General features: G+C 45.7%; 1 protein-coding gene, 2 long non-coding RNA genes and 1 other non-coding gene across 6 annotated transcripts; 2 read left to right on the plus strand and 2 right to left on the minus strand.

The window, feature by feature from the left end:
* The first annotated feature begins 9,611 nt into the window (after nt 1–9,611).
* Trnas-gcu (transfer RNA serine (anticodon GCU)) lies at nt 9,612–9,684 on the plus strand. Its single transcript has one exon. It is a non-coding gene; the product is annotated as a tRNA-Ser (tRNA).
* A 1,720-nt stretch (nt 9,685–11,404) lies between these two features.
* Nucleotides 11,405–13,038, minus strand: LOC135370958 (uncharacterized). The gene is made up of 5 exons (XR_010415478.1): nt 12,675–13,038; nt 12,509–12,604; nt 11,764–11,900; nt 11,624–11,697; nt 11,405–11,564 (listed from the first exon to the last, which is right to left on the minus strand). It is a non-coding gene; the product is annotated as an uncharacterized LOC135370958 (long non-coding RNA).
* A 10,177-nt stretch (nt 13,039–23,215) lies between these two features.
* Nucleotides 23,216–88,424, minus strand: LOC135370266 (uncharacterized). 3 transcript variants are annotated; one of them, XM_064603978.1, is made up of 11 exons: nt 88,132–88,424; nt 85,911–87,784; nt 85,543–85,617; nt 47,325–47,455; nt 44,924–44,967; nt 41,273–41,381; nt 40,605–40,652; nt 40,348–40,486; nt 35,078–35,182; nt 30,638–30,708; nt 23,216–23,244 (listed from the first exon to the last, which is right to left on the minus strand). In XM_064603978.1, exons 2-11 carry the CDS (start codon nt 86,133–86,135, stop codon nt 23,241–23,243), a joined length of 951 nt encoding a protein of 316 aa, XP_064460048.1. In that variant the 5' UTR covers nt 86,136–87,784; nt 88,132–88,424; the 3' UTR covers nt 23,216–23,240. The 3 variants fall into 3 exon arrangements, 2 of the variants coding, with proteins under 2 accessions (XP_064460048.1, XP_064460049.1); XM_064603979.1 differs by lacking the exon at nt 23,216–23,244 and having other exon boundaries at nt 30,222–30,708; nt 85,911–86,032; XR_010415272.1 differs by lacking the exons at nt 23,216–23,244; nt 30,638–30,708; nt 35,078–35,182; ... (5 more) ...; nt 85,911–87,784; nt 88,132–88,424 and adding exons at nt 56,079–56,301; nt 56,360–59,884; nt 59,949–60,165 and having other exon boundaries at nt 85,543–85,625.
* On the plus strand, nt 41,935–43,426 carry LOC135370267 (uncharacterized). The gene is made up of 3 exons (XR_010415273.1): nt 41,935–42,543; nt 42,869–42,986; nt 43,090–43,426. It is a non-coding gene; the product is annotated as an uncharacterized LOC135370267 (long non-coding RNA).
* Nucleotides 88,425–104,770: the final 16,346 nt, after the last annotated feature.

Genomic DNA, 104,770 nt, shown 5'->3' on the forward strand with positions numbered 1-104,770 from the left:
CTATGGAAGTTCACAAAGCAGTTTTGGCACAGCATATCTGATTCCCGGATATCACCTGCACCTTCGGCACCAAGTACAGCTTTCAGGGCGTCAACACCAATCCGAGTCACGCACTGGGAGTCCTTAGTACGACTTTTTTTTCTTCTGGTGCATGTGCAAATAGCCTGCACAGTAGACCCGTTTGCTGTCCCGTGTAGACCCCTTTCCCCCGTTTTTTTTCCTTTTCGTCTAATAAATATATCCCCCCCCCCGTTTGCTGCTCTGGTCAGAACCCAAGTCTCATGGGGAAACGTCAGGACTACAATGCGAGCCCGAAACAGCCGCGGCAAAAAAATACGTGGTGACAATTTAGGCGCCGTCATTGACGTGGGTCAACCGTTTGATCCATTCTTGACCAATTTTGGCGACGAGCGATATCTGTCAATATCCTCTGTCAAGGCCAGCTTTAGCCTGGTGCCTTAGAACACAAAAGTAGCGGCTCTTGGAAGCCGCCAATGAGGCATCATCACCAGTTGCTTCAAAAGGTTGGCCAGTGAGAAACCCCAAGAACACAATGACCTCCTGTGTACGTCCAAGGAAAGTCATCAGCGGACAGAGATAACATCCCCAGGACTTCCCTACCAGGTCCTCAATTTGTTAGAAATGTGACAAAGTGAGACTCCCCGTCATATCCTCCTATGGGAGCTACCAATTGACGCGGCTAGTACAATTCTGGGAGCAAGCAGATACCTTAGTGAATTATTTATTTTGAGAAGTGAGGGCACATTTGCAGCACCCAGTCAGCATGTGGGGGTTTTGATATATTTTCAACCTCGGTCACAGCTACCATTTGAGGTTTCTCATCTATATTTGTTCAGCGTATTTCTCATCACAAACAATGAGTGTCACAGTTTAAAAAGCAAAAAAAGAGATATATATAAAAGGCCCGTAGGCCACTAAGACCACCGAAATCACTTAGAACGGCATACACTCTAAATCTTTTCACACCTTTAAAGGTGTAATAGCGTGCATGGCGCACGCCTTTTTAGGTGTAATTTTGGTAACATCATAATGGAGCACGGTTTCGCACAAATTTTCTTTACCCGAGTGTTGTCTGTCCTCCAAAAATTTAGTCTTGCAACATCTCAACATTGTTCAGCAGTATTGTAGACACTTGCGCGTGCTCGATTATCGATAGCGATGCATATATGCATTAGCTCGTACCGACGATATCCAAGACATAATGAAAGCAAGATTTGCACTGACACTTGATCTTTAGTAATGCTTTCCGAATTTTGTAAAATATCATACTGGAGATGAAATGTTACGGAACCAGATTGAATGTGCATAGCGCACACCTTTAAAGGTGTGAAAAAGTTTACAGTGTATGGTGCAGCAGCATTTCCTTTCCAAGACAAAACAGATACAACTTATTGCTTGTCTTGCGAACTTCAGCAGATTCGGGAGTCCTCTTCGCGTCTCAGTCAAAACAAAGGGTGAGGTATCTAAGTTTAACTTGATTTTGCACATAACCAACAATGAACTGAGAAATTCCATGGAGTATTAAATCACTATCAAGGTAGTGTCCGTGTTTCGTATTGCTTTAGTTTGAGGCATGCATCGTAAGTGAAGCTTGGGCAGTGAAACGCTATTATTTTTTGTCTCTTCAGAAAAAAAATGCTCCATGCAACCTCTTGCCAGGGACCCTTTGCGGACACTCACGCAACAAGACCGCTGTGAAAAGTCTAGCAAACTGTATTTTACAGCACGTCAAACGCAGCACATGGACGGATTCCTTTAAAATCTGAAGCTCGGTATTTGCACCCCTATATCTGCCTTTATTTAATATTTTTGTTTGTATTGTTTAAATTTATGCATGAGCACTCCTTCTTTGATATTTTATTGGGTAATGAGAAATAAATCGGGAACTTGATAACTGCTAGCAGGTATTAAAATGCACAACGCAGTATTAAAGTAATTTACTTCTCCTGTGCTCGTCCTCTGGTTGACGACCGCAGGATGTACGCAAATGAAAGTCACTGGAAGCTCCTATGATGACAGCCTGTGGACCTCCTCCGTTCATCCCATCACGGACGAGGACGTGATGACACTTTGAGGACATCCTGAGGACCGCGTGTGTTCTTGGGGAAGCTTTAGACATAAGGTTTCCCACGGTCTTGAGGAAACACGAACTCTGATGATATGTTTCGATGGTGTCAGCGACTCGGATATGAGCCATAACTGCGTTTTTAACTTGATTTCACTGAATCGCGTCCGCCCTTGGCGACCGTAACGCCGACCAGCTGCGGGAGAGTACCGCCTAGGGGTAGCGCGCCTGCACACTGTCACTTTAAAAAAATCGTTGCGTCACCGAGAATCAAATACGAATCTCACTTTTTTTCTCTGTGCTAGGAAAGGGTTTCTGTGCAACGTATAAAAAAATCGCGACAACTTTTCGATAGCCATTTTTTTTGCTAGCGCCGGCCGAAATACAGCTAAATCGCGATACCGCCTGTGGGATTATTACAATCTGCTTCTAGCAGATTAACTCTAGAACAATGAAAATGGTATCAACGTATAGTGCATGCAATCACGAAACGAATGGTGTCGGTTTCATTATTCTCCGATAAACAGCGTCAGTACAGGAAGGCTCCGAAAAACAGCGTTTTTCGCGTTTTCTTGCGACTTTGCCATTTTTTTACCAAGAAAGTTTCAGTTACAAATGGGTAAGTAGAATAAAGTGTGTGGTCTATGTAGTAGTAGCAGGTTCAAAAAATTATGGCTCTTAGAACCGCATAGTTCTCAATTGGGAAGCCCGCAAAGTAACCCGAAACGACTGGATCACATTTCGAAAAGTTTCTTTCTCCCCCTCTCCCTCGAAAATGGCTGAAGGTTGGGGCTTAAATATAGGCGCATTTTTCATCATTTCCCGTCCCCTGAATAATATATTTTTTCCGAAAAAGTTGGAGGTGGTCAGGTTCCTTGCTTGGTCGAAATTCGCTTAAATTAGCCAGCTAACAGCATACTTAAACTGCGTGTGCATTTTCTATTATTGCTTAGTTAGGAAATGGACGCTCTGGGGTGTCTCTCACCGCATTGGATGCCCGTGACTGTACCTGCTTTCAATTCCTGTTTCAGTTGGGGCTTCTCGAAATTATTTACCGGTTTACCAGCACCTTCTTTTTCGCATCGTACACCAATCATTTTTCGGATCTATCGGGGGATGGGACCTTTTGGAAATACAGTAGTGATTTTTTTTCCACATGGTGTTTGCAGTAGCCGGTCGAAACTCCAATAGCCTCCTAATGTTTCCCTCCTGACTAAAGTACAAAAGTTGAAAGGAGAAGTTACAGCTATCTCTGCTATTTGTGTCATGCTTACGTCACTGGTTATAATCAAATTTGGCCATACGGATTCGTTTTGTCCTTTCTGCGCGTGGTGTAGGCACGGCGCACTAGTCAGAGGGAGCTGTGGCCGCTTGATCGACAGCGACACCCGCAGCGATGTCATGCGTAACGGCCTGGTACTGCCACCGTATCTACGCATTCGCGTGTCGGGTTTTGGTTCGCGAGAATGTGTTGAGCGTGTTGGTCGGGACTAAACATGATTAAGAACGCGGAGGGACAAGGATGACACACACACGGAGGTGTTGAACTAGCAACTGCTTTTATTTGGACAAGTAGCAGCACCATTACCGCCATCGACAGCGCACCCGGAATCGCGGCGCTCGATATTAAATGGCAGCTCAGCCACTTCGGCTCTGGCTACCAAGTAGAACGGTTGTTGTCCGTGGTTATTCTAGCTGAGCCAACAACGTTTGGTAACACGACGTTCCATTAACCTCGCCCTTCTACAATCTTATCTCACCCTTTAGCTCCGCCCGTAGCGCAGTCTCAGCTCAAGACAGTTGCTGTCAAGTTGCCTCCTTTTTGGTACAGGAACCCGGCAGTCCGGTTTGCCCAAGCCGAAGCCCAGTTTCACTTGTCCGGCGTTACATCCCAGCTGACTAGGTTCTACCACGTAATTTCCACCCTGTCCCCCACCGCCGCCGACGAGGTCTATGATCTCATAATCACCCCTCCGCCGGAAAATCGATACGATCAGCTCAAGTCAGCCTTGCTGAAACGCACATCGTCTTCCGACCGCGACCGACCACACCAGCTCCTCTCCGCCGAAGAACTGGGCGAGCGGCGTCCCACCGAGCTACTTCGGCGCATGAAACAGCTCCTCGGAAGCGATGCGCCCGGCGGCAGTGGCGCCTCATCATCCATCAGCGATAGATTTCTGCGGCAACTCTTTCTACAACGCCATCCCCGCCGTGTACACATTGGTGTTAGCGAATGCGGCGAACCTCAGCTTAGACGAGTTGGCTACGCTTGCCGATGCAGTCATGGAGGTAGCGCCCGTCCCCACGCAAGTTGAAGTTATTGAGCGACCAGTACCACTGCCTTCCGCGTCCGAAATTCCTCGACAATCTCTGGCTCCGCGTTTTGACGAGCACAGTATTGCGCAGCAGCTGAACCACCTCACCCAACTCGTCGCTGCCCTTGCCACCCGCTCCCGCTCCCCAAGCCCTCGCCGACAACGTCGCCGTATCCCCGGCCCTCGTTCTGGGTTCCGCTCCCCTTGCTGGTACAATCGCCGCTTCGGCGCAGACGCCTTCCACTCTGTTCAGCCATGCACCTGGACCGCGTCTTCAGAAAACTCCCCCCCCCCCTAGTGGCGGATGGTGGACGCGGCCTCGAAGACAGCCGCCTCTTTTACATTGTTGACCGCGTATGTGGTGTGCCGTTGCGGTTGCTGGGATGCATCGACAGCGCACCCGGAATCGCGGCGCGCGATATTAAACGGCATCTCAGCCAGTTCGGCTCTGGCTACCAACTAGAACGGTTGTTGTCCGTGGTTATTCTAGCTGAGCCAACAGACACACAACACTAGTCGGGAAAGTCCCGGGTGACAGGTTGACTGACCTCTGACTCACGTTATTGGAAGAACGATGTATGAAGGTCGGTTCTACAATCTCACGTGCCAAGCCTAGAATGGTGGCTGCGAAGAACAGAACCATTGTGGTAGAGAGGAGTGCATGTAGGGCAGGAGCGTAGGTGGCCTTTTAGCCTTAAAGGCATGTCATCTGACTGAACTCAAATTTTTGCCCTGTGTTGGAGGAGCTTGAGAGTTGTTCGAGCTCACTAAACCCCCCTGTCCCGCACTCTGTCCTGCTGTCCTCTCTCCATCTGTCCACGTCTGTACGCCGCTCATAGCCACAGTTGCTTCGCGGCGATAACACGGAATAAAAAAATATAGTGCGAGTCACATTGCAGTGACACAAATTAATCAGGACTCTGAAGATATGATGCACCCTACCCTTTTCTGCCCTTTGACCTCTCCACAATGTCATTTCTTCCTACGTAGGTAAGGCCCCGAAGAGAAGAATCCGGGGTGAATCCGACCAACACCTTCATTGAAAGAGTGAAGGAGGTATGATTGATTGTCTTTCCTTATTAATTCCATCTCCATCGTAGGCCATGCAGAAGGAAGAGACTTACGCAGGACAAATTCGCCAGATAACAGCTAGGCTCCAGGAGGTATAGGATGACGGGACGCGCAACTTTACTTAGTCACGAGAGTGTAAATTGTGGTACAATAGAACGCAATGCTCTGTGCGCAAACTTCCCGTTCCCTTCCGCGACCTTTCTGATGAGCGCATTATTCTTCCATTCACCGACCGCTCTCACATCATATTACCGTATTTTCCGGTGTATAACGCGCACCCCTAAAAACGGGCCGAATTTGAAAAGAGTTCCACGTATATAACGCGCACCGCAACGTTGCTACAAGCTTCTGTGCTGCCATCAGTGCACACAATAAACCAAGGCGGTGTATCATTCATGCACATTCATTATTCGAAGCATATTTAATCAAAGCCGTTAAACTCCGATGCAACAAAGTCTGTGTCGTATAGTAGACTTCAGTCGTCTCTTCGCTTTCGGTTTCGCGTCTCTTCTCAATCACGCCAGCCTTCTGAAATGAATTCAAGATTATTGACCTTAAGCAGCATTATAGCATTATTAACTTTTTATGAAGACCGGTGCCCTTTTGCCGGTTTTGTCAACTCACGCGAAGAGATTTGGGAGAAAGTCACTGCACACCCTGGAAGAGGCGAGAATGTGTACGTCACCGACCTGAGAAAGAAGAACCAAGGTATATATATAGACAGGTAGCGAAGCTCCCATAGGGCCCTGCGTCTTCAGATAACGCCATGATAGAGACTGTCAGCACCATCCATCCATTGCGCGGACTACTAATTTTGTAAATAAATGACGTCAGATATGACGTCAGAAGCATGAATAATAAGTAGTGCGTAATTAGCTATGGCACGTTCGCATTCGCGTACTTCGTTTGCGTTGTATGTCCTTCCCTTTTACCTTAGTGAACGATACTAACCACCCAGGGGAACAATACCAGACGAGAACAGAGAAAAATATATCATATCAGGTTGAATGATACATATCAGTTCGAAATACATAGAGATATCACAGGTTGTGACGAAGGGTACGTGATAATCCAAATAAACAGGAAGTTGAATTTAATGTCCATTCCTAACCTAGACCTACACGTACACGTAGTGATTACCTGTTTGTATTTCTTCAACGATTTATCATAATGAGTCCGTTGCAAAATACAAAGGCATCGTTGGTGCACAGCTGATTCGCTAACACTCACGCTATCATGGCCGGTCTTGCCATGACGGAACTTTTTTGTCTCAGGGCCAGCAACATGGGATGCATAGCACTCATTTGTTCACACATGTTAATCTTTGCCTTCAGCTTCCAGATGTGAACGTCGCTTCCTGTTTAACCCAAAAAGTGTACGAACTCCGGATTACTATACACGGGCACACGGACGGGTACAAGAATGCACGAACAAACGTGCCTCATGCTACACATGCGCAGTGGAGCAGGATACGAAAACGTACTCAGGTCGTAGATGATTTCGTATATGTGTACTAGTGGGGCAACCGATAGCTTTTCCTGCATTTAAATTATGAATAAACTATTAATTTATCCAAGATCCATGCGCGCGTCGTAAATATTTTTTGTTTACGACCGTGCCTGTGCTACCAACTCCCAGGATCGCACGAGTCACGGAGATGACAGTGTTGCCGGGTCAGATTTGGTTTGTTTAGCCGCCTTCGCTACCTGGTTAAATCTACCTTGGAAGAGCTCCGCAGGAAAATATTTCCGTGTATAACGCGCAGGAGATCTTCAAATCACTTTTTTGCTCTATAACTCGCGAGTTATACACCGGAAAATACGGTATATTAGGTAGCGTGCCAACAAATGTACACTTGTGAGAGATGGCTATTCTCTCCAGTACTCACCCACGATTTAGACTAGCCATGCAGTCATTCGTGTTCATTTGCCTAACATTATTCCATCGGAGCTGTAGTCCATAATTCTAGCATGCGTAGTTCGTGGTTCATATTTAGTAAGACCATCAGTATTGCTCGCGTAATATACTGTGCAAAGAAACGCTTAGAGTTCTTGAGCTTCACTTGGGTTTGCTCAAGAATATTTACAGAGTAGTGAGTCGTAGCATTTGTTTTTTTTTCTTCCTTCTTTCTTTCTTTTTTCGTTCTCATAACGTCTTTGGGTGGTAATTATAGTAAAAACTCTTTCTCTATTAAATTTTTACAAGTCTTAAAAACAAATCTCCCACAGGAACAGCTTGACAGAACTGCTACACTACGTGCTTTCATGATTATGAGGAAATTTCACTCGATGGAAATCGAGTTTATTCGAAAGATTATATGGAAATTTCACTCGATGCTTGTAGAAGCAATTGCCTGCGCAGAGTTCTAGTGGCTTTCTGTGTGCATTAAATATAAAGCATCTCCTGTAACTATAAAAAGAAAATGGATAAAATTTGAGCTGTTGTGTTCATGTTGTCTCTGTGCTTTTGCCCATGCTGATACTTTTTCTCTGTGGAAATCCTCCACCAGCTTTCCCGTATCTACGCGCCATTATCTGTTTGAAAAAAAAAATACTTGATTGTAACGTGTCTCTTGGCACAAAAGAAAAACAATAACGTGAACAAAATATCCTTGCTACTTCTTTTGCTATAAAGGCTGAAGCCCATGCTGAGTATTCTGCGGGTTCCGCGCTCAAGACCCTGGAAGAAGTGGAGAGATTGGCAAGTAAGTCCAGCAGTGTAGTCCTGTCATGCGCACCAACATGCGGCTTTACTAACCATCTCAAATTTGTTGTGCCAGCGCATGCGGATTTTCATTCGGTGTCTGCCATATGGGGGGCCATTGGTATGGTTTGAGACAGCAGGTTGCATAAATGAAAACTATAAATGCAGAGTAGCTTTCGGACTTGTAATATTTACAGATTAATTGAAATGTGCTTCAATATCAGTTCCAAGGTGAAACATATTTACTATTTAACAACAAGAAAGTCACTCAACAATTGGGTCATGCTGTTCATAACCGTAGCTTATTCAAATACAAGGCAAAATTATGCTGCTGTTGGATGTGCAGCTGGAAATGGAAGCTCTAACCGTTGTTAGTTATGCTTATCTCTGCCTAGTTATTGTTGTTCATTTTCAACTTATCTCAATTGGTCTTATTTGCAAACACATGAAATATAGCGATACAAATGTGGGAAATAAAATACTACAGTGAAGTCGACGAAATAGAGTTCGAAATAGGACGACATATCTTGGAGTATATTGCCATTAATATTGTAGCAATACGATAGGTATGCAATAGATGCGGTTGCAGTATACCTTGGCACATTAAGAAATCGGTCCATAATGTCACACACATATACAGAATAGGGAGACATGGTATGCACTCATAAGGCGCCAAAGTGCATCATAGAACTGAGCCCTAAAAATTGGTGGTGCACGGTAGGTAGGTAGGTCCAGGCTTTACCACTTAGTATCACAGGTATACAATAGCAATGTTATAAAGTACGTGGTCATAATGTGCCTTGGCCATAAAGCTCGCGTAACAGATAAGAGAATTAAGTTGGGTTGGGTTGCACATGTATTGCAGATGAGGTGGTTGGGTAGCGTGAAAGAACCACCTTCTCAAGGAACAGGTGAAGACAACAGACAAGGGCCTCCAGGGCATGTGATTGGTTGGATGCACGCTTCCCTTCTCCTTCCCAAGGTGTGCTACTATATCCCCAACATTTAACACCTCTTCCCTTTCTCTTTTTTCAATAAATATACTTCCGCAACATTTAACCTCCTCCTTCTCCTCTTCACATAGCACCACTCAAGTGCACTCAAGTGACTGCATGCTAGAGGAAAAAGTTCAGTGTGGTGAACACAACGCTGGCGAAACACCATAGTCTTATGAAAGCTGAAAGTCACTGAAAAGGTTAGCCAGCTGTAGGACTCAAACCCACATCTTCTGGATTATGGACTGTGTTGGACTATGTTGTTCCAGCCTCAGAACATCAGTTCTCTCTTGTTCATAAGTTGCTGCTTGCGTCGACTCCGTCCTATGAATGTGTGTATGAGTGAGGAAAAATGCAAGAGGTGAAAGGAGCATGAGTGGAGAGAGAGTGGCTGGTTGGTCCCTTCCGATGACGCAACCTTGGAAACCGCTGAGAAGGCGTGCTAGCTTAGCTCAATTGGTAAAACCCTGGACTGCTAATCCAGAAGATGTGGGTTCGAGTCCTACAGCTGGCTAACCTTTTCATGACTTTCAGCTTTCATCGTTCATTTCTCAGGCAATTTGAGGCTTTGTATGTGTGTGACCTTGTGTGGTTGTTCCAGCCTCAGAACATCAGTTCTCTCTTGAACATGGTCTTATACCCCTGTCACACGGACACTTTCGATCCGCATTGAGCCAATGCTCATCGAGCTCAACGCGCTCCGATCCTGCTTAACCAGATCGAGTTCGTCAAACGGATTTGAGATTCTCAAGGCAGCTTGAAGGCCGCCATTGGCATTCTCGAAGTCAGCGAATTTGTAGTGGTAAACAAAACATTACATTGATTTGCAAATGTTCCTATACAAGCCCATGGAATTTCACGATTACTGTTTTAGTCTAGGTATAAGGGGCGACTGCGGTTGCTGATTTGTTTAATCTCCACCACTCTCGACACCGCGCTTCCCGCGGCACAATGCGGAAGAGGATGCGGTTATTCTCGACTTTTTAGGAACATATTTGTCAGCGTACTGTCTCGGGGCTGTTAGCACCGCCTGTCGACAAGCCAACCTTTCGATACGCATAGAGTTGGACCGTGTAGCAGCATCGCGCACTGAACGCTCTTCAGAAACTCGATGCGGATCGGATTCAATCCGCATTGAATGCGTCGTGTGACAGGGGTATTAGTTAGGGTTCCTGTATTCTCCTCTCCGCTCCTCTCCGGAGAGGGTTGCGCCAACAGTCAATATTGTACACGTTTCCGAAACAGAGTAACTCAACACCGCTACAAGATACTCTGGCGGGGGGGAGGGGGGTATGTTTATTAAAAATAAATAAAGCAAAGGTAAGCCAGATGGATGTCGGCTTGTTATTAAAAAAAAGTGAAAGGGGAAGTCAGAAGAGGCAAAGAAAATAAGAAAACAAAAAGGAGGAAAGAAAAGGAAAAGAAAAATGAAGAACACAAAACTAAAGCTGAAGAATCACACACTCTGGCGGGATCCTATGATGTATGCAGAACTGGTATAAAAATAAGAGGAAGGAAGAACAGAAAAAACAAAACAAAAGAAAAACAGAGAGAACGTAAACAGTGAACGTGTGCACTATCAGTGTCAGCCAAATTTATACCTTTAAAGGTATAAATGGCTTGTCCTGTGGCGCATCCCCCAAAAGGGATAAAAATTATACCACTAGGTGAGGTATAATAATTTATCCCTCCAGCAAGGTATGAAAATTCAGACCTTGGGGTGCAAAGTATACACCATACATGCGGTATAACTTCAATACTGCAGGGTATAAATTGAATCCCAGTAACAGGGTATAGCAAAGGTATCAAAATGTAGACCCGTGGGTGCAAAAAGAATACCATTCACAAGGCATAACTTAAATACCTCAAGGTATAAACTGAATCCCAGGAACAGGGTATAGCAAAGGTATAACAAAGTAACCCTTGGGGAGTAAAATATGTACCATTGAGAGGTTCAAATTATATACCCCGAGGTATCTATTTAGTCAATAGAACAGGGTATAGTAACGGTATGGAAATCCACGCCGTAGGGTGCAGAATAAATACCGTTTAGAAGGTTTCTATCAGGTAATTTGAAGGTATAAATTTAATCTAAGCAGCAAGGTACTACAATGGTACAGAAATCTAGACCACTGGGTGCAGAACAGTATATTTCTTTGCACCAAAAGCACGCAAGGAATAAAGTGCGTCATGTCTGTACCTAAAATAACTTCAAAGACAATGCGAAGTGTTGTGAACCAAACGCAAAAATGTTTATTTACAGTACTACATAAATAAATTTACAAAATCAATGCACTTCTCCCGAGCCTTTGTCTCTTCGAGCTTTAAAATTGCCCTTTGGATGATGTTTATATCGATGAGCTTGATTATGGGGCAGAGAGGCAGCTCTTGTTCCTGAAAAGACTTTTTTTTAAATAATGCCTACATGCAAAGCAAGCGTATTTTGTTCTCACCTCTATGATAAGTGACGAAGACTACTCATTTTATCTCCGTGAAATTAATTTCAGGGCAAGGACGCACAGGTCACCTGAAATAGCACATATTGAATATTTATGGTCCCCAAAATGGGAAAAAGCAAAAAAGAAAAACTTACCGTCGCTATCTGCAATGAGGAGTAGTTCAGCCTCCGTGCCGTTTTCCTGTACGATCATCAAAAGATCTTCAAATCCCTGCTGCGCTTGTGCGACGAGTTCTCGTTGGACGGAACAATATTCTGAACTCAAGCAGCAGCTATACACAAAAAGATGAGAAGCTGTCAGTTTCGTTAAACGGCAAAAAGAACGACAAGAAAATAAGTAATGATGTAGTTTGATGTACTACATCAAAATACGTGCATACACAGTCATATTTATCAAAACGAACACAACTATCTATCTTTTACTTGGAATTTGGCGGTTTCAAATTGTATTCTGCATTTTCCCGCACAGAACGTCGCTGTCAATATTCCGCCAACGAAATCCGATATATATCGATATATCATCTTCTAATCCATCCACATACACGCTAAATGCAAACAGTAAACGCAAAACGGGCTCTTATGTCATATAATAACAAACGTAAACGCAAAAAATTACATACGCACGAAGGAAGAAGGTACAGGCGACAGGATTACGTTCGCTTGTCTTCTCGCAAGGCGCAATCTTGTCGTCTGTTCCTTTGTGCGTATGAGTCACTTGCTGCGTTTATGTTTGAAATTACTCTAACACACTCTAAAACACTCTTACATGCGGGTCGATTGAACGATAATTGGGGCGAAAGAAATAGAAGGTCGACGAGAACGGCAAAAGAACTTATGTCAGGTTTGTCTAGTACTGCACAAACACGTGAGCACATCATACCTTTGTGAGAACAGACTCCGGCCTCTACGTTATGAAGTTTATCCACCAGCAAACCTGCACCTACGCCATTTTGTCAGGTCACAGCTGTTACACAAACTATCAATACTATTAATCTAGAGGCGTTCAGCTCTCCTTAACCAAAAATAAATAAGGCAAGTTCTCTTACCAAGATGTTGCAAGCATTGCAGTCTAAAAAAGTCAACAAACTTTCGATGAGGTTTCCATGCGTTGGCCCTTGGAGGCGAAGAATCACCATGCAAAACATCCGCATAACTTGGTTGTATGCTTGACCTGCACAGTCTGCACTGGCGCTCGCTCGTGGAAGGCCAGCTCTGGCAGACTCTGGCACGAATACCCCATTGATAACAAGAAGACCCATGAGAAGCGAGGCCCATTCTCCTCTCTTACTTTTCTGGGTCGGTATTCAAGAACTCTAAAACGGCACAACAGTTAAGATAGCCGTTATTGTGTGTGGGCAGAGGGAGATCTCGTATCCGACTTCGAGTCGTGTTTGTGACGTTGTGTGCCCCGTGTGTGCCCTTCATCGCCCCCTGTCTCGGGGTTTTGCCATTATGATCCTCCCAGAAAATGTTTCAATGTTGCAAGGTTGACGTTAATAGAGGCCATCACGTTGTTCACCTTTAAAACGCGACGCTTGTTTGCCCTTCTGACATTTATATAAATTAAATAATACGCCAAGACTCAAAACCCCGTGTAGCATGCTTTTCATACATCCGCCCTTCTTTCTCCAACATGCATAGAACAGAGGAAAGGGTAATAAAACCACATGACCACAACAGTAATAGTACCCGCAATCTCTTTCGATACGATTGATACCAACACGCGTATAGCTCTGAAGCTGGAAGTATAATGTCGAGGACAGCGAAAAAAAAAAAAAAAAAGGCACACACACGAATGGAGTGCTACTGGAAATTCAAAATCAGCCCCACTAATGTTCATTTTCAAATTACCTTCCTTTATTTCATTTTTTCATTTGTTACCATTGTCCCCTTAATTGACAACAACTACATGAATGACGATGGGATGAGGTGATTCACGGCAACAAGTGCGGTAATTAAAAAAATTACTCCCCATTATTTATTCCATAGACACCTCTGGGGTTGCTGTCATTTCGGGTATCCAAAAATGAGAAGAAAAAAAACAGTCATAGGTAGGTCAGTATTTCTTGCAGCCGACCACAGCAAACAATTCCATCATCACCACCCTCATAGTTCATAACAACAAATGCCACACGGTAACGGGTAGGGAGATTGCCCATAAGAGAAATATATCAAAGCCGAGGATAATTCAGGTTGATTTTATAAGTTTGATTTTAAATTAAGATGATGTGTACAAGTACATAGAAGGCTGTGCTATTGCAACAATATTTTACGTTAACGGAAAGGTAATATGGATAGTAATAAACGGAAGCAGAATCATATGAAATAGTGTTGCACATAAAACCGAAAGGAGAAATGTAACATGAAATTCACGAGTGCTTTCCTACACGCGAACTGCAAATTCCTGGATACGTAAATGGGCATTTTTTCTCTTTCTTACTTTTATTTTGCGTGCTAATTTCGTATTAATTTTACGTGCCATAAAGTTTGCCACCCACGCTGTTTATCCTTCAGATGGACAAACGCGTTTAACGATATGTTTGTAACGTTAACGTACTCGTGACCAGTGACTTTGCTCAGAATCGTGCACCCTTTGTTATCTCAACGTCAAGTTAGGTTAGGCCAGGTAAGTTTTTGCTAGGTTAGGTTACGGTAGGCCAGTGTAGATTGCGAGTAATTATCCGCCTTTGGCATTTCTGTGGTGAACAATTGTACGAGTGGCCGGAAGGGACAGCACCACAACAAGTATGACGCGAAAGTAAACTACTGTAAATAAATGTTATCTGACTATAAAATGCACAGTTGCGTGCGTGAAACTAATACCCCTGTCACACGACAAACCGAATGACATTCCCATCGAATGACAATCGCACCGAATGTCATTCGTTTGTCTTACATCGAGCTACACGAAGAAACAATGTCATTCGCAAATGATGTCACGATAGCGGTTCCGAAGGCGCTTGCCAATAATGATAAGCCTTTTGGCCAGTTTCTTCGAAGCGAAGGGGAATCACATTGCTAGGCTTGAATTTGATAACTTCCTTTGTCGTATCATTTTCGTAGAGTTCATCCAATGTACTTAAACTCGCTATTTTTATGTGTCGGGTACCGTCTATCGTATCGTGCAGCATCTCGCATATGACTGACACTCAATGGGAACAGAGTATAGCTTCGAAATGTTAAAAACAGGAAGAGATGAAACATCTAGTATTTATTATTTCCTATGATACAAGCTTTCGCCCAGAGCCCTTCTTGAGAATAAAGACTAGTGGGACGGGGAAAAGGGGGAACAAAAAGGTAAATGGTCGAAGAATGTTCCAAGCGCTCACCGTATTTGGGTCAGGTAGCTATGGAGGTTGAGTTCGAAAACCGGTTAAGTGTATATGCCTGTCTGTCTTGCATGGGAAGACCTTGAGTTTTGGGAAACAATGCTGACCAGTGGTTGTTAGTGGAATTTTGCGATTTGGAATGGTTCCTGATTTTCGTCTTTTGTTGCTATCCGTAAAGTTTGACTGCCTGATGACAATTTTATGTGTGTCGTAAAATCATGTTCCAGCAGTAGAAATTTGCAGTACGAACATGTGTGGAAGCCTGAAGTTTTTTTGAAGGCTGTAAATTACGGTTCCGGGACATTTGATCGAACGCCGTTTGGTCGAAAGCCGTTTGATCGAACGCAGGACATTTGGTCGAAAGCCATTTGATCGAACGCCATTTGATCGAAACGGCAGCGGTCGTTCGATCGATTTTTTTAATTGGTTCACTTGGAGTGTCGAAAATGACAAAAAAAGACAAGGAAAAAAAAGCTGCATTTCTAAATGCAGTTATCCTAAGGAACATTTAACTTTGTGTAATCTGCTTCCCCGTAAACACATTCCTCATGCTAACCCACTTTTTAGTGTCCAAAAAGCAGTACAAGGGCCAGGGTTGTTCACCGTTATCCCGTTGGACAACCGAATAGGTTTTTCTGCTCTGACACGTGGTGACTAAACATGCTGTACTTGTTAATCCCCAACCCTTTGTGAAATAATAATAGACGAAATTAGTATTAAACATTTTGGCAAATGAATTAAAAAATAAGTAAATGAAATTTTTGATGTTTATTCCCGTCGAATGTGAACAAATTTTAACAGTGGATTATTGTTTGTAACCAACTGACCACTGTAGGAGAAAGAGCAGTGTCAGTTTATTTACTTTTCGCCCATGTGCAAGTGAACCTAAATTTAGTTCTTGCAACAGACATGTAACCGAAGAAGTCCTTCGAAACTTAGACAAGATTATAAGGCAGCAGATCTTTGTACTTTCTCTATTTCTTCGGATATCGTGCGTGTGTAGTGATTCGAGGCTGCAGATGCATACTCTAAGGTCGAACTAAGGTTTTACATGCTGTTAATTTAATATCTCTCGTTGTACCATGGCGAAATTTCGTTCTTAGCACCCACAGACTTCGCGTGGCTTTGCACATATGACTATCCCGTTTCAGACCGTTCCCTTTAAATATGTCGCCAGCAATAAGAAGGGTGCCCAGAACAAGGATAGACTATCGGCTGCTCTCAACCTGGGACAGCTTTCTTCAATATGTGTCCTACTGATGGGTAAATGACAAACGCCTGCAACTAACCAGTGGTCTCCCCTCTTCGGCTGCAAAAAGCAAAAAAAAAAAAGAAAAAAAGAAAGAAGAAATAAAAAAGCAGAGGGACACTGATTGCCTGCTCCGTATGCTAGAGTCAAAAGTTACAGAAAAAGTGGAGAAGTTACAGAAACAACACAGTGCATGCAGCTTTGAATTCCCTTCGATCAACCGGCTTTCGAACAAACGGCGTCGATCAACCGGCTTTCGATCAACCGGCTTTCGATCAAACGGCTTTCGACCAAGCGGCGTTCGATCAAACGCCTTCGATCAAACGGCTTTCGACCAAACGGCGTTCGACCAAATGGGCGGACACCGTAAATTACTTATAGTATTATTTTCTCTATCATTCTACACATCCCATGCATACTGTGCAAAGTCAACAAATGCACTTAGAACATTTATTCTGTGTCTGTGAAACTGCGAAGGGGTTTACGCCGAAACATTCAAAAATGCACTCTTAAAAAAACACCCGTGAAAAATCCGCGCCGCAAATAAACACTGCGAAAATAAATCGTAGTTAGGCTTAAAGAGGGAATGTCCCGAATGCTAATTCAAAGCGATACATATGTTTGCCATGCAACGCACAATTCGAACGTTTCTTAATGACATTTCTAGCGTTATTAATGCTGTGTCATCTAAGAGGAGCTGGAAAAATTGAACTATCCAGCTTCACATTGCAGAAGACGACGCTCGTATGAATACAGGAATAACAATGAATTCGAACACCAACATGCTGTTCCGACACGTCCACCCTACTAAGGATAACGGCCGCTAAAATGTGAATTGCATTCGCTAAAAGGACATACATTTTATAGTACACTAGAAATAAATAACTCGTTTTATGTAGGAAAATTCCAACAACAACTCATGGTGTTTGGACATCGTAGTTCACAGCAACACTTCTACGACAACACTGCCGCATTTTGTATTAAAACGACGCAGATGGCAAACCAACTCAAACTTGTGAATATAGCCGCTAATGCACGAAGACGCATGATATATTCCACTTATAACTTGCATCCGCCACATGGCATCACTGAAGCACATCACTAAATCACAGTATTCTTGTGTTTTATCGACGCAAAGCTACAGCAAAACAGCGCAAGCGGCCATCTTAGGCAACCACAAACAAGTTATACCATTATAATGCAGTATACCTTCCCTGGCGGAGCAGGTTGCCAACGAGGTCTCGCGGAATGCAAAGGTATAAAAAAATAACCCTGAAGGTATAAACGTGGAACATAATACTGCCTTTATACCTACTGACAGCGCGCAAGGTATATCGTTGCAACATGACACTTATTTATACCATTTGAAAGGTATACATATAGCCCTTATGGTCTAAACGACGTGACAAGACCCTCCTTTGCACCCCGTTTATCCCTTTTTAGCACCATTTTGGCTGACAGTGATACTGAAGGCATTACGCCTTTGAAAACTGAGTGCAAAAGGAACCAAATGCATTGAATCCTCGGTGTTTGACCCGAAATGCGCGCAATATAATGAATATGGTCAGTGAAATGGAGCAGCGGGACTTGAACCCGCTCCCAACAAATATGCGCTCCGAAGATCCTACCGTTACACCTCACTGGCAGCTGCTGGTACCTTTTCGACTGCTTCGTTTCATTGATCTGATTGCTTTGGGCGAAATTCAGGCTATGTGTTGTGTCATCCTCTGTGTTTCTTCGCCTCACCTTCTACTGTGATAATGAGTATGGTGGGCGGATACATATTTTAGAAATTGCAATGCATTTTTGGGTTGGTGCCTCTTCGCTCTTTTGACCAGGGCACGCCGAGCCCCAACGGTTGGTGTCAGCCTCCTAGCGGGACTTCCCGGGGGAGGCGGCGCCCCCCCTAGTTCATGTTCCGGGGGGGGCAAGGGCCCCCGCGCCCCCCCGCAGTCGGTGCCTATGAGTTACGGCAACGCACTCACAAAAGCTAAGAGGTACGTGACTTGTTCAATCCGCGAAGCCTACAGAAAATTTAGGAACAAGTATCCAGAAATAAGGCTTAGCTTGAACAAATTTTACCCCATTCGGCCCAAGTGGTTTAGTATTAGCCCATGCAGAGAGGAATACTAATGCAATTACTGTGCAAACTTCGAGCTCACCATGACAGCTGTCATAATAGCGCTATAACCGCGTCTTTAACTTGATTCGCGTCCGCCCTTGGCGACCTCCCGCCGACCAGCTGCGGGAGGGTACCGCGTAGGGGTAGCGCGTAGGGGTAGCGCGCAGCACTTGCACACTGTCACTTTAAGAAATCGTAGCGTCACCGACAATCAAATACGAATCTCAATTTTTTTACTGTGTGTTAGAAAAGGGTTTCTGCGCAACATCTAAAAAATAGCGGCAACTTTTTGATGGCCATTTTTTGCTAGCGCCGGCCAAAATACAGCTAAATCGCGGTACCGCCTGTGGGATTACTACAATCTGCTTCTAGAAGGTTAAGTCTAGAACAATGAAAATGATATCAACAGATAGGGAATGCAATGCCGAAACGAGTAGTGTAGGTTCCATTATTTTCTGATAAACGGCCTCAGTACAGGAAGTCTCGGAAAAACGGCGTTTTCCGCGTTTTCTTGCGACTTTGCCATTTTTTTACGAAAAAAGTTTCAGTTGCAAACGGGTAGGAAGAAGACAGTGTTTTGATCAGGTGAGCAAGTGAAAAAAATTTTGGTTCTTCTAGTTCTCCACATAGTTCTCAATAGTTCTCAATTGAGAAGCCCGCAAAGTCGCCCTTAACAACTGGGTCACATTGCGACCACTTTGTTTCTTCCCCTCTCCCTCGAAAATGGCTGAAGGTTGGGACTTAAATATAGGCACATTTTATATCATTTCCCATCCCCTGCAGAATATATTGTTTCCAAAAAATGGGGGATGGTCGGGTTCCTTGCTTGGTGGAAATTCGCTGGAATTAGCCTACTCAGTGCATATCGTCATTTTCTCAGTGTCGTGGTGACAGTGACGAACAGCACTGACGGCTGCGCTGGCCAAGAACGCGCCTCTAGTTGAATTCGCCATATTGGTCTAATATTGGGAGCCCATACTGAACCAATATTGGCAACCCAAATGGGTCCAGTATTGGACCAATATTGGCGTGCTGCTTGGGCACCCGTGTCTCACAAATGCCAAAGCAGCACGGCAAAATTGCATGTTGAAACGTGTGAAATGCCCAATTGTGTACGTCTTTACATCCAACTTCACACAGATAATACACGTTGTTCAAAACAGTCAACATACGTGGCGATCACGTTGTAACATTCACTTGACTCACTCAACAACTCAACTTTCCACTTTCTGGAAGTAGCTGCCATCTCTCTCCGCGATGTCAATGCCAATCGGTCGAACCGACTGAGAGCGAATGTGGTCTTTTGAAAGAAATCATGTGTCCTACAACTAATGCACATGCGCAACAGTCGGATCGGACATTTCGTACGAGCTAAAATGTCGCAGGTATCTCTAATGATAATGGAATTGTGGCATCGTCAAGTAAAAAACACAATGTCTGATAGGAAGAGATGGCTCTTCTGTAAAGCTATGTGCTTTCAATTTACTGCAGGCAGTGTCGGTTGCTGAGCCGGATATCCGTCACCATCAAGAAAGTGTTTCGCTCCTTTGCACTTTCAGAGAGAGTTGAAAGTTTTTGGTTCATAGACTATCGTGGTCCCAATGAAGACTTCTGATGGATGTTTGGCATTGGTAGTTCTGTGGGACTGCCTGTGTCTTTCAGCAAGACAGGCGTAGCACTTGTTCTTCATCTTTGGGGTGATGGAGTGTTGTTTTTGTAACTGTATACAACGTGAGTCAATGAGATCTGCAGAAATGGAAAAGCAAAAAGAAGAGAGAAGTAATACCAGTGATGAATGTTAAACCAGGTAATGCTATATTATTATACGGACTACCCATTGGCATTATTACAGAAATACTGGTAATATTGGCACAAAATGGGCTTGCCAATATGGAGCCTGGTTGCACTCTCCATATTGGTCCTATATTAGCAGCTCATGTTCGACCAATATTTGCAATCTTGGCAGCCCTTATGGGTCCAATACTGGACCAATATTGGCATGCTGCTTGGGTCCCGGAACATCTGACGGAGCAGCTGTATTTCACGCTGCGTGCTATGAGGTGGATCCCCATCGTGCTGGAACCATATGCGGGTCTGTTCAGCAAGAGGCAGGTCATCAAGAAAGCTGAACACTTGCTTTGCCAGGGTGTGCCAGCTGACTTGGGGAGCATCTCCTACTTCTTTCAGGATCCTGTTTGTTTGCCACGACCCACTGACAGGGATTGGGTGTGACCGGCTCTGGGTACTGCAGTGGAAACTGCCTGTTGTGGACAGTCTCAAAAATGCACGCCTTATGGTAAAAGAGCTCAGCACTCTAGTTCCTGGAAACATTTCACAGTATTGCGGCCCGTAGAGCAATGATCATCCTTGTTTTTTACTTGAATGGAACACATGGTGCCATCACTGCCGTTCACTTGTTCACTGCATTCACTGAAACTGGAGTGCCAAGCGCCAAAACTGTATTTCCTTCTCTACTTGTCAACACGTCAGATTACCTCATTTTTGATAAGATAGCTGTGATTCCCATACTCACCGCATGTGTTTGTTCTGTGGGTAAAAGTGTATCCCTTCCCTCCTCATGTGGTGTTTCCAATGCAACCTCCTTTCTTCGCAGCTTTGCACTGAAACTAGAGCTTTCAAAATAGAGAAGTGAGAAAAAAGAGAAGACTTCAGAGTGAAGGGTCATTTCTACGGATTCTCAGCAAATTTATTTCGGTGATTGCCATTATATTAGGAGTGGGATTACATGCAATACAGAGTAAAATGACCACAGGGAACCTATTTCTGCAAAGAAAACTTTGGGTTGCCTTGAGAAATTTCGAAGTTCAATTCAAGAAATTAACTCTCCATCAATTGAAATGAAATAATATGTTACCAATATATGGCAAAGGTTACTGGCAAAAAAAATTGCTTGACTGCATGTCTCTCCGTGCCCTACATTGTTACTATGAATTTCTATCATCACTGGTGGACCACCTTGTATATTTCTTGTTTTTTTGTATGAGAATTGGTTGCCGGCAACGCACAGGGTGCTTGGGCAGGAGCTGGATGCTCCCCAATTAGTGTGGTGACTTCCTGTAGGGTCCTAATTACTGTAGGGTCCTAATTAGGTGTCATCGCTAATTTAATTGTGTCCACCTTCCCAGTGCGTTGTCGGCATCCAGTGGGCAACGTTTACTACAGCGCATATGCACAGTGAGTGAAGAGGGATGAAAGTAAGGAGAGGATGTGTAAAGAGTGCAACGCGGCGTTCTGGCAGTGCAGCTGCGGTGGTTGACAGGTTCAGAAGTGTCTCTGTGTGAGCACAACGGCTTATGAAAGCTGTGCAAAAAAGCTGTGGTAACACAGGCCGAGGCTGCGAGACACCATTGTAAAGCTGAATCAGAGGCAGCCTGGAAGACCCGTTTACACGTGGATGCTGTCTTGCGTTAGTGCCATGTACGGTCGTGTAAAGTGTTGTTTGGCATTGAGAAGGGGAGTTCTCAATGGGTTTTTTAGTTATAATTGGAATTGGAATTTTTACTAGGGATCCCTGACCTGGCAGGCCTTCGTCGGCGCTTGCTTGCCACGGTGCTGAAATGGCTCCAGACACCCTCGGCCTGACGCAGCGCCCTGCAGTACTGGCGTGTTGGTGTCCTGTATCACTCCATGTGCTTTCAGGAAATTGTGCACAGAACAGGAGGCCAGCAAGCTTGGTTGCATTCCCTGTTGCTGCTTGTATGCGCTGCTGGAGCATCCTGAATTTCTGGGACAGCGTGCCGAAGTAGCACTCTACCGTCCTTCTTGCTGTAGAGTACCTGTGTATAGTATGGCACAATGACAAGTTCTTCGCTATTGAATCCCTTTATATGTGTCTTAAGATGTACCAATAGTTGTACATTAGTTGTCCGTGTGTCATGCTGTTGCCCCCGTATGCCCGTATTACATTGCAGGTTGATGAAAATGCTCCATCCCCAAGAAATATGTAGGGCAATGGTATTTGCCTCCCTGGCAAAATTGTAAAAAAAAACTGTTGACAAACTGGAATCCTTCAAAGCTCTTTTGACATTTCTGGACACCATCGGACCTCGATCGTTATTGCGAAGGGGTTCATTATTTCATTCCCCACCAACAATGGGGTAGAGCCATGAACCAACCACTCTTCATCTCAAAATAAAGCTGTTGTTGTTGCCTAACTGGAGCATAAATCATTTATAAATTGATTTCATGCAAGGAATAGGGCTCGTGCATTGTGTTAACATTCCAGTTTGCCCCTCACCTGGAAGCTGTTCATTAGGTGGAAGTTTCAGCTCTTCATTCAGCATCTTTTGGTGAAAGGGTGTTGGCTTGAGTACTGCGGAGTTATGAACCCTTCCATTTATCCCAGCATTGACATAGAGTGCCTCAAAATATAAAGTGCATTGAACATTCATTCATTGGTAACGGAAGCTAGCACCCCCAAATTTACTCAGTATTCCACACTGTTCACTTTCCCCACTTTCCCTTGGCAACTGTAATCCCGATTTTTACCTTCCCGACAACTGCCAAAAAGTAGGATGCTGTATTGCCTCTTGTAATTATAGTAATAGGATCCACTGTTTCTGGGCCAGTGGATTGTGATGTGTTTCGCATCGATTGCTCCGAGACAATGTGGGTAGTAGCACATGGAATTGAGCTTGTTGGCGACGTCGAGCCACTGTTCAGCCGTGGAAGGCAGCTTTATATACCTGGAATGTCATGAGCAACATTTGGAGGCAACTGTGCAATGTTCACCTGTACAAACTGTGAGATTTTTACTCTGAGGGTAAATAACGGATGCAAAAATACCTACTTCTGTCCCCAAATCCTGATCAATGCAGAACATGTCCCATACACAGTGCTGTGTACTGCAGTGACACCCATCCGGTACTGATATTGTAGGGATCTCATTGACTCACCTGAAACGATGAGGCACATAAAAGTGAAAGCTGGAAAATATCTACGGTCATCCCAGTCGAAAATCATAAGCTGAACTATTTGCAAACTGTGGTGGTTCCATGTTCCACAAAAGCCGGCTGATGGAACAAATCCCAGCAAAGACTAGCTCAGATGGATACACCTGAAATCAGCTTTGATGGATCCAGCTGGAATTGTTTCAACTGGATATTACCCAGCTTGTACCGACTGTGCGTGGACTCCAGTTCTGCTGGAACCTTTTTCAACCGGATATTATCCAGCTTAATTAAACAGTTCTACATGGACTCCAGTTCTGCTGGAACCATCTCAGCTGGCCAGGCTTCTGGCTTAGGCAACCTCAGCCGGTCTCCTCTGGTAAGTTGGAACAAGTTCAAACCCACAAGAACCATTTAGAATCAGCATGATCCCTAAGTGGTTCCAGCTTGTGATTTTCGACTGGGTTATACATGCAGACACATGTTGCTATTCATCCAGATGGTGTAGCGAGCTTTCCTGAATGAGTTTCTATGTTTTATGTTCTGAATTGCTCATCGGTAAAGATCGTACGTGTCTCGAGGAATCGAAGAGTGAGGTCCGGGCACTCTTCCGGATGTGTGATTTCACGCATATTTGCGTCCTCCTTTTGGACGTGATGCTTCACGAATGCGTAGAAGTTCCTCGAAAGCGTTATGGGAATTCCTTCCCATTTCCCCGACCACCCTCGCCCATCCTGCCCATGAAAGAATTGAAGACAAGTCAGTCAAACATCGAAAGGTTTATTCCATACCTGGACAAGCTAAGGCCGCTCCCTGGGCAGCACCGCCTAGATTGTGCCGCTCGCAAAAGTCACCTGTTCCAACTCTTGTCGTTCCTTTTACCGGTTCCCGTGTCACTCCCTTTCCACCTTTTGGCAATCGCGCCCTCCCGTAGCGGCTCCTTCGTCGCCTTCTACTGGAGCCCCCTATAGTCTTCACATCCCCCCACCCACAAGTCCAGAGCACTGGGTCTTCAGATCTTCGTTCGGATCTATTTCGATGAGGACGTCGTCCTGCTGGGGGGTTGGGGAGCGCAGCTACTCCCTCCGCTTCTTGCAGCAGCTCTGGGCGGAGCCGGCGGATAGTAGCCAGGGCAGTGGCGACGTCGCCAGGTTCTGGGCGCGCTCGTTGCGAGGCCGGTGGAGGACTCCCTGTCGATGAGTGGCACGGCGGAACTCCGGGACTTTACAAATAGGGCAGAGGAGACGCTGCTCGTCTGGCGTAAGGGGTTGAAGAGGGTGCCTCAGGGTGCCTCTCCTCGAGCGTCTGGTCCCGGAAAGGCGGGGGGGGGGGGGGGGGCGGGTCGGCGCTCCTGCGCGGGCGTGGCTGGGACGACCACTTGGAGTGCGAGGCCCACGACACTGGATAACCTTGGTGGACAACTGTCCACGTAGCCGCTGATTTCTGCCGGAGAGGGCCTGGCTGGCGCCGGATTCGATGGTGGTCTCCTGCGCGACCTGCTGCGTCGGTGCATACTGAACCTAGAAAAGCTAGAGGGAAAAGCAGTAAGAGGGAGACTCCGCACTGCGAGTACCTGGATAAGCACTCCCCAAATACAAACGTGGAAGTCCGCGTAAGGGAAATCACAATAATATATACTACATCGCGAGTACCAGGTTGTGGTGACCAAAAATAGTAAGTGCTACGTGCGCATAGTGTCGTAGCTGAAAGCAGATCCGGAAGGATCCACGCGTAGCTGATGCAATGCGGGCCTTTCAGTGTCCCTAACTGCGATCCACCTCCGCCCAAATACGAAGGGATAACATGCTTGGGAGAACAACACAATCGAAGCATGGCTTGCTCGTCCAAACCAGCTAAAAGCCGGCAATCAATTGAGTATAACAGAGATCTAGTTGGAAGATATCGTGAATAGCACGATCTTTCCGTGTTATCGCGATGACGCTATCGAAGCGATATGCTCGGATATATCCCAAGCAGCACAACCCAATGTACTGAAAGTCGAGTGCAATAGGGGTGGACGGGTAGGTGGAAGGCCTTGAACAGACTTGTGAAACTAAAGAACATTGATAAAACACTACCGGCCACCAGAGGTGGGCGTTTGTCCTCACTAGACTCGCCCTCACCTCAATTTTCTGGGAGAATATTTTCCTCACCTCATCTCAATTTTGTATTGAAAACTTTTCCTCACCTCACCTCAAATTCTGTTTGAAAAACTTTCCTCACGTCACCTCAAATTTTTTTTAAAATGTTTCGTCACCTCAGCTCTCCTAAATTTTTTATTGAAAAATTTTCCTCACCTCACCTCACCTAAAAGGAATTTGAGACTTTTCCTCACCTCACTTCAAAAATGTTTTCGAAATTTTCCTCACATCACCTCACCTCAACTTTTTAAAGCTATCTGTGTATTCGATGTGAAGATTGTGTATTCGATGCGCATTGGCTTTGAGTGACTGCCAATGTAAATGCATATACCTCAAGCGTGAATGCATACAGGGTGCGGCACGAAACGTGTCATTTGACCATTATAAGAAAACGGGTTAACGGAAAAATATGGGGTAAACAGCTTTCTTCTGGACATTTAGTTTGTCACCAAATACAAATAGTTTCATCAATTTGCCATTGAAATACATTTTCGAAATTGAACTCATGAAATTGCGTAGTCAATGTAACGTTATTCTACATATGCTGGAGGATTTGGCCTAGTCAATCACAGAAAACGCTTCGTTGAACGATTGTTATACCCGTAAGAGTTGCGCAGAAATTGAGGTTCAGTTGCGGGTATGCGAATGACGCGCAAAGTCGAGCGTCAGATCAGCGGCGAGAGAGGAGGGCAGTCCCCGCCCAGATGAGAGACAGAAGCTGCAGAAAGAAGGAAAGATATCCCGTGTACGCGCGGGAAAGTTTTCATAAAGTGCGCGTTCATAAATTTTTCCTCGCCTCACCTCTAAAGTTTTCCCATAGTTTTCCTCACGTCACCTAAAAAAATTTAAAATTTCCTCGCCTCACCTCAAAAATTTTTCAAAAGATTTTCCTCACCTCACCTCAAAGGCTTTTTTGAAAATTTTCCTCACCTCACCTCAAACATCACCAGAAAAATTGGCCCTCACCTCACCTCATATATCGTGAGGTGAGGAAACCCTCACCCTCGCACGCCCTCGTGAGGGTGCCCACCTCTGCCGGCCACCTCTATTGCACTCGACTTTCAGTACATTTCAGTACACAAAAGGGGAAGGTGTAGCATAGCGCGAATAGCTCATTCAACCCATCGCCTATCTCTGCAACCTGCCGGATGTGCATGATTATGACATCAACTTCGATTCCTATGTCGGTCTGATAGGCCGTCTAGTTATGAAGTCTGACAACGACTTATCGTCCGCGTGCTCCTGAAAGGAAGGCATGTCGTAACGGCGCGTGCAGCTATGCTCACGGCGGCGAAACCAACCTAGCATCAATGCGCACCGCCATTAGCGTGCACAACTTGGTTGCACGTTGCTAACAACTCTACCGTTGAGGGAGCGTCGGGCTATGGCCCTGGAGGCATCGCTGCTAAGACATCCTACGGGGAAGGCACTGCAGACACCATAAAACCAGCTCCCGTGGCGTAGTGGTTAAGGTGATCGCTTTCCACGCCGAGACTGAGAGGTGACACGGGTTCGAATCCTGTCTGTGCTGTCTGAGGTTTTCCCTGGGTTTTCCGAAGACTTTCCAAACGAATGTCGGCACAGTTACCCCTGAAGTCGGCCCAGGACGCACACTAACCCCCCTGTCCCCTACTCATTCCTGCTGTCCTCTCTCCATCTGTCCACGTCTCTACGCCGTTCATAGCCACAGTTGCTTCGCGGCGCTAACACGAAATTAAAAACAAAACAAAAAAAGACACCATAACCCTATTGGCGAGACTACACGGGTCACCGAGTGTTAGGCGTCCGGCCGACTAAAGGGAACGGTCCCGGAGACCTCTTTGTCTGAGGCCGGCATTGTACCTAGGATCCTAGACGTGGGGTGCATGCCGAGAGCCTGTCTCCCGTGAGACTCTGATACGGGAGCAACGAGGAACTCTAAAAAACTAACACATAAATGAAGGAGGAACACGTCGAGACCAACCTATTGCGTTCCTCCATGCGGATGGGCACACGAGTGCCCATCCCTGGACTGGGGGGGGGGGGGGGGGGCGTTGCCTGCATGCTCCAGCAGTGCGAATCACGAGGCCAGTGAAAACACTAGAATTCGGATAACGGGGTGACTCCGCTGCACCAGGCAGGTTGAGCTAACTGCCCCTCGAGACAACAACACAAGGTTGCTTCCGTCCCGAAAAGAACGAACACACAAAACAACAAAAAAATAAAGCCAGCGGTGACGCTAATGCACTGTGCAAATTACGATCACTGCTATGGAGACAAGAGCCCGAAGCTCCTTCCAGCCTCCAGGAAAGAAAAGCCTAATTGTAAAGTTACAAGTATACCTCGCACACTCACCAGCAGAAAACGAGAAAATCCTGTCGACCGCGCCATTTATAGGAATTCATTCCCATTTCCCCGACCGCCCTCGCCCATCCTGCCCATGGAAGAACGGAAGACAAGTCAGTCAAACATCGAAAGGTTTATTCCACACCTGGACAAGCTAAGGCCGCTCCCTCGACAGCACCCCCTCGATCGTGCCGCTCCCAAAAGTCACCTGTCCCAACTCCCGACGTTCTTTTTACCGGTTCCCGTGTCACTCCCTTTCCACCCTTTGGCAATCGCGCCCTCCCGTGGCGGCTCCTTCGTCGCCTTCTACTGGCACCCCCTATAGTCTCCACAGAGTCTGGGGTCATTCGAAGATAGCGACGGAACTCGAAAGGGTCCTCAATAATATAATCGATGAGGTGATGATGGGCCCATGCGATTCCCTTCGCATACCGAGCTTCTTGACCCAAGTCGTCAGCGCTTTCTTTGGTCGATCCACCTCCGAGAGGAGCAAAAGAAGCACGGCGGCAGCCCTCTGGGTACTGGAATCGCTCATTGCGATTCTGGGAAAACTTTGTAAAGCAGCGCAGCACCTACAAATTTCGAGATATGCGCGCGGCAAAACTGGAGCGCGAAACGCAAATCTAGCGGTATTCCGCACGATTCGATAAGAATGATGGTAATTATGTTTCCTCCCGGCATCTTACGGCCACGATGAGCACTACGAAGCTCCAAGTTGCCCGCAGTGCGAAAGGATCCTTCTGCATGGAACTTTTGTTGCGTGCAACCGTCGTGAGAACGAAGTTGCAGCAACAAGTTGCACCACGTGAATCGACCCTCTGTCTTACTCAGCAGCCACAATGACGGGGATGTGACTATGCATGAGTGCGAGTGCTCGTCTTAAACGTTTTCCGTAATGAGCAGTATTTTGCATGGGCTGTCGCACTGTCACACCATTGACAAAACTTGTCTAGCAACGGCTTATAAAATGGTTGCACATAAATAAGAATGCCAACGTGGACCAAATGGCAATGCCAAACAAGTGCTAGCGTCGGGAATCAGTGCCATATGAGGGAGTACCGAAGGCACTGCAAAATGGGAAACGCTTTATGGCGTGCGACTAGAAAGTGAAGTCGAAGCGCAAGGCTGCAACGGCGAGGCATGGGCGCAGAAAAAAAAAATCGCTGCGTTCACCCTACTAAAATAGTGAACCATCTTTTTGCAACTGCATTTAGGGGGTACGTTGGCCTTTCAGTAACCGCGAAATTATTGGAATAAGTACTGCAGCTGCCGGGGTATGCCACACAAAATGTCGTTAATTTTCTGCTCTCATCTAACTTTACTGACATCCCTATCGGCAAGGAAACTGGGTAGAATGATGTCACAAACGACGTGTGCCATTAAAGGCAGCTCCACCTAGGCAACGTTACCTAGATAGAGAAATCCTACGCATTGCGTCCTCGTTCGGGTGAGCCGAGTGGGGGATGAGTGAGTAGCCTCGGTACCTGAGGTTTTCGTTGTGTTTCAGCCTCATAGCAGTTATTTTGTTGGTGCAAGAATTCAAGCCCTCTAATAATTCAGACATGTACGTATCTTGAGTATTGTATTTGAAATACAGTAATTTGAATAATTTTTCTTAGTATTTTGTACCTCGCTAAGTACTTTTCAGGAAATGTATCTTGTAATCTAATTTAAATACTTCTTTTAGTATTTTCTACTCAGTATTTCAATTACTTTCATTATTCTGCTGATCGACTCGTGAGGATTTTTGTTTCCGAAGTGCCCTGGCTTTTCCCTTCTCCTCATCCTACCGATGACAGGTCAGGGTAGGGCAGTCAAGAGATGACCTCACAAATTGTGTTCTCTCTGCGTGTACGGAGTAGCAGGATGCGTGTTAATCCTATTGGATATTCTACTCATACATGCGTGGAATGGTATTCCCTACAACCGTCTTGTGACCCAGAAACAAACCGGGACTTGTGCCTCCGGTCGGTTTCCATGCAAGAAGTGGCTCCCAGGTCAAACAAGAACTTTATTTTGACTTTGTAGAGTGGGGAGGGTAATCACCAGAGGCGATACTCTACCCCATTGCTGGTGGGAATGTGGGGAATAAAATAACGAGCCCCTTCACAATAACGATCGAAGTCCGATGGTGTCCACAAATGTCAAAAGAGCTGTGAGCGCAGAGCGTTCCTGGGCTGAATTGGGTCAGGGACCAAGCAATTTCTGTAGGGAGAAGGGGCGAGAGTCCAGCTGACGAAGAGACTCGAAGAGTGTGGTTCGGGATGGTTGGTAGTACTCCCAGGTTGGCTCCCAGGTTGGCAGTAGGTTGGCAGTAGGTTGGCTCCCAGGTCGACGGTCTAACCGCTACTGGAATTCAGTGAACTCCGGACCTGCTCTTGGGATATGCCGTTGACCTGAGTGCTGACCTCCTTCAGCCTTGAAGGATACCATATAGGGAGACGATTTCTTTCGAAAAGGGTTGTTTCAGTCACTGTTGGCTGCGCGCATGATCACATCTCAGGATGGAGCCCCACACGAAGGCTGCGCCTTTACTTCCTTGGCCTTATCTGAGGCCCTGTTTCGAGTGCGTTGCCACAACAGAGAAAAGGCTATCGTGGTGTCTGTTCTTTATGCCGAGTATGAAAGTATCTTGTGAGTATCTTAATTACTTTTTCAAGTATTTAGTATTTTACTCTAAGTACTTTTATTCTAAGTAGTTTGTTTCAGTTTATTTCTCCTGTTTGTACTGTATTTGTACTGTATTTCAAATACTTTTTGCGGTATTTTGTGCACGTCTAATATACGAGCGAGGCCTAAAGCTTGCATAATTTCGTTCGTTGTGTCACCAAATGTCAAATGGTTTGTGCTATTCATTGTAAATGAAATACTCATTTATTTGAATTGCGGTTGGCACGCATCTTTACTGACTGGTGGTGCGTACGAATTATTACTTTTTGGGCTTCTTGTTTGAGCGCTCCACCTCGAGAGAACTGCGTTCTACACACTTGTCCATGAAGCATATCTGAAACAACGAGGAAAAACACTTCAGGCCAGTTCCTTGCAAAGCGAGTAGCATCAACAATATATCTTGGAACAAGCGAAATAGGAAGAGCAGCACTAATTGAAGCCTTGTTTTTTCGCACAGCTAATGCAGCTTGATGAAATTCAGCAGCTAACTACGTCAACGTTGTCTGCTGCTCATGTGTGTTCAGCTGCTTTTTCGGTTGCGTACTTCAACTGCCGCGACTTTGCAGGGAAGAAAAACTTGTCATCTCTATGCCAGTTTTCACTTAGTTGGCGCATATTCAGCACGGTGTTCGTTATACGCTACCATTTACGAATGTCTGACCGAAACGCTTCCGTCAAACTTTGAAACGAGACGCTTAGACGGAGTCAGACATTCGTATATCGTAGCCTTGGCAGCATACACAGTTACATAGAGTAAGTTGTCACATTGTCTACTGAAAGAAGACGAAACGTAGCAGCTGAGTCGCTTTCCCGCTGTTCGTTGGCAACACGGGTACCCACTAACTTTCCCTGTCATTAAGAATCCGCCTGCGAGCACAGTTTGGGAGAAGAACACAGTGTCGAATTTAGCGGTAAATGCGAGAGAGAAATGCATTTGCATTAAACGCCTTTTCCAATCCATACTTCACTTCCGGGTATCCACTTCCGGTTTAAACCCAACTTTCGGTTGCCCACGCTCCTTCTGTTAACCTCCTTTCTGGCTACGCGCACACATGACTGATAATTGGTTCTGCTGCACAAAGTAGTCTGCACTGAAAAGCTCTCGAGAAAAATACCGTTAGATCATAGATAGTTTAGAACAAAACCATTCTAAATCCTACAGTGAAAATTGTGTCGGCCGTCGCTTGATTACCCCGCTTTAAAGGATTCCGATATCCCATACCGGTATTTTTCTTAAAGCGAGAAAAACAGAGAGAAAACACATTAACATAAAGCACACGCAGCAACACAAACAGCTCTGCTACATAAAATATATGTAAGAAGGAAAACAGTACAATCGGCGCCGTGATTAGAACACTTGTCACCTCCCAGTCACAGCGTGGTCATTGTAACTACTAATCCAACTGAGCTAGTTTATTAACATTTAATACATAGTATTAGGGTATGCTGTCATACACTATATACAAGCGATATAGCAGAGCGGAAACTATTTACATTATAAAATGTGTCCACGGAGGGAGTTGCTGATAAAAGAATGGAAGGATGGTCAGTAATGTACAAGTGGGTCATTCCAGCCCCAAACGTCCCAATCAAGTGGATGGACCCTCGCCGATTTTTGTGAAAAAATATATGTCCTTCTCACTGGCCTACATACGTTCTGTGTGAAATATTTCTGTCGGGATCCGCAAGGAATCGCCGCTAGGGGGCTTCGAACTTCGGCTCCCAACCCAAAACAGTAATGCGTTTGAACAGGCGCAGAGGGTGAACGGCTTTACATACCTGAAAAATTCGGGACGCGTTTCCGAAAAGTTAAAACTAGTTATCATCAGATTTGCATTTGCCGCGGGTGGAGAAATAGCGAGCTACGCTTCCGCGAAAGAGGCGTAAAATCGAACCAATTCAACATTTTTCTTAAAAAAACGCCATGAGCAGAAATTGCTAAGTTATATTTTTTATTGGTAGGGACCTACCAGTACATTCCACAGAAAAAGTTTGACGCCAGAAAATTAAACTGTTCGGGTGTAAAAAAATGCAAAAGTCGGTAGTTTTAGGAAAAATTGACAACTTCGCCGAAGAAAAAGTGGCATTGGTTGACGCGCTAAAGGAACGAGATTTCCGCCACAAATGTAGCATAGTTTCCCAGTTATCAGTACAAAATATTTCTCCAGGGTGTTTTTTGTTATGCGACCGCGACGAATTTTTAAGTTCACCCTGATGCGCCTCTCGCGACGCGCCGCACGGGATGGGCTTCTCTTGCGGCGCCTTCCTCGTTCCGCGCAAAATTCCGCGCAGAACCACTGGCCTTGGCAAATTTGAAACCGTTACTCAACTCTGAAGCACGATTAAGCATTTATGACACTGACGATGGTCCTGGCCAGGGAATTAAAATAAAGCAAGCAAGGTTTCCCCAACACCCATTTGCGGCCCTCGGCTAACCGCGTTCCAAAGCTGCGGAGCGCTATCTCTGTTGACTTTCTCATAGGAAAATGAGCATGTTGCCGATTTCCGTTTCTTTTTGTTTATTTTCTTAGCCCCATGTCAAATAACAGATCATTATGAAAAAGAAAGGAAAAAGAATACATAATTCACATTTCAGCATGATTCTGCTTAGAGCAGCTGACATCACTCATTCACGCAAGAACCGTTCAAGAGTCCCACCGTTCTATGAGAGGTGTCGCCGGACATTCGCTTGTCGCCTGAGCATCTGCGTACATATATCAGGGACATCAAGCACTTATTCCGAGCTTGAGGAACGTGACGTACGGCATTCCTGTACGTTCGGACCTCAGAAGTGCATGATATCACCAGAAAAGACCATTCCTCAATTTTTCGGAGCTTCAGGAAGACGAACAGTTCATTACATCAAGGATCACGACGTGACGTGAAAACTATCACCAGGATATGCAAGTACCGTTACGACCTGTATTTTCGAAAGTACCCCCATTCTGTGGCGTCAAGAAATTGTGCTGACCACTTTTCTTCCCACCGGAAGAACGTAACGGGAACAAAGTACATCTCAGTCACCTTGGCCCGAAGACGGACGTCGCGGGGCATGGTGCCTGGTGATCGCTTTTGTCCAACGTGCTACAAGAAGTGCTTGCACTTGAAAGATGACGGGTCTACTGCGAATGTTCCAATCGAAAGTTCTTTGACTTCGGCCTGCCCTGATGATGAACAGTATTTCCATTTTAAACGCTTCACTTGAGGTACTGGGCGAGAATCAGTTAAAGAGGTCAATGGCGCAACGTGAAATAAATAAATAAATAAAAAGAAACGGAAATCGGCAACATGTTCAGTTTCGTACGAGGGATTAACAGAGAAAGGGCTCCGAAGGTTTGGAAGGGGTTAGCCGCCAAAGCCCCTTTTATGAGGGCCGCAAATGGGTGTTTGGGAAACCTTGCTTGCTTTATTATTATTCCCTGGCCAGGACCATCGTCAGTGTCATAAATGCTTAACCGTGCTTCAGAGTTGAGTAACAGCTTGAAATTTGTCAAGGCCAGTGTTTCTGCGCTGACTTTCGTGGGGAATGAGGAGGGCGCCGCAAGGAAGCCCATCCCGTGCGGCGCATCAGAGTAACTTAAAAATTCGTCGCGGTCGAATAACAAAAAACACCATGGAGAAATTTTTTGTACTTATAACTGGGAAACTATGCTACATTTGTGCGGAAATTTCGTTCCTTTAGCGCGTCCGCCAATGGCACTTTTTCTTCGGCGAAGTTGTAAATTTTTCCTAAAACTACCGACTTTTGCATTCTTTACAGCCTAACAGTTTAATGTTCTGGCGTCAAACTTTTTCGGTGGAATATACTGGTAGGCCCCTACACATAAAAAATATAACTTAGCAATTTCTGCTCATGGTGTTGTTTTAGAACAATGTTGAATTGGTTCGATTTTACGCCTCATTCGCGGAAGCGTAGCTCGCTATTTCTCCACCCGCGACAACTGCAAATCTGATGGTAACTAGTTCGAACTTTTCGGAAACGCGTCCCGTTTTAATTTTTCAGATATGTAAAGCCATTCACCCTCTGCACCTCTTCAAACGCATTACGGTTTTGGGTTCGGAGCGGAAGTTCGAAGCCCCCTAGCGGCGATTCCGTGCGGATCCCGCAAGAAATATTTCACACTGAGCGTATGTACGTCAGTGAGAAGGACATATATATATATATTTTTTTTTTCACGAAAATCGCCGATGGTCGAGCCACGCGATTGGGACGTTTGAGCTGGAATGACCCAAGCCTAATTACGTACAACACCTGAACACCATAAGCTTTTGCAGAACGTACGTAAATATGTCTACTAGTAAGGAGAGAACGAAATAGCAAACTATCCACACACAGGAGAAGCAGTATACACTTGTATGTGGAGTATGCTTGATGCCTGCCAGGAACAGCAAGAACAAACGAACAAACAAAATCCTTGGACACGGGTAAAGCATAATTGAGACCTAGCAACCAGGAGGAATTTCGTTTATCATATCGAGAATAGTCAACTAGTGCTATCAGAAAGTGTAGTGTTTCACGGCAGCGTTGTAGCCGGACTCGAACAGGTGAGCAGCCGCCAATGAGAGCAGGGCTTACACTGCGACATACACCGCATCAAGAAAGCTCTAAGGGTTGACTCATAAGTGATATCGTATTCAGAGCTATACTTTTTGTCGGGACCAGTACGGGACCTGTATTGTACGTTGAGTCACTGATTATTTACCTTATTGTTTTCCTTCCCGCATCCGAAGCCATCTGGCGCTGAAGTTATCCGGGATTCCTTCGTGTTGTTCCAACAACAACTTAGGGTACAGCCATCGTTAAGAGTCTGCATAGTGGAAAAAAACACATTAGAAACTTTCATCTGCGGTATTACTGAATGATAAAGCCAACGCGACGCGGTGGTTACAAATGCGCGTTATTATCGAGGCAGCAGAAACCCTCGGGAAACGAATGGGAATGCAATGGCGGTGTTCGGCTTCTGAACGGGCGATAGTGCCCGACTGGTCACCAGCGGTGTGGGAACAGAGGAGGTAGAGAGCGAAAGAAGATAAGATCGTCCCCTGGTATCCTGGTCATTTCCCGCTCTGGTCTGGTTTTAGTCATGTGACAACTCATATAGGATCTCTCCCCGATCACCTCCCGATACTCAGTCACATGACAGGGGTGCGGCAACGGATTTCTCTTCCCAGACTGTCAGGTGCTGACTGTAGGAATCACGTGACACACACTTTCGAATCTGGCCAATGATGTTCCTCTATGAGCCAGGCAAGTTTGCAATTTCGGAGTCCCCAACGTCCTCGCTGCCAATGTGCCAATGTGCCCGTGTGTGCCAAGTAGCAAATGTGCCGGCTGTGCCACCGTTTGAAACTTTCGAGGAATTTCGACATTTTTAAGGGATTCATCGAGGCGTAACTGCTATTTCCCCCTGTGGTACCCCTCGCGTTGATTAACGTAAGGTTACCCGTAGATGCTTTTTAACATGAATGACAGCTCTCTAGAAGGCTACTCTCAAATCTTATCAGCCAGCATCACATGATCTTTAATTCTTGGACAACTTCGTCAATAGCCAGGTTTCGCGCACGGTCACCTCTATACTGCACCGATAACGTCCACAGCACCTAGTCGCCCAGAGCGACATGCAGCAGTCAAAGTTTAGAAGCCAGGTTTAAACTTTGTGCAGCATCCATAAACTTGCCGAAGCGACGTGCAAGCGTCCTCGTACCGACTCTTCATCCTCCAGTAAATGTTTTGAGGTTTTTCACCTTCGCTGGTCAGAAACACGATAACGGTAGGGTGCTCCTCTCAGGTGCAAACCTCCAAGGGGACGGACATCTTGGATATGACTCTGCGGCACGGCAACTAGCTTCAGAGCCGTATGTAGAGAGAGTTTGGCCATCTTTTGATCTTTTGCCGCTTCACGGGCGGAGTCTGTTTTGACGTCATAGTCGGTGTTGCACCACCCAAAAAAGCCTGAATGCAAGCGAAATCCGCTTATCAACAAGCAGCTAGGCGCCATCTTGATGCAGTTCACCGGCTGGTAAACGTGTACTCTTGTCGCGCTCAATGTAATCTACCAGGGTCGCCGGCTTATGACCCACCGATGCCTGTGAAATGGGGGCCTTCTTACCAAACTGAAAGGATTCAAGGACGAATGGGTCTGGAAGGACGCGACACGCACGTGTCTTCCCCCTTAAATCGTGACCAACGCTTTTGCATCAACATGGCGTCGGCGACAGGTTGACGACTGGATAACAATAGCGCGCGGGGAGGGAGGTCGTTCAGCCGTGACGTCGCATGACGCGGTTCAAGTTAGGATCCTCCTAATTGCCAAACTCTCTCTATAAACGGCTCTGACTAGCTTCTACGTACTCCTCCATCTAGTGTAAAATGTGAACATATCTAAATATCAACCGCGTACTACACGATCTCCTTTCTATGTCGTCATCGTAAGGTTACTTTTTGACTGCCCCTCGTATATATATATACAGGGTGTCCCAGCTATGCTTGTCCCAGGTTTTCTTGAAATATACACATCACTTTTTTGGAGATGAAGTCAGTTGGAATATAGCATATACTGCACGGCACTCTGTAAGAGAGCACTAGCAAACTCCGAGGGCAATGTCCTAATTATCTTTCAATAATGAAGTCTTTAGTTATTAAAGGTAGGAAGTTGTACCAATGAGGACATCTGGTCCCATCGATCATCTGATGCCGTAGCCGTTTTTAGAACAAAAATCCGTTCGATAGATCATCCGTAAAAAAAAAGAAAAAAAGAAAAAATGTAAATGTGACCTTTTTAAATATATCTTGCTCATTGCGAAACTTCGGAGACGCGTCTTTCCTTTACCCCCAATGTCAGAGGGCGAAAGAGCTCGGTCATATCGAGTCGGCTGCTGGAATATCAGCCGACCCGGACAGGGTGTTGGCTGTCACAAAGGCTTCTACGACAGCCGGCATTCAAGAGCTTCGAAGCTTCATTGGCCGCTCGTCTTTCTTTCGGCGTTTTGTCTAAGGCTATGCCGACCTGGCTGCCCCCCCCCCCCCCCCACTCCAATCCCTCCTTTCAGGAGACGAGCAGTCCATGTGGGATTCTGTATCTGACAGTGCCTTCCAGGGACTCGAAACCATTCTGCCACTCCTCCTCCTGTTCTCCGCCACTTTGATCGTCCGCTTGACTAAGCTGCACACTGATGACATTGGCACAGGCTCGGGTGCCATTTTAGCACAAAAACATGCCAAAGCCTCTTTGAAGCAAGTTGAAACAACGCGAGACGCCCACTGACAAAGGCCGAAACAAATTAATCTGCCATGGAAAACGAACGCCTCGCCGTTATTTGGGCTATTGGCAGGTTCCGCTTGTACCTGTGTGGGAGCCTCTTCACTGTGATCATTGACCATCATTGCCTGATGCTCACTCGCATCTATGAAGGACCCCTCATCTAGAACGTTCGGCCTTGCGAATTCAGGAATTCGACTTCATTCTGCAATTTAAGTCCGGCCGCAAAGATCAGGGCGCCGATGCTCTGTCGCGGATCTCACTGAAGGCTATTACGCGTGACACAGCCGTATCTTACGACGACGTACTCTCCTTGTCACAACTTGACTCAAGCTGCTTTCTCTTCGAGCAACTTTGGGACAGGACTCAGCTTTCTCATTCATCACCTTGACGGCATCTATCCGATCAAAGACACGAAGCTCATCCGCAAAGATAAACACTTCGTGCTCTATAGTGGAAAATTATAGAATAATAATTACAGCCAGACTGCCCTCGCCTTTTGCTAGTGGTTAGGCATCACCTGCTGGACGCCGTCCTTCATTCCCTTTATGGTGACCCCACTGCTGGACACTTCGGGTTCTTTAAATGCTATCTGCGACTTCGACCCAAGTTCTTCTGGCCCTGCTTATACACGAGCGTGCACAAATGCGTGACGTTATGTCAGCCCTGACAACGGCGCCAGAAATTATCCTTTCGAACGGGTCGGCATCGACCTCTTCGTGCCGTTACCTCCATCAGTCTCGTGTAACCGCTAGATATTCACTGCCATTGTCCACTCGACTCCGTACGTCGTTGCTTCTACGCTGCCGACAGTTATCGCCACAGACATCGCCCCTAATGCCCTCGTAAGCGATAGAGGACCGCAGATCGTAGCCGAATCGTCAAGAAGGTCATCGCCGCCTGTTCCTAACCCACTCGCTGACATCACCTTGTGACCAGCAGACGAACTGCCTCACCGAGTGTTTCAACCGTACTCTGGCTGATATATCTTTTTACATTTTCGTTAAGTGTTCGTTCGTTAAGAGTAGCGGAGAGGAAAGCATTTCCAATTAACGCCTGCAACAAGTCAAATATACTAGCTAAATTCCTGACATCCTTCCCTGTCAAATATTGTGTTTTTAATTCATGTTACCGTGTATAATCTGATGACTAGGAGAGCGGAGCTCTGAAACCAGCATAATTCTTCGTCCACGAATTAAAACACCAATTTTAACACCATATTTCCTGTTCAGACTCTGTGTAAAAATGGTGTATTGGACAGAAATACCTCTTTCAACACTTCACTTTGCACTCTTAATGATCGACATCCAAAATGTGGTGTATGTCGATGTTACACCTTTAGTAATGCTCTTGTTGCACCCTTTGCTTCAGGATAGAAAAGAGTATTTTTATAAGAATACACCGGTTTTGAAAAGGTGTAAAATACAAAGATGTAAAATAGAAATGGCGGAGACACCGCTCGTAGACGGCGCATTGGATTTTAGAATAGTTCTGTGTAGCACTTCATTGCTCACGTCTCTCTAACAACATGGCGGCATCCATGAATGCAAAGGAACTCAGCAATGGATCCTGGTAAATCTGATGTTGTCTTGAAGTCAACGTAGAAGAATACTCGTATAAAATGTGGCATAGAATTAGCTGCGTAGACATTGACCAGCGTAGCAAACAATACAAACTGAAACTGAAAAGAAGATCACGCATTGTCAACAGGATGCAATCGCCGTTTGCACTCGACGAGGTGATACGTTAGACGAGTTGGAACATTCTTGTAGTAGAGTAGCGCAAAAAAAAAGAAAAAAAAATCACGGACGACTTTTTTGCAAAGTGTTGAAAGACGGCTCTAGTTTGTTCTCTTCTGTGTCTGCGCTTTCTTCTTTTTTCGTTTTTTGCGTTACTCAAATAGAAGTACGTTTTTACTCGAGCGACCGCTAGAGGGGTCCCACGCGCATCTGCGCGAATCGGACTCTCCTTCGTTTTCTCCCTCCATGCGTCACACTATACCTCATCAGGGGGACGGTGGTTCCTATACGTTCTAGGCTGACTTCACTGGGAACTGTGGCGACATTCGTCTCGAGGTTAGGTCTGAGGACAATCGAGGGACAACATGCTGCCGCTTGATTGTCCTTGATTGTACAGCACAGCCGAAAGCCGGATCCGAACCGCGGTCACGTCACAGGCTCGGGTGGAACTTTATCATTGCACAGGCTTAAAAATTGACTTCACTGCATTATATGCTCCTAGGTAGCCACAATTAATGAACAGCATGGCTCTCCCTCCCGATTTGTTGTGACTGCGATGGGCACGAATTTTGTGACACTTAACATTTATATAAGTTATCACAAAAGAAAGTTACACGCTCCGTTTGCCTGCGAATCATGAAGGCTATCAATAAGCAATGGTGGACAGAAAGCGTGTTACGTCCCAAACACAGTTATTTGTTGAAGTAGATGCCCAAAGTACGTACACCTGAGGGCGCTTTTTTTTGTTTCTGGGGACGTTTTCTCCAGGAACTTTTTTTTTCACGGGATTGAACTTTTTTGTGGTTCTTGAATATGACTACTTGCAGAAAGCGACAAGGATCCAAGTGAACGAGAACATTCAGTGAAAATGTGCCGTGGCCGGTTCTCATGCATTCAGTGAGTCCGCTGGTGAGAAACTCGCGCCCTGAGCCCAGAAGGGTCTCTCCCTTCATGCCCCCATCATCAACTTCGTACCCCGCAGAATGAGAAGAGATCGTTGTCGCTTGCAAACTCTTTGCAATAGGCGGTTTCGTTGAGGCCTTCTCCTGGAAGCCTGGTCACGCTGCTGTGCACACCAACCGGATTCTTTTCAAAACAACTCTTGGACTTGGTCCTGCAAAATGTATCCCAAATCGTGTCTATCGTAAGTACATAACGTGTTTGCCACAACGCGTCCATAGCAGACATCCCCAACGGACGCCAGCTGGGGTACTTCCACCAGTAGTGCTTACGCTTTCTTCAGATTTGCTGCTATCCCGCCAGTCACACCACTTCCAAGGCTGTAATGGAAAGCACACAGTAGTATGGAATCACAACCTCTTGAACAAGAGTGCGGCGCTAAGAAAGTTGGCTCAAGTCTCAGTTGTAACGTTGTACAGTTTTACAGTTCTTTAAGATATGGTACCCAAGCGCTCGTGGGGCCCGAAGGAACAACGCTGCAACGGTGTATTCCCAGAACCGCGCTTGGAGCTTTGTATGAGCCGGTATTTGGCAGTGTGTCTGTCCTGTACCATCGTTAGTTGTTTTTAGCACTGTTTTGTCGATTTCATTTTGTATGGCCACCCTATTTCGAGGAACAGCCTGGGACCCTCATTACTGGTTTGTGTCACTCTCGCGGCAGGCGAGAACCTGCTTCACATCTCCAAACAGTCCAGAGCACATTGTTTTTCTCTCTCTCTCTCTTTTTGCCCGATGTCTTTATTTGTCGATACCTACTTTCTATTCTTAGCATTTGCTGGCTGTACCGGTGCTGCAATCGAGGAACGCGAGCGACCTGCTCAGCGTTACGGAAGACCCATCCCGTATGGGAGGGAGCGTTGCGTGCATTATGGCACTAGCAATTTGGGTCCCCTTATTCTTACGTGCCTTCTTCACCAATCTATTGATCGTGGGGACTTACAGTTTGAGAATGCCGAACATGATACTTTCCATCTTGTCAAAGTCCGGAGTATACAAGCCAGCTACCACTCCCTTGTTGGATGAGCATATTGAACCGCTTGAGCTCCAGGCTGCAATAATGAAAATCTTCCATCAATAAAGAGTACAGTACAGGAAATCATTATAAGTATCTTTTTGGAACAAGACAGTTACATCTTGCAGACAGCTTCTCATCAGAATCACAGGGATTTGATTTCTAACCTTCGCTCCTCATCGTGGTCCTCCACGGGGTGCTCTATTTCCATTTTGGCTCATTTGCATATGGCAAAATTATGCCATGAATGTTTCAAAACGAAAGTCCTCTTTTCAGCGTTTTAAAGGGAAGTAATGCGTTTAACAATGGTTTAAATTGCGTTGTCTCCCATTCACCTGTCTCACTCTAGGCCTAAAGCCCAATGTTACTCAGCACCACAATTGAAATGTAATTAAACTACATTAGAGTTACTACAAAAAGTAATGACGTCCGAAAGTCATGATCATTACTGCGAGCCTAATCGTAACATTACGGAAGACGTGTGAACTCATTGTCAGACAACACCGTGTTGTAATAACCAGATATATCTTGTTCTATGCGTCTCATTGACTGTTAAGCTCTCTTATTGCAAAAAAAAAAAAATTGTTCTTGCAGCGTAGAAACAACTGCCTTTCGAAGTGGCCGTCAGTTAGGCTGCCCCTCGGTGAGTTAGGGTCAGTGATGGCTAGTAGCTTTAACTACATGTAATTAAAAGGTAGTTATCACTACTTTCAGACAGCGCTTTTGTCCTGACGGAGACGGTGCCACTGTTGAAACGTCGACCGTTCTGTTATAATCTCCCACAGAACCAGTAACCGCCCCTGGACAGCCGACAAGGGTCCGAGCATCCGCAGCCTAAAGCGAACATCGATTGAACGCCTCCTGGACGCGTTAGTTGGGATGCTCCAATGAGTATACATCAGCAGACGTCCCACATATATTACCCTGTGGACACCATGTGCACCCCATCCGCAGTGTGTCCACAAAGAGCCGTTTGAGCACCCCTTTTCGCTCTTCACACTCGACCCCGTTCTTCTCTCCCGGTCTGTCGTCTGACTGCGTTGCCGCCAAAGCAGAAATCTGCGCAGAAGGCTTGTTTTTTCCGCAATGCGCAGAAGAGAGAGTCACGTGATGCCCTAGCCCGTTGTGCGGATGATTTCAAACGCCGCTGGAGATGCTGGAGAAACACTGCGGCGTCTGCAATGGCTCGGAGTAACACGGTAATATTCAACGCGAACAGCACCAGTACAACTTGAATTTTGTGAAGAGTTAGGTGCATATGCCTTGTAGGTAACAGATTCTCCATCGGGGACCACTATCTATGACCCAAATGCAGGTAAACGGCCGTGGTGCCTTTGTTTGGTAGCGCTCGCGTTTAAGACTCATTTGTTCTTCAAGTCGCTTTAGCCCACTGGCTGGTGAAAAAAAAAAAAAAAGAAAACAATCTATCCTAGCTGAGCTTATAATATAGGAATGTTAGCATTGCGTGCTACTTTTATTTTGTAATTCACTCACTGTGTTCTTGATGTTCTTTCATTCATAAAGGGTTATACCGCTTAGCATTGGCCATTCGTTGCTGCGTACGTCTCAGCGTCTCCCAGAGAGTGTGGGGTGTTTTCTCTATGAGCAGTCTTGGAATTATTTACTGTCTTATGTGTTACAGGTAAGAATGCTAGGTAAACGAGAAGTACGGCCAAACGCTGGCATGCGTATGTGCCACAGGCAGAGACCGATGATGCCTGCATTATGCTTGTCGTTTTTATCAGTGTGCCTCGGTGGAAGAACTTGGCCAGTGAGTTCCAGAGACCGGAAGACACAGAAAGGAACAATATCAAGACACCGGTAGCCATTCATAAGACGTGAAGGAACGTGAGGAGTTGCGTCGGTTTCATGCAAGATGCCAACTAATTATATGGCGAGTAACATGGATGTTTATTTTCTTGTGTACATAACGTGGTGATATGGTGATCACTATCTGTACGAATGGGGATGATCTGGATATGGCACCTTGTCACGTGCTTACATTATTTGTACTGCTTATGTGCCGGCAGGCATGTACGAATGCACATGTAAATAAAACCCACATAGAAATAAAGTATTTTTGGTGCACACTTGCGTCCTTCTGTCTATCTCATGATTAAAATTACAATATTTCCATAGCCGCGCGATACCTATAGGGCCGGAATAGGGATCCTCCACAGGTCCCTCGAAGATCCGCATCGGCGGTCCTACGACGTCCATTTCGCATAATTTTCTCTTGATCAGCACGGTAGTACGAGCGTAGTTAAAATGTAACTGGGAGCAAATGTGTACGTTTGTGAGACGTACCCAACATCCACAACCCGACGTTCGCTGGATGTTGATGGGCGGTTAATGGTTCTGTGGGCTATGTGTTAAATTACCCATTAAATCAATTAGTTTTTGCTAACTTCCCTGTAATCTGAAGTCCACGTCTTATTATTTTACTTATATATATATCAGGTCTTTCATGTACACTAGAACTAGGCGCTTTTCGAGCGGAGCCACGACGGGACCCTCAGTGGTATCAGATCAGCGCCTACTTCAATCAGCTCTATCGCTCCAAAGCACCTGCCCTCTCAGTAGGATTGCCTGGCGCTCTTTCTTTGCTCGAGTGCTCAGTAGTTCTGGTTTCAGCTCATTGACATTGCGGAATTTGGCAATTTATGCCTTGAAGTACGTTAGCTTCTCAGGTTGTTTAATAGGATCGATGGATTTAGATATGACCACGAGTATCTGGAATGATCCAAGGGGCTTGGACACGGGGTAGATGCACCCCAATTAGTAAATTTTTGGGCGTCCAAGCTCCCTGTGTGTTTCTTGATACACGTGGTCTTTGCATACTACTTAAAGACTAGCTCCAATTCCGCTTTGGGAAATTTCCCAATTTCCGAAAACATCTAGTTAGTGAGTTAATGAATCTTAGCTAATAAGTCGTCCAGCATTTGCACGCATTGTTTCAGAGGATGTTTGTCTGGCAGAATAATCCACATTCTGAAATGGCATCTATCTTGCACTGCTAGTTTTCTGAAATAAAGATTTTGTAACGAATAAAAAAAAAACACCTTGTATAAATATCTCGCACCTAAAGAAAACTACCTTGTGAAAAGAAGTGCCGCATGAGCAGCTACTCGTAGACAGAGTTCAAGTGTTTGAATTTGTTTTGCGGCGATCGTCTGAATAGCGAATCTCGATGTCCATGTAGCGAAGAAGGGTGAGCAGGATCTCTCTATCTCTGCAGTGTAGTCAAGCTTAACCAGATTCAGAGTGACATCACTATAACTTGTTGAGGACAAGGACCGCGCCTCATTTTTGTAACGATTTGTGACATTTTCGAGCTTGTAACGTGTGTCAAAATGTTGCAGAAAGGGGCGAGCACCTCCCATTTTCAACAATCGGAAGCCCGATTACATCTAAATGCACCACATTCATTCAGTGTGTTCTGCATATGTCCTTTGAGAGTGAGGAGTGAATGTACTTTTCTCGCTCATTCATTTTCTAACTAGTCAACGAAGCAAGGCTTCCCCTCTTTTTTTCCTTGCTGCATACGCCAAATACGAGTACATACGGACAATAACATACCCTTGTAATACTCTCCTCTGAAGTTCATTCCCTTGAGAATTGCCCTGCAAGAGGAATTAGAGGAACATCGGATGAACATGCGGTCATTTTCTACTCGTTCGGGGAGATTGTCTCCCCAGCGTCCGCCGCACGGTGATCGGCGACATTCCCAAAGCTCCCCACCCCAAACACCCATGAAGCAGCCCCAAACAAATTACCACCCATTTCCGCGAAAGAAACAGAAAGAAAGAAAGAAACGTGGCACAGCAGTGACTCTAGAATACGGATCTACTTCTCTCTCTCTCTCTCTTTTTTTATGAACAGGAAGAGGAATGGAAGCATATTCTTCATACACAAATATACGGCATCAGTATCATACCGAGTGACATCGTTCTCGTGCCTGCCTTGTAGGAAGTATGTCCAATACACCTTATTGCATGTCAGACAGTCAAACAGAACACCAAAAACATCGCGCTTTGCCGACGAGAATGTCACATTGGTTGGACAGCGCCACCGCATCATAACAAGACACACGTTGTGGTAGCGTGACATATTTGCTCGACAACCCATCACAATCTTGGTAGCTGACCAAATTTCCATGATACGAATTTGCGAATTTGTGGCAGCTCCGATAAGACTGGACGTCCACCAGGGTCAACTCTCTCATTAGGTTTTCGCAGCACCCGTGTGCCCTTCACCTCCAGTGCCACGGATTAACCAACACTCTTCTCGTGCGCGCCGGTTGTTCGTAACCACTATCGTCGAACGCACATTATAGCACCGCGGCCATCACCATCTCCAGTTCCAGATATCACATGTTGACTTCGGAATGCGAGCAAGCTGAAGGAACGGAACGAAGTAGCCGCTCCATGGCGATGCGAGTCACGTGCATCGTTTTTATACAGTCTTTCGGTGTAATAGGAAACCAGAACAGGAACATCAGAGAATATATCTACGAAAGACACTGTCGAACAGTGCTGCCGTTTGTCGGTGTTTTTGCAGAGAACAGTGTTACATGACAACGAATGCGATGAAAACACCAGGCATGTGGGCATTATCGTCACCACGGAATGTCACCTTGCATGGGAGCAGAATGTGGCCTATTCCTCATCCTCTTCGCAGTTTCTCATATTCCCGCGGCAGAGATATGGCGAGCATCGGTCTAGATCTCCTGTTTGTGCAGAAGCTCTACAGGTCGCCGTAAAAACTATGGCGCTAGGGAGCATGACTTAACATGCACGGATGACGCCGCTGCGCCCTAGCCGTATATCTGTGACACCTGCAGAAGACCACAAACGTCTTGCGAGATGCTTATATGAAACCAGCACCAGTTCGCCACCTGGAACACCACAATGGAACGGCGCTGGAAGCGATAGGCAGGTGGTACCTCGGAGATGTAGTCGCGTGGCAATTTGCGCCAAAGACAGATAGAAATCCAGATAACCGGTAGGGAAGTGTGAAGGGGATAGCCTCCGGACGAGAGCTGCCTATATTTCGAAGAGAGTCTGTTCTTCTTCTGGGAACCATTCTCATTATTGGCACGGTATTTAAAGGGTTACGTATGAAGTGTTAAAGCTTCATGCGGATTGTGCATCAACAGCCCGGAATGAAGAAAGGGACCACACAGGCTTTTACGGCCGGAAGGAATGGCCTCTTTGTTAGAGTGTGGAGGGGATTATGTGAATGAAGTCATCTTCATCAAGATTACTTCATTCGCATGATTAATGTTGAAGGGTTCTATTTTTACTTTGCTAGCGGTGCAAGTACCATATTAAGTTCCAGATTCAGCGCTAATGAACAACAGTTATAAAACTGGTTTCGTGTACAGTGCTGGACAAAAGCTACAGAACACGTCCCGGCTCATGCTCTCCTCAGAGTGACATGCTGGCAGCGAATTCTATTTTACAGACTTTCAAACACGTGATTGGGTGACGTAGGCACACATCCGTAAGTAATGCCCAGTACCATTCGCTGCTAGCTTGTTATTTTGAGGAATGAATGCGCAGAAGCGTCTTCAATAAACTTCCGTAAAGCACAGTACTTGTCCCAAATGTGTCACAAGCGTACAATTAATTATTGTCGCACGATGAAAGCGTCCCATGGTATTTGTTGTGCATCTGGTGTGCAGTTCCCAAAAGTTGTACAAGATCGCTAAAGGGTTTGGACAGTCTACAGGGTCACACATCTTAGAACAAGAGTTTACGGAACGCCGGGGTGTTGCATTTTTCTATTGAACGATCCACTATAGTGGTAAAGGAGCGGACATACACCCTGAGAGATACATAAAATAGCCTGTCACCCTTTCCTTAATGAAACTCAGATGAAGGCGTAAGCAAGTGCCGTAGTCTGAAAACTTTTGTCCCGAGTGTACATGTTTTGTAAATTGGTGTCTACCGATGAAAAATTCCTGAGTACACCTTACCCGCTGATGTACAGCACAATATCAGCATTCTTTATGGCATCATCAGTCTCCTTGTCCAGATATATTTGCAGCGATTCCGCAGCATAAGATACGTCACGAAGTGCATCAGGGTCTGGAATGATGGTGTTATTCTGCAATTGAAGAAGGAGGAGAATAAATATCGTTTTATTTTTATTTTTTTATTTTCTAAATGAGCAGTGTAGAGGTACACGACTTTGTTCCTGTTTTTCGTCAGCATGGAACGTTAGGCGCCCGAAAAAAAGAAGAAAAAGAAAACGTTTGCGCACCATTAGTACAACCCACTGATCTCTATGTATAAAGGCTGGATCGCGTATGGGAGAGGGGCTCGTGGGAGAGAGGCACGCTTTCGGGCCGCCATGTTGGTGGGCCCTAGAACGCTATGTGTGCCCATTGGAAACAATGGGAGGCAACAGAGATTGTGAGTATTTATTGCGCTACAGGCGTTGATAATTGTTTGTCGTCACGCGATTTTGTAAGGTGCCAGTATACTGATGTATCCTAACAGTGTTCCACAGGTACCCTGCTTTTCGATTCTTAATAACGTTATGTTTTGCATTCCGAAACTAGACCGTCACTGCAGTGCAGCGCTGGGAATTGTACTATAGCACGTTTCCCAGCCAATATTTCAATAAGAAACGATGTGAGGTTAACAACAACGATGTATATAATATCCCGTGCTGCGTTCTGGACAAAAATTGTTCCGTCACGAACGGTCCGGGAAAAGATATACTCGCATGACAGAAAGATATCGTTCTGTAGACTCTCAGCCGTTGTTTTAGCCGTGTATGCGTTTAGTATGATTTATATCAAGCATCGCCGAAGAAAGAGTCTTTTAGTGAACGACATGGGTGCCATGCCTCGCAAATATGGACACACCGAAGCAGCTCAAATAATTACTTCACGCAATTCGTTCGCGCTCGTTAGAACAGTTAATCAGGTAGGGATGTAAGGTTAATCAATTAAGTTACTTAGGAAGTGGTGGCACCTGCTTGAGACACAGCACTTGTCTCTTTTTGAAGTACAGCCCTTCTATGTTTGTTTGTTGCTTTCTTCATTTGTTCTGCGTATTTGCAGGCGCGGTTGTGCCAAACTGAATGTCCATCTCGAGTACTCACATGCTTTTGCTGAATACAATTGCAGCGTGAGCAAAGCTGCTTAGGGACGGGGACCTGCTATCCAGCGCTGGCTTTGTCATGCTTGTTATGTGGAGCACGTTAAAAAAATGCAGCTCCATATCTGAAACACCAATCAGTATCATCGTCATCTAAAAGGGGCACCGTTGTGAGACCAGACACGCTTTCTGGAGATCTTCTATGGCACTTTCCGCAGTTTGCACAATTTTCTTCAGCATCGAAGTCTCTCATAGGAACCACTTTGATTAACTGTGACTCCCATCTTACCCTTTGATGTGCAAGGGCCCTCTTGCACTCCACACGTATGGTCTGCAAATTGCAACAGAACGATTTGGAGCTTGAAACAGTTGTACTTTTGTCATTTTGGACCTCGTGTATCCTGTCTGTGAAGCGTAAACAAAAAAGTCTAACACGATATGCTTTTGTAAAGAAGATCACTGATGATGAGTAAAGAGAGTATACATTTTTCAAGTTCAACATTTATTTCTTGCACTTATGCGTCTCAGGATACAATGAACGTGCAGGGAGGTCGCGAAAGACTACATTTATTGTTTTGTGACGTTCCTACAATGACAATATATGTTTTAGGGATGACAATGGACAGGTACACTCTCTAAATTTGTAGCACTCAATTTTAGGTTGGAATGAGCAAAGAATAGCAACTTCCCTCCTGATATTTTCTCATATATGCTGAATTTTAAATTTAGTGTGATCAACGGTAGATGTAAGCAACATCAGTACCAGAGAAATGCATCCTCAATAAATAAATTTCTTCTTGTAGCATATATGTGCATGCCTATTAACTGAAACAATTATCACAGTTCCCTGACATGTTTTAATTTCTGAGAGTGTACTGTAGAGGCTGCTTAGATCTACAACAGTTCATACAAGGTATTATATACTGTGAATGCCTTTAAAAATCCCATGTGACACATATGCCTTTACTTTCTGGAGGTGCTGTGGTAGTCAAAGTTTGTGGGATTACACAGGTTCTGCACCCATTTCTTGAGTATGTCGAGGCAGCTCTGAAGTAACCTGTATTGATGATTATTCCAATTTTTATGGTGCATCGACAACAAAGGCAATAATACATCAGAACATTGGTTTGGGTGCAACCAGTTAAAAATGAATGTTGTTTAATAAATGCATTGGACAAATCTTAAAACATCAGTTTAAAACATAGCTTACAATCCCTGTATCTTCTAAGAATTGAAAAGATTAAAAACTATTCTAAAAGGAATATGGGTAACTCTTCTAGAAAGGATTATAATTATATTGCTGGGTGAAGGAGCCTAAGGTGTTTAAGGTGTGTTTCTGACGTGAACTTGTAAGAAATTGTGCAAAATTGAGAGAGGCTAACCACAGTGCGTGCACTGAGGTGGTTCCTTCCTGTAAAGTAGAAACCAGTGGATGAGGAACTTGATACTTATCTGTACACCCAGTCGTATCACACTGCACAGATTATTCACTGGGTAGTCCACATTACAAAACCTGTATTGACGAGAGACCACTTTTGCCTTAAAAACTGCTACAAATAGCACGGCACGCTACAAATTATTATCGTAACAAGCTGACGATACAGCTGAGACAAAAGGTGTTATCCAAGTCGCGCCACACCACAGTCACGAAGCATTCTGTGTCACAAATCAAACCAAGGCACAAAACAATACCAATACATGAAAAAGGTGACAATCTTGGTCTAATTATGGCGTAATACCGAACTTGTGCGCGAAGGTAGTTCAAAGAAATGAATGTGGCACTTGCTTCCGCAGAGAACACCGTGTACCATGCTAGCAATGCATGCAAAATAGCGCTCGAGTGCTCGCACATATTTTGATGACAACACTACCAGTGTACTATAACATGTTCTTTCAAGCACATTATGCACTCAAACTGTATTTGCCACCAGGTAACATGCAAGTGTGCTCGATTAAACGTCGGAAGAGCGATCAAGCAACCTGCATCCAGTGCTCGTTTTGAGCAAAAAACACTTCATAATGGTCAACTAAATATGCAGAATGGACGCCTATTTATTCCTTGATAAAGAATTACTCACCTGTAGAAATTTAGGCCCTGTATCCTTGCCAGTACGGTTGGTACGACCGTAATTGCAAGAAGTTGCCATAATCGCTGCGGCGACTGTTGTGGGTACAGTAAGATGGCGGCCGGTTTCCTCACGCTCGCGCTCCCTATCCGCGATCCAGCCTTTTACAATCGAGATCAGTGGTACAACCGTAGCGTATACTTGCGATGCCTACCAGAGAATCACCCGCACACAAAACACTCTCTTTCGTTCTCACTCAATCAACGGGATGAACGCAGAGACGCGAGTCACCATATGACGTGTGTGGTGGAGACGCTCCTGTTTGGATTGATGATCGCACCATTGAAGTGGCGTCAGCCATCATAGGTAAGCAAGACCGCTGAGGCCGGAGGACCTCCTCCTCTCTCTCACCTTTTCCGAGGCTCTGGACACTCCTCGGTTGACCTCAATGAAGAATTTCAAGGTCGTCGACGACCTCGACGTTTAGGACCGCTGATACTATGTAGTGAACGGGTAGTGCAACGCGAATCTTACTGTGCGTTGTACACCGACACACTAGTTCTCCCCGACGGTGCGCGGCGTGCGGCTCTGTGGAGCTGGAGTGTTACTTCAGAAATACTACAAACTATACGCCATGAAACAACGCGGAAAAAATATTTTGTGGGAATGATTTTGAGATATTGGTTTGCGTGCTGACGGGAAATTTCCCACGACGACGTATTTCCCGAGGGTTTTTCACATCGTAAATTGCGGTGCGAACGCGAAGCAGAGGACTTGGGATAGATTCGCCTGCTCTATAAGCTACGCTGCCATTCGAGTGCCTAGCTGACGTCATATGTCACGATCGCAGGGCTTCCCTAGCTGCTGAGTAAGCGCGAATTTGTTCCACTATTCTGTTTTTATTGTTAACGTTATTCGTTTCTTGACTCGCCTAAGAAACTCGCCTAAATAATGCGTATTCGGTATTCGGAAGAGAAACTTGGCGAAGTTTGTATCTTGTCACCGAGGTGGTGGTTTCTTGCTCGCCTTCAAAAACTAAGTTTATTTATGTTATTTATTTATCTAATCATACTGTTAGTCCTAATGGACTGTTACAGGGGAAAGGGGAGAAGGAAATATACAGGTTCTAATAACAACGCGTCTAATTAGATTGAACATACAAGTCACGATAACAGCACTTCATACATATGTCAACTAGCGCATTAGTTAATACATTTACATTAACTGTCATGATTATAGGCTGGGGCAGTGCGTTCCATACTATCAATGGTATCTGGGAAAAAAGGAGTATTTAAACGTATCCAACTGCGCAGTATGTGGTGTAATATGCTTATTATGGTTAGTTCGATGACTTAAAAAAACTCTCGTTGTGCGATAGATTTTACAGCATCAATAATTTTGAGTTGCCCACAATAAATCAGGATGTGAAACTTTAATGCTGCAATTTTCCGTCGCTTTTCAAGCGATTCCAGCTGGGGTTGGTCTAACATGACTGACACAGAAGTATCCCTTCTGTAGTCCGACATCATAAATCTTGCAGCTAATCTTTGCATTTGTTCTATCTTATGTCTTAATTTTGTGGTATAACGGATACTGCCATACTCTAGTATTGGCCGTACCAGAGCAGAGTGTGTTAGCTGGAAGCTCAGTCTCCTTTGTACCTAACTTTAACATCCAAAGTCTTATTTTTGCTTTGTTACAGATTTCGTCAGCGTGTGTATCCCACTTGAGATGATAATTGATCGTGATGCTCAAGTACTTGAAGCTGGTAACCCGCTTCAGCATCTGTCCTTGAATACAATATTCCTGAAGCAATGGAGTCTTCTTATTGGTCGTATGCAGAAATACAGATTTTTTTTTTTTTTTTTTGCAATGAATCGTCATACCCCAGTCTCAGCACCACTATGTGATATCATCTGAACATTTGGAAAGGAGAAGTTGGTCATGATTATTCTTTTCAGGACAGTATACTAAACATTCGTCCGCGAATAGCCTATCGCTTACAAAAAGGTTTTCTACTGTCTATAGACATTCTATAAACAAGACACTTACGAACCTTTAGTCTGTCTAAAGAGATCCTATACACGTTGTTAACACATTTGAATAGACAACAAACTGATAATTGGCACACCATATTCTATAGAACGTCTATTTATTTCACCAATGGAAAGTCTATAGACGTGTGTTTTAGAGTCTTTATACATAGTAAGCACGTAGCCTGAATTAAAAATCGCGAGGATTTCTGCCAGAAACATACTTATCCACTGTCTATACAATTTCTATAGAACGTGATAGAGATCCTAACTACTTGCAAAAGAATCACTACTTAGTACAGTACAAATCAGAATTTTTCCTTCTGACATGCTTTTTTTTTTCTTTTTTTGTCAACCTCCTCCACCACGTAGCCGCACCACTACCGCCATCGACAGCGCACCCGGAATCGTGGCGCGCGATATTAAATTGCAGCCCAGCCAGTTCGGCTCTGGCTACCAACCAGAGCGGTTGTGTCCGTGATTATACTAGCTGAGGGTGACCCGACGTTCCATTTACCTCGCCCTTCTACGGTTATGTTTCACCCTTCAGGTCCGCCCGTAGCGCAATCTCAGCTCACGGCAGTTGCTGTCAAGTTGCCTCCTCTCTGGGACAGGAACCAGGCAGTCTGGTTTGCCCAAGCTGAGGCCCAGTTTCACTTGTGTTGCGTTACATCCCAGCTGACTAGGTTCTAACACGTAATTTCCGCCCTGTCCCCTACCGCCACCGACGAGGTTTATGATCTCATAACCGCCCCTCCCCCGGAAAATCCATGCGATCAACTCAAGTCAACCTTGCTGAAACGCACAACGCCTTCCGACTGCGACCGACTACACCAGCTTCTCTCCGCCGAAGAACTAGGCGAGCGGCGCCCCACCCAGCTACTTCGGCGCATGAAGCAGCTCCTCGGAAGTGATGCGCCCGGCAGCAGTGATGACTTATCTTCCACCAGCGATAGATTTCTCCGGCAGCTCTTTCTCCAGCGCCTTCCCCACCACGTACAATGGTGTTAGCTACTGCGGCGAACCTCAGCTTGGACAAGCTGGCTGCGCTTGTCGATGCGGTCATGGAGGTAGCGTCTGCCTCTCCACAAGTTGACGTCATTGAGCCACCAGCACTGCTGTCTGCCCCGTCTGACATTCCTCGACAATCACTGGCGCCGCGTCTTGACGAGCATGGTATTACGCAGCATCTGAACCACCTTATCCAATTCGTCGCTGCCCTTGCCACCCGTTCCCGCCCCCCAAGCCCTCGCCGCCAACGTCACCGTAGCCCCAGACCTCGTTCTGGGTTCCGCTGCCCTCGCCACTCGCGATCACCCAGCAACACTACCGATGGGGTTTGTTGGTACCATCGCCGCTTCAGCAGTGTCTTCGCAATGTCTTCAGCCATGTACCTGGACCGCGTCCTCGGGAAATTCCCCGGCCCTCCACTAGTGGCGGCTGGTGGACATGGCCTCGAAGATAGCCGCCTCTTTTACATTGTTGACCGCATATCTGGGATGTGGTTCCATATCGACACAGGTGCCGAGGTCAGCGTCATCCCCGCTCCCCGTTCTTACCGCGGATCTCGAGAGCACTGTTTCACCCTCGAAGCTGCCAACGCGTCAACAACCCCAGTCTACGGCCAACAGTCACTTACTCTAAACATCGGCCTCCGGCGGGATTACCGCTGGCTTTTCGTCGAGGCCGACGTTACCCAGGCCATCCTGGGCGCTGACTTTTTGAGGCACAACAAAATCCTTGTTGATGGGTCCCGGAAGCGCCTCATAGACAGCACCACATCTCTCAGTGTCCACGCTCTTCAGCTACCTGCTCCTTCATCGCACCTGTTGTCATTCACTGCCCCCGAGTCTTCTCAAGCGTCCATTCTTAAGGGGCACCCTGCTCTTTCTCGCCCACCTGACTGGACGAAACCGACGCAGCATGAAGTCGTGCACAATGTGATCATCCAGGTCCCACCTGTGCATTTCCGCCCACGCCGACTCGCACCCGAGAAGTCCAAAGTAGCCAAAGCGGAGTTTGATCACATGCTTCTACTCGGCATCATCCGCCCTTCCTCGAGTACATGGGCGTCGCCGCTCCACATGGTGCCGGCACAAAACACGAAAGACCGGCGACTGGCGACCATGTGGAGACTATCGTGCTCTCAACCGTGCCACAGTCCCCGATAGATATCCCATTCCTCACATCTTGTCTTGGATTTTACAGCTAACATGGAAGGCGCCACCACCTTTTCTAAGATCGATTTGGTACGGGCCTATCATCAAATCCCGATGGCGGAAGAGGACATCCCTAAAACTGCCATCACAACACCATTCGGTTTGTTCGAGTTCCTGAGAATACCATTAGGCCTACGTAATTCGGCACAGACCTTCCAAAGATTCATCGATAACATCATTCGAGGCCTTCCCTTCGTGTACGCCTACATCGATGATCTCCTAGTGGCGAGCTCTTCACCCGAGGAGCACGAACAACACCTTCACGCCCTCTTCACCCGTCTTCAAGAGAACGGCATTGTGATTAACGCTGCCAAGAGCGAATTCGACGTCCAAGAACTCTACTTCCTCGGCCACCGGATCAACAGCCAAGGCATACTGCCTTTAGCTTCTAAAGTTACAGCCATACGCGAGTTTCCACAGCCCTCTTCTCTCACCAAACTCCGACAATTCCTCGGGCAAATTCCTCGGGTAAATTTCTACCGCCCTTTCGTCCCATCGTGCGCCGCAGTAGTATAGAGCCGTTACGCACAACAGCCAATTTTTTCTAATCCAGTTGTAGAAATTTCTAATCCACCACCCATTTCTAATCCAGGTCAAGCCAGGTCTAATCCAGGCTCCACCCCTTCATGGTGATCCATCCAATTTCTATGTGATTGGCTACCCTTCATTGCCACATCTGCTCACTCGCTCATAAACACCAAAATTATCTATTCTATTCAATTCTAAGTCAGCTCATAGGCTTCCAAATCTCTCTTTTTTCTAATCCAGTTCTAGGAATTTCTAATCCACCACCAATTTCTAATCCAGGTCAAGCCACTTCTAAACCCTCTACTTGGTTGGTCACAGCTCCACCCTTTCACGGTGATCCATTCAATTTCTGCATGATTGGCTACCATTCATTGCCACAACATCTGCTCACTCGCTTGTAGACACCAAAATGATCTATTCTATTCAATTCTAAGTCGGCTCATAGGTTTCCAAATCGCTCACCTGTCTATTGGTCTGGGGGTGGTCACTTTCATTCATTTCTAAAACCTAGTGATTGGCTCAGGATCCTATTGGCTGCCTCCCATACATGTTCGATAGACTCATTGGTCATTCCTACTCACAGGTTATTCGGTCACACGCTTTCAACTGCATATTGCTTCATAATTCCAGCTGCATAATAGACAACCACTCATTTATCAATCCCATTCATTTCTAGGCCAGCTCACAGTTCCCCCAAATTGCTTATTGATCCGGGAGGCCTTCTTTTTTAGCCTGAGCGACTCTCGGCAGTGGTTGGGACACAAAAACATGGTAAATAGTTTTCAATGTTTATTGAGTACACCATGGCAGACTCGGAGATATTGTAGTTCTCCCTGGGGACACATCCATGCACGCCGTACATCTCCGCTCGCATCCACGGCGTTTTTCGCGTAAGAACCATGTGGGTCACCCAGGCACTCGTCCTTCTCCGTCCATGACGCAGAGGCAAACCGCAGGAGAGAACAGTCATTTCACATTAATTCTCTTCCTGCACATCTTCTAAAGAGATGAAAGAACATTATGAGCTTCACTATTTATATCACCCACTTAAACTTACCATATTCGTAGCTTCCATAAGGATAGGAGTCAACGTCATTGCACAGGTATCTCTTGTCGTCGTATGCCATCAGACTTCTTTTGACATTTCTGATGGTGTACATACACTGCTTCTTTCCAACGATCGATACTTGTTCGTTCGATACGCTCGTGTGATTGAACAAGGTATTGTAGTATGTCTCATGGAGGAGGTGCTTGCGTACAATATTCTTTTTGACCCCTTTAGCTCTTGCGATTTGCTTTCCTCCAGCTAATTTGACGGAATACCATTTTAGCTTTCAAACTTACTACTTCCTCAATAGGTACACTACCAGTTTCGCTTTTGAATGCCCCAAGCCTTCCACGATTCTTTTCACTGTACAGTGGATGATCCCGATCAAAGGAAGACGGATCTAAGTGGTCGTCGGCGATCGCTCGTAACTGATCTTCGTAGTCCTTGCAGAATAGGCCGAGTATCAAAGAATCCGTGTCAAAGTAGCAGGTAATCACTGGACAAGTGAACTTGCTCAAGAGGGTTTCGTAGTAGAATGAGTACATGGTTAATTTACTCAGTTCCAAAATCGTAAACCCAATCTGGAGCGGGAAATCGCATCGCACTTTTCTTTTGTGCATTTCGTACATGACACAATCCAGGGACAAAATTTCCATCCTCACGCATTCCGCCCGACTCCCGAGGCGACTCGCCGTCTCCTCATCGAAGGCTACTCGAATATCACGCATGTTAAATTTATTTAGAAGTGTTCTCCCAAAGACTGCATTATTTGAGAGTTTGTAGAAGTTTTTTTCGAATGTCGTGCCCGAGGCAACACGTCTGGCAACATTGTCCTCGATGTAGTGACGCAGGAATGGCGCCTGGCGAAATTTTAGAATTCTGTGAATTTTCGTCACCCTCATGCCTAATCTACAATAGAGTGCGAGCAGCGCATAATGAACGACGTACTCGACTTTGTCCTTGCACGTAAGCAACAGCTTTTTGCTGTTAGCAGGCTGATACATTAATTCTTCGAGAAGCCCTCGCTGGAATGGCGAGAGCCATTCCTTTGGGACGACTGCCTTCTCGGGAGCCAGGGTAAAGTACCGTGTCAGTGCGTGGATAGATTTTGGATACTCCAAGTCACATACGTACACATACCCCACCTCCGAATCCGTGGGGTGACGCATAAAATCCACGGAGCTAAAATCCTCGACCCATTCGAAATCACCGACAGGGAGGTGCTTTATCATACTAAATCCGTAAAGTTTGTTGCAATCTATGTATGATATGTACACCTTCTCTTTATCAGGATCATAGCCGCTACACAGAGGGTTATTGGCACGCATGTGACGCCTGCTCGCCTGACAGAGCCCGCCTCTAACGCCCGATTCGATGGTTCTGTACATTTCCTCATCGGTAATCAATTCCAATTTTGCATTCGTATAATTTAACGCGCATTGCCACGAATAGGATGCCAGAGAAACGCAATGAAGCAATTCCAATCCGCGTGCGCTGTAGCACAGGCGTCGGAAGTGCTGCATTATGTCTGCATGTAAGAGGGCATCCGTTTTCAGGTACAACGTGTTATAATCCCGTAAACTCGAGCACCCAAAATGTTCAAATACATGCACAGCGTACTGGTAGTCCTCGTCGCTTACATCTTCCCCAGTTAGATCATTTCGAAAAGCGGATTTTTCTGGGAGACTCAACTCGTCGTACACTGCAAAAGAACTAAGGTAACTGTAAGGGAACACACCTTTACGAGGCAAAATTTTGTAGTCGTCTCCAAATACCTGCTTCAAGCATTGGAACGCCTCTGCACCCCCCATGGATTTGACGGTTTCCACAAGCTCCCCAAGTGATGAATTTAGGTACTGCATGGTATCTCTGAAGAGGAAGGTACCAATTTCGAACGAACGAATTTTTTCCATGGAGCTGGCCACAATGAAGGGAGGTCGCTTCCACCCGAGAACGTGAAATTCCTGTAACAGTCCAGCCAAATCAAAAGACAAATTGTGGACCATGATCGGCAATTTTTCTCTGGTAGTGCACGCGACGTTACAGGGGTTGCACAGTGTCGCGATATAATTTGTCTCACCCGCAGTACAATGCTTCGAATGATCATGATGCCGGACACGAGGTAGGTCTTTCGCGAATTCCCGTTTACAGTATGCACAGTGGGTGGCAGCTCTGTGCTTGGCTTGTTGTTCGTCGCTCAGCACCATTGCAGCGGGGCAAGCGTTCAAGGCAATCATTTCATCACGCATTTCCATGACCGCCTTCACGCACTGCTTTGCCGCATCTTCCCCATGGTGTGTTCTAATGCGCATCACCTTTGAGTCGTGGGTACGCACGAGCACAGCACAGAAGCTAGAGGTAATGTGACGTTGCATGCCAACACCACTGGGTGCGAGTACGCTCTCAGTGTCCAACGCCACGACGTAGTTGTACTGCTGCATGTACTGTATTTTAGTAAACTCCACAAAATTTTTTCCCGGCTCGCAAAATTCCAACAGTATTTCGTTCACGTCCGTGCAAAGGCGTCGATGTTTCGTCATGCGCTCTTCCTTCACGAAAGAGCGTGTACAGCGTTCGCATACGAAATGGTTACTTCTTGTTGTCAACAAGCGTTCGAGGGACTTAATTCCAAAAAAATGCTCATCTACTTCCAACAAGTGAATTTTCTTTTCCCATTCTAGTTTTGGGGGTCGCGACACATGTACTCTCTGATCGACATACGCGTACACGTAGACGGAAATCTTGTTTTGGTTTTCGAATTCATCAAGATCAGAGAAGGATACAGGGAAGTGACTAGGCCACCAGTACTCGGTTGCATAATTTTCATATTTTTTCCATCGGTTCCTTTCCTGCGGGTGCAAGAGGGCGAGCGTATTGTATTTAAAGCACTCGCCCTCCTTACGCTCTGGTAAAGGGACATTCGTTAACACGTTTCTGCGTTTAGCCAAATTTGTGGGAAGTGAAACAATTCGCACCCGAATTTTTTAGTTTTCACAGCAGAAATACACATTTGAACTTTTTGGACGTCAGTGGATACAAACCCACTACCCTCGCGCTGGTAATTTTCAACGCGCCCAGTGGACTCCTGAATCACATCCATCAAAGTATTTACGATAGCTCCATCGCTGTGGACTTCGCGAGCAAGCGCCATAAAATGAGCTATGTGTGCGGTTACATCCCCTCGATTTTCTTTCATCATTAGAACGTCAGAACAAATGCAGAACCTAAAGGGTATTCTTTGCGCTCGCAAAATAGCAATTATATTGTGGAGGTGGTTCATTAAATATTGTCGCAAGTCCTCTACTCCCTGATCGTGAACAGATGCCAATAGCACAAACGCTTTGATGATACCTCGAAATGCGCTATCACTTTGAAAGAAAGGCAGGAAGGAAATGTCCACATAGGGATGTGATCGCTCAACGTGAGCATGCAATGTGCCAGGTGAAATGTCTGGAGAAGATGGTGAATTCTCTTCCAATGGCTCATCATCCCAGATATCATGAGGATCAAACAAGCAGAACACGCATCTAGGCACTGAAAAAAAAAGAAGAAACACTAAGAAAACGTCCACCACAGAGCGTGGATGAAAAATACTTACTTTTGAAGCGAGCTCCGCACACTCCCGAAGCGATGCGAAGACTGCTGCCTCTTTACACACCCTCCCCACTTATATAGCGGCGACCTCGCTGCATGCCCCAACATGCACGGGCGCGAGAAGTCGTCATAGCCTAAAAATAAACTTGCTCTGCATGTTCAAGGTCGCAGCTTGCCCTTGGCTTCACGTAATGCTCCGTCCCCCTACACCATTGCCGCACCTGAGCACAAAGTTCGCTCTCATCACATGTCATTCCGATATGCAAGTTGCTTCCATGAGCAGGCACACAACCATCCCTTTTTATTCACAGTGGCTGTGGAATTTCAATAATATTACTTAAATGAAACAAATTGCAGTGAAATGCAGATTCATCTCAGACAGGAATTTCTACCCGCAGCATTAAACCCTCAGATACCAGCATTTCTGCTCGAATAGCAGACTAGCTACGACTTCAAAAATTAAACACGTGCTAACAAACTACCTTCAACTGACAAAACACCCATTTCTGCTATCAGATAATTCTTGCATAATGCTACATACAGTCGCATTGTCCCTGTGTAAAGAAAGCACAAGACAAGGTACACAAATTCACTTAAGCGATGAGGGAAAAGGCTTAAGACCTCAGGAATAATCGCAGAGTCACCACACATAGCTACGCGGCTAACACAAGATAACAACAAGATACTAGCGGCGGGTAAAATTGCAACACTGCTAAACAAGCCCCAACATGCCATGATGATGTCACAAACCAGGAAAAACACACACACACGCGCACGCGCACACACGCACACAGACAGCAGCTCAGGAATGCATAAGGAGACGTGCTTTATAGGAATCTTTACTCCTGGCTCAGACACCAACATTTCTGCTCAAATACCATAACTGCAAGATTAAGCACTGCTTACTTCATCAATATATCGAGCACCCAACAAAATCTAACAAACAAACAAACAAAAACAAATAAACCCACTTTCCGTGATAGAACACTACTCAGCTTTACAAAGCGATTTTCTTCTGCTTTAGCAGTGAAAGAAGAAAAGAGCCATGAAAAATTACGCGCACTTTTGCTTGAATACCCATAACTGCAAAAAAAAAAAAACGAAGCACATGCTAATAAACGGAGAAAAAGGCACTCATTTCTGCTATCAGATAATTATTGCATAATGCTACATACACAGTCGCGTTGCCCCAGTGTAAAGAAAGCACAGGGTACACAAATCGAATTGGGAAAATCACGTCTGCTCGCGCAGCATAATACGAGATACGCTGACTTTTTTTTTTTACGGGCGAAAATTGCAATAAGAAGCCACTGCTATGCAAGTGCAACAACCCTTATTTTTAAACCAACATTTCATGCAATACCACATAAATTTATCACTCGAGTCACACGAAAAGGCAAACAGTTACTGGTTAAGTGGGGTCACAGTTGCACACACACACAACACACACACAACGAGCGACAGTGAAAAATAAGAAATTACACGCACTTCTGCTCGAATAGCAAGTGTCAAGCATGACAAAACACATTTTCTACCGCCAGAAAATTATTAAACAGAATAATACGATATTCGCACAAATTAAGCTTGTATGGCAAACACACAACCTGGGCACATTCACATCTGCTTTCTGAATTTGTTATACACGCGTGAGCGATTCGATAAGAATAAAGCACGCTGCTTGGAGAAAGCATATATCGTGTGTAGCTCAGTCTACTCTATTGAAAATGTGGTTAACCTTATTTTTCAAACAAACAAAAAATCACAGTCGGCATAATATACGGCAATATCGGCAATGTCAAGTGGGGTCCCAGCTGCACAAACGCGCACACACACACACATTTTTAGTGCCTCACAACGAGCAACAAGCCAAAGTCTATTCACAGCCACATAAATTCGTATTATTCCTCACGTCAATAATTATCCAACCATCGTCAAGACGGGGAACACGCATATACGAATGCGAAACAATAGGCCTTCCCGCCGGATGTAATACGATATCGCCAGTCGACCGTCCCAAAGCAAAAAAGAAACACAGCATCCCAGGAATGCATGTTGCCTATACATCCATGAACAGCGTGCAGCAATTATAATACAGAAGGGGATTCATTTCTTTGTACTTTTGTTTGCTTGCGTATAAATATTTCACAATAAATATTACAGGGTGTAAAAGGAGAACAGCATTCGCTACACGCTGTAGCTCTTACCCTTTTTAAACAAACCAGTTTTCATAACCACACTACCATTCGCTAAATAGGTGAGTCACTAATAATTCAAGTAAGGTAAAACATCATTCCATCATCATTGATAGCAAACTTCACGCAAGAATAAGCAACTGCTGCGCGTCGTATTTTTCTCATAAGAAACAGCAAGTCTCGCCGTGTTAAACACCAACAGCAACGTAGACTAGGCAATTTTGTATTTATTTTTGTCGTTTCCAGCAGCTCATTACTTTGTGCGAGTCATCCAAAATTAAAAATTTCTGATCTGCTGCTGTTAAAGTGATAAGACAATGTGCTCGCACGGGGAAACGATAACGGAGGGCGCGTCATTGCGTCAAGCGTGTCCTAACTCCCTGAACGGGCCCAATGCGGCTCACGTGGGGGGGGGGGGGCGCGTTTCGAGGGCACTGTTTTATCACTTTAACAGCAGCAGGTCAGAAATTTTAATTTCTGACCTTGGCTTCACGTAATGCTCCGTCCGCCTACACCATTGCCGCACGTGAGCGCAAAGTTCGCTCTCATCACATGTCATTCCGATATGCAAGTTGCTTCCATTAGCAGGCACACAACCATCCCTTTTTATTCACAGTGGCTGTGGAATTTCAATAATATTACTTAAATGAAACAAATTGCAGTGAAATGCAGGGGTCGGATTCACAAACAAGTTCGTAAGATTCGCTACGATGTAGTAGTCTACAACCGTCGTAAGACATCGTCGCAAATCGCGGGGTTCAGTATTCACGAAAGGATCGTAAAGGAGAGGGAGTTTCACGATGGGCAGAACGAGCAAGAAAGAGCAGCTGACGTGCTTCCTGAAATGTGACCGTGGGATTAATGAGCGATTGGGCCCGAGGTTATGTTATTGTTATAGCAACGACGTCAGCTCAACCAATGGGGTTGTATCCTATGCCACATGCCACGGTGTTTGTCAACAAAATCGCTCGGTATTTTCAGAAGTGTGTTCTGATGTTGATATAGAAGTCACTCATCGGGCCTCAAAGCGTGTCCACCGGCCGAATTTTACGGAGAGTGAGATAGAGACCCTCGTGGAAGGGTACAAAACAAACAAAAACGCTATCGACGCCAGTGGAGATGGAGCAGCAGGAGCTAAAGACAAGCAAAAGGTCCCTAAGCACATCACTGCAGCCCTCTTCGCGGTTTCGGGAATTACACGGGACTTTGCAGAAGTAGAAGTGGACAGACTTTAAAAGTTCGAGCAAAAGAGAGGTATACGATGTGGACGTTCGCAGGAACAGCACAATGGGAGGGTTAATTGGGAATTACAATAGTTGTTAGGGTGGATATTACAGAGAGGAAAGGAAAGGACGGCTATGAAATTTCATAACATTCACAAGTATATTAATTTCAAACGTCAGGAGCAAGTGTAGACTGCAGCGCGGCTAGTACCGGTGACGATACTGGAGGAAAGAGTGGTTGGGGCCATTGACCGAACTGCTGTCCATGATATTCCTGGCAGTTTCGATATTGGTATGTGTGTGAGGGGGGATGAGTGCACCAAACACCCTCACCACAAACTTGTGTTAATTAATTCGCTGAGAATGCTGTGCTCAGCTCTGACTCAGCACAAGAACTCACCAATCCAGGCACATCCCATCGACCATGTCGAACGACGCCTCTTTCAGGGGCTACGTTTTCTCCCATGTGCACTTACCTTCAGAAAAAGCGACTGCGAATGATATCTATGTAGAGCCTGCTGAGCAGCCTCAGGCATCCGCCTCATGGTCAAGCAAGGACTCATGTTTGAGCAGGGGCATTCAGAGTAGAACCACGCACAGAACCACAAGCATACTGTACCTCCTCATGCTTCGTCACGTGCATTCACAGTGTACAGTCAATTGAGTCAATAATTATATGCCTGTCTTCTCAGATTAGTGTGTGCGTGGCATTTCATGAAGGCGTCAAGATGACAGCCGCACTGGGGCAGAGGAAGTTTTGGAGACACACAAGGAAACTGAGAAACATTTAGCAGGCCTGCTTGTCCTGCAATGCGAATGCTTGCCATATAGAGCAGCATAAGTATGGGGTGAACACATTGCCAGCTTAAACCATGGCAACAGTGAATAGACTGCGTACATAAGAATGTGGAATCTTCATTTATTTAGTTGACTTCAGTTACAAAATTATTTAGGAGCGTATTCAGACATAAACGTGTTTTCTAAAACAACCACACTTTCCATCCCCCGGGCACTCCTCCTGCACAATTTCAGAATATGCACACGTATACGGAATGTTCATAGAGAAGGACCTTGCTTACGCTACCTTGCATGACAACTGCCTGGACATGACCAAACATAATTTAGAAGTTCACTCGGTGTGCGAATGAACTTCATTTGAGCGTCCACACTGCACTTGTTACACCAACGACGATGCGGGAACAACTGCTTTGTTTCACGGCCGCCAAATCTCCAATCACCAACTGGAAGCTTCCACTTGAATAAAAACGAAACGCAACCATCACCTGCACGTCCCCGCGAATAGCGTGGCACCGATCAGTTGGTCACCTCAAGGAGGGAGCCAACACGTACAGCTTGGGACAAAAGTTTACGGAACACCGGGGTGTCGCACTTCGCTGTTGGGACGACACCCTGGCAGCCAAAAGGAGCAGACACACATACAGGAAGATTAACAGAATAGCCGGTCACCTGTTTCTTGTTCAATCTCTTCCTAATATCTAACAGGGGGCTGTTCCGATGAAGAAATGTGCCAGTGCCGTGTTCCGTAAACTTTTGTCCCAAGCTGTACGTCGCACAGGCTATACGAATCCCAGCACTTGACATTCTATGATAGCGTAGCAAGTGGCTCTCGGAGACGTCAAACAAGGTCACACGTTTCCAACAAGCCCTCTCACGTCGCAAACCTCGTCGCGGTTCCAACTGTTCGAAATCCACACCGGCCAAAGTAGGCAGCCATGTTTGCTGTTGATTGACTTACGACAGCTCGGGGGCTCTCTTAGGATTTCGCTGTAACTTATGACGATCTTACGACGCCCGCGCTTCGTGAATCCGCACTTTATCGCAACGTTGTCTTACGACGGACTTGCGAAAATTTTTGTCATGCGAACTGTTTATGAATCCGGCCCCCGATTCATCTCAGACAGGAATTTCTACCCGCAGCATTAAACCCTCAGATACCAGCATTTCTGCTCGAATAGCAAACTAGCTACGACTTCAAAAATTAAACACGTGCTAACAAACTACCTTCAACTGACAAAACACCCATTTCTGCTATCAGATAATTCTTGCATAATGCTACATGCAGTCGCATTGTCCCTGTGTAAAGAAAGCACAAGACAAGGTACACAAATTCACTTAAGTGATGAGGGAAAAGGCTTAAGAGCTCAGGAATAATCGCAGAGTCACCACACATAGCTACGCGGCTAACACAAGATAACAACAAGATACTAGCGGCGGGTAAAATTGCAACACTGCTAAACAAGCCCCAACATGCCATGATGATGTCACAAACCAGGAAAAACACACACACACGCGCGTGCGCACACACGCACACAGACAGCAGCTCAGGAATGCATAAGGAGACGTGCTTTATCGGAATCTCTACTCCTGGCTCAGACACCAACATTTCTGCTCAAATACCCATAACTGCAAGATTAAGCACTGCTTACTTCATCAATATATCGAGCACTCAACAAAATCTAACAAACAAACAAACAAAAACAAACAAACCCACTTTCCGTGATAGAACACTACTCAGCTTTACAAAGCGATTTTCTTCTGCTTTAGCAGTGAAAGAAGAAAAGAGCCATGAAAAATTACGCGCACTTTTGCTTGAATAGCCATAACTGCAAAAAAAAGAAAAAAAAAGAACGAAGCACATGCTAATAAACGGAAAAAAGGCACTCATTTCTGCTATCAGATAATTATTGCATAATGCTACATACACAGTCGCGTTGCCCCAGTGTAAAGAAAGCACAGGACAAGCGTACACAAATCGAATTGGGAAAATCACGTCTGCTCGCGCAGCATAATACGATATACGCTGATTTTTTTTTTTTACGGGCGAAAATTGCAATAAGAAGCCACTGCTAGGCAAGTGCAACAACCCTTATTTTTAAACCAACATTTCATGCAATACCACATAAATTTATCACTCGAGTCACACGAAAAGGCAAACAGTTACTGGTTAAGTGGGGTCACAGTTGCACACACACACAACACACACACAACGAGCGACAGTGAAAAATAAGAAATTACACGCACTTCTGCTCGAATAGCAAGTGTCAAGCATGACAAAACACATTTTCTACCACCAGAAAATTATTAAACAGAATAATACGATATTCGCACAAATTAAGCTTGTATGGCAAACACACAACCTGGGCACATTCACATCTGCTTTCTGAATTTGTTATACACGCGTGAGCGATTCGATAAGAATAAAGCACGCTGCTTGGAGAAAGCATATATCATGTGTAGCTCAGTCTACTCTATTGAAAATGTGGTTAACCTTATTTTTCAAACAAACAAAAAATTACAGTCGGCATAATATACAGCAATATCGGCAATATCACTGAAGTCAAACACTTACTTGTCAAGTGGGGTCCCAGCTGCACAAACGCGCGCACACACACACACACATTTTTAGTGCCTCACAACGAGCAAAAAGCCAAAGTCTATTCACAGCCACATAAATTCGTGTTATTCCTCACGTCAATAATTATTCAGCCATCGTCAAGACGGGGAACACGCATATACGAATGCGAAACAATAGGCCTTCCCGCCGGATGTAATACGATATCTCCAGTCGACCGTCCCAAAGCAAAAAAGAAACACAGCATCCCAGGAATGCATGTTGCCTATACATCCATGAACAGCGTGCAGCAATTATAATACAGAAGGGGATTCATTTCTTTGTACTTTTGTTTGCTTGCGTATAAATATTTCACAAGAAATATTACAGGGTGTAAAAGGAGAACAGCATTCGCTACACGCTGTAGCTCTTATCCTTTTTAAACAAACCAGTTTTCATAACCACACTACCATTCGCTAAATAGGTGAGTCACTAATAATTCAAGTAAGGTAAAACATCATTCCATCATCATTGATTGCAAACTTCACGCAAGAATAAGCAACTGCTGCGCGTCGTATTTTTCTCATAAGAAACAGCAAATCTCGCCGTGTTAAACACCAACAGCAACGAAGACTAGGCAATTTTGTATTTATTTTTGTCGTTTCCAGCAGCTCATTACTTTGTGCGAGTCATCAAAAATTAAAAATTTCTGACCTGCTGCTGTTAAAGTGATAAAACAGTGCCCTCGAAACGCCCCCCCCCCCCCCCCACGTGAGCCGCATTGGGCCCGTTCAGGGAGTTAGGACACGCTTGACGCAATGACGCGCCCTCCGTTATCGTTTCCCCGTGCGAGCACATTGTCTTATCACTTTAACAGCAGCAGATCAGAAATTTTTAATTTTTGATGACTCGCACAAAGTAATGAGCTGCTGGAAACGACAAAAATAAATACAAAATTGCCTAGTCTACGTTGCTGTTGGTGTTTAACACGGCGAGATTTGCTGTTTCTTATGAGAAAAATACGACGCGCAGCAGTTGCTTATTCTTGCGTGAAGTTTGCTATCAATGATGATGGAATGATGTTTTACCTTACTTGAATTATTAGTGACTCACCTATTTAGCGAATGGTAGTGTGGTTATGAAAACTGGTTTGTTTAAAAAGGGTAAGAGCTACAGCGTGTAGCGAATGCTGTTCTCCTTTTACACCCTGTAATATTTCTTGTGAAATATTTATACGCAAGCAAACAAAAGTACAAAGAAATGCATCCCCTTCTGTATTATAATTGCTGCACGCTGTTCATGGATGTATAGGCAACATGCATTCCTGGGATGCTGTGTTTCTTTTTTGCTTTGGGACGGTCGACCGGCGATATCGTATTACATCCGGCGGGAAGGCCTATTGTTTCGCATTCGTATATGCGTGTTCCCCGTCTTGACGATGGTTGGATAATTATTGACGTGAGGAATAATACGAATTTATGTGGCTGTGAATAGACTTTGGCTTGTTGCTCGTTGTGAGGCACTAAAAATGTGTGTGTGTGTGCGCGTTTGTGCAGCTGGGACCCCACTTGACATTGCCGATATTGCCGTATATTATGCCGACTGTGATTTTTTGTTTGTTTGAAAAATAAGGTTAACCACATTTTCAATAGAGTAGACTGAGCTACACACGATATATGCTTTCTCCAAGCAGCGTGCTTTATTCTTATCGAATCGCTCACGCGTGTATAACAAATTCAGAAAGCAGATGTGAATGTGCCCAGGTTGTGTGTTTGCCATACAAGCTTAATTTGTGCGAATATCGTATTATTCTGTTTAATAATTTTCTGGCGGTAGAAAATGTGTTTTGTCATGCTTGACACTTGCTATTCGAGCAGAAGTGCGTGTAATTTCTTATTTTTCACTGTCGTTCGTTGTGTGTGTGTTGTGTGTGTGTGCAACTGTGACCCCACTTAACCAGTAACTGTTTGCCTTTTCGTGTGACTCGAGTGATAAATTTATGTGGTATTGCATGAAATGTTGGTTTAAAAATAAGGGTTGTTGCACTTGCATAGCAGTGGCTTCTTATTGCAATTTTCGCCCGTAAAAAAAAAAAGCGTATCTCGTATTATGCTGCGCGAGCAGACGTGATTTTCCCAATTCGATTTGTGTACCCTGTGCTTTCTTTACACTGGGGCAACGCGACTGTGTATGTAGCATTATGCAATAATTATCTGATAGCAGAAATGAGTGCCTTTTTCTCCGTTTATTAGCATGTGCTTCGTTTTTTTTTTTGCAGTTATGGGTATTCAAGCAAAAGTGCGCGTAATTTTTCATGGCTCTTTTCTTCTTTCACTGCTAAAGCAGAAGAAAATCGCTTTGTAAAGCTGAGTAGTGTTCTATCACGGAAAGTGGGTTTATTTGTTTTTGTTTGTTTGTTTGTTAGATTTTGTTGGGTGCTCGCTATATTGATGAAGTAAGCAGTGCTTAATCTTGCAGTTATGGTATTTGAGCAGAAATGTTGGTGTCTGAGCCAGGAGTAAAGATTCCTATAAAGCACGTCTCCTTATGCATTCCTGAGCTGCTGTCTGTGTGCGTGTGTGCGCGCGCGCGTGTGTGTGTGTTTTTCCTGGTTTGTGACATCATCATGGCATGTTGGGGCTTGTTTAGCAGTGTTGCAATTTTACCCGCCGCTAGTATCTTGTTGTTATCTTGTGTTAGCCGCGTAGCTATGTGTGGTGACTCTGCGATTATTCCTGAGGTCTTAAGCCTTTTCCCTCATCGCTTAAGTGAATTTGTGTACCTTGTCTTGTGCTTTCTTTACACAGGGACAATGCGACTGTATGTAGCATTATGCAAGAATTATCTGATAGCAGAAATGGGTGTTTTGTCAGTTGAAGGTAGTTTGTTAGCACGTGTTTAATTTTTGAAGTCGTAGCTAGTCTGCTATTCGAGCAGAAATGCTGGTATCTGAGGGTTTAATGCTGCGGGTAGAAATTCCTGTCTGAGATGAATCTGCATTTCACTGCAATTTGTTTCATTTAAGTAATATTATTGAAATTCCACAGCCACTGTGAATAAAAAGGGATGGTTGTGTGCCTGCTCATGGAAGCAACTTGCATATCGGAATGACATGTGATGAGAGCGAACTTTGTGCTCAGGTACGGCAATGGTGTAGGGGGACGGAGCATTACGTGAAGCCAAGGGCAAGCTGCGACCTTGAACCTGCAGAGCAAGTTTATTTTTAGGCTATGACGACTTCTCGCGCCCGTGCATGTTGGGGCATGCAGCGAGGTCGCCGCTATATAAGTGGGGAGGGTGTGTAAAGAGGCAGCAGTCTTCGCATCGCTTCGGGAGTGTGCGGAGCTCGCTTCAAAAGTAAGTATTTTTCATCCACGCTCTGTGGTGGACGTTTTCTTAGTGTTTCTTCTTTTTTTTTTCAGTGCCTAGATGCGTGTTCTGCTTGTTTGATCCTCATGATATCTGGGATGATGAGCCATTGGAAGAGAATTCACCATCTTCTCCAGACATTTCACCTGGCACATTGCATGCTCACGTTGAGCGATCACATCCCTATGTGGACATTTCCTTCCTGCCTTTCTTTCAAAGTGATAGCGCATTTCGAGGTATCATCAAAGCGTTTGTGCTATTGGCATCTGTTCACGATCAGGGAGTAGAGGACTTGCGACAATATTTAATGAACCACCTCCACAATATAATTGCTATTTTGCGAGCGCAAAGAATACCCTTTAGGTTCTGCATTTGTTCTGACATTCTAATGATGAAAGAAAATCGAGGGGATGTAACCGCACACATAGCTCATTTTATGGCGCTTGCTCGCGAAGTCCACAGCGATGGAGCTATCGTAAATACTTTGATGGATGTGATTCAGGAGTCCACTGGGCGCGTTGAAAATTACCAGCGCGAGGGTAGTGGGTTTGTATCCACTGACGTCCAAAAAGTTCAAATGTGTATTTCTGCTGTGAAAACTAAAAAATTCGGGTGCAATGGGGTACTTCCCACAAATTTGGCTAAACGCAGAAACGTGTTAACGAATGTCCCTTTACCAGAGCGTAAGGAGGGCGAGTGCTTTAAATACAATACGCTCGCCCTCTTGCACCCGCAGGAAAGGAACCGATGGAAAAAATATGAAAATTATGCAACCAATTACTGGTGGCCTAGTCACTTCCCTGTATCCTTCTCTGATCTTGATGAATTCGAAAACCAAAACAAGATTTCCGTCTACGTGTACGCGTATGTCGATCAGGAAGTACATGTGTCGCGACCCCCAAAACTAGAATGGGAAAAGAAAATTCACTTGTTGGAAGTAGATGAGCATTTTTTTGGAATTAAGTCCCTCGAACGCTTGTTGACAACAAGAAGTAACCATTTCGTATGCGAACGCTGTACACGCTCTTTCGTGAAGGAAGAGAGCATGGCGAAACATCGACGCCTTTGCACGGACGTGAACGAAATCCTGTTGGAATTTTGCGAGCCGGGAAAAAATTTTGTGGAGTTTACTAAAATACAGTACATGCAGCAGTACAACTACGTCGTTGCGTTGGACACTGAGAGCGTACTCGCACCCAGTGGTATTGGCATGCAACGTCACATTACCTCTAGCTTCTGTGCTGTGCTCGTGCGTACCCACGACTCAAAGGTGATGCGCATTAGAACACACCATGGGGAAGATGCGGCAAAGCAGTGTGTGAAGGCGCTCATGGAAATGCGTGATGAAATGATTGCCTTGAACGCCTGCCCCGCTGCAATGGTGCTGAGCGACGAACAACAAGCCAAGCACAGAGCTGCCACCCACTGTGCATACTGTAAACGGGAATTGGCGAAAGACCTACCTCGTGTCCGTCATCATGATCATTCGAAGCATTGTACTGCGGGTGAGACAAATTACATCGCGACACTGTGCAACCCCTGTAAGGTCGCATGCACTACCAGAGAAAAATTGCCGATCATGGTCCACAATTTGTCTTATGATTTGGCTGGACTGTTACGGGAATTTCATGTTCTCGGGTGGAAGCGACCTCCCTTCATTGTGGCCAGCTCCATGGAAAAAATTTGTTCGTTCGAAATTGGTACCTTCCTCTTCAGAGATACCATGCAGTACCTAAATTCATCACTTGGGGAGCTTGTGGAAACCGTCAAATCCATGGGGGTGCAGAGGCGTTCCAATGCTTGAAGCAGGTATTTGGAGACGACTACAAAATGTTGCTTCGTAAAGGTGTGTTCCCTTACAGTTACCTTAGTTCTTTTGAAGTGTACGACGAGTTGAGTCTCCCAGAAAAATCCGCTTTCCGAAATGATCTAACTGGGGAAGATGTAAGCGACGAGGACTACCAGTACGCTGTGCATGTATTTGAACATTTTGGGTGCTCGAGTTTGCGGGATTGATGCACTTCCATACGGGATGCAGCACTTCCGACGCCTGTGCTACAGCGCACGCGGATTGGAATTGCTTCATTGCGTTTCTCTGGCATCCTATTCGTGGCAATGCGCGTTAAATTATACGAGATTACCGATGAGGAAATGTACAGAACCATCGAATCATGCGTTAGAGGCGGGCTCTGTCAGGCGAGCAGGCGTCATTTGCGTGCCAATAACCCTCTGTGTAGCGGCAATGATCCTGATAAAGAGGAGGTGTACATATCATACATAGATTGCAACAATCTTTACGGATTTAGTATGATAAAGCACCTCCCTGTCGGTGATTTCGAATGGGTCGAGGATTTTAGCTCCGTGGATTTTATGCGTCACCCCACGGATTCGGAGGTGGGGTATGTGTACGTATGTGACTTGGAGTATCCAAAATCTATCCACGCACTGCCACGGTACTTTCTCCTGGCTCCTGAGAAGGCAGTCGTCCCAAAGGAATGGCTCTCACCATTCCAGCGAGGGCTTCTCGAAGAATTAATGTATCAGCCTGCTAACAGCAAAAAGCTGTTGCTTACGTGCAAGGACAAAGTCGAGTACGTCGTTCATTATGCGCTGCTAGCACTCTATTGTAGATTAGGCATGAGGGTGACGAAAATTCACAGAATTCTAAAATTTCGCCAGGCGCCATTCCTGCGTCCCTACATCGAGGACAATGTTGCCAGACGTGTTGCCTGGGGCACGATATTCGAAAAAAACTTCTACAAACTCTCAAATAATGCAGTCTTTGGGAGAACACTTTTAAATAAATTTAACATGCGTGATATTCGAGTAGCCTTCGATGAGGAGACGGCGAGTCGCCTCGGGAGCCGGGCGGAATGCGTGAGGATGGAAATTTTGTCCCCGGATTGTGTCATGTACGAAATGCGCAAATGAAAAGTGCGATGCGATTTCCCGCTCCAGATTGGGTTTACGATTTTGGAACTGAGTAAATTAACCATGTACTCATTCTACTACGAAACCCTCTTGAGCAAGCTCACCTGTCCGGTGATTACCTGCTACTTTGACATGGATTCTTTGATCCTCGGCCTATTCTGCAAGGACTACGAAGATCAGTTACGAGCGATCGCCAACGACCACTTAGATCTGTCTTCCTTTGATCGGGATCATCCACTGTACAGTGAAAAGAATCGTGGAAGGCTTGGGGCATTCAAAAGCGAAACTGGTAGTGTACCTATTGAGGAAGTAGTATGTTTGAAAGCTAAAATGTATTCCATCAGATTAGCTGGAGGAAAGCAAATTGCAAGAGCTAAAGGGGTCAAAAAGAATATTGTACGCAAGCACCTCCTCCATGAGACATACTACGATACCTTGTTCAATCACACGAGCGTATCGAACGAACAAGTATCGATCGTTGGAAAGAAGCAGTGTATGTACTCCATCAGAAATGTCAAAAGAAGTCTGATGGCATACGACGACAAGAGATACCTGTGCAATGACGTTGACTCCTATCCGTATGGAAGCTACGAATATGGTAAGTTTAAGTGGGTGATATAAATAGTGAAGCTCATAATGTTCTTTCATCTCTTCAGAAGATGTGCAGGAAGAGAATTAATGCTTCTGTCACATACTGTTCTCTCCTGCGGTTTGCCTCTGGGTCCTGGACGGAGAAGAACGAGTGCCTGGGTGATCCACATGGTTCTTACGCGAAAAACGCCGTGGATGCGAGCGGAGATGTACGGCGTGCATGGATGTGTCCCCAGGGAGAACTACAATATCTCCGAGTCTGCCATGATGTACTCAATAAACATTGAAAACTATTTACCATGTTTTTGTGTCCCAACCACTGCCGAGAGTCACTCAGGCTAAAAAAGAAGGCCTCCCGGATCAATAAGCAATTTGGGGGGAACTGTGAGCTGGCCTAGAAATGAATGGGATTGATCAATGAGTGGTTGTCTATTATGCAGCAGGAATTATGAAGCAATATGCAGTTGAAAGCATGTGACCGAATAACCAGTGAGTAGGAATGACCAATGAGTCTATCGAACATGTATGGGAGGCAGCCAATAGGATCCTGAGCCAATCACTAGGTTTTGAATGAAAGTGACCACCCCCAGACCAATAGACAGGTGAGCAATTTGGAAACCTATGAGCCGACTTAGAATTGAATAGAATAGATAATTTTGGTGTCTACGAGCGAGTGAGCAGATGTTGTGGCAATGAATGGTAGCCAATCATGCAGAAATTGAATGGATCACCGTGAAAGGGTGGAGCTGTGACCAACCAAGTAGAGGGTTTAGAAGTGGCTTGACCTGGATTAGAAATGGGTGGTGGATTAGAAATTCCTAGAACTGGATTAGAAAAACGAGCGATTTGGAAGCCTATGAGCTGACTTAGAATTGCATAGAATAGATAATTTTGGTGTTTATGAGCGAGTGAGCAGATGTGGCAATGAAGGGCAGCCAATCACATAGAAATTGGATGGATCACCATGAAGGGGTGGAGCCTGGATTAGACCTGGCTTGACCTGGATTAGAAATGGGTGGTGGATTAGAAATTTCTACAACTGGATTAGAAAAAAGTGGCTGTTGTGCGTAACGGTTCTATACTACTCGCCGCTCTGCTTCACCCTTTGGGGGCCCTGCTCTCCAGCTCTAAACGCTCTTCCGCAGCGTTTCAGTGGACTCCTGACGCCTCAGCAGCCTTCCAGTCCATCAAAGAAGCCACGCTCTTGATCCATCCGCGGCATGATGCACCCACATGCATCATGATGGATGCCTTCAGCGTTGCAGTCGGCACCGTACTCCAACAGAAGGTTTCAGAGTCCTTGCACCCACTTTCATTCTTCTCCCGAAAACTGAAGCCTCACCAAACTCGCTACAGCACATTCGGCCGAGAATTACTTGCCATCTACCTCGCAATCAAACATTTTCGCCATTTTCTTGAAGGCCGCCCATTTACAGTCCCCACGGATCATAAGCCCCTGACGTACACCTTGTCGTCCTCTGGTCCTGGGTACATCCCCGTGAAGTCAGGCATCTCTCCTTCATATCAGAGTTTACCACCGCCATCCAGCATATCAGCGGCGCCGCAAACACTGTTGCTAACGCCCTGAGTCGCCTGAGCTCGCTCACGCAAGCCAAGCGCACTTCGACCCATGATCCACTCTCGCTCGACACCCTGGCTCAGGCACAGCTTGTTGACCCTGAACTCGCCGACTTTCGCGCTTCAACCTCAACATCCTCGAAGATCGAGGACGTCCACCTCCCTGGTACCACGACGGCTGTCGCCTGTGACACGTCCCAGGGCCGCCCTCGTCCTTTTGTCTCCGTTCCCCTTCGACGCGCCGTCTTCGCCTCGTTCCACCGCCTTTGCCATCCAGGCATCCTCGCTACTCAGCGGCTCATTACCCAGCGCTATGTCTGGCCCCACACGAAGAGGAACATCAACCGCTGGGTCCAGACTTGCCTATCCTGCCAGCGGAACAATATCCGTCGTCACTGCTTTCCCACTCCCGTCGAGCCGCTTCGACCACATACATATAGACCTTGTTGGCCCCCTACCATTGGTCAGCGGTTTCCGGTACATTCTCACCATCGTCGACCGATACACGCGCTGGCCAGAAGCCGTCCCCATCACCGATGCTACCACCCTCACCATCGCCCAAGCGCTCATCAGTGCGTGGATATCACGCTTCGGGTTACCCTCTGTCATCACCGCTGACAGAGGTCCTCAGTTCGAGTCAGCCCTCTTTACGAACCTCATGCAGACTCTTGGTTCCCGAAGCGTTCCTGCATCCAATGGCCTCGTTGAGCGACTCCATTGCGTCGCCCTCCGAGCCGCCCAGCACACCCCATGGCCAGAAGCTCTGCCCCTCGTACTGGTGGCCATCCGAACATCCTTCAAGCCCGACCTCGGCTGCACCACTGGAGGTCTTGTTTATGGTGCCCCCCTACGCCTTCCCGCTGACGTCCTTGAAGCCTCGCCTACGCTGCCGCTCCTGGCTCCCGCAGACTACTTGTCCCGGCTCCGGCACACCATGGACGCTCTCCACCCAAGCCCTCCCCGTTCCAGTTGCGTCTCCAACACCTTCCACCACCCCGACCTTGACCGCTGCTCGCACGTCTTCGCCCGCTGCGACGGTGTAAAAAAAACGTTGCAGTCACCTTACTCCGGGCCGTATCCCGTCATACAGAGAACCCCAGCCTACTTCACGCTTCTCGTCAACGGCAGGGAAGACACCGTTTCCCTCCACCGTCTAAAATCTGCCTTCATCGACGCCTCCACCTTGCCGGCCGTCGCATCGCTTGGTCCCTCCGCCCCGCTTCCCACCAGTCAGCCTGGAGACCCGTCACCAGCCCATTCGAGCCCTTCCCGCCCACATGTAACATGGTCCATGCGCCTAGTCAACTGTCGTCGCTTTACGGCGACTCCCTACACTCTTAAACTCGTACCTTTTATTGTAACTTTTAGAAACATGTAACGTCTATATAGACGTAGATTTCGAGATTTATTATAGGTTACACCATAGTAACGTATATTTAGAGGTTAAAAGCTACCGAAATCATGTCTTTACAGCAGCAACAGAAGTCACATCGGGGAAAAACAAAAACAGCTTGTTGTAACCTATAAATGTACCCTTTACTCCGACACTGTAACTTCTAAGCAAAATTTCCAACGACTATTTCTTTGTTAGGTTCTTGTCGTTTGTTTTTCTTCTGTTTTGCAGCATAATGCCGCGTTTCAGCCTCCCATTCGAGACGACAGTTGCGAATGTACGTGCACGCTTTTATTTTATATCTGTTTCAGCGTCATCTGCGTCGACTACGTATTATCACTGCTGCATCAACACGTATTGTAAATTTGCAGTCTGGCATACTATTAGCATGTTTCTTTCTACAGGGTGTCAAACCATTCCAATGCCGCAACCACCAAATTTCCGCATTTCCGACAGTTTCTATTTCGGTGCGTAGCCGAGCCTGGTCTACCCACACTGAGAGCGGTTTCCTTGAAACTCCGAACGCTCAACATGCGTTCGTTGACAGGTGCAATCTGTTTTCATCGGTGATTTTGCTCGTCAATGTTCCTCGCGTTCAGCATAGCGCCGTCAGGAACAACGGGAATGCGAGATGTCGCTACCAAACAAGGGTATTTTCGGTGTTCTGAGAGGGGAAGGTGTAGTGAGTGCGAAGAATGCAAAGAATACATAACTGGAAACGAACATCATCCACTGCAGCTCTGGTTCACACAGCTTCATACACTGGATAAGTGTACATTTTATGCTATGTACGTGCATTACTTTGATAGCAAGAGCTGTTAGCGCATGTTTCTTGTGATTATCGCAAGCGTTCTGCGGTCCTGCATATGAACTCCACTTACGCTTGCTACTTTTCGGCTCCTACTTGGTCGCCAAGTCAATACACCGGCGTGCATTTTGCGAGCTGCGGATATATGCATCGAGATATATAATTCGCAGCTTTCTGCTTGTTGTGTTCTTACGATATTCTAAGACTCAGTCGCGGAACGAACGCCTTCCCGCATTTATGATGTTCTCTCAGCGTCTTGTGCTTTCTACGGATGTAATTCAGCAAAACATTATTTCGTCCACGTTGCTGCTAAATGCGGATGGAAGCTCTGCATTGTTCCAAATAGAGGTACACAACGCAACAAGTTTTACCATATTGATGATGATAATTAGGGATTTCATGGCGCAGCGACAACGAGCTTTATCTTATTGCTATAGCCTCCAATTTCATGTATGTGTTTTGTGTGTGTATGTGTAAGTGTTTCCTACTTATTGTGGTTTGAGACACTCACTTGGTCCTATATACCGGGTGTTTCAGTTAAATCCCCGGGCTAAATAATTCGCGAACGGGTGCACCAATCCACGAACTTTCTTTTTTACAAGTATCTGTCCGATACCACCTACAAGCTGCACACCGTGTGAATGAGTGGGAGGCGCTCATTATTAAAATAAAAATGCAAATGAGTTTCGTCAAAAAGCGTATCTTCTAAAGCAGGGCGCTGTCGGCATTAAAATGGCTACTACCCCTTTTGGGACCTTCAGTGGACACCTTTTAGAGAAAAATCTGCCACCCAAGCGGGTCATTTGTTGCAGTAATTAATAGGTTTCGGTTTACGTATTTTTGTCGCGGCTGGTCGCGGCGAAGCGCAAAAGGGCGTATTTCATTGGTGTAATTCATTGGTGTAATTCATTAATGTAAGGACGTGATTTATTGATGGATAAGTGAGTGAAAGAGCGTCCTTTTGCGCTGCGCCGCGACCAGCCGCGACAAAAATACGTAAACCGAAACCAATTAATTACTGCAACAAATGACCCGCTTCGGTGGCAGATTTTTCTCTAAAAGGTGTCCATTGAAGGTCTCAAAAGGGGTAGTACCCATTTTAATGCCGACAGCGCCCTGCTTCAGAAGTTACGCTTTTTTACGAAACTCATTTGCATTTTTATTTTAATAATGAGCGCCTCCCACTCATTCACACGGTGTGCAGCTTGTAGGTGGTATCGGACAGATACTTGTAAAAAAGAAAGTTCGTGGATTGGTGCACCCGTTCGCGAATTATTTAGCCCGGGGATTTAACTGAAACACCCGGTATATACTACTCGCCCACCTACGCATTGCTGATGAAGGCCCAATAAGGCCGAAACAGCTGTCCAATGCTGGTGTGGCGACGTTTGGGACTTATAAACATATGTTCAACGTGCAGCCAAAGAGCGTATGCTATTTTTCTTCATTTAATATTTTACTGGCTTCGCACTGGGCTTTCAGAGGTGAGTCACTCACCCTGACGGGAGGACATCACGTTCCACGTGACCTTCCGACGCCACTCGCTCAAACGTCGCCCACCTACGCATTGCTGATGAAGGCCCAATAAGGCCGAAACAGCTGTCCAAAGCTGGTGTGGCGACGTTTGGGACTTATAAACATATGTTCAACGTGCAGCCAAAGAGCGTATGCTATTTTTCTTGATTTAATATTTTACTGGCTTCGCACTGGGCATTCAGAGGTGAGTCACTCACCCTGACGGGAGGACATCACGTTCCACGTGACCTTCCGACGCCACTCGCTCAAACGTCGCCCACCTACGCATTGCTTATGAAGGCCCAATAAGGCCGAAACAGCTGTCCAATGCTGGTGTGGCGACGTTTGGGACTTATAAACATATGTTCAACGTGCACCCAAAGAGCGTATGCTATTTTTCTTGATTTAATATTTTACTGGCTTCGCACTGGGCTTTCAGAGGTTAGTCACTCACCCTGACGGGAGGACATCACGTTCCACGTGACCTTCCGACGCCACTCGCTCAAACGTCGCCCACCTACGCATTGCTGATGAAGGCCCAATAAGGCCGAAACAGCTGTCCAATGCTGGTGTGGCGACGTTTGGGACTTATAAACATATGTTCAACGTGCACCCAAAGAGCGTATGCTATTTTTCTTGATTTAATATTTTACTGGCTTCGCACTGGGCTTTCAGAGGTTAGTCACTCACCCTGACGGGAGGACATCACGTTCCACGTGACCTTCCGACGCCACTCGCTCAAACGTCGCCCACCTACGCATTGCTGATGAAGGCCCAATAAGGCCGAAACAGCTGTCCAATGCTGGTGTGGCGACGTTTGGGACTTATAAACATATGTTCAACGTGCAGCCAAAGAGCGTATGCTATTTTCTTCATTTTATATGTAGACTAGCTACAGTCTATAAAATGAAGTTAGGAATTCTATATAGGACATAGGATAGGATTCTAAATAGCATTCTATATATATTCAAGGTAATCCTTGAGATAATTACTAAAGATGTCTTGTAAGATTTTGCAAGTTTGGATGGTTAACGATATAGGGCGGTAATTACTTACAACTTATATAGTTACAAGTTATATAACTTATTCTGCAATCAGTCTAGATACCGACCTTGAAACCTGTTTGGTCAACACATTGTTCAAAGTCGCCAACGCTTCTAGTGGGCATATCTTTTTGCCCGTCAGATTCCAGTGCGTTCCCTTGTCGACTTCTGTCTATCAAGTCGAAATTAACTACCGTGTATCTGCGATTATGCCTGGATTCCCCAGACATAAAATGTTGTGGGAGTTGGTACCAATTACACCTTTCCAGTGATGTGCGGGACTTTGTCAACAAGTACCTAATGTTTAACCTCAAAGACCTGGTTTCGAAACAGCAGTTATTGGTTCTTCATCCAGTATGCTTGACCTCGTGCTCACCACCACACATGAACTAATCTGTTCAGCGCCATCGCTTCAAGTCACTAGTAACCATAAATTCATCTCATTCCCGATAGATAGCAACATTTCTCGCCCACGGAAACGAATGAAAGCAATGCAAAACTGAGAGGCAACCACGACTCCATCGCCTCATAGCTTGACATATTCCTTGGGGAATTTGTAGCAAGATTTCCGTACAGGTCTGCTGATCAGAAATGGTGTCTATTCAAAGAAAAGTTGAAAGAGCTCGAGGGTTCCTTTGTTCCTACACACCTATAGTAAAGTCCTCGTTAAAAACTCTTTCAAACTAATACGCAATAAAAACTGAAAAGGAAAGTATATTTCGGATAGCTCGAGCTGGCAACAATTCAGTTGCATGGAAGCATTAGACAAATGTATTCAAATACGAAACCTGCCGCACAGGCTTTGAACTCGCTTTTCAGTAAAGGAGATAGGGCGCAGACTAACTGGTGCATGATGATGAAGGAACGAATAACCGAGAGACACGGGACACGAAGACAAGCACAAGAGTTCTCAGACACAGTAATGATTTAATAACACAGAGCCTCCTAAATACCTAACAACTCCCGGAGGGGAGGGAGAGGGATAAAGGATGGCCTATTGGAAAATACTTTTGAAAGAGACGGTGGCGATAACACAACGCGGGAACTGTGTAAATAGGCCATCCCTTATCCCTCTCCCTCCCCTCCGGGAGTTGTTGGGTATTTAAAAGGCTCTGTGTTATTAAGTCATTACGGTGTCTGAGAACTCTTGTGCTTGTCTTCGTGTCCCGTGTCTCTCGGTTATTCGTTCCTTCATCGCTTTTCAGTATATCGGCTCCCTGTTATTTCGGAAAGGGGAAGCTCATGTCCTGCTCAAATCGGGGCCCCACCACGGGAGATCATTCTGCATTTGTCATGTTATACATTTCATATCGCAGTAGCATGTAGCACAACATCTGGAGTACGCAGACGGGTAGAAATCCAACGAACCAGTATGAAGAGAATTTCCTCAAGACGAGAGCCGTCGTGTCTAGCCAACAAGGAATTTAAGGAACAATTTTAGAGCGCGAAGAAATCATTTCTTTCCATAACATTACCGAACATTACTATAGCTCTTAGCCAACAAAGTTTTGGAGAGTGCTCCAAATCCTTTCTCGTGGTGACGTAAACTTGACCGTGGTGGATCCTACAGACAAATTTTGCACAAGTGTGCCTATACTTTGAATAATTATTTTTTCGTGTTTTTACCAAGTCATATGCTTCCAATATCATAAATACATCGTTGTGCAATCTCCCTCAGATGCCTAACATAGAAATTAATTGTAGCGGTGTTGTCAAGTGGTGTGTTCCCAAGTGCAAACTGTCGTCAGCCTCGATACTCATGCGATCAACTCAAAATGCTTAAAGGCCACTAAGAACGTTTCTGTATAATTCTTAACGCCAATACTGTTAGAATCACTAGCTGCTGATGATATACTGATAGAGTGGTCAATAGGGAAGGTTATTCCAGTATTTTTGTCCGATAGCAAGTATGTCGCATAAAACTATAGACCGATCTCCGATGGTAGGCTACCGTGCCAATTCATGGGTTACATAATATTTCCCATTTCACTGCGTTCCTTGAAGACCGTACTTTCTTTGCTAATTATCAGCGCGGTTTCAGACAAGACTAACTGCTTAGGCTGCGAGACGCAGTCCGCTCGCCTATCTAACGACATTTCCCCGGCATCTGACAAGGGACACCAAGTTGATGCCGCATCCATAGATCCCGCTCCGCGAAAGCTTTGGACCCTGTTCCCCATAATACCACCTTATATTAAAACTAACTACGCTGAAACTGGATCAGTCCGTTCTAAATTACATACGAAACTTTTTAGCGAACAGACCTGAGTTTCTAGTTTGGAATAATATATCGTCTGATTTTGCAAAAGTAACATCGGGCATACCTCATGGTTCGGTTATTGGCCCCTACTTTCCCAATTGGTTTATCTTTTTATCTTCCTTCGTGCGGCTCTTCACAGATGATGGCATCATTTATCGCAAAATAAGCTCTCCTTCCGACCATGATCATCTTCAAAGGCATATTGATGAAGTCCACTGCTGGTGCTCGGCCTAACTTCTAACTGTTTACACTGACACATGTAAAATTATCCACACCCCATAGCCCTATCACCTACCCCTTCACCCCTCATCATTCCCCCACTCATTCATAACTCTCATCACGACATCACCCCAGCGTCTCGAATCTAAACCATGTATATTCATTCAAATATCTCGGCGTTATTCAACAACTAGTCTCCCTTGGTCTAGTCATCTCTCGTACATTAGAGAGTTTTAGGGAAACGCGAACGTTTCGCGCTAACCCTTCCCAAAACATCATTAGCTAATCACATGATTCCTTTGGGGTGGCTGACAAAACGTTGCTGATATCTTATTGACTGACCGGGATAGGGAGGCGGGACGCCAGTCGGGAGGACGCTTACGGTTTCCTAAAACTCCCTATTATCTCTAACGTTAATAGCGCATTAGGATTTTTACAACATAGTCTCGATAAAAAATGTCTGTCTGTGGCTCACTTACACTTCGCAATAACTCATAACTGTTTTTAACCTGTAACGACGTATTTCTTTCCAATGCTATTTCTCAAGGAAGCATTCAGAGTCCGACACTTCTCAATGTCGTAATGGCAGGACTAAAATCGCTAATCTCCCGCAAAATAGCATTCTCTTTGTATGCCGATGACGTTGCCCTATGGAGAGTAGGCAAGTCACTAGCAGCAATTCAGCGCCGTTTGCAGCTAACCTTAAATAATGTCCATCTGTATCTCACGCGACTTGGGATGTACCTTGCGTCCGAAAAGTGTGTCGAACTCTCCTTCAACCGCAACGCTATGACAAGTTTCCCTCTTTGGCTTAGTACCCAGAAGTCCGAACCTGTGCGTTTCCATCGCTTCCTTGGTGTGGTCATGGACTCGGACCTGAGCTGGGCTCGCTACATTAAGCATCTTCAAACCAAAGTGCAGCGATACGCTTCCTGCGATTCAACATCTTCCTTACTTAGGCTGGGGATGTGATCAACGGTTTCTTCTAGCCATTCACGCGGCCTTGGTGAGGGCGATTGTGCTTTACAGCCGTCCAATCTTGCACAGGATATCCACAACATAATTAAATACCCTTCGGACCGTATTTTCTTGAATCGTTCGTCGCTCCCTTGGAGTTCCAAGAATGTCTGAAGGACAGCAAGTCCTGGTTGAAGCTGGTGAACTCCTGGTAGAGGTTCTGCGTGAGCGTGAAACGGTAGGACACATCCTACGTTCGCGTGCGCACATTCCCTGTCATCCGCTCCTCAGGAAAATTCCATAACGCCCTCATAGTGATTTGCATCGCGTAGCGTAGATGACACGCCAGGCTCTCACAACTTTCATAGCTAAGAACGCCACATACGTGGGCGCCCCCTGGTCCCTCCATGTGCCATCCACCTTCGTTCGTCTTCTGAACCTTCACGAACGAAGAGATCGGGTTCCCCCTCAAGTCCTTCGAGGCCATTTTTATGGTCTGGTAGGCGCGAAATTTTCTCCCTCGGCCGCCTCTGACACCGGTGACGCATCTCAGACGCATCTTCGCCTCGGTGTTCGTCATCCCGTCCGAAGGCGTAGTACAAGGACGTCGCCTTTCGCATCAAACCTCATACGCAGCTGCGGAACCCTGTGCCATACTTTTCTTTCTGCAGCGCATCGTCGATTTTACCCCGGGGAATTTCACCGGCTCTACATCTGCGCTCAAGCAATTCAGAATTCTGGCATCCGAGGCTCATCCGCACCGTTGGCAGTGGACGTGTTAATGGTTTACAGTGTTGTAAGCAGCCTTGACCAATATTGCATAACTTTGTACGAAGCAGGGCACAGGGTGGTTCTCCAGTGGGTCCCAGCCCGTTGCGGTGCCGAAGGGAATGACAGGCCGACATCGACGCACAAGCAGTTCTCTCGTCTCGTAGAAGGACGAGTATTGCACTGCTGAGAGGAGATCGTCGTTCCATACTTCGACGCCTCGTGACTCCTCTGGCGTACCGTCAGGGATGGGCATCAATAAATTTTTTTATTATTTAAATATAAATACAAAATGCTTTGCTGAAAGAGTTATTAAAATGCTCTTCATAACTATTTTTTCAATATGAGTATTTGAATACAAAATATAAATACAGTATTTAAATACCGTAACTACCGGTATAAATACTGTGAGGACCATGTCATCTTTATTTACAGAAATAACGGTGATCATGACAACAAATCAGCAAGGAACACTAGCATTTATTGTTAGATTGCCATGGCACCTTTAGTATTACATGTTACTGGAAAACTGCATCTTTTAGGCGTGTTCTGTTAGGCCGTACAATCAGATTCGCAACGGAGAACAGCATCTCCACAGGTACCGATCAACAAAGACTGGTATACAATTTCATAGATGCTTCGTACAACACGGTAATCAACTAAATAGTAGTAATTTGAACGTGAAACGGTGACACATATTGCAGCGTCCGTCTCATGCCACGCGTTTTTCCGGTAGCCACTTAAATCACGAATTTCAATGGACAGATTCCATTCGTTTTGCTTGCGAGATCTTTCGTTCCGCGTGGAGAAATTTTGTATGCACTTTTGTGCTCCTTTAGCTCTAGTAATGATCGCAATAGGAAATAAAACATGAACACCATGTTCTATAAAGGTAGGGCGAGCAGGTTTCTAAATGTTTAGAACGGAGCATAAGCAGAGAAGAGAGAACATTCTTGTCGTGTAGGAGAGGCTGATAATATGGAGTAGTCGAGCGATCTGCTTTGTTCTAGAAGCGCGATAAACACAGTAACGCGTGCGTTACTGTGTTTATCGCGCTTGTAGAACAAAGCAGATCGCTCGACTACTCCATATTATTTGTACACCCATATCCACGCAGAAGCACGTTTGGATGGATGGATAGGAACAACGGGCGCAGTAATTGATTATACTTCGAGGAAGCAATCATCTGCAGAGTATGTTTAAAAGGTATCACGGGTATGAAGAGTAGCCATTGTGTCGGTTACTACCGACGCCGAAACTACTCGCCATATACAGGACATTGTTTTTCCACTGCGGTAAAGAAGATTGGAGGGTGGGGCCGACTATCTAAAACGGGATATCTGTCACTCTACCTATTTATAGGGGGACTAGAGGGAAAGTAGAAGATGTGGATACGAACCTCAACTTCTTTCATCCCGACCAGTACCAGTTGAATCTGCGTTTCGTTGACGTTCATCCGTAATCTCGCGTTTATCTGGAGGAAGAAACAGTTATGTTAGTATAGGATAACACATGGGATAGGTTTATTTGGAAGGTGATGACAGAATCTGCGCAACTAATAAAACTGAGGCGCATTCGTAAAACAAGATCGACGCACACAACATAAATATCTACAACATGTTTCTTTTGCAAATCAATCAATCAATCTACAATATGTTTTAACACACAATGTGAATGAAGATGCAATGTTGTGACGCAGCATCCTCACCGTTATTTGTCTACTTGAACCGATTTCAGAACTGTGTAGTCGTACACGTGCAGACTTACCGAATTGATGAGAAGTTTCGTGTACACTCCTATGCCGGTCGTACTCCTGTTCCTAAGGGTGGCGTCATACAACACGTATGTCCCGAACTGTATCTCATTCGGCAACTCAGCGGCGCCACTCCCTGTTGGTGAAGTAGGTCGGAATTTCACGAAAAATTCATTCGACATCGCATCATGTCTGGCCATCCCTACGGCCCAGAACGTCGCATTCCTATCACAGCCCATCACAACATACTACCATCATTCGACGTCTGTATCACAGCTCATCACGTCATAACCCATCATTCAACATCAACATGGCAGCTCGTCACATCATTACCCATCCATCAACATTATATTCCATCGTATCATTACCCATCATTTGACGTCACAGCCCATAACATCATATCATGACACATCGTCTGCATCAAAGCCCGCCATATCATAGGTCAGAATTCCACTTAAGGACTGGTTCTGAAATCAACTTCATTTTGGAGGTCGACTTTGAAGCTTAACACCAGGATCCGATTATGAGGCAGAAGGCGCTGGATAATGAGCATCATGCATGCGTTCCTCGATGACTTGGCTTTTGTGGCCGTTGGCTAGTATCTCGGTGGATTAGGGCGACAGCCGTTTACGGTGACTTTCATAAATTGAATGCGCGTTTTGTGCTGTTGTAGTGGTGTAGCAATGGGTGAACGTGGCGCCCGCCCACTGCTCGGATCGAGTCTCGGTGGGGCCGGGGTAAGGGCGAGTGGTTATGGTGCTGCACTGAAAACGTGTATTTAAACGAAATACGTACAATACAGGACGTGCAATGGAGGACTGGTTAAAGTGGCGACTGGTATTCTGCCGCATAGTCCTCGAATCGTTGCGCAACGGTACGATGGAGTGGTGCTGCACTCTATAACAGATCTCGGCTTCTGCTGGACCTGTGCTATCAACTTTATCGACGCTGCGCAACTGCTTGTGCGGCTAGCGTTGGGTGCCTGAATACCGCATGAATACTGCTTCGGTTCGATGCATGTACCACAGGTGCTCGAGGAAAGATATCTGAGAAATGTCTTGTAAACTCGGCACAGGAACATGCCGCGGCATTCGCAGGCAGACATTTCGACTTACACACCCGACCCTTGTGTTTGTCATTGCACGAAGCATTTCCCTTAAACATTGAGGGCTATACATTAGGCTAAACATTAGGCTATACTCATCATATTACTTCTGTGTGCTGTACATACATTGTACAAATTCATTTTGTGTGCCATGTGAGACTGGACATAACTTTTCAACATTCTTTTTTCCCGCGTATATTGCAGCACATGTTCTGATGGACGCTACTACTGCAGGGTGTAAGCGTCACTGCAACACCGGTGCGTTGTGCCGCTCATAGCCACAGTTGCCTCGCGGCGCTAAGGCAAAATCAAAAAATAAATAAACAGGGTCATGTATATATATCACACAGAAAAATAAATCACTTAACTGCCCTTTATAGTGCTTTCTATATTTGAATCAATACAATGATTAAAAGCAAAACAAATTATTCAAATTTCAATATGGAAAAACTACATCCATCCGTCGTCCGTCAAGCATCCCGCATATTCGAAACGGAACCGCCGCGGGGAGTCGAATGTTCGAGGAGCTGACAAAACGGTGTCCATGGGACGTCTTTCGTCCCCAAGACCTGCTTCGCAGGACGTTGTGAGGTCCCGTTTAAGACATCCGTGGGACCTCAGCGGGATCGATTTGTTCTGTCCGGGTAAGTGTCACAGGAAAGGATACGTTTCCCGCTTTCAACAAATGAGAGGACAATGCGATGTTGTTCGGGATGATATTTGGCTAGGAGCGTGCTGTGTGGTGGAGTTACAGGTGACACTGATTCCCACCAAATTTGATACCTATGGAAGGGTTAGAAGCAGGAATCATTTAATTACGAGACTCGCGCAGCACACTGCACTTCTTCAGGCACAAAATACATGGTACAGGAAGACTTCAAACATGTTCAGCTCATTAAAAAAGAGTGACGGAGAAAGTGGGCAAGGAGTATACAAAAACTTTGGATTGCAGACGGCTAAAACTGGGAATAAAAATTTGGGGAACATCTTTCAATCTGGCAGCGACAAATGGAAAATCAAAAAAGACAAGAGTTTACATGGACAAGGGCAAGAAAAAAAAGTTAAAGGACAAGAAGTTACAAAAGATACACCAAGCAAACCAATGCTGTGTCTACAAAAGAACAACTTACCAGTGGCCCAGAGAGCTATAACGAGACAGGCAAGGACCTTCATAATGACTGTGACAACTCCTTGGCAGAGCTTGAGTGGGAATGAGCGTCTGCATCCTAATAAGTACTAGGCACCCCGCCGGAACTAAAGTGAACCGCGGCATTTTGGAATGGCGTAGTGGTTTCTGATTCCGGGGAATGGCGGTTTATGCAGCGCACACAACAGAATCCAGCATGGACGTTTCTCCATGGCCGCCAAGCAAGAAAGTTCGAGTTAATTCCAAAATGCAATTACGATGACGCCTGTAGAAGATTTCGACGTACAGTTCGCACGAGTTCTCGAAAAAACAGCGTTGGCGTCCGGCTCGTGCAATGACCATGACGGATCGCCAATTCTTCTAGCTGGAATAATTGATTGTTTACCTTTGTCTTTTCCCTCCTGTATTTGAAGCCACGTGGAGCTACTCTCACATCTCTTGTTTCAAGAACAACGGGTGCAGCCATCATTAGGAGTCTGCATAGCGACAAACACATCAGAAGCTTTCATCTGTGGTATGATTGAATAATAAATCCATCACCAGCTGTCACAGTGATGAGAAACACATGTTATTACCCAGGCAGCACATGGTGGCATAATAGCGGTCTCATATAGCATTAGACAGCATTCAGTCATCATTAGACATCTCAGGTAGCTATAGAATGTCATAGGGTAGACGTAATTTCTATTAGCCGTCCGCTAACATAGCAGTATAGACGTGTTAATGTAAACCTAATAGCTGTATAACCTTAGATTTGAAGGTGTACGACTGTACACGTGAGACAATTGATCTTCTGAGGCTGGAACCGCTTGAGCCCTGGACCGGTAATCCAGAAGACGTGGGTTCGAGACCTACAGTTGGCTAACCTTTTTGGTGACTTCCGCCCTCCATCATGATTTACACCTTTTCTAGACATGGTGCCTAAAATTAGTCATAGCTCTTAGGCATGCATTACATCTGTCTTATACCTCCATTTCGGAAGCAGGTTTAGGATTAGACCTTCGTTATACCTTGCTTTAGCTACCCTTATCCGTAGCTTAGACCTCTCGTCTACCATGCATATTAATAAAAAAAATTGCATTTTGTGCCTATGTATAACCCATGTGAGTACAGTTTGAGATCACGCATTTGGTAACGAATTTATTACAACCAAGAACTGTTCACAGTGTGTGCAAAACACAGGGGCGAACTCTTCAGATCTATCCCATTATGAAAAAGTGTTCTGCTACTGTATAAAAAGTCTATTTAGACTTGTCAATAGCTGCGCTAAGTAAATCTGATGAAGGGTTTATAAGCCGTGTATGAACTTCCTATAGAGAGCCCTCTGGGAATTGGCCACTGATTTTTTTATCAATGGCCAATTTGGCCGATTGGCTCCGCACATGTTCTACACTTAAAAGTCATCTGATTGGTCAAGACCCACCAGATGGCACGCTCGGCAGCATCTCCACTGCGGCTTTATCTCAGACAGAGAGGAAAAAATACATTTCAACGACATTGAGTACATGTTTGAGAAAAAGCATGGCAGTTGGAGAGATTGATTCCTTTGACGTGGAGGGTAAAGTACTTTCTTGCTGGATTGGTGCGATCGCGTCCATCTGAATGTCTGTTGCTGCTTCCTAGCCAGCAAGCACCCCCGCACGAGTACGACGCAAATCGATGAACACCTTCACTCACAAACGTGCTCGACGGCTCCGTTTCCTTTTCGTCGTGTCCAGTCCACAAAAAAAGTGTCACTTCGTACGCGCTTGCCCTGGCGTATACGTGAATGTATTCAACTTAGCTGCTCTCAAACAAGGGACGCGTGGCGCGACATTACCGATAGAGAAGCCGTTACGCAGCCTCCTTGGGTCGTGTTTATTGAGGAGGGTTTAGACGGATGAAATTAACACGAGCACTACGGCACATTGGTAGAGTCACAACCGGTCACATGTACCTCTAAGTCTATGTGCGCGAACGTTAAAACGTTACAAAGGGGTCACAGTATACCGACATACATGTAAAGTACCTTGTAAAGTATCCGTGACATGACTTCAGAACACACGACGTCAGTTTCATTCGCTCAGTCGTAGTCCAAACCGGCGAAGGTTTTTCTTGGACCGAAAACCGTTAAATAAATTTTTCGAGCGAAAAAAAAAACGTATAGGGTTTCGATTCCGTTCCGGTTCGCACCAAAATAGCGTGTTTTTTTTCCGGTTCACTCCGACATCCTGCTTTTCACATTTTTGATAGTGTGCATGCACTGTTTCTTCCCCACTATTGACACCTGCTCGTGCGATACGCTATTGCGCTTGAATAGGGTATCGTGGTACGTATCATGGAGGAGGTATTTCCACACAATGTTCTTTTTGACCCCTTTAGGTTTTGTCATTTGTTTTCCCATGGCTAATTTGATGGAATACGTTTTGGCTTTCAAGCATACTACCTCTTTTAGGGGTATGCTACCGGTTTCACTTTTGAACGCGCCAAGCCTACCACGGTTCCTCTAGCTGCACAGCCGATGATTCCAATCGAATGAAGGCAAGTCTAAATGGTGGTCGGCAATTGCTCATAAGAGATCTTTGTAGTCCTTGCAGAATAGGCTGAGGATCGGAGAATCCGTATCAATGTACCAGGTAATCACCAGACAAGTGAGCTTACTCAGCAGGGTTTCATAGCAGAACGAGTACATGGATAATTTACTCAGTTCCAAAATCGTGAAGCCAATCTGCAGGGAGAAATCGCATCACACTTTTCTTTTGCACATTTCACACATGACGCAATCGAGAAACAAAATTCCCATACTCGCGCATTCCGCCTGACTCCCGAGGCGACTCGCCGTCTCCGCACTGAAGGCTACTCAAATATCCCGCATATTAAATTCTTCCAAAGACCACATTACTTGAGATTTTATAGAAATTTTTCTCGAACGTCATGCCCGAGGCGATGCGTTTGGCAACATATTGTCCTCGATGTAGGGACGCAGAAATGGTGTCTGACGAAATTTTAGAAGTCGTTGAATTTTTGTCATCCTCATGCGCAGTCTACAATAGAGCGCGAGCGTAATGAACGACGTACTCGACCTTGTCCATGCACTTGACCAGCAGCTCTTTGCTGTTTGCTGGCTGATACATTAACTCTTCGAGGAGCCCTCGCTGGAACATGAGAGCCATTCCTTCGGGACGACCGCCTTCTCGGGCGCCAGGGAGAAGTACCGTGTTAACGCGTGGATAGATTTTGGATACTCGAGGTCGCACACGTACACGTACCCCCGTCCGAATCCGTGGGGGGACGCCTAAAATCCACGGAGCTAAAGTCCTCGACCCATTCGAAGTCGCCGACTGGGAGCTGCTTTATCATACTGAATGCGTAAAGATTGTTGCAATCTATATATGATATGTACACCTCCTGTTTATGGGGATCATAGCCACTGCACAGAGGATTGTCAGCCCACAAATAACGCCTGCTCGCCTGACAAAGCCCGCTCCTAACACGCGATTCGATGGTTCTGTACATGTCTTCGTCGATGATCAGTTCCAATTTTGCCTGCGTGTAATTTAGGGCGCATTGCCACGAATAGTATGCCAGAGACAATGAAGCAAAGACAAGGAGAATGAAGCAATTCCAATCCGCGCGTGTCGTAGTACAGTTTTGCACTGATGATGTCCGTCGCATGACGGACGAAACGTCTGAATAAAACTTGTTATTTTGTTATGTTAAGTTGGAGTTCTCTACTTTTTTGTTCAGTTGCGTCGTAGCACGTGCTTCGAAAGTGCAGCATAAGATAGATGTAATAGGGCATCCCTTTTCAGGTGCAACGCATTATAATCCCTCAGATTCGAGCATCCAAAACGTTCAAATATGTGGTAGTAGGAAGGAGTTGCCTCAGGACAGAAGCCGCCGATATTTCGAACAGAGACTGTTCTTCTTCTGGGCACCGTCCTAATCATTGGCATGGTATTTAAAGGGTTAGGTGTGACGTGTTTAAAGGTTCATGCGAATTGTGGGTCAACTGCCCGGAGGGAAGAAAGGTTCCGTACGGGGTTTTACGGCCGGAGTGAATGGCTGCTTTGTTAGAGTGTGGAGGGGATTATGTGAACGTAGTGATCTAGGCTACAGACCGGTTACAGAAAAATGGAAGGTTCACGAACACGTGGACGAAACGGGACAACAGGCAAGAATTGGCAAGCATAGCGAAAGATAAGGAGGTTAGTGATTACGTGGGGAAAATTCCAGAACCAGCAACGGTTTTTTTGCTTGTTTTGCTGATTTTGGCATTGACCAAGGAGTCTGCCAGGTTTTTTGCGCGTCGGTATGTCACCTGTATGGGATTTGTGAATATATTGCTAAGTCGGTCACTGCTTTGAAGGAGGGGCTCGTGCTTCTGTAGAATGGCTTTGATGTTTGGAAGTGCGTTGGAATATCTTGTGATGAAGCTTATATCACAAGATATTCCAACGCACTTCCAAACATCAAAGCCATTCTACAGAAGCACGAGCCCCTCCTTCAAAGCAGTGACCGACTTAGCAATATATTCACAAATCCCATACAGGTGACATACCGACGCGCAAAAAACCTGGCAGACTCCTTGGTCAATGCCAAAATCAGCAAAACAAGCACCCCGTACACGGGAACACGACCCTGCAACCTCCCGCGCTGGAAAACATGCAAGCACGTTCAACACGCTAACTCCATCAAAAGCACTGCGAGCAATTACACCCACCCCGTTAACCACGCATTCACATGCACAAGCTCCAATGTCAGATACTGCATTGAATGCGGCGACTGCTCTATGCAATACATTGGTGAAACCGGCCAACAAATGAACAACCGCCTTACCGGACACAGAACCGACACGTCCAACAAACTCCCCAAAGCAGTCGCCGAACACTTTAACGTTCCTGGTCACAATTTTGACAACATTAAACTATATATTCTAGAAACCGGGTTTAGATCCACACGTGACAGACGTGATAGGGAGTCTTATCTCATATACAAGTTCAACGCTCTCCACCCGTCCGGTATCAACAAATCACAAGGCACCCTAGAAACACTTCACAAATAAAATATGCTTTTCCCTTCTACCTCCATTATCACCTGTTATGTTCTGCATGGCCACTGCTTTCTACTTTCTTTATTGCAGGACACAACTTTGCATTACAAAAAAAAAAAAAAAAAAACGTTGCTGGTTCTGGAATTTTCCCCACGTAATCACTAACCTCCTTATCTTTCGCTATGCTTGCCAATTCTTGCCTGTTGTCCCGTTTCATCCACGTGTTCGTGAACCTTCCATTTTTCTGTAACCGGTCTGTAGCCTAGATCACTACGTTCACATAATCCCCTCCACACTCTAACAAAGCAGCCATTCACTCCGGCCGTAAAACCCCGTACGGAACCTTTCTTCCCTCCGGGCAGTTGACCCACAATTCGCATGAACCTTTAAACACGTCACACCTAACCCTTTAAATACCATGCCAATGATGAGGACGGTGCCCAGAAGAAGAACAGTCTCTGTTCGAAATATCGGCGGCTTCTGTCCTGAGGCAACTCCTTCCTACATTCTACCGGTTCGCTGGATTTCTACCCATCTAAATATGTGGTAGTGTTCGCCTACTGGTAGTGTTCGTCACTTATATACCTCCCCGTCAGATCGTTTCAGAAGGCGGATTTTGCCTGCAGAGCCAATTCGTCGTACACCCCGAAAGAGCTAACGTGGCTGTACGTGAATACACCTTTACGAAGCAAAATTTCGTAGTCGCCTCTAAATACCTGCTTCAGGCATTGGAACACCTCTGCATACCCCATGGATTTGACGGTTTTAACGAGCTCCCCCAAGCGGCGAACTTAGGTACTGCATGGTGTCTCTGAATAGGACGGTGCCAATTTCGAACAATCGAATTTTTTCCATGAAACTTGCCACAATGAAGGGGGCTCGTTTCCACGCGAGAAGGTGAAATTTCCGCAGCAGTCCCGCCAAATCGTAGACGATGATGGGCAGCTTTTTTTTTCTAGTCGTGCACGTCATTTTACAGGGGTTTCACAGCGTCTCGATGTCTCGCCGGCAGTACAACGCTTGGAATGGTCGTGATGTCGGACACAGGGTAGATCTTGCGCGAAGTGGCGTCTTCGCGTCTACAGTACGCGCAGTGGGTGGTGGCTCAGTGCTGGCTCATCATTCAGCGCCATTGCGGCGGGGTTGGAGTTCAGGACGATCATCTCGTCATACATTTCCATCAAAGCTTTCACGCACTACCTCGCGGAATCTTCACCGTGATGCGTCCTGATGCGCATCACCTTCGAGTAGTGGGTGGGCACTCGGCGCGAGTACGCTCTCCGTGTCCAACGCGACGACGTAGTTGTACTGGTGCATGTACTGTATTTTAGTAAATTTCCACACCATTACCACCACCACCAATTAAATTACCACACCAACTTCGTAAAGGGGTAGACGGGTCTGTCAAGGCTCGTTCCTGCGGGGATCGTCCTCTGGTCATAGAGGAACGGATCTAGGGCTCGGTGGGATGACTCCGCATTGTATGAATTACGAGGGTTGTCACCCAAACCTGTTGCATGCAGGCGTTCGACCGAGGCGGCTCCTCCCGACCACGCGCAGCGCGGTTCCAACGCTAGCTCCGGGGGCGGAGGGGGCCGGTATTCAAGCTCTCCCAGGAGGTCGCCTTGTATTGAACGAGCGTCCTGGGCCAACGCCTCAAGGGTTTTAAAGCGATGGGCTCTTAAGTAGGGCCGGAAGCGCGGGTGGCACTGACGGATCGCCCGTGCGACGCGCTGCTCTTCCGTAGCAGTGGGATCCGCTTTGCTGTACAGATCCTGCAATGCCCGAACGAATTCAGATAAGCTTTCCTCAGGATGTTGAGTACGCTTATGCAATTGCTCTAGGACACGGTATTCGTAATCCGGGGGAAGAAATTCGTTTTTGAATCGCTTCTGGAAGTCCTGAAAGGACGTAAACTCCCATTGCAACCGAAGACAGCGGGCGGCGTCTCCGACCAAAGCAACCTGCACGATGCGTTGGATTAGAACTTCGTCGGAAATTCCCATACCCGTCTGATAGGCGGTGAGGTCATCCAGGAAATCGGCAACAGACTTCTTATCGGTGTAACCTGAGAAGGTAGGCACCGGTAAGTTGAGTCGTAGAGGCGCTTGTGCCTGCGGCGGCGAAACCGACCCGGCATCCAGGCGTTGAACCACCAACGAGCACAACTCCGTCATGCATGACAGGAGTTCTGCCGTTGCGATGGTGTCTGACTGCGGCGTGGGCAGCTTCGCCTTCTCAGCCATCAGCTCCGAGGGCTCGTCCACCGGGTGGGAGCTGAAAAACTCAAACACAAAAACACACACTAACAAAACCAACAGCAATAATCTCTAATCACTCCAATAAACTACTCAAAAACTACAAAAAGTGCCGCGTGTTCCCCGCCACGGAACAGACGAGCTCGAACCCCAAACGTTGGGCGCCAGTTGTGGAAGCCTAAGTTCCCACAACCTTGGGGGCGTCGGCCCGTCCGTTCCGTGCGCGAAGGAACAAGCAGCACAACCAGAAATTCAATGCAACAACATGGTTCATTCACGTTCTCTGCCACAACGTGTACTGCGTCCCTTCCCCTGTCGCACCCTGCCTTTTTATCTTCTTTGAAGCAACGCCCCTCTTATCGGTGGGCAAGGTTGAGACACTTGCTGAAGCGCCATCCAGGGGCTTGCGTAGAAAGCTTCGTGGTGCTCGACCACACATTATGGTGAGCTAGAATGACTGGTGTGCTTACCGGCCTATCCAATGCATGGGAACGCTTGGTCGCGGCCGTGGCACCCGACCACGTGCGATTGTTTACATGGATGCGCTGAAGCTCGCTGCGCGCCTAGCGGAAGGATTTTTATGGGGATCCGAGGTACTCTTCTGTTTCGTATCACATGCCCTTTCCGTGAAATGCAGAGGTTCGCACCGCGCCGGCCGAGAAACGGAACAGTGTCGATGGATGGTTTATCAAGGGCATCACGAGCTTAGTGCAAAGTCGTTGCTTGCTGAGGTTATCTCTCATTCTTCTCATCTCTCGCAATTGATAATTTGTTGCATACAACAATGATCATAAGCGATTCAACAGTGGTCGGTCTGTGCATATCGCCGTATTCTCGCTCAGACTTGAGGGATATTTGCGCTTCGGGGAACCCTTCCAGTAGCATTGGCAATGCGTTGGGCGTTCGCTCGCAGCGCGTGCACAATCTATAAGCAACTTGTACAACTTATACTCCGCCGAAAAGCTGATAGCCTCCTCAGCCGGAATCGAATCCACAACCTGACGCCAAACAATTGAGGGTTTTAGTAAGGGGGCCTCCATAAATCACTGATTGTAAAGTACGCGTAGACTTGGTTAGACGATGTGCAATGGCTATTCCTTGCAATTTAACTGTGCTTGTTTTCTCGCATTCGAAATCGGCTATCGCATAAGGACCGCGTCCAGGCACAAGTATGCCAGGATTGTGTATCGAAGGCGCGAAGGCAAGAGAAGGGCCACTACGGGACCTCACAGTATGACCCGAGACAGCATGGTTTCAATAGAGAAATGAGCAGCAACAAATCGTTGGATGTTATATTTTCTAATTTCACACAGTTTTCAGAAACCGTTTCTCTCAGTGATTCACAGGTTAGAGCACAGTGTCGGACTCGTGCGCAGTGCAAGAATTAGCGAACCTGGTCAGAGTTTGTGATGCGTATTCTTTCGCGTTTTATTAGGCCGGTAAGTGGCCGGGATAAGTAGGGAAGCGCACCAAGTGTGCGGATAAACAGTTTTCGACAGTTTAATCAGGGGTCAGTAAACCCTCATCGCTTCGGACACTGACCGGGTGACAAACGCGGGACCGCGCAGTGCTTTACAGACGATTGCCTAATCAAATACCGCGATAATATGTACTAAACCGCATTGTATTTGATGCGATATAAATTACATCTAAGCATGCGGCATTATCTTCACTTGTTGCCCCTTAACGATAAGCCACCTGTCGTTTCGTTTGCGTTTCTATTCATCCTGTTCTGAACCCCTTAACTGGTGTACGTACAAGTGGAAAGAACTTCGGCGATAATGTGCCTGCTGTTCACAGTCACATCATAACTACTGCTTGTTGCTCGATATTTTCAAGAAATGAGACTCTATATAAGAACCGAAGGAAGTGTGTTTGGGGAACCCACTCATTGTTTTGGCCCGTACAGCCTGTATGTGTACATCTCGGGCTTTTTTTTATTGTACACACCATCAAATAAGACCAATAAAATGTATTTATATATAACTGGTTTGTTGAATGCCAGTATTCAATAGCAAGCAATGGACGAGCGTCGCTAAAGTTGGAAGTAAGAACGACAAGATAAAAACTGCAATAAAATAAACATTACAGCGTCCTTGTTCCCCGAATATTCACCAGCTGAACGCGTGAAAGTGCGGGTAGTCAGACAACAATACTGGTGGTGGAATTAGAAAAAAAACTAATTTATGGAGCAGCTTCGTTTGCAGCGAACACACAAAACTTTTCCTTAAGAACGAAGATGAAAATAGCAGCGGCGCTCGGCATGTATCATGATACCTGATAACAGCGAGACGATGTCTTTCTAGAAATGAGAAAGATTAGTGAGATTACGGGGGGTAACCCTGAATGCTGTATCAAAATAGGACGGTATACACTGTCTGCGTAGCATAAAAGGTGGTGGATACTTCCGAGCGACCTGCCTGCTTGTCTGGCGGCACATGCTGCTCGAGCGGGGCGGGGGGAGGGGGGGGGAGGGGGGGGGGGGCGTTCTGGACAGACTTCATAGGCAACTGTGCTGACATTTGTCTTAAAGTGTACGAGCAAAGCCCAGCCTCAGACAGCACAGCTTCCTCCGAGATTCGAACCCGGGTTACCTCCCAGTGTCGGCATGCCATGTCAGCATAAAAGCGCACCTCACATTCTAACACATAGTGACCCCCAGCACCAGGAGGGCCGCCGCAGATTTGTTCGCGGAGTGGCCCGGACTTGACCTCGTTTGGGATTGCTCGTTCTGCTGCAGCTATCTTCCAAAATTTGGGCGGCAGAACAGCTGGACTAGAAAGCATGGTATGCTTTCTAGTCCAGCTGATTCATTCTGATTATATATCAACTGTGAAATACAAAGCTTGTTGCATCGCGAAAAGCCGGGACAGGGGGAGAGCAGTGATATAGTGTATAAACCCTGTTCTGAAATCGTACCATTGCGTCTACGACGAAGGTATAAAAGAGACAGAGTGTTCCTACAGGATGTGACTTTCTGTCTAAACAGGATCTCACCTTACACTACGTCTATTACGATGTTCGCGACAAATACATAGTACACCCCGACTTTTGCTTGTCAAACGACGCGATTACATGTTATGAGGTAAATAAGGAGATGTTCTTCGGCTTGCATAATTTGATGTCAAGAATTGGCTTAGGTATCTGACTGATTTTCCCAATACTCTGCATCTATTAGTACATGACGCTGTTTTCGGAAATTGCGTCTTCAACAAAATGTCAGCGTGAGTATGGAAATATTTATGTGACTTTCAGAGCGTATATCACGATGGTCAGTCTGTCGCGCCCAAAAACTTTATACATTGTGCACCAGTGTACGACAAGCGCATCATGTTGGGTTGTACAACAATGGCGTGTAAAAAAATCCTGCAGCCAAAATTTTAGCAGCCTTCCACCATGTCTCAAAACGGAAGATACGCTGAGTGACTTTTCTTCGAATGTTTCAAGTGGGTCAGGGCATATACAGACAAGCAGCAAGCAGCAAACGAGTATGTACTCTGCTGTGAATGCAAACTACCTCAAGTATGCCTTTATGATTATTAAAGATACTTCCAAGTACATTCATCTATACATAACGTATCTGTGTGATGTACCCAAGGAGACTGGAATGGAATGCCTTTGTGCTATCTCACAAAACATGTGAGAGCTTCAGACAGAATTGTACATAACAAAAATACTCTACTCAAGTTACTTTACCTTAAGTGCTTTTGGAAGTAACTTGGTATCTTACAAATACTTTTAAAAGGCAGTATTTTGTATCTTGACTTGAATACTTTTTTTAGTATCTTGTACAGGCTTGGCTCCATGATATATTGCAGCAGTGAAAGTCCACTCCATTCCTCCCTTTTATTTATTTCTTGCTTTTTTTTTTCTCTCTTTGAGTTATATATGGCTAGGCGAACATTCCCTCGAAGAAAGTATATAACTACAAGGTCACTAATTACCTAAAATTCATTAATTATCCTCTTTAATTAGGGGATTTCGCGCAAAAGCGATGTAGCGAAACGAGAGGTATTCGTTATCCCCCGAAGAAAATTATCTCTCGATTATCCCAAGAAGGAATCGAAAGGCTTTGAAACACTGCCTTTACCACAACATTCCAAAATGCGAACTCGTCCGTCCGTCGTAATCATATCTCCGAAGCATGATGTATCAGCACGCCCACATTGTTTTTCTTTCTCCCCCTGTATCTGCCAGATTGCTTCAATTTCGGCCATCGCGGGAACTCCCTGGCGCTCCCAGGTGCTCTTTGCGCATGGGGTCACATGGCAGTGAGGGCGCAAGAAGCATCAGCGGGTCGAGCCCTTGGTAGCCACCTATCGGCAGGCCCGTCGTTACGACCCGGTTTCAGTCGCCGTTCAGCACACCATTCATTCTAGCTCACCATACACACATCTCAGCTCAGCCAGGGTGGTCCGGACACCATCACGGATTTCCGTTGAAAAAAAAATATATATATATTGGACCGCAACATACATGCACACAGGAGCAATAAATATTTTGGCTCTATGTGCTGTGGTTCGTCAGAAAAAAATCCGAAAGAAATTGACTCGGCGGCGGAGCTTTTTGACGGAGCGACTTTGACATTTTATTTTCGCCAGCGGACGGTCCCAAACTATAGATTTTTTGCATACTATGTCAAGTAGAACGGCTTTCAGCCTGCGAAAATTCGCGGAAAAAATTCGCGAAAAAACAGCGCGGGTCAATTCTGTTTTGATCGTCAATGAAAAATCGCCAAAGTAACCACAAAGTTCAGGTCGTATGTGTCTTTAGGCAGTACTCCTCCTATGCACGCCATCGAGATATATGAACTAACGGCGTGTAGGTCGAAGCGTGCTCTGTAAATTGATATCAAATTTGCAGGTCTTCACCTTGTCCCCTTCCGGCGACACGGTGTAGTGTACAGATATGCTATCAAAAATTGGGTTTTTTGGACTCCCCCTTTTCGGAACCCCACTTCTGATTTCCTTCATATTTTGTAGTTACATAGCCCAAGCTATGGCCTACATGTGTATGCAAAATGGGAGGTTCCTTCTCAACACAAGTCGCAATAGCGCGCAGCAAACGTGGTTGTGCAGAGCACACGATATACATCTCGTCCGGGAGAACCATGCCAAAAGTTAACAGGATTATGGGCGTCTGCTATATCCGACGTCTCCGGCCTTGAATGACAGAGCTCAGGATGCAGACCTACCGCAAGTCGCGTGCTAGAAATATACTTTGAGTCTTTCTGACTCATTTTCGCACAGTCGAATTTCAATGTCGTTCACGTGAAGTTCACCGACGTCCTGAGTCGGTGACTTCTGTTTCCGTCATGAAAACAAAGTACAGCAGGAACCGTGTGTACTGTGACGACTATTCGGTGCAATGGTAGCCCACCAAGGTAGAGATTTGGGGACTTGAGACTTGAGCGGTGCACTTCCCATGTTTGTTGGTCCTATAACCCCAGGTCTGTAAAGGGCGTTTTGCCCTTTTGCTCTTCGCATTCAAAAATTGTAAAACGTGGGATTGCTTCCGCCAAGCTGGGGGAGGCTTTAAGGAAGTCATGCGAACACAAGATGCAGGAGAGTTTTTGTGCCCAGATAAAACAGTTGGTAGAAGGAGGTTACCCTGTGTGTTTGCTGTCCAGCATAGCCGAGAGCCTTCTACGGAAAGTAAAAGGGACCGAAAAGCATAGCAGAGAGCGACCTAATGGAAGACCTGTGAATATTCCGTACTTGCATACCCTATCGCACAACCTTAAACATGTAGCAAGTAGGTATAGCGTTCCGGTCGTCCTTTCTGCACCTGTTAAGCTTAGGTCTTTGTGCAGAAAAATCAATAACCCCTCTAAGGCTGGCTGTAAAATCAAACATAGACAGAACTTGGTCCCATGTATGCAGCATGTTGTATACAAAATTCCCCTCACATGCGGGAGAGCATACGTTGGCCAAAGTGGCCGTTGTGTTAATACTCGGCTTCTAGAACACAGATGCAAGGTTGATGCCTCCACCCCTTCTAGGCACCTTGCGGTGCACTGTCGCACTTGCAAATGTAAACCACTGTTCGAAGCTACAACCATTTGTGCTCGCTTCAAAGAAAAGAATGTTCGAGAGATTGTGGAGGCCTCCCTAATCTCCTCACTGGGAGATAAGTGTGTTAGTCAAACTTCTTTGTCCCTCTTACCAGTCGAGATTGATTATCTTGCAGGAGACTAACTTTTGTTGGAACACGTTTATCCTCACCTTTATCACTATCTGTGTCCTACTTTCTTGCGCGTTTTAAATGACGTATTGTCAATAAATCCTTTAGTTGAGAGTCTGCAGTTCCGCTGTTGTGTGTTTCTACCGTTGTGTCTTCGTCCTCTCTTTGGCTGCAAGATTTTACTCATGGCAATGGTAGCCATCTTAAGCCAAACAAGACCATTTTGTTATTAGAAGCAAGTTCTCTAGGAACATACCGGGCTTCAAAGAAGGAACAATGGATGGAAGTGCGAGCAGGCCGTTGGAATCCAGTCTTGCCGCATAATGACTGAAAAAGTCGAAGGAGGTGGACGCGTGCTCTCTAAATTGATGTCAAATTTTCAGTTTGTACCATCCCCTACTCCCCCTCGTCAAGGTCCTGTAGATTACAGCCATGCTCCAAAAATGGGATTTTTGGACTCTCGTTTCTCAAAAACTCCACCTTCGATCTCCTTCATATTTGGTAGTGGCATAGCCCAGGTTTCTGCGAAACGGAAGGTTCCCTTTCAGAACAATTCAGGGTAGCACGCAACAAATTGGGAATGGCGGGCAGCTTGATGCTTTGAACCGTGAGGCCATCAAGATGTAAAAATCGCGCGCAGTAAAACAGAACTATACACGTTTTAAACACTGAGTCGTCAGGTACTGGTTTATTTGTGTACAATGTCTTCCAGAAAAACGACAATATATATGACGCAACTTCTGAGGTATAACCTGCCTGGATGCCGCCGTTGATGATCCTTTCCTACCCTGGCTTTTTACTCGAAAGCTCTGGGCATCTTGACAGTGACGCGTCCACCTCCTTCTACTTCTTTCGTCCACGTGTGGCAAAGACTGGATTCCGACGGCCGTCCGCACTGTCTTCCATTCTCCCTTTTTTGAGGCCCGGTATGTTTCTAGGGAACTTGCTTCTAAAAACAAAATCGTAGTCTTCTCGATTTTATGGCTTAGTTTGGCTACTATAGCGCCTCATAGTCGGCAGAGTAAACGCGATCTATACTGTACCTAATGTGCATGTCGGAAACACAAGCCACCGACTCAGAACGTCGCTGAACTCCACGTGCACGGTAGTGAGATTGATGAGAAATGAACTTCACCACATAGCACGCTCCTAGCCAACCATCATCCCGAATGACAACGTTCTCGCCCCTGATTTGTTGAACGTTGTCATTCGGGATGATGGTTGGCTAGGAGCGTGCTATGTGGTGAAGTTCATTTCTAAGAGTGTACTTCCGAAAAACACTACGTCTTCTACATCCGATGGAACAGATGGCATGCTGAAGCGGGAGGGAGGGGGTGGCACAGCGTAATAGATGCTGCAATGGAAATCAGCTCTATGGGATATTTCCGAACTGGCGTTTTTCACAGCGGTCGGTGTAACGACTATGCCCTGCAAGATGTTATTTATTTCGTTTGTTTCGCAAAGAGCAATTGCATCATTTCTTCTCCGAAGCAACCGCGGGAAGCCGGGGAGGTCGGGTGGGATAATCTGATTGGTCTCTACATTGTTATGTCGGCAGGGCAGCCAAAGCTGTTCATCCGCGTGTGTGGATTTTCAAGTTAACGTACGTGTGCCATTCGTCCAAGGGTTACATACACACAAACAACCCGCCATGAAGACTTTACCTTAGCCGTGCGAGCGGTTTTCTCGGAGGACAATTAAACGGAGTGACGACGGCAAAACAGTTTGACGTGTCTTCATATATTTTTTTTTCGTGACACAATAGTTTGTAACACCACAGTTTTAGGTGCAGCTGTCATTACCGATACGCGTCTTTGGTTACGTCGCACATTAACCAGATTTGTACCAAACGCCCAAACCTGGCATTGAAGCAAGTTGAGGGGTGGGGCTACACATGCTGGGACTTGGAAGTTCCCGTCTGAAATTTTTGGTTCGTTCCATTGAAGCAGAGTCCGTTCATCATGTGCGCGTTCCAAAATCGCGATATTTTGCTGTGCGAAATCTTCCGTCGCAATGCGTCGAATTTCACGTTCCGGATAACGAATATAACAGGCTATGTTTCAGATATGCTAAAAAGAATTGTACAGGTTGTATTTCACGCAGTACTCCTCTGCAGCCACGAGGATATTACGCACGTACTCGTTTCCTTCGTTTTCGCATGTTGTCCTTTTAGTTTGAGCCAGTGTTGTGACTCTAACGAAATTATTTTCACGTTGTCAGTTTATAAAGATGCGCAGGTTTACGTGGGAAGTACACAGCACGGCATTTTCCTGTACCCCTTGGTCTACGCTGATGTCAAATTTCTAAATGCTCAGCAGGATCCCGTGGTGCGCAATAAATTTAATGTTCTTTTTCCGCAGAATGAGAGCACTTAAGCGCTTAACATATCCTCCCAGTTTTACATTAAAAAACACGATGGCGCTATGCGACACCACCGGAACTAAGTACCGGAGATGTAGATCCACGTAACACCGCAACTTTCCTCACGTCATTTCGACAGGCAGTTGAAAACAATTGCTGAGGAAGGTGCTTCCCTATTCCCTAAGAAGCTATTGTTGACAAAACATGTCTAAGGAGGAGGCCCCCTTATGTCGATTTTGATCATGTCACCAGTGACGAGAAGTGATGTCCCGCGCGTTTCTCGCGCACGACTTTCCACCTTTTCCTGCTCTGCTTCCCGTTTCTCTGTTTCATTGTTGTCTCGGTTCGCGTTTCTTGGAAGCGAAAGGTATACAGGATGTATGCAAGAACGGAATTCATTGTTAGCGCCGCGAAGCAACTGTGTCTATAAGCGGCATGCAGATGTGGACAGATGGAGGGAGGACAGCAAGGAGGAGTGGAAGATAGGAAGTTTGTATATATGTACCGGCAGCCAGCGCTGCCGCTGATAGGATTTGAACCTACTACCACGACCACGCACGATCTTGCACTTCAGTACAACCATGCAACGAAAACTACGTGATATACCGGGTGTTTCAGTTAAATCCCCGGGCTAAATAATTCGCGAACGGGTGCACCAGTCCACGAACTTTCTTTTTTACAAGTATCTGTTCGATACCACCTACAAGCTGCACACCGTGTGAATGAGTGGGAGGCGCTCATTATTAAAATAAAAATGCAAATGAGTTTCGTCAAAAAGCGTATCTTCT

Source organism: Ornithodoros turicata, chromosome 10 (assembly GCF_037126465.1).
Source record: "Ornithodoros turicata isolate Travis chromosome 10, ASM3712646v1, whole genome shotgun sequence".
Taxonomy (NCBI): Eukaryota; Metazoa; Arthropoda; class Arachnida; order Ixodida; family Argasidae; genus Ornithodoros; species Ornithodoros turicata.

Excerpts from the sequence above, each read along its gene's own strand:
- LOC135370266 (XM_064603978.1), bottom strand. The coding sequence starts at position 86,135 with ATGGGCTGTGATAGGAATGCGACGTTCTGGGCCGTAGGGATGGCCAGA. Across the intron at positions 41,382-44,923 it reads CAGAGGAGAGTATTACAAGG|CCTGGAGCTCAAGCGGTTCA; the intron begins GTATGTTATTGT and ends TCATTATTGCAG. Across the intron at positions 35,183-40,347 it reads ATCTCTTCTCATTCTGCGGG|ACTCTTAACGATGGCTGTAC; the intron begins GTACGAAGTTGA and ends TCCACTATGCAG.